Raw genomic sequence first — 144,179 nt, 5'->3', positions numbered from 1 at the left:
ACGTAATTCTCTTTCAAGTGCATCATTCCAATGTACCTTTTCTGTCACATAATGGGATGAGATACAACTCTAGAAAGATTGGCAATCGAAAACATTTCGTGCAAGAAATGAATTTCCTCAATGGTTGTTAAAAATTTTTTTGTTGCCTAGAGGGTTAATTTTACAGTTTTAGTGCAATCATTATTTATCATCTCTTGGTTTACGGGAAAGAATTAGTGTTATTAGCTATTAAATTATCCATGAAAATTTGACACTCCTCTAGACCAAACAAACCCTGAGGCTTGCTGATTTTCCCAGTGTGAAACATCTGTGGCTTCAACCAGAAAGAACTTAATATTGTCTAATTAGATTTCCAAGATTTATAAGGTTCAAATACTCTATTATTAGAAACCTGAGAATTAATGCAGAAGTTTAAATTTTGACTTATTAAAGTTTACTTAAAACATCCTTAATAGCTATATTTTAAAATAACTGCAACCAACCACAAAATATACATAATTCTACAGTTAATTTCAAATAAATGCACACAACTTTTCTTGAAAATATCAGAAATAATTGTGATGAAGACTAGAGAAATTAAAGGCTTATGTGTGTTGTAAAATTATTTATTGGTCTCTGATTCTTGATTATCTGTGGAATAGAAGGCAAATATCAGTTTAAAAAATACTGTTTTTAAAACCTCTTGGAATGATTTCTCCTTTGAATTTTCACCATGGAAAAATGCTGAAAAGCAATTCAGATGTAGAATTGGAAATTTAGTAATGATGTTGCAATCTACATTTTTATCATCTTTGGAACACTCTTCCAAGGACATCAACAGAATCATCTCAAATAGAGGAGATGCCGGGATTCAAATGCCTAGTGTTTGAAACTGAAGGGTAAGTACAGACAGGCACTTCTGGAATGTCTCCTTGTGTTCCAGGACTCTAAAGGAGGCAGGCAGCAGGGTATTTTCTGCCAACTCTGCTGTTATCCATCATCTTAACCCTGCACTTTCAGGAATTTATCTCATCCAAGCCGACTCCAGGGGTTATGTTGACAAGAGAACCCTGCTATCATACTCTGTATGATGGGACTCCAAATAACCAATTCCAGACTTCCAGCCAAATAGAACATACAGCTTTCACCTCAGGAGTGGAATATATATACACACATATACATATCCATATACATATATATGTATATGGATATATATATTTCCATTTCAAAAAAAAAGCATTATGTCTTACCCTAATGGATTTCAAAGACTTTTGTTAAGCCACTTTTATTATTCAACATGCAGACTCTCTTAGTCATTAGCAAGATGAAAAATATATTCAATTAAAATGATTTTTTTCAGATAGAAAATAGTGAGCAGAGACCCTGTGTGTAATGGATATAGAAAGAGAGAAAGTTTTAATTTGGAAAAATACAGACAAAGAAAAAGCAAACAATGTTTTTGTGGCATTGATTCCTTTATTTTTATTTTTTTATTTTATTGTAAAGGTGATGTACAGAAGGGTTTCAGTTACATGAGTAAGGTAATGAGTACATTTACTGTTGAACATTTTTCTCATTTTTCTCCCACTTTCCTTCTTCCCGATCCCCCCCCCCAACACACCCCAAAGTGTAAAGAGTCTTGTGAGTATCACTGTTGCTTTGGTTTATCCTTTGTCCTCTGTTTCAGCATTTGTTATTCTCTATCCCTTCCCCAAATCAGATAAAGGTATCTACAAAACACAGGGTGCAAAAAATAAAAACACAGTAATGAAAAGTGATGAACAAAAGAGGGAAAAAAGAAAGAAAAAAGTAATAACTACACAGTATGTTAACAACAACAAAAACCTTGTTGTTTCCATATCTTGAAGCTTATTTCTATTAGCATCATTTTATATGGTCACATGTACATAGCTATTGGGCTATTGTGATCCTTTGTTGGATAATACTAGATTATATATTAATTATTACAAATGAGGGAAACCATGGAGCCTATGTTTCTTTTGACCTGGCTTATTTCACTTAAAAAACATGTATTTTCCTATTCTTTGCAATTTTTGTGTAAGTCAAAAATGAGTATTAGTACAAATCAAATATTATAGAAACTGGAACTTAAGGCAATGAATATTTGTTAAATTATTTCAAAAATGTTTCACTACAACAATATAGTGTTTCAGAATTATTCAACACTATTCACAAATGCCAAGCTATGGAAATAGCTCAGCTTCCAAATAATGGATGTGATAGACATAGTTAGATACATATAGGTAGATATACACATATCACCATACACATAGATATTTACACACACATATGGACCACCTTTTGGTGGCTGTTTATATACACATATATGTATATGTGTATACACACATGTATATTATATATATATGTATATATGTGTGTATATATGTATATTGTATATGTGTATATATCTATATATATACATATATGTTATATATATGTGTATATACATACAGTGGGAAATTACTCAAACATAAAGAAGATAAAAATTATGCCATTTTAATAGAAAGGGACGGATGTGGAAACCATTGTATTAAACAAAATAATCCCAACTCAGAAGGAAAAAGATAATATTATTTCATATGTGGATGCCAGACTTAAAATACAGAAATACTCTTTTAGTTTAAAAAAAATAGCAGCAATATCATTATTCTTAAGGTGAGACACAGAGGGATTACTGGTTCAAGAATCAGGTCATGAGTACATTTCTTTTTGGACAATGTCACCCTTTCCTTCCCTCTCCCCCAGTTTTCTCCTGTAGTTCCTGCCCACAATTATATAGTTGATTTTCAACATGTTGTTTAGTAAGTACCACTGCTGCATTTGCTCACCCTTTGTTCCTTCATTTCTGTGACCCACTTACTATTCCCCCAAAATGATAAACAGGGAAACAGCCCCCAAATACCCAGAAACCAAAAAAAAGAAAACAAATAAACAAAACCAAAAGCAGTTACCAGCAACAACAGGAAAATAATATCTTCTTTCCATTTCCAGAATTCATTTTGATGAAAAAATATTGTAAATGTTCAGAGGCATTGGGCCTTTGGGTTCTTCCCATCTTACTGTGTGTGAATGCCTTGAGTCCTGTATAATTTATCACGTTCTAGAGAATTTTACATCTAGCTTCCACATATGAAAGAAAACATGCTCAGTCTGTTTCTCTGAGAATGGCATACCTCACTTAACATGAATTTTTCTAAGTTTACACATATCCCTGAAAATGACATTGTATTATTGCATCAAGTAGTTGTGTATAATTACATTGCATATTGGAACCACATTGTTTTTGGATCTACTTACCTATTTTAGGGCATTTAGGCTGTCTCCATAACTTGGCTGTTGTGACTAATACAGCAATGAACATGGAGATGCAAGTGTTATGGTGTCCTTGCTTGTGATGTTCTCTGAAGATGTCCAAGTGTGGGGTGGCTGGTTTCTAGTGATTAGTTTTGTGAGGAACCTTCTGACTACTGTCCAGAGAAGTTGTACTAGTTTACATTCCCACCAATAGCACAATATGATTTCTTTTTTCCCCCACAGCATTTATCGCTGTTCAAATTCAGGACGTTGGCCAATCTAACTGAAGTGAAATGAAATCTCAAAGTTGTTTTGACTTACATTTCCTTTATGGCAAAGGATGTGGAGCATGTCCTCCTATGTTTCTTTGCCATTCTTACCAGTTCTGAGGAAGTTTCTCCTTAGCTCCTTTGCCCATTTAATGATAGTAGTTTTGGGAGGGGTTCTTTTCTTGAGCTTCTCATATGTTTTGGATATTAGGCCTTATGTATTGGTGGTAAACATGTTTTCAAGTATGTTGGCTGTCTTTCTAGTTCAGCAACTATGTCCTTTGCTATTCAGAAACATTTTATTTTGATGTAAATCCAATTTGTTGTTTCTCTACTATTTGTTATGCCTCTGGGACTCTTTTCTGAAAGTTTCTGCTTATATCTTTAAGTTCTGGTGTTTTAATCCCTTTTGCTGTATTTTCAATGTCTCTGGTCTGACATTGAGGTTCCCTGATCCATTTGATTGCTGTTAGTACATGATGGCAAATCAGGATCCTGTTTTAGTTTCCTGTATATGGATGCCCAGTTTTCCTAACACTAATAATTAAAGAGGCTATCCATTTTCTACCATATGTCTTTGACTCAATCAAATACCAGATGACTGTAAGTTATTGTTTTTAATTCTGCGTCTTCTAAAGTAATTTTTGGGACTGTTGTTGCTATAGCTCTGTAGAAGAGCTTGGAGACTAGGACTGTGGTACCATTAGCATTACTTTTTTCTGTCTAGAATTGTTTTGCTATGCAAAGTCTTTTGTTGTTCCATAGTAATTTTTTTTATTGTTTTCTGTATCTTGGTAAGGAACATCATTGTGATTTTGATGGGAATTTTCTTAAATTTGTAGATCATTTTTGGCAGCATACAATTTTCACAATATTCTATCTAATCATGAACATGAAGGTCTTTCTATTTCCTGACTTTTTTTGATGACTTTCTTCAGCTTTTTATAGTTTTTAGTATAAAAGTATTTTTTTTCATTGGTTACCTTTATTCCCAAATAGTATACTTGTTTTCAAGGCTATTGCAAATAAAACTGTTTTCTTGATTTTCCACTCTGCATATATATATATATATATATATATATATATATATATACATATATATGTATATATCATATGAACATATGCTTGTTGCTATAACTGTATTCTTTTCTTTTTCTTTTTTTTTTCCTGTCGGTCATGAGACTTGAACTGGGCCTGGGCGCTGTCCCTGAGCTATTCAATTCAAGGCTATCACTCTGCCATTTGACCCATAGCATCAGTTCTGGTTTCCTGGTGGTTAATTGGAGATAAGAATCTCACAGACATTCTTGCCCAGGCTGGTTTTAAACCGAGATCATCAGATCTCAACCTCCTGAGTAGCTAAGATTACAAGTGAGAGCCACCAGCGCCCAGCTAAACATATTCTTAAACATAATCTCTCACACATATACATGCATGTATGAGTTATTTTAAAAACCTTTTGAACAATTAACATACACTTAATAGAAGTATATATTAGGAAATACGAAATGAGTAAGTGAACATGGAATAAGTAAACTTGTTGAAATTACTGTGAGAAGGGAGAAGGGAAAGGTAAGAGAATTACAGTGGGAGTTATCAGGATATATTATAAACATAGGTGGACGTGATATGATGAAATATCCTATATAATGGAATTCTATGCCTCCATCAGAAAGAATGACATCGCCTCATTTGTTAGGCAATGGAAAGACTTAGAAAAATCATATTAAGTGAAGCAAGCCAGGCCCAAAGAAACATAGGTCCCATGGTTTCTTTTATCTTCAATAACTAGTATATGCCTCCGACAAGCAGAAAAGGTCAAAAGCTGTATACATATGATCAAGATGATGCTAAGTGAAATGAACCCCAAGATAGGAACACAAATAGTTTTATCTTTGTTACTGTTGTTTTTAATGTACTTATGTGATTTTTTTATTTCTTTTGTATGTTCTTCCCCCATGGTATAACCCCTGTTTTCACTGTATTTGATTCCGATGCCCTGCATCTTGTATATACATTTTTCTAATTTGAGGAGGGGAAGGGAAATAACAAAAAGGTGAAATAAGGATACAGGTTCACCCATTGTAACCATGAGATGTACAAGACACTATGTTCGAAACAAACTTTACAACTTGGGGGGGAGGAGAGGAGATAGGGAGGAGGGGAGGGAAAGAATGGTAGGGGGAAAACAAAGGAGGAGGTAACAATGCTCCATAGGAAATGTACTCATTACCTTACTCATGTAACTGTAACCCCTCTGTACAGTATTTTCACATTAAAAAACATAAAAAAGAAATATCCTTGTTTGACTAGTTAATGCTAACAATAATATATATATGTATATATATAAAATGAGGAACCAGTGTCACATGCCTATAAACCTAGCTACTCAGGTGGCTGAAAGCTGATAACTTTTTGAGATTTGAAGCCAACCCATGCAGACAAATCCTAGAGTTTTTTTTTTGGGGGGGGTTGTTTGTTTTGTTTTGATTTTTATCTCCAATTAACCAACAAAAGGCCAGAAAGGGAAATGTGGCTGAAGTGGTACATTGCTATCCTTCAGCAAAACATCTGAACAAGGACATAATGCTCTCATTTCAAGACCTGCTACTATACTCTTTACATTGAGAGGGATACTTAGAAATTATAAATGAGTATGTGAAATTAAGTTCTATTTGAGACCCGTATGTTTTTAATATTTCTAATAATCTAGGAAAGACAAAAACTTTCTGATAAAAAATTTAAAGATAATGAATTTTGGACTTTTCATTGATATCTATAATAGGAAAACTTAAATATCTGAAAGCATAGTATAGTTCTCAGAACTAAAATCAGTTGTTGCATGCAGAACTGGAAAGGTTGTATCCATTTCAAATATTATGGGGAAAAAAGAAATCTGTCATACAATTGTCTTCTTATTCTAAAGACATGAACTTTTTAAAGATTCAAAATATGCTGAAATTAATGGAGACTATTCTTTGGGTTTTAAACTACCTCCTAATCATACAATAGAGGCACTTATTTCTTTGTCATTTAGAATTGATGAGGCTGTTGGATGCTAATTTCAGGGTGTCACTAGCAACCATTTTGAAAGTAAAGATTGATTTGAATAACAGTGGGTTTTCCTTGAGGTAAAGTAGAAATACAATTAGAGAGAGAAGCTCGTAATTTATCTCAGCTTTATGTAAAAATATTATCAAAAAGTATAAGAGCAACTAACAAATGCTAAAATGTGCCAAAAATTCTAAATTTTCTGACAGGCTTAGATAAGAATCTGAATAAAATTCTCATTATCTTTGTGTTTAAAATGTTAATATAATGTTGGCATATCTGATTTTAGATTTAGATATTGCATCTAAAGATTTTGCAGAACCATGAAGATTGACAGTCTCTATCTGAAAAGAAAAACAAACACACAGCTAATGATTGCTATTTCTTAAGTTGAAAACCTAACTTGATGAACCCAGAGAAATCCTGGGAAGATATTTCTTTGCCTTGTAATATTATTGGTAGAAAATGATATGAAATAAGGACTTTATTTTTAATAGATAACAATTCATAGTGGAATTCTTAGCAACGATATCACTGCTTTCTACTTTTTGTAATTCCATTTGTATTATCTAAAACAGTTTACAATGCAGCATGTTAATTTATGAGTAAAATGTGCCTTGCCCATTGTTGCCCCTTCCATCAAACTCTCCCTTCTCATCTAACCCAGCCCACACATCCCCTCAAATTTCTAATGCTTTCTCATGTACAATAGAATTTTTAGTCATTTAGTCTGACTTAGATATTAAAGGAATATAATAATATTTTCCTCTGCAGCATATTTTATATTTTAAGATATCATTTTAGACTTTTGAGTAGTTTTCCTATTAGCAAGTTCTGCCTGACATTTTATTTACCAATTTAATAACATAAGTTGTAGCATAATTTCCCTGCCCTGCAAACTTTAAAGTGTGTGTATATTTATATATATACATAATGTGTGTGAGAGAGTGTATGTATGTTTCTGTGTTGTGTGTATGCATGTTTGTGTGTATGTTTGTATGTACATGTGTGTATGTGCACATGTATGTTTGTATATGCATGTGTATCTGTATATATGTGTATGTGAGTGTATGTATGTTTGCTTAATATGCTATGTATATGTGTGTTTACATATACATGTATATGTGTGTTTTATACATGTGTATGAGTACGCATGTAAGCTGTGTGTGTTTACTTAATATTTGCAGTAAACTAGCTGCAAACTAGAAGATAAAAACCAAAATGCAATATATGTTAGTATGTAAAAATGGCAATAAACTGAATTAGTGTGAATATTTTAACAGCTTTTATTATATAGGAAAAATGAATAAGTATCATACAAATGCTAATTTTTAAAAGTATTTATAGAAATATAACTTACTATGAAGCAGGTCACTCTTCTGTAAGCAGCACATTCATCTTATTTCATTTATTTTCTTACCAAAAGCATGACAGCTGTTATATAAAAACCAAGTATCTTTAAAGGATGGAAATTATTTTATGTTTACCAATATGCTTGTTCATCTGTGAATCTAGAAAACATTTTCATTAATGTTTAGATATTCCATTGACATGCTTCCATGGCTTTAAGAAGGAATTAATTAATGTTGAAATTTTTTTTAGTTTTCCTAAATATTTCTCCATTAAGATTTGGCACTAAGTACTTTATTTTAGCTATTCAGTCATTAAAATCATTTTGTTGGATATTCAGACCTTTCAATTTTCTAATAATATGGGTCAAAGGAGGGGCCCCTTGTAGCCTCAGTAATTCTTTATACACAACTGTCTTTGAATCTTCTCTACCAAATAAAATATATACATTTTATATCTACATTTTTACTCTATTTTAAACTTTTAACTTATAAATAACAACTTCTATCAGTTTATTAGTGTAGTTGATTACAGTCTTATTTTGGTTTTTGTTTATTAATCTAGTATTACTTTTTTATATAAATTTATTTTTATTTCTTTTTTGTTCATTTTCTTCTTTTTTAACCTAATTTTTTTTTAGTTATCTTTAGTGTTGGCCTGCAAGAATTCGCCTCATAGGTATTTATTTGCCTACATCCATCCATTTTTATTTATCCTTCAAATGTTAAATGTGATTTACTTGTACAGTTTTACCATGCCACTTGACTTCAGAGTTTCATTGAAAATCAGTTGTCAGTCTTATTTTTACTTCTTTGATAAGAATGTGTCTTTTGGCTGGGGGAAGAGTGCTAGATTGAGTGAGAATGCACAAGAGATATTGTTTACATGTGTGGAAATCTCACAAATATTCTTGTACAATTAATGTTTAATAATTTGAACAAAACAAAAAATATATCTCTTAATTCTCTTTTTGTAACTTTTTGTTTTCTACATGTTCTTCCTGTTTGTCCATGTATGCTTTACCTATTTGTGTTCCTGTAAACCTTTAGACTCTCCATGTCCATATTTTCACTAGATTTTGAATAATATTTAATGTGTTTTTTAGATTTGCATCTTATTTCTCATTTCCTATAATTATATAAATTTAATGACACATGTCAGAAAAAAATTTTTATCCTTCATATCTCTTACAATATACTTTAAAAAATATTGAAAAGGTGATGAGCAGAGGAGCTACAGTTAAATAAGTAAGACAATGAGAACAATTGTTTTTAATCATTGTTACTCCATCCCTCATTATCTCCCATTTATCCCTCCTTATTCCCCACCCCTCAAGTTGTAATGTTCATATCCAACATAGTGTCAAGTATCAATGTTGGTTTGGTTCATCCATTGTCCTGCTGTTTAGATGATTCCCTTTCCTTTCCACGTATTGAATAATCTTATATGCAAAACATGTGGATTATTGAGATCCCCTGTTAAGAATATTGTATACATATTCTCATTCTTACAAATGAGGGAGATTATGCAATCTACTTTTCTTTGGCTCTGGCTGACTTCCCTTAATGTAATTTCTTCCAAGTCTTTCCATTTCTTTACAAATGGATCAATGTTATTCTTTTTGATGGAAGCATAGAATTCCACTGTGTATATGTACCACATTTTCTACATTCTTTCATCTACGGAGTGTAAGGTCAGCTCCTGGATGGCGAGCAGTCTTAACAACCTAACACTGAGGGGCATCTGTGTTGGTTCCATATCTTAGCTATGGTAAATAATGCTGAATGACAATGAACCTTGTCATGCTGGTAGCATTGGTAGCCTTGTTTGTGGTCATTTGGGTAAATTTCCGTAAGTGTGATTTCTGGGTCATATGGGAGCTCTATGTTTAGTCTTTTGAGGAACCTCCACTCTGCTTTCCAGAATAGTTGAACAAGTTTACACTCCCACCAACAGTGTAGTAGCCTTCCCCTTTGGCTACATCCTTGCCAGCATCTGTTTTTAGATTTCTTGATTATAGCCATTCTAACTTGTGTAAGGTAGAATCTCAATGTTGTTTTGATTTGCATTTCTTTTATAGTTGGAGCTATGGAGCAATTCTTCATGTTCTCTTGGCCATTTGTATTTCCTCTTCAGAGAGGTCTCTCTTAAAGTGTTTAGCCCACTTTTTAATGGGGTGGTTGTTTCTTCCGGGGTTTGTTTTGGGGGAATTTAATTTCTTGAGCTGCAGGTATATTTTAGATATGAGGCCCTTGTCTGTTGTATTGCTGCTGAAGATCTTCTACCAATCTGTGGAGTTTCACTACATCTTGCTAACTATGTCCTTTGCTGTGCAGAAGTTCTGCAATTTAATGCAGTCCCATTTATCCAGCCTTTCTTTGATTTGTTGTGTTTCTGGGCCTTTATTAAGAAAGTTTTGACCTGTGCCAAGAAGCCCGAGTGTTTCTCCTATTCCTTTATTTCTTCTTTACTCCCTGTACATTTCTTTGTACATTTTGGTAGGCTAATTGACTGTATCTCATAAGTTTATATTCTAAAAGCTTGCTGCTCAGTGCTATAGTGGTAGGTTTGCAGAACACGATGGTAATAAGTGGAAAGTAGTTTATGACTCTGCTCTCAGAAGATATTAATGTAGTTCTTCTGTGATCTGTTTAATTCTTGTGACATCAGTTTGTTATACATAAGGAAAGACTGCAAATTTCTTGACATGTTTTTCCATGTGATTTTTTTTGTGTGGTCCCACCATTATGATACCATTATCATTAAAGCTCTGACAAAATTCTAAAACACAAAGAATTGTAAGCTAAGTAAACTACTGTTTATATAGTGCCAAGCTTTAAGTATTTTGTTATAGAAAAAGAAAACCAACTTTTACTATATGATTATTTCGTTATTTTGCTCTGAGTTTGTGATTAAACCTGACTTAAAAAAAAAAAACAGCTAATCCTGTTTCTTAGCTCTAGAATGCCCAGTTGAATCCTTTCTTAAAGTAGAATTATTTTTAAAGTTATTTTTAAAGTTTTTTATCTATTTTTAAAATGTCTCATTTTTTAACTTATTGACAAATTTAACTTATTGATAAATTATGATTGGAAGTTTAGTAAGATCTTTCTTGTTCTAAAAATTATGACAGATCTAACTTCTCCTATTAAAGATTCAGGAATTTCTCCATAGAATATGATTTTATATGGCTCTAAATTCTCATACCTTTGAAGGTTAAGCCATCACTATGTTTGATGCTTGTCTCTTTCTGCCTTTCTTGGCTTGCTTCTGTTTTCCTGAACTCCCCGAATATTTTCTTTCTGCACTTTTGAAGATTTAGCTCCACAGCTGCCAAAGAGTACCCAATTTTAGTAAATTCTGTAAGAAGCAGGTCATATATTTCAGTCTCTTCAAGCTTCCTGCTAGTCCGATAAGTCTTGTGTGAGGCAAAGACATTTGTTTTCTCTTTATAAAGTCTCCTCTGAGCAGCAAAATTTAGTCTGTACCCCAAATTGGCCTATGCCTATGCCAATTTATTCCAAAAATCTCTATTGCATTTTATAGTATAGTATTCATTTATTCAGTATTTTTATGAAATATCTTTATTTACCAATGAGTTAATAGATATATACTTATGGGAAACTTAATGTAAGGTATTTACAATTATGCTAAAATATTCAAATGTATGGTTTAAAAGGTGTGATGAATAAAAACATGTCTTAATATATTGCTGTGTTACAACTAAGCATTGAATTTTTATTGTTTACACTTACTCAACACAGAAATGCTTTGCTTTCTTATTTCTATAACTTCTTAATACTTGAAAATGAAGTTTGGGTAACACATGTTCTGAGAAAAGTAATTAGTGGTAGGCTGTCTTTGAAATGGACCTTAGTGCTTTTCACCCATTGATATTTACATCCTTGATTGTCTTTGCTCTGGCATGTACATTCTTTCAGCAAACGTAATGTAGCAAGGCAAGATGGGATATTACTTTTGAGAAGAGCTTTTCACACATCTCAGTCATTCATCCTGTACATCCTCTGTTGTTCCCTTGCTTGCTGTCAAGCAAAATGTGACATTTTGAGAGCCTTTAGGGTAATCCCATGTTGCAAAGAGGTAGTATCTATGGCAAACAGCCAGTGAGGACCAAAGCCTTAGTGTTATGTGAGTGAATTCTATAATGATTTGAACCCCACTTTAGATGACTTTTGATGAATGTACCCCTGGCCAACAATTTGATTGGAATCCCTTGAGAGACCCTAAGTTGGAAGAACTTGGCTAATTCTTACTTACTTGACACACATGCTCTCTCTCTCTCTCTCTCTCTGCCTCTCTCTCTCCCTTCCTCTTTCCCTCTCCCTCTCTCCCCCTCTCCCTCTTTCTCTCTCTCTTTCTCTCTCTCACATAATCACATACATACACATGAGATAAAAATATCTGCTCTTTACAACTGCTTGGTTCTGCAATAATTTTTCTACTCAGCAATAGTTATCTAATAGTTTTATTAAATCAGGATCTTATTGATTATTAGATATGACTTAGTGGTTAAACTGTATCATCTCTACAGCCTCAATTTCCTCACTGGTTAAAACAAAAACAAAACAAAACAAAAATAATTATTTGTAAGACATTTGGCAATAGAGTTTAAGCTCTGGAATGCCATTTTTTGGTCAGTCGGTCGTGGGAGCTGAACTCTGGGCCTGGGCGCTGACTTCTTGAGCTCTTCAGCTCAAGGCTAGCGCTCTACCACTTGAGCCACAGCACCACCTCTAGCTTCTTCTGCTTATGTGGTGCTGAGGAATGGAACCCAGGGCCTCATGCATGTGCGGCAAGCACTCTACCACTGAGCCTCCTTCCCAGCCCTTTTTTTTTGGCGGGGTGGGGTCCGGTCGTGGGGCCTGAACTCAAGGCCTGGGCGCTGTCCTCAGCTCTTCAGCTCAAGGCTAGCGCTCTACCACTGAGCCACCTTCCCAGCCCCAGATATTTTTGTTTCTGTTTTTCAACATATAATTAAAATATATCCTCTACTGTCCCTAGTCGGTCATGCTTGTAATCCTACTCATCCATAAGACAAAGATATTCAGGATTGTCATTCCAAATGCAGACTAGACAGAAAAGTCCACGTGACTCTATTTCATATTTTTTATTTTTATTTTTTTATTGTGAAAATACTGTACAGAGTGGTTACAATTACATGAGAAAGATAATGAGTACATTTCTTATCAAGCATTGTAGCCTCCTCCTTTGTTTCCCCTTCCCATGCCTTTCCATCCTCCCCCCGCCCCCGCCCCCACCCAATCCTTCCCGCCCCTCCCCATGAAAGTTGTAAAGTTCATTTTCAACATAACGACTTGTACATCTCATTGTTGCAATGGGTCCACCTGTATCCCTATTTAAACGATTTGTTTTTCCCCTTCCCCTCCACAAATTATACCGACATCAAATACAGTGAAAGCAGGGGTTATAATGTGGGGGAGGGACATACAAAGCAACAAAAAAATAATCTTATAAATGTGCTAGAAACAATTGCATGAAAGAAAAAAAAACATTTGAATACATATCTTAGGGTTCATGTCCCTAACATCACCTTATCTGACCTTTTCTGCTTGACTCAGACATATACTAGTTATTGCAAATAAGGGAAACCATGGGACCTATGATTCTTAGGGCTTGGCTTACTTCACTTGATATTTTTTCCAAGCCTTTCCATTTCCTAACAAATGGGGCAATGTCATTCTTTCTGATGCATAGAATTCCATTGTGTATTTATACCACATTTTCTTGATCCATTCATCTACTGAGGGGCATCTGGGTTGGTTCCATATCTTAACTATGGTAAATAATGCTGCAATAAGCATAGTCATGCTGGTAGCTTTAGTGTGGTCTTGTTTGTAAACACTTGGGTAGATGCCCACAAGTGTGATTGCTGGGTCATAGGGGAGCTCTATGTGGAGTCTTTTGAGGAACCTCCATACTGCTTTCCAAAGTGGTTGAACAAGTTTACTTACACTCCCACCAACAATGCAGTAAGGTTCCCTTCTGTCCATGGGAGAAGATCTTCACTAGCCATACAACGGACAAGGATCTCATATCTAAAATTACCTTGAACTCAAAAAATTAAATCTCCCCACAACAAATCTTCAAAGAAACAACTACCCAATAACCAAGTGAGCTAAAGACTTAAACTTCTCTGAAGAGGAAAGAAGGATGGTCAATACACACATGAAGAAATGCTCAACCTCCCTAGCCAAAAAAGAAATGCAAATCAAAACAACATTGAGATACCACCTAACCTCAGTTAGAATGGCTAAAATCAAGAACTCTAATTGACTCTATTTTAAATAACCAGGAAAAAAATAACAAGAGGGCTAGAGAAATGCCTCAAATAGCACAATGTTAAGTAATAAAGCAAGCCAAGCAATACCAAAATCCTGATTTAAAGCACCAGACCTGCTTCAAAAACATAAATAAAACAAAACAAAAAAGTAAAAGTTACCAAAATCAGATTCCATCCTTTGGTAATGTAAAATGGAACAGATTTTACATAGGTAGCTATATATGCAAATATCATAATATCCTCAGATAGCATAACTGCAAATGTCAGAAATAAAGATTCTTTTTTAATAGAACAGAATCTGCTTATTCCTCAGTTTAGAATCATCTCTTATTTGGGGCACTTCAGGGATGACCTTGCTGTGATTGTTGATAGTATAATTGTTCATCTCAGGATTCAATATGAGTGATTATTCATGGGTGATTTATAGTGTATGATTTTCTCTGTGTCAGAAAATAATGTTTTTTACTCCATGAGTGATACTAACATGAAATAAAACATTAAACCTTTTCCCTTTTTACAACAGAATATTTTTCCCAATATAAATCAGTTTCACTTCTCAAATTTGTCCTCAATATTGAAGAAAAGTCTTATTCATAATGCAAGATGTCTGCACTCTTTATAAATATTTTTCTTCCTGAATCAATATATTTTCCAGCTTATAACTCCTTTTTCCATAAACCAATCTGTGATCCTTGTCTCTATTTTATTAATCTAGATTCTGATGTTACTGTTTAACAAAATTATATATACTATTTTCCTTAAGAACAAAACTCTTTGTTCTATCTAATTTTTCCTATTGGTTGCAACTCTACTTTTACATCTTCTGGTCTTTAACAATTTTAAGTACATTTCCATTTACCATCATTGCATTGATTGTGAAAAGACAAGTATTTATTATTCTATTGGACATGAGTAAACACTGATAAAAAATTGGGCTATTTTGTTGGTTTTTACCTGAAAGAAAAGTGAGACAGATTATTAGAAAATATCCTAGAGAGTTTGACAACATGATAGAGTACAAAAATAATTCCATTCCTGGGCATTTATCCAAAAGATCATCAACATTAAAGCTACCAGCACAAGCATGTTCTTTGCAGTCTCATTGACAATATCCAAGACATGGCATCAGCTCTTATGTTCCTCAGAGGAGGATTGAAAGAAGAAAATGTGATATATATATATATATATATATATATATATATATATGTACACATATACATATCATATATCATATATAAGATATATCACATAACATATATATAATGGAATTCTATGTTTTCATCAGAAAGAATGATATCGTACCATTCATAAGGAAATGAAAGGACTTCTACAAAATTATATGAAGCAAAGTAACAGATCCACTGAAACATAGGTTGCATGGTTTCCTTCATTTGTGGTATCTAGAAGATGCCTATAAATCTACAAGGAAACACACTGGGTGGTAAGCAAAGGGTTACAAATAAACTAACTGATGTGTAATAGATTCTATGAAGAGTGCGAACAGTATAATTCTTTAAAAAGATTAAGTCAAAGCCCAAGAAAATAATTACCAGGAAACGGGACTTGCAAGAAGGGAGGGTTGGTCCAGGGAGAGAGGGTTAGAAGAATTAAAAGGGAGCAGGGGAGAATGCAGGTAGCAATTGATAGTATATACCACAGAATTGAGAAATATAAGGGAAAAAGTAGGTTGAAGGGGGAGAGGATGTTGAACTGGCGGCACAGATCAAGAAAAAGAAATCCACAGAATGAAATTGAGCAAAGTTGAAAGGATTGGATTACTAATTCTTAGAAACCCCAAAGCAAATGAAAGTAAAAGGACCAAGGAAAACTCAGAGCTTGCTTCTTGAAGTGGAGGCTCCATCTGCAGAAAGGTGCTGCCATCTACAAACCTGGAGTTCAGATGGGCATCTCAGGAGAATTCTAAGTACAGGAAGGAAAGCATTGAGCATGTATTGGATGAAGTTCAGTAAAGTCTCAGAGAATTCAGCTTAGAGCTACATAGATAGGATGGAAACCCTGAGAGGAAGAATTCCTCTAAGGAATCCAGAGAATAATAACTAGATAAGTCCCTCATAGGAAGAGGCAAGAGTAACTAGTTGAAAAAGACCCCCAGGCTTGGTGCATGGGAATACATCTGAAAATGGAAGACTAGTAATGATTGGTCCCAGGACATGCAAGATAAATATTTGAAAAGGCTTCAAGATCTGCAAGCCATGTGGTATTTTATCCAAAGTTTGGTGATTAGAAGTCTTCATTGCTCTGCCATCGTCATTGGTTATTTTATGGTCATTACTTGATAGCTATGGTTCTACCTTCTGAAACAATATAAAATTGTTGTAATAGAATTACAGATAGGTGTGTCCATTCTTTACAGGTATTCAGAGAAAGATTCTGTGTTCATGAACTATTTATGTGACATTTTTTTTAACTTCATTTTAATTGCCTTCCTCCTGGAAGCCTTTACCTGTCAGTGTATTTTAAATATTTCAGGTAGATTTTTTTAATGGCATTTCACCTTGCATCTGAATGATATTAATCATATTATTCACGGACTAGAAATGCTAAGTAAGTGGAAAAGGGAACTGCCACAAGTCTGGACTAACCAGTGCAAAATATGAACATTTTATTTCCTATGACGAGGAGATCTCATTTTTGATTATTAAAAGCAAGGCTAACTTTAGCTTTTGTCTCTGCTTATGTATTTTTATATTGCTCTTTAATTGGCTTAAAAAATTGGCTCATATTGTGTGCCTTCAGACTTTTTACAAAAGAACCACTACAATCTCAAACCTCCTTCTTTAATACTTGCTTAATTTCTCAGCTAAAATTCAAACCTAGTAATTTACCCCATCTTGATGCCAAATGGTTAGTCGAATATGGCATATCAGGGAAGTAAATTAGATTCTTCACTTTTAGTGTGCTTTTATACTTGTATAATATATTTGCTGTAACATCTAGGTCATCTATTGAAAATGTTTCCTGCAGTAGTGGTGTGCTATTGGAAATACCCATACAAGATAGTACCAAGCAATTAATTATAAGTTGAAGTGATTTAGGGAGAAGTGGATTTTACATAATTGTAACACTGTTGAATACACAGCTTTGTATTTTACCTATAAGATAAAGAGATGATTTGTCAAATTTCAGCTAGTATGCCAATTTGGGGCATACCCTTCCCCTCTCATGTTTGTTGAAATACTAATCATGAAAGCTCAGGTATGGAATCCACACAAAAATCAACTAACAGATGAATGGATAAGGACATTGAGACACACATGCACACACACACATACTATTAGTGGAGATATGTTCAGCTGTAAGGATAATAAAATTATTTCTTTTGTAGAAAAATGGATTAAATTTGAGATCATTATTTTAAGTGAAATAAGACAGGCTCAAAAGAACAAATAGTTCAGATTTTCTCTCATATGTGAAATTTAAATTTTGAAAGAAAGAAGACATTACCTTATTTATGTAACTGTAACCCCCATTCATCACCTTTACTATATATAAATATATATTTATGTATATGAACAAAAACAAACAAATAAGTAGAAGGAAGATTATTTTGGAAAGGAAAATGGGGATGAGAAGATAATAAGGCACTGAGTATGAGCAAAGCAAATTGTGAATCATTATGAAACAAACTCTTATTAATAATATATGCTAGAATAAGTTTATCTGAAGTCAAGATTGCCTGGTATTACTCTGATATGTCAACCAATTTATCACAGTATCCATAACATAACTACTTCCAGATAATATTTTTACTTAATATTGTCAAAGTTTTCATTTTTAACTCTTTTCTAATTATTCTATCATCTTATGAATTTAAAAATGTATGTGTGTAAATAAGTTAATGGTACATAAATCTATAAGAAAACTTTATTTTCAAATTTCCAACATTTAATTCTTTTGATAGTTACTGTTTTGCAGGAAATTCTATTATGATTAAGATCATTTCTTTGTTTCTTATACATTATGGGGAAGAGCAGTTCTGTGAGACCAAAATCTTGAGTTAATTTAAAGACATTAGAGCTAATATCAACTTAGCCATTTACTATCTTATCCTATTGAAAGGGTTATTTTTTGTCCACTCCCCTCTCCCTTAACCACACCTCCAAAAAGAAAAATTGAGCACAAAATATAGATTTTTTCCTTTATACAAATTATCTTGGACAACTGTTTGCTGGCTATGGATGCAAGAGATTTTGCTAAGTAAGGAAATGGAAAAATGCATATTTCACCAAGCATTAAAAGGGAAAGCCATTGTTCTCTGTTGAGTAAAGAAAGAATCAGCATGAACACCTTTTGTTTTGAGAACCAGGCATTGTTCTCTCATTCTTTTCTATTTATAATGTGTTTCTATTACTTCAAAATTTATAAATTGCTAAACAAGTGTAATTTTATGCAAACACAATCTGTGAGCAATCACAACTTCAATGATTCTCCTAAAATGTGTGTATCAACAAATAGTGAATTTTGTGTTATCAGGTGCAGAGGACTTGTGTCCATTTGCTCTAACATCTTACATCAGAATTTTGTGCATGAATGATTTTTTATTATAGGCTATAAAAAAGCAGAGAACCCAGAAATCTTGCTAGATGCCCCAAATATAAATTGAAATATCTCTAAATGGGAAGCAAAAAGATGTATTCAAGGTTTTCTTTTTCCTAAGGTAATATACTAACACCTGCCTATTGGTGAACCAACGGAAAAGAAGAGTCACATGTAAGGTAGTTTTGAGCACAATTCTAAATACAACTGTACAGTTTCTATTTTATTATTTCCCCGCTGTGCTGAGATAATTAGTAAGGTAGTTGGTGTTGAGGTGAATTTTCATTAGGAAAGCAATAGAATTAAATTGAAATAGCAAAAGCACTACTTAGTTCTTCTCTGCTTTACCATGTTGATTTCTTCATGCCAGTCTCTGGGTTGAGCTCAGCATGTGAATTCACATAATTTAACCTTTATTTCTTATAATTAAATCTAAATGTACATCGAAATCAAAGCTACCCACCCATTTATGGGGTATTTCTAACAATAAAAATGAGCAGGATCCATTTTAATAAAACAAAATGTGTATCCATTGTCAGTAGTTAATTCAATGGGTACTGATAAATGAGAGGCACTAAGGTAACACTTGATTTCTGTGACACAGAACCTTGCTTATTGAAACTAATTATGATAATAAAATGATATTTATTAGTACTCATCACTGTTAATGCTATGAAAAATGAGAGATGGAAAAGAAGCTTTGTTGAAATAAAGGATTATGAATTTCCAATGCAAAATGAGGAAGGGAGTAATAACTTAAACAAGAAATGCACTGACTACCTTACTTACGTAACTGTAACCCTTTTGTACATCACCTTGACAATAAAATTTTAAAAAGAATTTCCAATGCAATGATGATAGAAGTCACTATGCTGGAAAAGTACCTTACAACTTCTCAAGGGGTAGGTGTGGAGCGGGGAGGAATAGTGGAAGAAAAATTAAGGAGTGGGTAATAATGTTTGACATGAAATGTACTCATTACCTTACTTATGTAACTGTAACCCTTCTGTACAGCACCTCTACAACAAAACAAAATTAAATTTAAAGATGAATTTCCTATTTCCTGTTTTTGTGGCTGTTTTTGATTTCTATACTGTGCCCATTGTCTTGTATATAATTTTATGTGATTTGTGGAGGTGGAGGAGAAGCATAGTGGGACCAAGGGTGAGCCAATTCAGCAGTGATACTCATTGGACACTATGTTGGAAATGAATTATGCAACTTGTGGGGACAGAAGTTGGGAGGGGAAAAACTGGGAAAGAATGAGGGAGAGGGTGATACTGTTCAAAAGGAAATGTACTGATTACCTGACTTATGTAACTGTAACCCCTCTGTACATCACCTTTACAATAAAATTTTAAAAAGGAAAATAAGAAGGAAAAAAGCAAAAGTCTGAAAGCATCATTCATTATATTTTTAAATTATTTTGTTACAATTGTGTCCAGTTTTATACACTAAAATTTGTTACCAATATTTCTAGTTAGGTTTTATATTTGAATATAATCTAAGTTGAAGGAAGGAGAATATATACTGTTGACATTCTGTAATCTATGTACTACCTCTACTTTGACACAATAATTAAGAAATAGAACACTCATTAGAACACATTTGAAATGAATGAGACAAATACACATTTTTATCTTTAGATTATATTAATATTGTAAGTTGTATCCATTTTATAATTTGCCCATCCATAGTCCCTGATAATTTGGATAATACACCTATCACAATTAGAAAGATGTTACATGATTTCACAATATTTAAATTAAAATTATTTAATATCTTATTGGAGTAGAACCTATACATTTTCTAATTTTATATTTAGCCCTGCCTTCCTTCCTTCCTTCCTTCCTTTCTTTCTTCTTTCCTTTCTTTCTTTTGCCATTCCTGGAGTTTGAACTCAGGGCCTAGGCAATGTCCCTGAGCTTCTTTAGCTCAGGGATAGCACTCTACCACTTGAGCCACAGAGCCTCTTCTGGCATTTTCTGTTTGTGTGGTACTGAGGAATTGAACCCAGGGCTTCATGCATGCTAGGCAAACAACTCTACCAATAAGCCACATTCTCAACCATATGTTTAGTTTTATAACTCTCTAGGCAATGTATTTCTTCAAACACAGACACTTTTTTTCAAAATTACTATAACACATTTTTAAAAGTAAGCACTCTGTTCATTTTCTTAGATTCTAGCTAGAGTATCAGTAAATTATCCACTGAAATATTGTACATCCTTAATATTTGAACAGGTACTCAAAGCTTGGTTTGAAGCTAGATAGATAGATAGACAGATACATACATACATACATACATACATACATATATATGTGTATAAACATGTGTATATATATCTATATATGCATATATATACTCATATATTTTTTTCTTTTTCCAAATATCTTTGTAACAGGCACCAACATACAATAATTACAAAGAAAGTTCTAGGTGCTGTGAATGCTTCCATCAGCACATATGCTTTGGCTGTCTGCCTACTTAGTTATGGACCACCTGATATTATTTCAAGCTCATACATTGTACACTCTGAGGTTTTTTTTGCGTGTGTGGTTGTCATGTTAAATCTACCAATTGATTGAATAAATATGTTCACAATTAAATATGATTACATTTGAATGATGAAAACATTTCAAATGAATTCATAATTTATAATCATTTTAATATGGTTTTGATAATACTACAAAATAATTTTATAAAAAGCAAATGAATATTAGCATGTATATACCACTTAGAACGACATCAGTCTCATTCTAATTTTCATTTTCAATTAGTATATATAGTAAATTAATGACTGGTGAAAATGAGAATCTGTTACTAAAGAAGTCTAGAAGAGCAACAGCAATAACTGAAAACCATTTGCTACAGTGATCTTATCCCTGGAGTTTGGTTGGATATTATAGACGGTACAGCATTTTACTTTAAAAGTAAATGATGGAGGCTCATCTCTTTCTCTCTGGTTGAGAGATTAGTAAAATGTTCCATATCTTAGTTGTAAAATAGTAGTATTAGTTCAATTTTCATTCCTTGCTTTAACAGTTGCTTCATGGATTAATCTAAGTGATGTCTCCATAGTACCTTGAATAATATTTCTGGGCACTCAAAATATGATCCATTTTCTGTCTTTGTTTTCAAAAAAGTAAATAATATGCAGATGCCAGTCATACATGCCCCAACCACACAACTATGCATCTCTACCTTTGTCAGATTTGAAAGTGTATTTTTATTTCTCTTTACTACAAGTAAAGTTTTTGACATGATGGGTGTATTTTAAGGAGTTTAACATGAACCAGAAATGAGAGAGGAGAAAGGGAGGGAGAAAAAAGAGAGTCTTTAATGACTCTACAGTTAGAATAAGAAGGAAAGAATAGAGGGAGAGAGGGAAGGAGGGAGGAAAGAAAGAAGGGAAGGATGGAGTAATGAAGGAAGGGTGGGAGGGAGGAAGGAGGGAAGAAAGGAAGGAAAGAATATAGGAAGGAAGGAAGGAAGGAAGATAGAAAGGAAAGAAGGAAGGAAAGAAGGAAGGAAGGAAGGAAGGAAGAAGGAAAAATATCCATTGGATATATAGTTATTCAAAACCATTTCCACCAACAAATGAGAATGGCTACTATTGAAAACATTTTGTATCACCCGGTGACCTGTGCGGTAACCAGAACCTTTTGAACCATACCACAGTAGGGATGTCCTGCTATGTTAGCAAACTTCCTTTTCTTACAGTCTAAGGCCCATTAAACTAATATTCTTAGGCAGAGTTGTAGTAGAGACAAAACAAAGAGACCTGCTGACATGAAGCATTAAAGATATCCATAGTTAGTTCTTAGTTCATTGTTCACAGAAGGTAAAATTTCTCCATTTATATCAACATTTCTCAACATTTATATCAAATGTTGGCTTTTTTTAATTTTTATTCATTTTTTATTGTGAAAATACTGTACAGAGGGGTTACAATTGCATGGGCAAGATACTGAGTACATTTCTTATCCAGCATTGCAGCCTCCTCCTTTGTTTCCCCTTCCCAGCCCTTCCCATCCTCTGCCCGTCCCCCCAATCCTCCCGGATTTTATTTTTTATATGAATTATTTATAATTCACCCATGACCCTGCCAGTTTTTAGTACAGAATGCCAGTTTAGAGGCTTGTGTCACAAAGAAGGGATGTGAGAGAGTGGAAGCTGATGGGGAATGAACAATCCATGAACAGTTCTGTGCCTGGGATAACTCTATTGAATTCTGAACATGTTCAGACACCGGTAGACTGGTAATGTTTTCTGGGGGGTAAGGATAAGAGGAAACTACAGACAAATTTTAAAATGTAAACAAACATAATTCAAAATAAGAAGAGATTAAATTGCAATTTTAATCTTTAGGTAAATACATGTTGTAAAAAAAATAGAGGCATTCAATGTATTAAGGGAATGTTATCCTTGTACCTTGGGAAATAAAACACGATAGGGTGAATATGATAGACTGGGGTAATGATTGTAAAAATCAAAAGAGGAACAGATTGAGGGAGTGGCTTTGGTCGTCCAACTGTCGAATAAGCTTATAAGTATTAAAGATAGAAGTTCAGACAAAATGAGTGTGCTATACTTTGAAGCATTTCATGGATAGATTCATTTTTATGTATAGACAGTGAAAGCAAGGTAAGCACCAGAAAGAGGTATAATGGGACATTCTAGTCAGTGATTGAAATAAACTTAGTGTGAATTTACTTGAGCAAAGTGGAGAGAAATTTAGAATTTCTGGCATGGTTTACTTCTGTAGCTAGGAACTTACAGAACAGTCTTACTAAATTGCTTCCTATTGCTTCATGACTACAAAGTTCAAAATGCATTTAGCACATAAGTTCAGTACTGTCACTATGTATTAGGAATTCTGCAAAATAAAGGGAGCCTTTCCAAGGAAGTCTAGTTCTTGACTCTCTTATTAAGATAACATCATTAAAGTGGCCAGCCCACAATTAAAACTATCTTTTTATTAGTCTGAGCTGTGGACTGTGAATTTTGGTATTCCATTATGTGTCACAGAAGGCATTGTGCCATAAAGGTCATGCCGGTAACAGTGAGAACAAAACAAATAAAAATGACTTTCTACCTAGGGTGTATCTGTTCAAAGCTGGAGTGCTCTATCTTTTACTAGATATTAAAGGGGTAAAATTGCATCACCCTGAAGTGTCAGCTCCTGAAGGTAATTTAGAGGCCTTCAAGACCAATCATCTTGTATAATAAACCAACTAAACTATAGCACAAGGAGGCTAGTGGGTTGTCTTAAGATCACAAATCTAGTTAGTTACAAAATTGATTTTATATATCTGTTCTTTCCAAAAGATCATTATGTATCCATATATATTCTGTCTTGATTACACTATGTTAGTGATTAATAGCCATGATATCTAATTATCCATTTGAGCTCTTACCACTACATCAATATACTTCTTATATAAAAAGTTGAAATTGAAGCATCTAAAGCACCAGTGTCGGTTCAAAGAACAAATTTAGATTATAGGTGGACTCATTTAATGTCCCTAGTGGCACTAATACACTTTTATTAGCATGTTAGATGCAGTGCTTGACATTCACAGACAATTTTTGTATGAAGATAGAGTTTCTGCCTCCATTTATTTGCTTTCTGATTGTAATTCCTCCACAGAGCATTTATACCTGCCATTTAAGAATTACCATACTGGAATTACCTATTAAGGTCTATAGCCATTAAAAGGAGAAAGAATGTGTGTCCGGTTGGAGGTATGAAGAAGGCTTAAAGAAAAAGTGTTATTTATCCTGATCATAAAAACAAATTGGAAAGATGTGGAAATTGAGGATGAGGATAATAAGAAATTTAGAGATAAGAGAATCATAGGAGTTGGAAGAAGAATTGTAGTGGTGAAGGATTGTTCATTATGGTTAGGAGGATTAAAATTGGGTCTTATTTTTCAGAGAATTACCGAGACTGATCTTTGTATATCCCAGTAGAGTCATAAAACAATTGCTGCTAGACCCAGAAACCACACTGTTTCAGAAAGGTTCCCTCCAAAAGATAGAAGGCCCAGGCTCAGCCTTTGAGTACTGCTGTTGCAAAGATTGTTATGAGCAATAATGTTAAGAGCAATAATGTTTATTAGTAATGAAAAGCAAATAACCATGAGACATATAGTACATGATGCGGACATGGAAATAGGTACATTTGATAGCAGGAGCACTGTGTGCTCCGAAATCCCATGTATTTATGGTAAAATGCAGGCTTGAGAGTTGGCTCAAATTCACCTTAGCACTACTGCTACCATTCAATTATTTAGTCATTCATATTTGTATACTTTTTGTTACCTGAGACTAAAGACATCAAAGTCTGTCTAATCATTAACTTTGCATCATTTTGACATAGATGTTTGAACATTATTTCAAACAAAACCACACTAACACAAAGGGTTCTGGATAAGCATCCTTCAAGACAGGTGTCCATCCTTGAGAATTTTTTTTTCTGATTAGACAGACAGAATGACCACAGTGTGTTTCTGTCCAGAGATATGTCAATTTTCTGTTGTAGTTTACCCCCAAACAGCTGAAGAGTTACTTGTTGGCTCTGAAAAACATAAGCAAGGTTACATAGGAACCTACACAAATTGGAATTTAGATACAACATAAAGTTACTTAGGCCTGTTTGTGGGCTTTGCAATCCATTCTGTATCAGCAAGCTGAATATTAACTTCATCCTTTCCCTTTGCCATCCTTCAATAACATCCTCTCCATCCTCTTAGCAGACAAATATCATGAAAAATCTAGGGCTTTTTGTCCTAGTACTACACCAGGCAACTTACTATAATGATTATATACTAACATATAACACATATACTAACATATAAAAATCATTAACATATAAAAAAATCACATAGAACTCTTAAACTTTATAGACCACGATAGACAATTTCCCCCATGAAGGTTAGAATGTGTTTGTGACTTTTAGTATCACTATCCCATAATACTGTGAAATTTGTGAAATTATATCATCACTTAATCACAATAAAAATTTGCAAAAAAAAACCACTTTCTCTACCTGTACCCCTTTCCACTAACATGATATAACTAAGAATTAGGGTCAATGCCATGTACATATGCATTTGTGAGCATTACATAATCTGTACCATGCTCCACCTTCTCTGCTTGTGTGGATTATTGTGGTTAAAAAGTACAAGTCCTTGTTGCATTCTAACTAGGGAAGATGAGAATTTGTGATTCTGTTAGCACTACTCTGATGAATGGTACATGATGAAGGAACTAGGTGGTTTAAAATCATAATAAATGCTGTGAGAATGCCAAGATAAAATTAAATTGGTAGGGAGGAGGATACTGAATTATTTATCCATATCTTCTTCATCCTCAATTCTATTAAGTACAATTTGAACAAAGTTTTGTGATTTCAGTTGTAACATTTTCTCTTGCTGGCAAACTTGACAGGCATATGTGTTGAATAGTATATTAGCTTTGGTATTATTTATCAGTTACATTTTGTATACATGGATATATGTATATTTGTGCTCATGGCAAATTTGTGGTGAATAAATAGGCAAATTGACAAATTACATCCAGGCTACATGGACATAAACAGATGTATGTATAATTTGTATTGGTGTGTTCCTCTATGGGTTTTTTTGTTCTATATCACTACTAAGTTCTGATATTAATTTGTCATTTTCCTCTCTCTTTGATGCATAGTAGAAATTAAAAGATCATTCAATAACTCACCAAATGAATGAGAAATTCCCCCTAACTTATTTTTCAGCTAATCTTTTTGTCAACATTCTGATACATAGAGAACCAATGAAAAATGTATTTTACCTACCCCTTCCCTCAGCAATTTCTCTAAAACTATTGAATAGAGATCGTGTAAATTGTGCACTGAACAGATTTGAGATTTCTCTTTTCTCTTTCTAAAATTGAACAAAAATGCTAATGAGTGGTTTAGTTGTGAGCAGTGCCCTGGGGTTATAGTCTTCTTTGGTAAGATAAATGAATAGACAATTTAAAGTCAGTTCTTAAAAACTTGAATTGTGATTCTCATAATTTTATTTTCTTACAAAGGATTGGGACATGTATTCAGCATGCTGAAAAAGCAAAGCCTTGAAAAGCATCCTGAATAAGGCACTGCAATTTGTGTGCCCATTATCTCTATTAAAAAACCTAGGGACGGGAGAACAAGTAAAAGTTCGTGACAAATAATGTAGACATAATGATTTAGGAAGTTGCAATTCTAAATGTTTGGTGCAATATTATTGATTCTGGGATATTACTGACAATGGACTGTGGATGCGAACTGTCTTTCTGACACAGATTTAGTTGTTATATATCAATTTTCTTTGGAGATTCAAGCTCTTGACTATTAATTGTATTTTAGTAAGCTGAGCCAACTAGGGAATTATTGGGAAATGTTTAAGAAAACTTCTTTTCACCTTTTAAAGAGAGTTAAAGATATATATATTTTTTTTAATTTTTGATGTCTATAAAGAAAACAACATGTAAAAATACTATACTAAACATGTGGACTTAAAATATATAGATGGGGTATTAAATCTGCTGGCAATTGAACTAATATGCTTGTAATTTAGGTATATTTTTTCTTAAAAAGTCAGTATCATGAAAAAGTAGCAAGATCACTAAACAATGATGTAACTATTTTCTCCGGGTGCTTTGCTAGGTACTTGTTTTCAAGCCAGTATTGTGTACAGTGATCCTTTGTGAGTAATTACAGAATTCCTATTCCGGGGTAATCTTGTGCCTTACAGTGCTGGTATTAATCACAGGATTTTTTTTTTTTGTATGCTAGGCAAGAGCACTTTGATAAAATTCAGCCCCATCTATGTGACTGTTAATTGCACTTCTTCCTCTTCTTTAACTGTTTTTAATGGACTTCCTTATGCTATATTTACAATAATATACTTCTCTAATAAGCACCCAAACATCCAAACATTATCTTCTCCTTGACTCACTAGTGTCCCTTCTCCAAGTAATGACAGTGGAGTTGAATCTTTAACTTCTTTATCGTTTATCTTTTTAAGATCCTATATTCTAACAGCTTGTGAATGCTCTGTGAGAATTATGACACATACAATGCAGTGATAACTCATGCTGTTTACTGTTGTAAACAGGGATATTCTCTCACTATGCATAAACATCGCACATAATTATTTTTTTCTGTAGGCAACCAAGCATACAAAACACCCAAAGTTGGCTTCTGATTAATATACCATGCCATTCACTTACACATTCATTCAAAATAATTCACTGGATTTATAGTATTGTCTACATTATTGGAGTTTACATTCTGGCTCCATAGTATTTAGCTATATTTATACCCAGTGAATTGCCAATTTTCTTTTCGATACAAAAAACCTTTAACAATTATATGATTTTTATAATTACAATGATTTCCAATGGCTGTTAAGTTCATAAAACCTTCTTATCCTTACAGCAGAGCATATTTTATTTTAATGTTTAAAAGATACCAAAGATATAAAAGGAAGCACTTTTAATAAGAGAGGAAATGTAGTCTTTATTTCTAAGTCTACACCTGTTAGATCTGAAAAGTTAGAAACGTCACTTTTCCCAGTAGGTCTATGAGACATCTTCCATGTTCCTGTAAGGATAGATTAGGACATTCCTCAGCGTTTAAGGAGAATGTGTTCTAGATTAATTTTTATTCATTGGCATGTTATGGACTTTACAGTAGAAAAACTTATACAAGATAAAATTTAAATGAAATAATATAAATTAATCAAAAGGTACAACTTTCTCTTCAATCCTCCATCAACAAAAATCAGATTGGTTTTCTGGGAAAAGTGAACATACGAAGCTCTTAAGAAATACTAATGCTTTTCTCCCCTCAATTTTACAATATCTTTTTTTAAAAAATAAGTAATTTTACAAAGGTGTTTCAATTTAAGAAATCAGTTTATAAGTATAGTATATCTTGATCAATGTCCATTGTTCTCTCCTGTCTTAACCCACCCATCCATACCCTCAAATTACATGGTGGCCATGTAATTAGAGAGAGGGGGGAGAGAGAGAGGGAGAGAGAGGGAGTAAGAGGTAGAGGGAGGGAGAGGGGAAGGGAGGGAGGGGGGAGAGACAGAGACAGAGAGAATATAATAACTTTATTCGCCCATGCTTCCACTTTCAATTTTTCTGGAAAAGTTTTAATGAGTGGATGGATAGAACAAGAAAGATATTGAATTAAAATCCTCTGTATTAAAGTTTCTCTCCCAATGTTATTTTCTTGGCAGAATAACGTGTCATACATATAAACAGTTGCAGCTAGCAGCACTAAGGCCACATACACCCTACTTTGGAGACCATGTAGAAACAATGGGGATCAAATTTTCACCCAATTCATCTTGATGTATGTTTACTTATAACCCTACCCCAGAAATCTGTGACATATTAGTTTAAAAAAAACCCTTATACTGTGAGTTTCATCAGGAAGAAATCACAAAAAGTAAGACACTATAAACAGCACATAAGGTCATCAGAAATGCTATGGAAATAATTGAAGCTGAGTAAGATGATATGAAGAAAGGAGGAAGGAGACATTCCATATTAAATAAATGTTTAAGGTAGGCCTCATGAAGAGGTGATATTGAGAGGATTCTTCCAGGTAAATGAGTTAGTAAGCACATCAGGAACACCATGTCTGCAATCTTAGGGATGGAGATGACACATAATTTTAAGAGTGTACAGATAATAATGGTTCTAAGTAACAGTTTTAAATATGCTTGATGAGGTGATAAGAATAATTGGGCCTTAATGCAGGGTAAGCAAAGGAAATAAGATCATGAATGCAGGCTGCTTTGGTAAGGTCTTGGAAACAGGAAGCTGTATGTCTAGTGATTGTGATTTGAGAACTGGGTTAGCTGAGATGAAAATGAAAAAAAGTGGTTTAACTGTAGTAAGGTTAGACTATGCTGCTAAAGACAAGAGTCATCCAAAGTATTGATTTGTCTGGGTTGTTTTTGTTTCTATAACAGAGAAAACATAAAAATATATTTTGAAGACAGCAGGTATTCTCTTTCCTGTTCCTATTGTCATGTTATATCTGTATAATTTAATGAATTTTATGCATTTATGTGGACACCATCACATAGAGAGCATACAAATGTTACTTTGAATTTTTCCTTCTTCCTAATAGTGATGAGTTTATAGATAAATCATACAACCTTATTGAGACATCACTACTTTAGATTTGAAATTTAGACAGTACTATTTACCTTTATGTACTGTTATGATAAATCAATATGAGGCATGAAAAGCAATTATTATATGTGCTCTAGATGTACTCTATCAAAATTTTGTTTTTGTTATCTTTGTAGCCTGGACTCAACCTGGAAAAGATTTCAGAAATAACAAAAATTAAGTAAAATTTAACAAGATTGTGGAAAAGAAAATATAGGCAGAAATCACTTGGTCTGTGAATAAGCTCACAGACCTCAAGAGGCACGTTTAGCAATGTACTAATTCAAGAAACATTGTTTGCACTTTAGGTACTCCTGGAATTTGAAAATAAGCAAAATGAGAACTGTGACATATTGATGCATTAGCCATGAACAATAGGGCATAAAAATTAGTTAAAATGCTTTCTGCTGTTGCAACATTGCATTTTCATAGTATTCAACTGTGTTTTTTTTTAAAAAATCATATGTCAGCATACCAATTTTTTCTCATCCAAATAAAGCACACTAATTGGGAATTTAATATCATTCGGACACTTAAGAGCAAACTGTTGAGACAATACATATTTGCTTGCACAGAATGTTCTAATGCAGTTGCGTGTGTATGTGTGTGTCTTGATGTGTTGGATCATAGTATCAATGAGGGTATAAGAGAAAGAACAGACCCAATGATATATTGAAAATCCAAATAAAATTGCAACTCCAATTTTAACACATGGTAAGGTTAGGTCATCTATCATCATAGTTCTATTTTTTTTCTTTGCCCATAGGTTCTGGGCGTAAACTAGGAACTTCACACTTTTTTGGCTTGCTTGATCATGGCTGGGCTCTTGCTATACTACTTGAACAACGCATCCAGTCTGGTATTTTTCTGAGATAGTTTCTACTTTTTTTTTTCTTTCACAAATTGGCTTCAATCTGTGTTCATCCAGATTTTAAAATCCTGAGTTGGGTTACAGCATCTAGCATATTATGAGGTTTTCTTTCATTTTTCTCTGTTCCTATGCAGTTTTGATTAGGATAAGCATTAAAAGTTCTGTCTTGCTATCTGGAACAAATACAGGAAGCTTGATTAGAAAGATCCCCTTCCTGACAGCTCCTACTATTCTAAACCCTGAAAAGCAACATCAAAACCCCAATGTAACCTCTCTTTTCTCACTTATCACAGAGAGCCTTTGTGTGCCAAAAAAAAATCTGTTTATAAGGAAACAGTAAACCCAATAACTCTGGGTGGTATTATATCCACAACTTTACTAGCAGCTATGAAGTCATACCTGAGATAATTAATTTTTGGACCATGACAGCGACATAATGGATTGCTCCTTTGAAAATGCAACATGAAATTTGGTTATTTGAATATATTTAAGGTCATTGGGAATATTTAGCATGTATTGTGACAGTCAGGTTTAACTCTTACAGGAAAGAGAAGACTACTGAAGAATGACCAAAACACCACCAGTAGTAAAAGACTTTTTCAGAAATCCAGATGTATATATGATATAAAACACTTATCTTAGGTTATGGAAAACCTGTTAGCTTTTAGAGATCTCTTTCAAATTTTATGAGTTACTTTTTGTTCTTTCCTTGATATTAAAGAAAGGAAGATCCCTTTGATACTGGAAAATATGTATATTTTTTCTGTGTTGCTTTTTAATACATGATGAGACTGTATATGTCACACAGGATTTGAAAATGCAATCACTAGCACCTCATGGCAGAAGAACAGTTTTTTAGATAGATTGTATACAATGCTGGACTTGGCCTTGGAGCACCAGTAAAAGCAGAGATGGCAGTGAAGTACACTTAATACCAGTTGCTTCAAGTCAGTTAAGCTACTCTGCTTCCTGTATTTTCTATAGTCTTTTGCACGGGCATATTTATTTTTTCCTGTGACCAGGCATAACACATGTACATTGCTTTTCTTTTGGAATCCTAATGAATGAATAAGTAACTCAAGGCACAAATTCTGAAATGTAATTGTCTGTTGTTGGAAAGTATGCATGTAAAAGTAGTGTCTATCATACAAAATATTTCTGACGGTCCTGCCTGAACACAACTTTTACTATACCTTTTATAACTTCCTCATGACATGTCTGTCTTGATATTGACAGGGCCTAATATTAGGGCCTGTTCTTACATTGTAGACCCATTCCTATTCAAAGATATTGAATTAAGAGTTTTTCATTAACAAATATGGAGATTTATAATATTAAAATTATAATTTTATAATTAAAATTATAACTGTTTTATAATAAAAGTGTTTTATAATTGCCTCTCTAGATATCTCTGAATATAGATATATCTAGCTATCTACTCATATATATCTAGATATGTAATCTAGATATAGAGATCTATATAGAAAGCTATCTATATCTAGATATATAGAGAGAAAAAGATATAGATATATATTTAGAGGTATATGTAGATATATCTATAGAGATAGCTATAGCTAGAGAGAAAGCTAGCTCTATATACCTATAGATATATAGAAAAGAAAAGAAGCAGTAGTGCCAGGAGAAGTAGATGGGGCCTAGAAGTCATGGAAGAGGGTGGTCAATTAAAGACAAAGGAGTGCAGGCTATGACTGTGTTTTTGGGGGTGTGTTTATTTTTGGCATTATGCAGCTGTTTTGTGGGTAATCATTGGACCTCCATCTTCTGTTTTGTTATGGATTCCCCTGGTACTGTTTCAAGCCCTTTGTTGGCTGTTTTCTTCTTTGTCATTGAGGATTTGTTGGTGAGGCTGAGAATGTAGGATCTGTTCATCCAGATACTTTTCTTCTCATCCTCTGATGTCTCTTTACTTTCTGAGTCGAGGGCTGCTGGGAGTTAGACATACTACTCTACCCTCTGTCGGGCTGTCTGTCTGCCTGCTCCACCCCACCCCTGCCTAGACATTCCTCCTTTTTCCTACTTTCTGCTTTTAAAGGGATTTAGAATAGCTTTCAACTAATTGACTATAGAAACACATAAACACCAGTAGGATGAATCCTTCTGTCTACTTTTACTTGGGGGTTTAATAAAACAGACCTTGGGAGATGTGCTCATAGATGGCTCGTGACAAGTGTGGGAGGCTAAACCTCACTGGGAACTAGTGTATCTACTAATAACTTATTCTGACAGTCCTCAGCGCAGCGTCCCACATACCCTTATAACTTTTTCATGACATTTCCACACTAAGTAGAATAATGTAGTGTGGTAATAAGAGTTGGTCATCATTACACTTTAGAATATCCCACTGCTGTCCCAAGTTGGATCCCTTTGCTATTAAATATCATCCAATTGTGCTTTTAAGCTATGCTAGGCTGCTCCCATAATGGTGTTTTCTCATTTCCTAGGAGATAAGAAATTGCTGCTAAAAGCACCCAGAATCTCCTGGCATTTGTTCTTTTGCTTTGTTTTTCATAATGAAAAGGGCTTCATGTATTTTTAAGTAAATGTTTTTAAAAAAGAGACATAAAACTATAAAAAGTTATATTATTCTAATTTAAGCATGTATATATACATATATGGTGGTTAAGCACGTATATATACATATAAGTATATGGTGGTCATGTTTTTCCTGCTTATATAATATGCAGCTCGATAGATATATGATAAAACATATAAAATGGTAAATACACACAAATCGTGTGGTATATTTATGTACATATAATCATTCTTCCTATAAGGTTTTACATATATATATATATATTATATATATATATATATTAACAATCACTGTGCTATACATAATCAAACCATAGGGCTTTTGCAAAAGATATAGGGACAAAGCCTTCAACATATTCATCAGTGGCATTTTTTAAAATAGAAGAATAGCTGAATAAAGTTGTAGAACATTACATATAAACTAGAGAAAAATAGGTAAATCCTGGAATAAATATAGTATATTACTTTTTCTTCTGAAACAATTGAAGTTTTTCAGGTCTTTTGGTGCTGCTAGTGGCAAGGGAGCTGTGCCTTCAAAGATACTCTGCTGTGGTGGGGAAGGGGTCATCCAAAATCAGATGATAGATGGTAATACCCACGTGCCTGGGTATAGATCAGAGGCACCAGTCCCAGCCATTACACCTTAGTAATCTTTTACAGTTATAGATTCTGTTTCAGGGTTTCAGTGTTTGATAGATAGGTCCTTTGAGACATGTGGCTATGATTGATAATTTCTTTTATCAAAATTGAATGTTTGATCGAATGCAAAGCCTAGTTCTTTAATTTTCTTCTGTTACAGTGGAAATGTTCTTGCCAGTTTTTTCCCTTCACCCGGAGCTTTGCTCAACAGCTGAAAGTTTTGCAAATTATAAAGATGTTTGAAAGGACTAAGCTCACCCCTGCAAGCCCTAACAAGCATCACTCTGTAGCAGTTGGCTGGCCCTACCCTTTACGGCCTCACAAGTAGGCTGGGCATGCTTTTGCTTTGTCATTTTGAACCAGGATGCACAAATGTTTTGGATGTTGAACGGGTACTCATTTATTTCAAAAGAAAGACATATAGAAAAGTTTTCCAGAAAGAAAAACAAAAGCAAATGGAATGTACTATTACAGGATACAGGCAGTGAGCTGACACAGGTGGGTGAATGTGTATTTTCCTGTCTCACACCGCCACCACTGTTCACCGGAGTAAACTTTTTCTATCTATACAAGGTGTTTCTAACAGGGAAAATTGTGCTTAAGCTCCCTCCAAATTTACATTTTCCTCCATATCTTTCCAAATACATCAGTTATATTAGAGCTGTTTTTTCAAAACAGCTGTAGCTGAAATGACATATTGTATACACACATGCTCTATGCATTTTATCTAGTCACTTGTGAACACTTTTACTGTTTGGCTTTGCTTTCCTTGTAGATGGACATTAAACAACTTGTTTGCTACTACATAAAAGGAAGAATAATTTCTAGATATAGAATTTTGCAGTTTTTCATTATTTTAAAGTGAGAGAGAGCCGGGCACCAGTGTTCACGCCTGCAATCCTAACTACTCAGGAGGCTGAAATCTGATTATCACGTTTCAAAGCCAGCCCGGGCAGAGAAGTCCATGAAACTCTGGTCTCCAATAAACCACTAGAAAACTGGAAATGGTGCTGTGGCTCAAGAGGTAAAGTGCTCGCCTTGAGCTGAAGAGCACAGGGACAGTGCCCAGACCCAGAGTTCAAACCCCATGACGATAATAAATAAATAAATAAAGTGTGAGAGAATGATGCATGGTGACTCTGATCGATAAACACTGAATATAGAGGAATATCAATGGACATGTTGAGCTACATCTGTAACCCTAGCTATGTAGGAGGCTGAGATCAGAGGATTATGGTTCAAAGCCACCACCAGTCAGGAAAGTCCCAAAAGACAGAAAGAGAGTTTGGATCATGTGTTAGAGCTGTATCCTTGAGCTAAAAAGCTCAGAGATAGCCCCAGGACCAGCACATGCATACATGCATGCACTCGTGCACACACACACACACACACACACACACACACACACACACACAGAGAAAACAAGAACAACTGTTTCCTCTTCACCCCTTTTAATAACCATTCAAAGTTTAGAATTTTAAATGATTTTTTTTGGTTCTAAGAAGATCTGTGCTATATTTTTAACTTAAACAGTTTTTATCATATTGATTTTCAACAAGGTCACAAAATACCATATTTAGACCCATTATATTTGAGACGATTATCCCTTGACTCAGTAAGAATAACTGTCATTCTAAATCCTTCCAAGATTCATTGCTACATTAATTTGTATCTACTTGAACAACAGAATGAATGAAAGTGTTTTCAGCCATTGAGTTGCAACTTCTGTTGCCTTCTTTGTGATTTCATATTGTACCTTTTGCTCATTTTACTATTGACATTACTAATGCTGTGGCATATCAGAAGACTAATTTTTTCTAGCCTGATATCTTGCAAGTGTGCCCAGTTTATGATTATGAGCTGCTTTTGATTTTATATCTTGTAAATTTGCTTATCATTACTTGGTCAGTGATATTTCTTTTCCTATTCTGTTTACTTATTTCTGATTTAATTTCTTTATCTTTTATGCAATTTTGTTCAATTATGAGGTTGGAATCCTTGCCTATTTGCAGGTGCCTATTACTCCCTTTCTCTCTCTCTCTCTATTTTTCTCCCTCTCTCTCTGACAGGTAGATGATATCCTCTCTGGTATGAAACTGTTTTTATAATATTTATCCTCTAAAGTTTCTACATATCATTTCATCTTTCTCTAGCTTTAAATGGAGTAAACTGAAAGTCCATTACTGTCTGAACCTTTGTTCTTTGGCAAGTTATTTCTGTTTTCTGACACGAAGGTTATAATTTATTGCACTTTGTCTGTGAATCAGCTGTAGATGAGCCCTTAGAACATGGGCCCTAGATGACATTTCTTATCTGTTGGAGGGAACTGTCTTCTGCAGTATTTATTTGGCTCAGAGGCATTAGTTATTCATTATAGCCTCAATTTTATCTATTCTTCGTCTTCAATTTCTCCTGCTGGCATTTGTATTATTAAAATGTTACAATTCCAAATCTTCCAATTATTTCCCAATCAGTTTGCACTCCTCCAGCTTCCATCCAGCACTCTAAAGACCCCTGGGGTCTTTTAATGGAGAAATGTCTTCAAAAACCTTGGAAACAAGTCTAGTCGTGATAGTATTTTTGTCATGCCATTGTTTCTAGGCCTTCTCAGAGACAGCTTGGAAATGTGTTGGTGGGGAATGGAGAATTGCTCTTGTGTGTGTGTGTGTGTGTGTGTGTGTGTGTGTACATGTGTGTATGCATATGTGTGTGGTAGACTTAGATTTCAGGAAAGAACTGTATGAATCTTGCATACAGATGGCAGGATGCTTAGCAACAAATGATTTCACAGTCTTCCCAGAACCCCAAGGCTTTCCTCAGCTGCCTACACCCATTTTGTCCCAGTCCATACCCTTCAGAAAGAAACATACATTCAGTAACAGACCAACTCAGGTTTATAAACGCCTGAGCAGATGAGTCCACAGGAGGACAAACCTGGGAAGACAGATACTTTTCAAAGCTTCTATTGAAGTTGGGCAAAGTTTTAGAACAGTTAGATCTTTTCCTTCCTATATCAACTTTGCACAAAAATGTCTTGTTCATTTAACTCTAACCTAGCATCCCTCTGCTTCTATATCTATGCACATTTACACATGCACACAATATAAGTTATACTATATAACATTTTAATATAATGTAAAAATATTTCTATTACCATATTTAACAACTGTATAATAATTATATTGCTGTTATTTAGGTATATAATGTAAATTAAAGCATTATATATAACTAGTATAACTTGTTATATATTGTATATATAAATGTAAAATAATATATCTATTTTTACATGTGACTATTTGAATCTGTAAAATCTAGGAATTGATCATGATGAACTTTTCGTATTTTAGCTTCCTTCACAGACTTAGGAGTCCTTCCGTTATTGTAGTATACTTACCTGTTTGATCAATATCCATATCTGTCTTCCTTCTGCCAACCTGACAGTCACTTTGGGCTCTCCATGCTACCTGCATTGCTGTATAGATGCTTGTACTCCGACACATTGTGAAAACCTCTCCAACCTGAGGATTATCAGCTTGTCTCTCGTGGGCTCTGCACTCTGACACTTTGTGCTGTTGTCACTCTCTTCATCCCTGAGCCCTGTGTGGATGCCAGGTTCAGTTGCCCTGGCTGCACATATACTTTGCTAGTGATGTACTAAAAAACATCCTATTTAGACTCTGTAGCTCACTCTGTCATAGGAGCTTCCTTATTCCTAAGCTTCTGCACACACAATCCTACTTCAAGGGTGTAGGGAAGGAAGAGGAAGACCAGCATAAGATGCTTTTTGATTAGTTTATTCTATTACATATACTGGTAGTTCATTCATTTTATTCTTTTGGTTTTTGGTTGTATTTTGTTTTGTTTTGTTTAGTTTGGTGGAGGGGGATTTGGGGTAGAGGGAATGTTGCTTTTCTGGTTGGTTTTGAGGCTTGAACTCATAACCTGGATGCTCTCCTTGAACTCATTTGCTCAAGGCTAGCTTGCTACAACTTTGATTCACATCTCCACTTCTGGTTTTCTGGTGGTTAATTGGAGATAAGAGTCAGACTTTCTTGCCCAGGGTGGCTTTCAACCATGATCCTCAGATCTCAGCCTCCTAAGTAGTTCCTTTTTATTATCTTTACTACAGCAGTACACTAATGTACAGTTACGTAACAATTGATCCAGTTTTCAAATTGTTGATAATTTAGGTTGATTTTTTTATTTTATCTATAATGAATAAAGCCCCACTGAGCATTCATGTCCAAGTTTATTTTAGTTTCAATTTTATAAATGCCTAGGAATAAAATGTTTGTAACAAGATGCTGTCAAACCAAATTTTAAAATAGTTTTTATGGTTTATTTTGTATCCAACAATCTTTGAAGGGTCTGTTGGCTTTACCACCTCACTACTACACCCTGTTGGATAAATTAATTTATTTCTTAAAATTTTATTTTACATCTCCCATATAACTAATGTATTAGAATATCTTTTCTGTACAATTTTTGTCATTCATCTCTCTTTTCTGTAAAATATCTCATCATTTCTGGTACATTGCTAAAATTCACAACCTTTGTTTCATATTATTATATTTTATCAGTTCTTTAGTCTGTATAAAATCATTTTACATATCTATCTATAGATATTTTTAGTGCCCATGGCAATATATATTCACTGTTTTTAAAATATCTTTTAATAAACAATTTTAATTGTATGAAATATAAGTTTATTGTTTTTTTCTTTTTGGTCGGTCCTGGGGCTTGAAGTCTTGGCTTGAATGCTGTCCCTGCACTCTTCAGTTCAAGGCAAGTGCTCTATCACTTGAGCCATGGCGCCACTTCCGGCTTTCTAGTGGTTTATTGGAGATAAGAGTCTCATGGACTTTCCTGCCTGGGCTGGCTTTGAAACGCTATCCTCAGATCTCAGCCTCCTGAGTAGCTAGGATTATAGACAGTGAGCCACCAGCACCCGGCAAGTTTATTGTTTTATTCAATGGTCAGTGTGTTTTTTATTTCCCTACTATATAAGCCACTTCTTTTGTTTATTTATTTTTAGCCACAGGAAACCCAAATTTACCTGGAACTCAATATTTAGCATAAGCTAGTCTTGACCTAACGATTTTTCTGCCTCAGCTTCTGGAGTGCTGGGATTATAGACATGTATCACCATGCTCAGTTTATGAGCAATTCTTGAATATGGTACCGTTTCAAAGATACTTTCTAGTCTATACTTTTTAGATACTTTTAGTCTATAATGTTGAATTCTAGTTTTATGTCTGATATTTTTTGCCTTTTCTATGTGGCATAAAGCAGAGCTTAATGCTTAGTTTCTTACAGATAAATTTGTAGTTGTTCTAGCATGACTTCTGTCATTCTTCAGCTGAAACCAATGGAAATATTTGTTGAAAGGCAGTTGGTAGAATAAGTTTATTTGACACATTTTCCCATATTTTACTTTCATAAATTTTTATATAGTCCTTTATGCTCTGAGGATAAGTTTGTGTGATGTTAATTCTTTGAAATCTTGTTTGTTTAATGACCCAACATATGGCATTGACTTGTGAAGTCCCAGTGAGCTATTAGAATAACATTCTTCTTCAATACTGAGTTCTATAAATGTGAATTAGCTATAATTGGTTTACAGTGCTCACTATCACTTTATATTTTTCTTATTAGTTCTACCAGCTTTTGAAATAATAATACTAAAATTTCTTTATCATGAATGAATCTATTTTTCCTTTTCCTAATATGTGCATATTTACTATTTGACATCTTTATTTTTTATTACTATTTTAACTACCACAAATAGTTTCTGGTATTGCTCTTTGTTTTGATTTCTGTCCTGTCTGATATTAAAATAACATATAGTTAGTATTGCTTGGTATTTGAAAAAAATTTATTTTACTGATGTCTTGAAATTTCTTTTTTATTGTCTCTTTTTATGCTGGGGTTATGCAACTTTATACAACATGAATTTATTTCTTGTCCTCTGTAACTTTGGGGCTGTCTTTAAATACCCTGGTCACCAACAAATCATCAGAATCTGGCAGTCTACTCATAGGAAATGGCTAAAAATATAAATTTGTTCTTTATAAGATCATTACATGTATAAAGAGTAGTAGATTTCATGACATTAAATTGGACAACCAGACTTGAAGCTTCAAAATTCCTTCTCAACAAAGCAGCACATATAACTGAAGTGACACTTAGATTGGTTGGGTGATTCATCTGCATCAGCATTTTCAACTTTAAAAGTCTTTTTATTAAATATATCTGGCTTTTATGTCCTTGTACTTCTTTTTCCTTAAGCACTGAGCAATGACTCAAAGACAGTCTATAGATTAAATTATTGGATCTATCAGAATATTCTGGGAATGATATTTTTTATTTATGTGTCTGTATTTGTATGTTTGTGTGACATAAATTTGTATATTGCCAAAGTCCTTTCCCACTGAGAACAATCTGAAGATTCACTACTATGAAATGCCACAATTTTTACATACATATTCATTCAAATGCAATAGAGAAAGTTATGAAAAGACTGAATGCATGAGAAATATATGTAGTTGACCCCTCTGACTATGTCTTCTTGAAACCTTTTTACTTTTGTTTAATAAAAATTTGCAGTCAGCATTCACATTTTTGTTATTTTAACACTAACTGTCTCCTGATGTGTCCATTGTAGCTGTAATTTTGTGGGTAACTAAAAATATTTTCCTCATTATATTGAATTTATTGATTAACAAAAATTGTCAGAATTACAGATGTTTATGTAAATCTTCATTTAAAAACAAACTTGTTTTTCAGATAGAAAAAAAAGAGTATGAGCATCATTTTTATATATTTAAGGAAATATTTATCCTGAATGGCTATTAGGACATTTTGGCTTAGTTTGTTGAAATCTACATCTAATAGCAAGTTAATAGTTTTTCATATAACTATAGCTTAATTCTAATTGGTTAATGAGCAGAACCAGTGAGTCTCCCATAAGAAAACAATATGTTGCTAGAAAGCTTTAAACTGCAGGTCTCTAATTTTGCCATTAAGAGTTCTCTGTTTTACTGCATATCCAAAGGTAAAAATGCATTGAAGATGCTGTATACTGTGATATAACTTTGTAAAAATAATTCACACAAGTAACTTCAACAAAGATGAGAAGACAATTACACAGAATTTTCAGTCATAAATAAGTAGTTTGAGCGTTAACAATTGTTTTATGTTTGTATGTTTTACAAAATATTTCTGGCACAGAATTATTTCTTTTTTTATTGTGAAAATACTGTACAGAGGGGTTACAATTACATGGGCAAGATAATGAGTACATTTCTTATCAAGCATTATAGCCTCCTCCTTTGTTTCCCCTTCCCATCCCCCCCCACCCCGACCGAAGTTGTAAAGTTGGTTTTCAATGTAATGACTTGTACATCTCATTGTTGCAATGGGCCCACCTGTATCCCTATTTAAACGAAATATTCTTATCCTTTAGCTTGTCTCTATCCTGTGTTCACCTATATCCATCGAACCTACCTTTGAAGAATAGAAAAGAATGAACTTTACAGGTGGTCCTTGCTTGGGTTGAACAGCTGGATGATCCTGTTATTGCACTACTTGAAACTCAAAATTTGATGAGATTTCTTAGAATGGCGGAGTATACAAAAGTTTTATGTGACAAACTGTACACATAAAGCATATTACTATCTTTGAGAGTCCTATGTTAATTTTTAAAAATGATAACTAATCAATGACAATATGTTTTCTTTTTTGAAAGATCTTCTAAAACCAGATTCTAATGCATTTTTGTTTGGCTTGAATTTACTATATTTAATTCAGCTTGTATTTCCTCAAGACTAAATTGTAGGAAGAAGTGTGATGTCTCAGAATTTATCCAATGCTTGCAAAAAGCACATGCTTAGGAAGATTTTAAAAGAACTCAAGATATTGTGAAATAATATTTCATCTATAATTTGTACATTGTTTTATATATTCTTATATATAAACATTTTTTTTCAGCTGACATTTCTTACTAACTGTATTTATTTTTTAAAACATTTTATGAGAGGGATAATAAGCTCCTACTAATAAGGATGTTGTGTACAGAAAGGAAGAGAGGGAGACATGTTGCTCAAAGTTCATCTGAGAAGCTGTTTCTTTTCTTTCAGTATTGTCTTTGAGAGGTCCAGGTTGCCAAGATGTTCTCATCAGCAGAGGCAAAGAACACACAATGGACATCATTTTTGACAGAAAGTCTTTTCTTAATAAGGCATTTTTTTCCTACTGAGACATTTCACTTTCACCTGTATCATATTTACATTATTTAATATAGAAAATCAGAAATCACTGTTTTTGTGGATATTCATGCCAAGTTTTGTATCCACAAAGGGCAGTCATAAAAACACAAAAATGAAGGCACTGTAGCTCACTGGAAATGTAGCTTTCATTCTTGAATATAGAATAGTGTGAACCTTGGTATTAACTTACCGTGTATTATTTTCAGGAAATAAATATTCTAAATATTTAAAAATGAATTAGAACAACAATAAAATTATATCAAAATAATTGAGTCTAGCATCTTCTCATATTGTGAAGCACAACAAAATATAGAACTGAATAATATTGGCATATGAACCAAAATTCAGAATTTAGAAAAAGTAAGATATTAATAAGTTCTAAATTACAATTCCCTATCATTAAAAAGGTAGGAAATTATCAAAAAGGAGACCCAAAGATATTTTCCTATTATTAACTGTGTTAGTAAACAGGTACTTTAAGAAATTGAATGCATCAATTTTCACTTAATTCTACTCTAAGAAAATAAGAGTTCTTTTTTTGACATGACGTTACAACTTTGGCGTGCAGGCGGGGGCGGGGGAGGGGTAGAGTGGGGGGACAGATGGGAAAGGATGGGAAGGGGAAACAAAGGAGGAGGCAACAATGCTTGATAAGAAATGTACTCATTACTTTGCTCATGTAATTGTAACTCCTCTGTACGGTATTTTCACAATAAAAAAAATGAAAAGAAAATAAGAGGAGGCAACAATGTTGGATAAGAAATGTACTCATTACCTTGCTCATGTAACTGTAACCCCTTTGTACAGTATTAGCACAATAGAAAACTTAAGTTAAAAAAAAAAAAAAAAAAGACTCTGCTTAATTTTATCTTCCCAACAATCTGGTGATAGAAAGAAGTCAATGTTATTATAAAAATAAACAAACTGTATTCAGAGAGTGAACAAAACTGCTTAAAACCAGATAAATGCCAAAGGCATAACAGAAAATAGACCATGAGTCCTCAGCGAATTCCCCTTTCTTCCACTCCTTGTGAAAAGCCCCCCATTTCCGAAACTGTTTCAAAGAGTTCAAAACCATGGAAGCAAAGTTCTCAAAGACCACATATTTTACAAATGTCTTCTAATAAGTTGCTTAGGGACTGGAAATAGGCTTTAGGATAAAAGTTGGGAATGTGATTTTTCAAATATTTATTTATATTAATTTTTTTCTGAAACAGGTTACCTAAGTCATCATGTGGGAATTTCGAGCCAAGTTTGGAGGACAATTAAAATGTGACCTTTGAGCAAATGACAGATTTTTATGCCAACCTTTCTCCCAGTTCACTGAGTAAATATTTGCAGCAAAAGATAGATGCAGAATGAAAAACTTGGTTAGATTTATTCTTATGAATCAGTGTAGCACTTTTTATGTTCTGAGTATTGATTATAATTTCTATCAATTTAATTAATTCCACTTGACTTTGAAATATCCTCTAGAGATCCCCAAAATTAGAACTCAGATCGTGAGTCTTTCTAACACATCTGAGGATACAATATTAATATTTTAAAATTTTTATAACTTTTCTGTTTGAAAGTTGAAAAATCTATTACTCAACTGCATGAGTAAAATCCATTATTTCAGTGATTCTCTAAGTATGGTTGGTCCCTATCCAGTAATGTCAGCAACATGGTGGGTCTTGTTAGCAATGCCATATTTTGTGCTCACATCAGATAAACAGAGTATCTCTGAGTGTGAGGTTCAGCTACCCATGTTGAACAAGCTGTCCAATGATGGCAACTGAAATCTGAGACCCATTCCAACAAGGCACAGATTCCTGGTAAAGCTTTCTTTAAGCATCAGAAGAAGTCTAAATGAGTTGAATATGTTCCAAACAATTGATTACCATCACTGGAAAGAGTAGAGATAAGGGTAATAAATGTTAGATTGTTTACTATGTCCATTTTTATAGCTATACAATAGCTAGTTGATAGACAAGATATTTTTTTGTTCCTAGCATTACTATTTTCTCTGCTTGGGAATAACTGGTTTAAAGGAGTACAATCAGACAAATGACACAAGTAGTGGTACACTCTGTCCTTTTTCTGTCATGGACCACACAGATGATTAAACACAGTTTTTGAAGAGCCACTTTTCTTAAATTTGAAGAGTATCGATTATGAAAAAGAAAGTGTTTTCCAGGGAGACTAAATTTATTCTTTTGTTGCATGATATCATATGCTTGTCCCAAACCAAATAATCAGGAAAGTGTTCTTCCTATGGTTCATATAAATAATATTTGATTGGTTAGTTATAAGCATCTGTACTTGAAAAATAACATTGAATAACAATTTTATTTGTGAAGCTTCTGAGATTAAGAAGATACTCAGAATTTCCAAAAATGGTCATCTGTGACATGTGGTATCATATTCATACCTAAGAATGCAAGTTATAATGCATTAAGTCAGGGTTTGTAATAAATGATTGAGGGGATTTAAATCACATTATAGCTTTAAAGGGTATATGTAACTATATAACCATATATATCAGAGAATAATTGTTCATTTGGATGTTTAAAATATGTATATAATAAAGAAGTAATTTAAAGTGCTATTTGAAATATTTAAAAGATAATTATTTTGTTATTCATTTCATAAAAATTAAATGTAGAGAAAACCCATGGACATCTATAAGGCTACCTACTAGACATTTTATCTGTAAAGATGAAAATGGTAAGGGCACTTAAAAGTTACGTTTGGTATTTTCAAAGATAGCAGAGAGTTTTCCTTTGCATACAGCATATCTGTGCTTTTCATATGCTTCAAAGTCTGAACCACCAAAGTTCTCCATTAAAGGCAGCTATTTTCCATGATTTTGATATTAGCTTCGGTATTTTTGAAAGAAGTTTTGATCAGAGTGACATGAAGTTATATACATAAATAAATGAGATTTCTGCTATGTCCCTACATAGTTTAAAGAAGGAATATATAAATATATGTATATATATTTGTTTATCTTGTATTATAGAACAATAGGCATTATAACTTCTTAAGAAATGCTTTCCTTTACCGTGCTGCCATTTATTTTTTTTTCTCCTACTCTGCTTCCTTTCCCCTTTGAATCCAAGATTATAATGGCTGAATGTAAAATAATTGAAACTTCTACAAAAAAAAAACTGACCAATGTTCTGATTTGAGATGAGTAAACATGACTGGAAATAAGTTTCTATTAACAGGTTGCAACTTTTTTGCCTTCAGAGAAGATGTAGCTATCTTCTCTGTGCCATGTTATATAGAGGAATTGATCACAACTGGTCATGCTTTACCAAAGTCCAAATCACAGACTCAACTAAATTTTGTAAAGTGAGGAATGGATACATTTATTTCAAATTTTCTTCCAACTAGGCTGAAAAGTCTTTCTGCCTGATTCTAACTTAAGATACTTAATCTTAAATCAAGACCCCAATGTTACTGATTATGTAAACTTCATGATTAACTAATTGTCGGATATCACTAATCCCCATCTTCCTGCCTGCTACATTTTCCTTTCAGAATAGCACTTTTTAAAAAAATTTTGGGCATGATTAAAATGCTGTATGAATTAGTACCAAAAGTTTGCAAGCTGGATTACTAGAATAGAAGGGAAAGGGGCATCTCCTACGTCCCTCTTACCAGATGAGTGACCTATTAAGTTTAGAACTAGAAATGCAAAGTTAGTGGCAATTAAATAAATGTAACTCCTTAAAGGTAATTTTTATAAAAACTAAAAAATAATAGTGTAACCTATTACTATTCCAAACACATGGCAATTTATAAACTTACGCATGTGTGCATACATGCAGGCCATCAAAATAACAAAGTTAATTGCAGAGCTTGGTAACAGGATATCAATTCTAAAGTCAACTGATGTAAAGGTTTTAATCTGTGGATCAGTTTCAGTACTCAAGGAGTTGAATATTTCTAAAGGAATACAAGTTTGAGAGGTACTAAAATTGAATCTGTGACAATTAGTCCCCTTCTTTCCAAAATGATAACACCCTCCAATTGAGGATTAATTCATAAAATGGGTGAAAAGACTCATGCAGTTGTCTAAACTGAGAAGTGGCACACACATTTGCAATCTGATCTCAGTGCAACTGTGGACTAAATTCACATTTCCACTTATTTTAGGACCTCTAATCAAATTATGAGAAAACATGTATGATAATGAAAACAATTAGCAGTGCCTTGGCACCAGCATAAGTCAAATATTTCAATCTGAATGTGTTGTAGTCAAAATCCAATGATAACAAGCAACAGACTGCTTAACCATAGAGAAAATTTGTGTGGGATAACCTGGAATAAATGTCTATAAAATGTTTTAAGATGTACAAATTGTTAAAATAGGGGTACAGGATGACCCATTGCAACAATGAGATATACAAGACGCTATGTCAAAAAATGAATTTTACAATTCAGGTTGGGGGGAATGTAGTTGTGGTGTTGAGATGGGAGGGAAGGGATGGTAGGGGAAAAACAAAGAAGGAGGCAACAATGCTTGATAAGAAATTTACTCATTACCTTGTTCATGTGATTGTAACCCCTCTATACAGTACTGTCACAATAAAAAACATTAAAAATGCTTTAAAATGTAAAATAAACCACTGCCACTATAACTAAAAGACAGCAACTGTAAAACAAGAGAGTTTGTATTAAAAAGTTACGGTCTACACAGAGGGCATTGATATCCAGATAAGCTACTTGGAGAGATGAAATCTCTAATGTATCACATAAGTCATAGCAAGAAGCAATCTGTAATGAGGAAGAGGATACTCACAAGGCACAAGGTGTGCTAACACCCAGAACTGTGAAAAAGTAATGTAATTTTTTAAATTTAAGCCACTAATTCTATGATACTTTGTTATAATAGCCTGATTGAAACATTATATATTTTATCATGCTAGGAGGTGACAGGAGGGGGTCTGAGATTCTATTTATCTTCCCTCTAAGGAAGCAAAACCCTAATGATACAAACTAAGTAGACCTTTGAATTGCAAAGAGCCTTTTCAAGAAAATTTCAAGGAAATTTAAAGGGCTGGAACAGAATCTTAAGAGTTAACACATTATCCTAATTCATTTTTGCTTAAAAATGTAAATTTTATACTGATAGTTTTTAAAAATGGATATTCATAGTAATCATTCTCATTTTGTAATGTAACCACTGAAATGGAACATCTGAGCTCATTTGCATATGTTTATTTGAAATTATGAAATTCTAATAAAATTCATTCTAAGGGTTTAAAAAAGGAAGCCTTGTGACAAAAAGTCTATATTTATATTCTTCTGAAATTTTTCAGGAAATTTAATTGAGACATGAATGTCTTCCAGTTAAATATATAATATCATTTAGCTGTTCTTATTTTAAACTTCAGAAATGGATAGCAATTTTTCCCCACACACAAATATTCTACTACTTAATACAATATAAAAGTTATTCTAAGTGTTTTATATTTATTGATGAAATATTGTAAGTATTATGCTATTGTGTTCCCCATTAAGTAGACAAACTGGAACCAACTTGTGGGGTCAATAGCTTAAGATCTTCACCAATAAGCTTCAATATGGAAATGACATGGTAGGCAGTAAAGAATATATAAGCCTCAGAATAACTATTTATAAAGCTACATATCTTCATTTATGACAGTAACGGATAATGGGTAAGAAGTTAAATATGCTAGGTTAAAGGTCATGTTCTGATACTAAATACAGATGTTAAAGATAACCTTGTCTAGCACCTTTCATGAATTCTCATACAGCATCAGCATTCCATCATTTAAATTAGTGTCAAATACGCTGGCTAGATTGTAATGACAAGGACAGCTGGTGGTTTTCTGAAACTTCAAGCTGACTATCTTAATTATGAAAGCCTCAAGAGCAAACCTCATTTTTTATTTATCTTTTAAATTGTACAATGCTTGTAGTAAGACTGAACTGGAACATAGGTCATAATTAGTTTATTCATTTATTATTCATTTGTCATTTTATGATTGGTATTTTTCTTATTCATCTTTAATAATTTATCTTTTATTCATATATATATATATATATGTATATATATATATATATATGTCAGCCATGGGGCTTGAACTCTGGGCACTGTTCCTCAGCTCTTCAGCTCAAGGCTAGCACTCTACCATTTGAGCCACAGCACCAATTCCAGTTTTCTGGTGACTTATTGGAGATAAGCATCTCATGGACTTTCCTGCCCAGGATAGCTTTGAACCCCAGTCCTCAGATCTCAGCCTTCTGAGTAGCTATGATTACAGGCATGAGCCACCAGTGCCCAGCTTCATAATATTATATTTGTATATATTTTAATGTATACAAAACTATTATTTCTCAAAATTGAGACAGTTACAATGAGTAAAACAACAAAATCTGCCCTCAGAAAGTTTACATTCTAGTGGGATTGGGCAGAAAATAAATAAAAATATACTTTCCTTTCATTACCTGTGATGATTTTGTTCAGCAAAATCACTGGTAACTGCTAAGCAATGCTCTTTGGGCAAATACAGGATTGGGTTCTTCTAATTGCAACATGAATCTTTCTCTCTCTCTCTCTTTCTCCATATATATATATCTATATATATCTATATATATCTATATATATATATGTAGATATATATATATATCCTAGTTATCTCCATATTTGTATTTAAAGAGCTCTCTCTCTCTTTCTCTCCACATACACACACACACACACACACACACACACACACACACACACACACACACACACACAAATATACACAGTGATTAATCCATTAATCCTAAACTTGTGGAAATGGCACTTAAATCTTATTGAATAAAGCTTCTCTAAATAATTTCCCTTGGAATTATGTCACAGTCTTTTGAACAAGGAAATACTGTAGCACCTTGCCATTATGTTAGATCCACTTGGAACATTAAAATCTCAATTCTCTCCCATCATGTGCAAAACGTGACAAATAGAGCCCATAAAAAAAAAAGACAAACACTGGAATGAGCACCCAAACTCAGGAATGTGTACACTGGGTGACTGTACATATCCATAGATGTCTTCCATAATGTTACAATTATTAACTTTGGGGTTAGAAATAAATTTTATCAGGTAAGCAAATTTGATATTATGGAAGCTGTGAATACTTGTTTGTTCATTAGAATAGAGAAAGAAAGCCTTATCTGGAAGGAGACTAGAGGATGTGTTTGAGTGGGCATCTATGTGAGAACCTGGAGAGAGATGGAAGGGTTGGTGGTACCACAGCAAATTGGCATTCAGGAAGAAGGGGTAAAAACCACAATGCTATGGCATATTTCAGCATTTCTGAAGTACTTACACAACTATAAACAATGTGGCTGGAGTAGCATGGGAGGCAGGAACAAGAAGAATAAATTGAAGAATTGCTCCATACTCAAACAACATCAAATTTAATTTACTTCAAATGGTAAGCCATAGGGAAACTTGGATATATATGTAAAAGGATGCCATAAGAGCTTTGTCCTAATATGTCAACTAAGTTGAAAATTAACTGTGGAAGTGCTTTTCCTATAGAAGCACTGCAACAACAGGATATAGAAATGCACTGGGATGAACCATGCCAGAGGTGATGGTAGTTTTGTTTAGCTTTGCAGTGTCAATGATGGTCAACAGGAAGCATGTAAAACACTAGGTCAGTAGAATAGCTAGAAGGTCTCTGGTTGGTTTCTTATGGGATTTGAGAGATAGAGAGGATTATGAGTTTAGTTGTTATACTTGGAGAGAGCTATAAAGGTGGATGTTGGATTAATTAACATGCAAATGCCTGGAGGTATAGCTGGAGTTTGGAGTTAGATGAGAGTTCAGTCAGGAATGTGTGTGTGTGTGCGTATCAGATTGCAATATTTTATTATATAAATCTGAGGGAGATGTGGGTTGGGCACAGAGATACACTAGGAATTCAGGAGGACAAAGTATAAGTATGCATTGAATTAGTAAATGCCTTCATTGATGAGGACTTTACTTGCATAGTGTTCGTTGTGTTTAGTCATTGCAAAGTCATGCCAAACATTTTAATTTGGATGTACTTTTATGTAGAAAGAGAGAGAAGAGTTTGTGTGAGTATAAAGACACTGCCTTCTTATCAGACAAATGGAGTTTGAATTCTGCTCTGCCACTAGGTGATTCAGGTTGACTAGGATGTTCAAGTTAACACACACACACACACACACACACACACACACACACACACACACACACACTAAATAAAACAAAAACAAATAACAGATAAACATTGCTTAGCAGGGACATAATGAATGGAAGGTTTATATTTCTATGTGAATTCTGATGACCAAGAAAAATCATAGTATTACATTTTACATATTCTGATGAATGATATCTCCAAGACACTAAATCAAATATGTTTTCATTTGCTCAGAATGCAGGGACATTCTGGCTTATAGGGATTCATCACTGGGCTTGTGAGCACTTCTTCATATTGTTAACAGTGTAGAGACAGAAGGACCATAATTTTTTAGCAGGCATTTAATATATAACTTGATTATTAATTCAACCAAATTGTGGGTGATGCATATTATCTTTCTAAATAGATTTAAAAGCATACATAATATACATTCATATATATATATATATATATGAAACAAGCATTGGAGTGGAAAATAGTACAATAACAAATCTTATTATAAGAAAGAATATTTGAAATAACTTGCCAGGAGGGTAATGACCTCAATTAAATTTTATAGGAAATAATAATTGGTGATTTTAATAAAGGAAACCTATTGCAAATTACATATTTGATAACGTAATATTTTGGTATTTCTTATTTCCCTCAGGCTTGCATTTATATTAAATAAAATCTGTGAGATAGTCAAGTAAGATCTATCATTTAAGATGATTTTCTTTATATTTAAATATATTTAAGTAGTTTTAAATTCAAGACATGAAAGGAAGAAAAATATTTAAAATCTCCATGTAGTTTTTTTTATCAGTGAGGGAGAAGTGGACTGCAAAAATGTATAATGAACAACAAAGTTACATGATTCTAAAGGAGATTTTTTTAAACACAGTAATTGGAAATATTTTACTGATGTAAACATTTTTTGAGTCACTAGGAAATTTCAAATTCAATGTGAATTTGATAACACTATATTGAATATTCTTTTGGGGAGGGAGGGGTCAGGCCTGAGCACTGTCCTTCAGCTCTTCAGCTCAAAGCAAGCACTCTACCACTTGAGCCTCAGAACCACTTCCGGTTTTCTGGTGGTTTATTGGAGATAAGAGTCTCACGGACTTTTCTGCCCAGACTGGCTTTGAATTGTAATCCTCAGATCTCAGCCTCCTATATAGTGTATTGAATATACTTTTGATTCCCATTATTTTTTCTGAAACACTTTTTTGGAAAACAATTATTTTATAGTAGTCACATTTATTTTTACTTTTGGCTTTTCCCTTTGGGGAATTACTGAGGTTTGAACTCAGGATGTTATGCTTTCTTGGTGGGAACTATACTACTTGAGCCACACATTCTGTCTTTTTGCTTTAGTTTAGATTACAGGCAAAGAACAAAGCCCTAGTCAGTTCTTTTAAACTTCATTACACTAGAAGTACTTACAGCTTTTGGTACTAGGGACTAAGCTTAGCATCTTGAGCTTGGCAGGGACTCTCGCAGTTAGGCCTGATTCCCAAGCCTCTTGCTCTTAATTTGTTTCTCAGGAAGGATTTCATACTATGTTGCCTGTGCTATCCTCAGACCCTAGATCCTCCTGACTCAGGCTCCTGAGGATTTGAGATTACAGGACAGAACCAACACATACAACTCATATCTTTGAGTTTATGTAACTCTTCAATTTAACCAGAAAAGCCTTATTTGTCATAATTACAAACTGAACACTTCTCTATGAAATGATGTTGAAATAGAGTTGTTGGATTAATTTAAATGTTAACTCTACATTAAATTCAGAAATAGCAAAACCCAGCATTTTGATGTCTATATTATTTAAGCTTTTGAAATCTTTTCTGCTCTTGTTCCTTTTTTCAGGAATCTGTTATCCAGGTGGGCTTGGAGTAGAATAGGCAACAATCAAATATGTTTGATGGGGTCAGGAGACATGTTAATGCCATAGTATGAAATCACCAAATGTGCTCATAGCACCCAGTTATCAAACATTTTCACAATTGCTGACATTCACTAATGTATTTCAAGTGGGAGTTATGCTGACACATTTTTTTTCTACAGTGAATTGTATGTTTGAGATTTTAACAAGTGTATTTCAAAGAACTGCATTACAAAATTCCTCACCATAATATCCCTATATTTTTGAATAGGGTTATTTTTTATACTTTTCATATGTCAGTATTAACAAAGTGAACATGAAACCTAGCAAACATACACTCTTAAGACACTCAGCTTCCTGGTGGTTCATCTCTGGACCCAAGACACACTCTAATTTGTCAATTCCTTCTTTAACATGACATGCAAACTATGTTTTGTTTTGTTTCATTGTGTATGTGTGTGTGTTTGTGTGTGTTTTCATTTCCTCTGGCAAACATAGAATTAGTAGAAAACCTGCTTTGTTTTGAATTCTAGACAGGATGAAGTTTTTCTGGCTGTTTCAGGCTTTGGCAACTTTAGTAGTCATATCTCACTATGGGTATATGGAAACTGTGGTCATGTGTAGGGGCTTTAGTGTAATCTCAGGAGAATTTAATGATCAAACTTCCTGCTAGCTGGATCTTTCAGAGTTGCATTGGTTGTGACCACAGGAACCAGTCAACAGAGCTAAAAGTGTTGGAAGGTCAGTTAAGAGCAACTTGAATTTCTCTCCTGAGAGTTTTCTAGTATATGCACCACCTGTTCAGAATGGCATTAATAGAAATATCTGAAAACCACACCATTATATCCCACTTTGATAAAAAAAAAATCTCTGGATATAGAGATCCTGCTTCTGTAAGTTAGGCACTGAATAGGTACTGGAGTAACTCAGCCTCCTGTGGAACTTTAAAGAGAAGTTCTAAAAGAATTGTTACTCACAATATTCGTTATTTTATTTCCAGGGAAACAATAATTTTTGGCTGCAAAAAAAAAAACAAATACAAAGTAGAAGACTTTTTTGCAATGAAATATATTCCAAGTATGAAATGGCTTCTTTGCGAGACCTAGCCTATACTCCCATTGCCAAACACACACACAGACACACACAGAAACAGCAACAATAACAACAACAACAAAACCCACATCATAGCCAAGGTTTAGAATAGACCATTGATTTTCAAATGATGAGTCTTTACCCCAGTTGATATTTGACAGTGTTTGGCAGCATTTTTGGTTTTCAAAAGCTAGAATGTTCTTGGTACCCAGGAGGTGGATACCTAAACTATTACTACCATCTTATAATGCACAGAAAATTATTTTACAACAAATACCTCCCCAAATGGCAACAGTTTTGAGATTAAGAAACCCATTCAGAGCTCGCGCCTGTAATCTTAGCTACTCAGGAGACTGAGATCTGAGGATCGCAGTTCAAAGCCAGCCTGGGCAGGAAAGTCTGTGAGATTCTTATCTCCAATAAACCACTAGAAAACCGGAAGTGGCGCTATGACTCAAGCGGTGGAGTGCTCGCCTTGTGCTGAAGAGCTGAGGGACAGCGCCCAAGCCCAGAGTTCAAGCCCCACGACCAACAAAAAGAAAAGAAACCCATTCAAAGACACTTGCATCTCTTGAAAGATGTGTTGACTTGCCTCGTACTAAACCAGCTTCAGGTGGAAATCAGCAGACAAGGGTAATCTTAGAAATACCCTCGAGAATGGCTTGGATCCTTTTCTGTTTAATCATTGTTCATTAACAAGGCATATTTTTGTCAGAATTACTGTCTAGTTCAATGACTTATTGCTACATAACTGATGGTAATGGCTTTGTATTTTCCCCGAGATTGTCATGGTGAGTCCTGTTATTTCTACCTCACTATTCTTGCTCCAAGTCCACACTGTGGCCTTGTGTCTTTCATCTGGCTCTTGTGGTAAGGCCTTATTCATCCCTCAGTTTCCTTTTACCTTCTTACATGTGTCAAAACAGTCTTGTAAACAAGCGTGATTGTGTCATAGTTGGTATGCTTTAAATGACTGTCTCTTGCTTTTATTGTTAATCATGATAAAAAACAAATAGTAAGTCATGGCCTTTAGCATGAGGAGGCAAACTCAGGAAACCTCATATCCCTTTTGACTGTTCCAGGCTTATCTTTGTTGTCTTTGGTCAAACAGGCCTCACTCCATCAGACACTGAGTTTCTTAGAGTTCTTTGCATAGGCCATGGTGACTCTCACTTAGGCTACTTATTTCAACTTGCTTGCATGTTTGAAGGTTTTTTTTTTTCCTTTCAGGCTTGTCAGATCTAATTCCCACCTCCTTTCCTGCCACTTCCCAGATGGCAGTAATCTTCCCAAGTGGAGTACTACAGGATCTCTTGTCTTTCTATCCCTGAACTTCCCAACTTGTTCGGTGAAAAGAATCTCTTTTGTGTGTCTCTGGGTTATCTGAAGTTGTGAACTAAATCCTGTTCTTTTCTGGACATTGTTCATAATTTGTCATCAATAAAAGAAGTATCTCAATGACATTCTGAGGGTGATTATGTTTTTGTCTGTGAAAATGTGTGCATATTACTCAAAAAATGTAGTTGATTTGGGTATTCAGTTATGCCTACCAAAGATATGGCAGGTGGAATGAGCTGGTAATAAAAGGCAGACTTTATTACCAGTTCCCAAAATAGGTAGCCAACAGGTATTTTAAGGGTAGAAGACGACTGACAGACACACTTGAAAAATAAAACTACAAAGATATTCAGTTTTCCCTGCTATCTGCTAGGCAAGTATTTAATTAGCAAATGGAGAAAAATTAGCTCTGGTTTAGAACACAACTACACTTCTTTTCCTAAATAAACTCAACCTTCTCTTTAGTGAATTCCACTATCTTTCCTAAAACAGAGGAGGAAGGAAAAAAAATGGTTACATTAGCTTTGTGGGCTGGACTACTATTTTATAAGACATTATTCTCAGAGGCTTCACATTTACCTCAAGGAATAAAATCAACCCAGTATTGAGGAGAGAGAAAAGTGAGAAAATGGCCAGTAGATGTATTTCAAGGTGCAGGAATTGGTAAACTGACTTAAGGGGAATTGTAAACTAAAGAGGAACCCGGTCCATTCAAGATTCGCTCTCCTAGAGCCTGAATGCAGATCCTTAGCAGGGCTCTACAGAAGTTCCTTTGGTATAGGAGTATTTCTGTCAGAGCTTACCTTGCCTGGGAAAGCAGTTTCTAATCTGCATTTAGCACTAAGGCTATTGCTTTACCTTTAAGTGCAATCGTTGACCCTAATGACTATCTAATTGACAGCAAAGTGGTTCAGTGAAGCCATCCTCTTCCTACCTGGAGAGAAACATGTGCAAATGATTGAGTGGGATCTTAGCAGCTGCATTAGCTTGTGGTTTCCTTAACTGCCCCAGGCTTAACTTACCAGGGTTCTCACCTTGCAGGCCTGAGACATTCAAAACTGACAGCACATCTCTGCTGCACTAGTTCAGTAGCAATGCTTGCTGGACATTTTCTTTTTCATTTCTGAATTTCAGGTTGACTTAGGAGATGTTTATATAGAGATACTGTCTCTGTAGAAAAAGCCCTGCTTGGTTTCATGGTTTGGAATTTGCAACAAAAATGTATTAACTAAGAAAAAAAAACAATGTTTCTCCATTCATTTCCTTTTCCAACAAAATAAAAATACATTGAAATATATTTTGTGCAGCAATAACTGAATTCTCCCAAGCATAGTCTTTAAAATAAGTAATATAGATGATTGCTTTGGAAATATATATTTGAGATGTTATTTTCCTTTCATAATCATGAATGTATTATAAATACAGGGTAGTCTAACATTGATTGTGATTTTAGCTTAACATTAGATAATTATTGTATTTCAACTGAAATAAACAGTTTGAAACCAGTGGGACTTGAGTTTCAGTCCTGCCTGGCCTATTGTCAGCTTTGGAATATTGCTAGACATGTTAGCAGTGTTTTTCAAGTCTAAAGTGGTCCTAATAGTATCTATCTAGTGAGATTAAAAATAAGCAATGTGATGAAAAATAGCATTTATTTCAATTCATAGTATGCAATATAGTCTAAAAGCTGATAATATATAAATATATCATTATAAACATTTAAATATAATGTCAATATTTAGATTTTTTTCCAATCATATAGGCATCAAATAATTCAATGCAATTAAGCTTCTCTGTAATTTTAGAAACAAGTTGATATATATATGTATATACATTTGATATATATAATATATACACATATGATATAATATGTAGTACCATTTATTATTACCTTCAAATTGCTTATAATTGCTTCTATCTCTATTCTTTCTTGGCTTTTACAACTAATAAACCCTACTATCTCTCTTTCCTGTGGTGCTCTCTAAAGAGAAGGACAAATCTGTTAGGCTTCTGATTTTGCACTGTGATTATAGGTTTCGCCAAATCTGAGAACCAAATGAGAAAAGATTGTTCTCTCTCTGAACTACCTTTCATAATTGGAACAAACTTGTCTGCACTTGGCCATCTTCGCATAATGGTTGCATGTTTGTTTTAATATTATCATTCTGGGGGGAAAAAATCAAGCTCATTCCAAGCACCCCTTCCAACTTCACCCTAGTATGTTATAAACACATTTACTGATATTCTAATTTAATCTTCTACAAACTAAAATGAATAAAGATAGAGGTTTCTATTCAGCATCATAAATTATATTTTAATATGGAAAAAATCTCAAACATTTTCCCAGATGAGAAACGAGGAACTCTTTGAAATGTCAGTAGTTCTTAGCCAAAGTTTGCCATACTAATTTCTCTATGTTCTTTCTTTTTTAATTGATTAATTTATTAATTAATATATTTTTCTGAAGTATCTTAACCTAAGTTGTGGACATCTTTTCAGTTTACTCTGACTGCTACTCTTACAGAGATTTATTATATAATTTATATTTTTGATACACACACACACACACACACACACACACACACACACACACACACACACACACACACACACACACACACACACACACACCAGAGTCCAGTTCATGCTAGGCAAGCATAATGATGGAGTTATACCAGCCTCTTACATATTTTCTAATAGACAGGTCATCTTCAATTTTCTTAATCATCCTAAAATTGTCTTTTAACAATTTATGTGTGTTCATCATGATCCCAGTGAGGCTCAGAAAATGCCTTTTCTTGTTAAATTTATTAAATTCCTTTTAATCTAGAGCAATCCTGCAGCTTTCTCATTTTTTTCCTATGCCATTACCTTGTTGAAGAAGCCATCTCAGTTAATTAACAAGCTTTCACACATCTCACACTTGTGCTTATTTCCTACTATGTTTTGGAACTCGTTCTCACTCTCTTTTACTTTTTTACATGGGGTTGAACATAAGGTTAGCATTTTCATCAAGAGTAGCTCTCAAGTTTGAAAAGATAAAAGTGTTTGAGGCAAGGACAGCATTGGTCATCAGTGAATAAAATTCATGTTTTTTGGGTTATAACCAATAATAATTAAATGTGTCACAATCAGCAATGGAAAACTTATGTGTAGATATACACATAAGTAAAATATTTCTTCTTTCTTTCTTTGGAGGAATAAATTGGCTTTTATTATCATCTATGCCTTATTTTGAAATGAAAAAGAGCAAATATTCCATATGATTCATTTACCTATTTATTCATGCATCGAATAGTATATATTTTAATTTTACTTGGTTCAGGAAGTGTTTTAACTGCTAAAAATTAAAAGACAAATATATTTGGTCCTCAGCAATAGAGAAATGACACCCATAAGACCTTGAAGTCTATTATTATTATTATTAGTAGTAGTAGTGTATAGTTGTAAAAAGGAGTGACTATTTAACAAAGCAATTTATGAATACAATGTACTTACTTTTTAAATTTTGTGGTATATATATCACATTCTTGACTGAATTCTCCCCCCAGCCCAGCCCAACTTCTCTTTATTCTTCTCCCCTCCCTTTCTCTTACTCTCTCTGTTTCTCTACCCCTTACCTCATCTCTTGTAAGTACTACTAGTTTCCAGGTGCTTATTTTATTGGAGCCCATTCTTATGGAACTTGTTTCTCAGAAACCAACTGAACTAGGGCTAAATGCTGCCTTGTTCTTATAACATTGTGAAAAAAATACATAGTTTATTTACATTTCTGACAGCACGATTTTAATGTAAACATGATGCTTAAATAATCATTATGACATAAAAAGTAAATTAAAAATAGTTTTCTAGGCTTAGTTGAATGAAAAGTATCTCTAGAATTTCTCATGATCTTTGACATAATGCATATTAGTTGGATATATCATTGAATAATTATACTTATTTTTCTTAATATAGAGCATTGCATAGAATTACTCTATGAAGTTATAAGAGATTTATAATCTAAAATTTTGAATAATTAAGTTCATTTTATATTTACATACTACAAAAAGTAGTTAATTCCACTACACATTAATTTACAGAGGAGTATAAGGAAGGAAGGAAGTCATTAGCCTTAATGGATTTCAACTTACTATCTCAAACATAAGCCAGTACATTGGAAATTCTATAACAAAGAAATTTTCAAATTGTTCAATCTAAAATATAATACAATGTATACAAAATAAAACTTCTGAATGAAGAGAATTGGAGAGTGCAGTCAAAAATTTAATGTATGTCCTATAAATTTAAGAACAAGGGAATGAGTGGGTTTGGAGGGGTGGGTGAGAGTATTGAAAGTAGTGACACTGATCAAGATGCATTGTATTCATTAACTTTTTGTTGAATGGAAACCCCAAATGTACACCTATATAAATGATGAAATAAAGCAAAAAATAAAAATAAAACCTCTGAAATATGATGTACCTGTTTTGTAGTACAGAAAGAAGAACTCAGCATTTCAAACAATAAGCAAAAACTTTCTAAAAGAGTTGGAATACACTCTTGTTGAAGAATAGATAGACATTCAAGGTCACAAATAATCCAGCATCTTCAAAATCTTATGAGTTTCTTAAGTAGTAGAGGATGTCATAATTTTACTGGACCATTGGGATCACATAGGTAAGTTCTGAATAATGAGACTGTATAACTTGGCATTTGGGGATCTTTCATTGAAAGCACTCAGCAGTTCATAACATTGAAGGAATGAGGCCATTAAAGCCTTTGAAAAAGGGGGTCAGATATCTAAACTAATAGGTTTGGAGAACACAGCCAATGGCAGTTTGAAAACAACAATGACAAAATCAGCATGGAAAAGATCTGTACCTTAGTGCAGAAATGATCTCAATGGGTGACTCCAGCCTTGCTCTTCTGGGTTATTCCCTGAATGATTGGCAAACCGATGGTAAACGGCTTCAGGTGGCAACACCTGCTAGGTAACACCTGATAATGTCTTAGCATCCACATCTTCAAGATGCTTGTTACTTTCATGCATCTATACAGCTTTGCCGTGATGGCGAAATAAACATCCAGGATTTCTGTACATAACATTAGATGACCTGCTGTATGATTTTCCCATTTGAGGAAGAAACTAGAAATTCATATGCAGCGGAGAGTCTACTTACCTGAACCTTAACACCTGACAGAGTGATTGCCATCTGAGCTGTGCCATTGCCAGCATTCCAAAGCTACTCCTTGGTGATGTATCTAGTCCTTTTCATTGCTATTGGGATTCTTTTCAGTGCCGCTTATTTGTTAAAAGGGTATCAATCCAACATCATGAAGGCTAAACATTGAACAAAAAACAGGATTGCTGCTCTTCTGCAATCCATGTACTGTCAGTTTTTACCTTTGATTAAAAGAACTTAAGCCTAGAAATGTAGGAATCCAGAAATCATTAAATTTTTAGGGACAATACTCAGATGAATATGGTTTAGTAAAGAGGACAAGAATAACAAGCAAACCATAGGAAATGTATTAAAGGCTTAGGAGAAAGAAAAAAAATCTAGAAAAATATAGTTAAGCATGGAGATTAAAGTTACAACTATATATAAGACATACAGGCAGCAAGAGAGAAACCATGTGCAAAGGAAAATATAAATTATAGAACATAAAGCCTTTGTTAAAAGTTTAATGAAGGCAGAAATACTAGGAATTGGTAAGCAAAAACACAAATAATCAAAATCATTGCTTTTTTGTGAAGTGATTTAAATGTTCCTCACTGTTTGCATGGAGCCTTATTTAAATTTTCTGCCATGAAATTTTATTAAATGAAACCTACAAGGCATTGGGGAAAGTAGAAAATCAGAATAACAAAGTACAGTTTTTGTGCATTTTCAAATCTACACACTGAAAATCCTGTTTGTCAGAGGAAAATCATATATATATAAATAAGACATATAACATATATAAGATATTATATATATTTTAAATCTAACCTTTAATTCGAATTGATCTTTATTATGGAAGTAGCTCTTTGTCAAAGCTGAGGGATTTTCATGGTACTTCTTCAACTAATAATTTAAAAGGTTTTCCTATTGAGATAAAATATATAAAACATAATTTACTATTTTAACAATTTTGAAGTGTACACATTAATGGTGTTAAACAATTTACATACTGTTATACATTTATCACCTACATCCATTTCCTCATTTTATTATCCAATATTATTATATGTTTTTAGTACTAACATAATTATTTTGACATGTGTAGAGTGGTTAATACCATTTTTGTTTCCCAAGGTTTCTTGGTTTTGTTGATCTATCAAAGAACCAAATTTTCATTTCTTCACCTAAATGTTTTCTACTGCCTTCAGTTCCCCATTTATCTCTTACTAGTCTTTGTTTCCTTTTGTTATTTTCAGATTTTATTTGTTAATCTTGTTTTATTTCCTTACATTATAAAGTTAGGATTGATATCATTTTAGAATTGAGATCTTTATTGTTTTATAAGTTTCTGAAGTTACAGCGCCACCCCTGAGTTCTCCAGGTCACACAAGTTTTGATATCTTATTTTTTCATTTTATTTTTATCTGAAGATTTTCTCCATTGATTTCTAATGTCTTTTGCCATATGTTGAATAAAAGCATTCTGTTTATTTTTCACAAATTCAGCAACTGTCCAGTTTTAGTCTGGCATTGAAATTTAACTTTTCTCATACCATCAGAGATGATACTCTGTATAATAAATATATTATATAACATATGGATAACTAATATGTACCTAACTTCTGGTCTATCTGGAAAAAAAATCCACTTACACTTTAGAAGAATATGTTGTTGGATATTGAGCACTGGTTTTATTGGCCATTATACTCTTTCTCTTGAGAAGTAACTGTGTAATTTCTTTTACTGTTTATTAATTGGATTATTGAATCTTTGAGGGTTTTATTTAAGCATCTTGTATATTTCATTATTAGAATCTTGTCAGATATACAATTCAGCATCTTCTGAATATGTCTATTGGATCTAGCTGGATTTATTGTTTATAACCTGTATTTCCTCATTTATCTTTGTGTGGTCATTTTTTTCACTATTGAGAATGGGAATGGAAATCAATGAATTCACAATTACTATCCAAATTGTATTTTCTTTCGATTCTGTCAGGGATTTTATATCTTTTACTTATTGATTAGGGCTGGAATATATTGAGATTTTTCCGGGGCAACTAATGTTAAAGAGTACTTCAATCAAAAGACTAAAGTGTAGAAAGATGCCTAAACAGGAACAAGAATATTATGCTCAGAAAATTTTAGGTAGTTCACTATAACTTTGCTGCATTTCACATATGGAGAAGAATTAAGAAATGTGTAGTTACACAGGATTTTTGTTTGGTTTTAGCTTTTATGGATACTTATTAGGAGAAGTAGCCCCTCCAGGAGGGATTTGCATAGAGTATCATGTGTCACAAGTCTGTTTTATAGATACAATTTAGTGGAGCGAAGGAAGGCTGGGATATAGAAACCCAGCTCAGAGACTATCCAATCGAAGAAACAGAATCAGCACTAGAACAGAAAGGAGGTATTAAGTGTGATATATGATCATTTTCTCATTGATCCATTTCATTGTAAGGGCCTGAAAGTCAAAAGCCAATCCTTTAATATCAATATCTTACACATAAACAAAATGAAACAAAGAAACAAAAAATGAACAAAAAGTGCTTAACATGAACTGAAGGAAATAGGTTTGAAATGTGTTAGTTTGAAATGTGAATACTTAAGAGTAAAGTTGAAGAAAGTCTTAAGAAATAAAAAAGGAATTTTCTATTAGAATAATGGATGTTAATTCATAAGGAAAATATACTAAAACTTTGGGAAAACCATGCTAGGAAAAATCCCACTCAAACTGGTATACAGTAATGAATATAATATAATTTTTATTATCTTGGAATAGAAGACTGCCGAGACTGAACATTTAATTGTTCAAGGTAGGAGGGAAAATAAAGTTCCCATTACTTAGATCAACTATGATAATAAAAATAATCAATTTGGAAGAAGACCTACTGGTCATAGCAATTCATCAGATAATTCTCCATAACTTGATGACTTTATCCAAGGTCTTTTCTATCCCTTCAGGCAGAGTAAAAAACCATTTGGAAACATTTCATGGAAGAGTAACACAAACAATTAAGGTGTAATATGGCTAAATGACAGTGTAAAACCACTTAGAAGTCTTAATTGAAATGAGAACACTTCTAGGACTGGCTTGAGGTTGTAGAAGAACTACTTAGATTAATGTGAGTAAAATAAGAGATAATGGCATGAAATTAAGTAAATTATGCTGACCCTAGAGTTTGTGGATCACCAAACATACAAATGGGCAGCTTTAAAAATCACTATTGTTTTAAGTATAAGCATAGACTACCAAATGATCCAAGGGAAAAATTCTTTAAAATGTAAAATAATGGGTCGTTTTGAATATTTAATGAGTCTTCCTTCAAGTGACATGAGACAGAAGCATTCATGATCTGAATATGAATATTTTCTTTATAGTTCAGGACTTACATGAAGTCAAATAATTGGGATGATAGTTTGAAATGCTTAGGAAATTAAGTTTTACTGGCAACTTTGAGTCACAAATGTGCCTCAAATCATCCATTACAGAAGAAAGAAATCAAAGCAAAACAAGGTACTAAACAGATGGAATAGTGTGCAATGAACATTTAAATTTAGGGTTTCTAATGTTTCTCATTAACTTGTCCACTTCCTCCTCTCATTTAGCAATCATTACATAATAGACTAACCTGAGAACTGTCATAAAGTAAAAAAGAAGCAAATCTAAAATATTCCTCTGTAGAAAGAAATTAGAAACACTATGTACAGGACTAATGGGTGAGTTATTTGTAATTTATATGAATAATTTTGAAAGCATTAGTGATGGTATTTTATATCTGTGTATGTGTATATGTTTCTAAGTAAAGATACACTATAAGTACTTAACAGGGGTTGATTATAGACTTAGATTGTGAAGAGTTAATTTAGACAAAACCTACCTAATTGTTCTTACCCTACTTTCTACAACCACAGCAGCCTACTTTCTACCATCTAAGTAGAGATATAAAGGAAAAACAAAATATCACTAAGCAAGTATTGGCAAGTAGATAGATCAGCAAGAATGTTAATGTCCTAGAGCTAGCTCCATATATAGCATCTGAACTTCTGACTTCCTCTCCTGTTAAACTGCAACAATACATCTAAGTTTACCTCCTGCCCCAAAGGCTTTCTGCTTATAAGAACCTGATATGCATACTGAGACCAATTTCTCCTTTATTTCCTTCAAAAAATACAAACAAATGCACAGATACCAAGCATCTGTGGGAAACCAGAAAATGACAGAAAAAATACAGTGTTTAACCACAAAAAAAAATGCCTTTGGAGTAAAGAGCAACAATAAAAGAATTAGAAGAAAATTTGAAAGATGATGTATTCTTGTCAAAAACTGAAGTTTTATCCCACTTGTATTGACTAGTCTGCCAGCTTCCTGGGAGCTGGCAAAGATAAGAGTTCTTTGGGTCAGAGACAGAAAACAATTTACTCTTTCCAGCAATTGTTCTAGACAGAGTATCAGCACTTTCCCACCAATGCCTTAAGCCCCAATCTCCAGAGATGATACTAAAAGGGCCAACTTATACCTGTTCATACAGTGTTTTGAATTAGAGGAAAGGAACTCTAATCTTAAGAAAATCATATATTAAACTCAGTCTGGGCAGGAAAGTCTGTGAGACATATCTATTTACAAGAAGCTGAAAATGGTGCTGTGGCCAAGTGGTAGAGCCTTAGCATTAAGCACAAAGAGTCTCAGAGACAATGCTCAGGATACTCAGGACAAAAGTTCAAGCCCCATGACAATTTAAAAAAAAATAAGAACATTGTATAATGGGCTTTAAGTCTACTTGACATTCACCAATGTTACATTTGTTAGACTCGACAGAAAACACAATTGTCCAGTTTCACAGAAAGACTCTTCTTCCAGAGCTTTTCTTCTATTAAAAAAAAATCTCAGATAAAATAATACAGACTAAAGGAAACTCATATCTTGTAAAATGTGTGTTATGAAAATTACCTTTATATACTGTGTAAGCTAAAGGAAATTTGAAAAGCTAGTAGATGAACAAACTAAAAAGAGATGTTATCTATGAAAAGCTGAAAATCAGAAAAAGAAAACATTTTTCAAACTTAAAATTATATTTAATAAACTGTAAAAATGAAATACAAAAGCAAAAGGAGGACTTACACAGAGTAAGAAGAAAGATGAGAACAAGAGGAAGTTGAAAGAAATGCTTGAAGATAAATCAATAGATACAGTTCCACTAATAAAAACTCCACACAGACATTCTAGAGACAACAGACAAAAAAGCTATCAAAAATAATATCGGAATACTTGGCACCAGTATAAGAAAAATATATGTTTTCAAATTTTCTTGGTAACTAAATAGAATAAATACTTCCCATGTAAAAGTCCCAACAGTGCAATTTCATAATATTAAGAAAAGTGTGGGAAATGGAAATTCTTAAAGTGTCTGGATATTTTTGGAAGAGAAGGTATTCAAATAGTCTTGCTTCAAACTTGCAATTAGAAAATTGTATCACTGGGTTTCAAGAATAATGGAAACACAAAAAATGAGAATCAAAAAGATAATCCAGTAGTCACAAAGTCTATCTGAAAGAAACAACACACCTGTATACTGTTGAAATTAATAGATGCATGATGACTACATAATATTATGTCAATACTACGTGGTGCAAATAAGGGAAAAGCAATTTTAAATACCTTAATGAGAGTCTATTTTCTTAGAATTGTGGGAAGGTCATATGTCTTTATGTAGAAAAGGCAATTTTATGATAGCCCTTCAGTTGGTTCTACTGCAAAAAGTATTCTTAAATATTTCTCTAAATACATGCTAGTATTTTTTAATATTTTCTTTGGTTTATAAAATATATGACTATAGGAATACAAAAACACAATTACCAAACTAGCATGTAGCTCAAGTTTGTAATCCTATGTCTTTGAGAGGAGGAGAACCATGCATAGAAGTTCAAGGGCAGCTGACCCAGAAAGAAATTTATGAGGCTTCCTCTCTACTAATGGCCAGGTGCCATAGCATTTGTCTCACCGCAGAGACATATGGAAGCTATGAGAGAGGACAGGCCATTAAAACATATAAGGACTCTACCTGACTAAAATGTTAGGAGACTTTGAATTCAGTATTCAATCAGGTTGGTCTGTCTGTCTACCTGTCTGTGTGGCTCTCTGTCTCTATCATCTATGTATATATGTATGTATGAATGTATGCATGCATGCATGTATATATGTATGTATGTATGTATGTATCTATCTACAAAGCAAAACAAAAATCATAATTTATCTCTATAAGCATAGTTTTAACTAGGGAAGTGGGAATTTTAAGGATATTATTAAAAGCCCAGCAGTAAACACTAAAAGAAATTAAAATAATATTAAAAAATAAGGAGGTAGAGAGAAGGAAAGGAAATTAGTTTCCTCTTATCCTCAAGTAGAAACATGATACATAGTGAACAATATTAATGAATGGAGAAATTACCTAGAGATGCGGATATAACTACCAGAGTAACTGAAAAGAAAAAAAAAATAGTTAAAAGTGGTTAGTTACCTCTGAGAAGCAGCACTGGAGATGGGTAAGGATGCAATGGGGACTTTATTTTTCATTATATTTCTGCACGACCATGATTAAAATGCCTATGTATAACAATACATTAGCAATGTAAAATTATTCATTTTTGTATGAAAAATTTAAAAGACAAGGAATCTTAATTATTGCATATCCCTTATGGTAATAGAATGAGGTCATGCCTTAAAGTTTAGCTTGATAAAAGCTTAGACAATTTTATCTCTGCATTTATTTTTTCACTTGAGTATCATTATTATTTATCTTATGCCAATGAACATACAGATGTTTGGAATATGTGATCTATATGTTCTGAATAGAGGATATATTTCTTAAGAGAGTACTTTGGAATTGGTTGTCTCTTCAGTATCAAAGATTGGTTCTTTAACCTCAAATTTGTGAGACATGTATTGTACCCCATGAACTATATGCCCAGTCTGTGTCAAAATGTTACTTTGGAGACTGTGTTTCACTACCTTGTCTCATGGAATGGTCTCAAAATTATGATCCTCCTTCGTCTACCTCACAGGTAGGTGAGATTACAAAGTATACCACTATGCCTGGGTTCATATTGATTTTCAATGCTTTAATTTAATTTATTATAGTTGAAACTTATTTTATAAGGATTTACTTAGAAGAGAAAAAGGCATAATCTGGATATCATTCTATTTGTATTCCTCATCCTTGTTATCTGTCTTTTTTTTTTATTTTGGTGGGGAGGCTGCTTGTTTCAAACTATTATTTCTGTCTACTAGTTCCACTAACTTTTCTAATAGCAATTTTCAGAATAGCCCAAAGGACAATTTACACTTAACCTTTTATTTAACAGTATTCCCTAAGCAGGATGTCTTAGCAGCTCATTTACAATTCTTACTACAGACAACAGACCAGCCTGTCTCCACATCAGCCTCTTGAATTGTAACCACAGGAGTCGACAGTAAAGGTTTTGCATTCATTGCATCTTGACAAAGGGATGGTACCTCAAGCATCCTTCCCTGGAGTGGAGTCAAATAGAATCAGGGGTGAGGAAATTACTGACCTCTCCTGCTGAGCTGCCATGATCAGCATGCAAAAAGAGGTCCTTCACTGAGGAAGAGCAAGAAATGACTTGAGCATATTTTGCAGATAGATGGAGAAGCTTCTTTCTGTGTCTTTGGTGAGGTTTCATGTCCTCCTTGTGTCTCTCAGGCTATTTCCCTTTGTCATATATATGTATATGTGAAGTACGACACTGACTGAATAAACTAGCAGACAACATAAAGTCAAGGGTATTGCTTGATATTTCCTGGCTTGACTGAGAGTACCATTGGGACTTTATTCTATGACTTCCCTAATAGACATTTTTATAGTAGTGCCCCAGTCCTAATGTAGGTGCAGTGTTGCCTATTTCTCCAAGGAATTGCAGAGTGAAATAGAGAAAGCAAATGAATCTGTGAGATCCTGAGCCAATTACAGGCACATAATAAACATTTACTAGGGAATGGGATAAATGCAGCTGGGTATAGTCCTTGGAATACACAACTACAGAGATGTTAAATAAAACATGATACTTGGAGGTATTAGCCCATTAATTCTTAGGGATGGTTAATGGAGAAATTTTTAGTGTCAACATTAATATTTGATGTTAATTTTTAGCAGGTTTACAAACACAAAGATGAAATCTCCATCTTTTTTTCTGGAATAAATATTTCATTTGAGCAGTGTTTTCAACTATATTATGCAACTTCTTGAACATCTTCTTTAAATTGTGATCATTTAAATATTCCCAAATTCTGTAATGAGAGTGTTCAATTTAGAGTATAATTTTTGAAACACTACATGGGTTTTTAGTCTATTGAAGAAATATCCTGGTGATCCTCTTTCATATGTACATATGTGTTAGATAAATGATGGATAGGTTATACTTATATAATATACCTAGAAAAAATGTGTAAATGCATATGAATGCTTAAGATTTTATACCTAGTTGGAACTTTAAAGATACTTAACCCAATTAGAAATAGGAAAACCATTTTCAAATAATGAAATAGTCACTTTTATTTGTGGGCATGTTTACCAAGGCTAAAAGGAAAACAATTCATATCTTACAAAAAAAAAGAAAATTGAGGGAAGGGATAGGATTGGAGGGATAAGACAGAATGATGACAGAGTAACCTTGATCAACATGCACTTATCAATTTGAATGACAACTCTTTTTTTTACAACTACTTAAATATAAGACCAATAATAATAATAAACACCGATTTCTATTATCTACTCTGAACATACAATTTTCAAATGTATCTTATATTTGAAAGACTTAATGCTCAGTAATAGCTAAGGAGGTGATTTGTGCAGATTGTTATGTATTTTTTGAAGGAAGTGGGATGAATTTTAATCATTTTAAGACATCAGCATTGCTTTAACAGAGATGTTTTCAAGAACAATAGAAATAAAAATATTCTCAGGAAAGCACATTAATTATATGTTCTAACATATGTAGTGAAATTACATAGCTTTTGTGCCATAAAAATGCTAATCTGTGAATGTACTTTTAATTTATTGTGCTTCTTGTTTGCTCAGTGTATTTTTGAATCACGCAGCTACTCTTCTTTCTCTTGCCATATATGCATATATAAATATATTTCATTTCAAAGATGACATATATTTTTATGAAATAAGATGCACATGCCTCATATAATTCTTGATTGAAGTTTCTTTCTTGGCAACCCAAATCCCATGTATAAGTTATTTACAATTTCTATGTAAGATACTCGGCTGCCTTTTCATATTTTACACGAACTATCCAAACTTCCATTCACATGTAGAAATAGTTTTTTTTGCCATGTCAAAAATGATATTTGGGGGAAATTATTTACATAGGAAACCTACTATCTTCTGTGTGTATATAAGGTGAGAGAGAGACAGAGACAGAGAGAGAGAGAACAAGACAGAGCTAGACAGAACCAGGTGTCAGGAAATATAATCATTTGATGTCTTGGTTCCCTCCAGGATATGGAGAGAGAGTATATACTTGATTTCCCACTTCTCAAGGAAGAGTGGTAAAAGTTGTCATTTGTCCATACTGTGAGAATATGTTAAACTTAATATGCAAACAGTAGTGACTGTGTCTGATTCTTTCAAGGGAAATTTAGTTCAAAGCCAGTCCAAGCAGAAAAGTTCCCATAAGAGTCTTTCCTCCAATAAACTACTCCAAGAAACTGGAAGTGGCAATGTAGCTCAAGTGGTAGAGAGGTAGATCTAGGTTCAAGCCCTAGGACTGGAAAAACACAAAGGAAACAAACAAACAAAACCCCCCACAAAATATGGGTTCCAATTTTCTACAATACATGCATACTTCAGTTTACCCAAATAGGTTCGTATTCCTCAGTAGATATCAATATATATAAGTTATGTTATCTCAACAAAGGAATATTTCATTGTGATTGAAGTAGAATGAAATGAGACACAGCAACTCATTTCATGTAACTGATGTGGTAAAGGACAACTTCTCCATGTGAGTGAGGAGGAAAAGCAGGTTAATTGCAACGGGCTCCTTAGAAGCTTTCTTGGTATGTTTTAACTGTGCCACATAACGCAACCTGACAATCACCACATCTGTAATACCTCTGCATGAGGCACATTCAACTGAGCATATGTGAGGTCACATTATTTCTGATCAGTTGAATTTGACCACTTGGTGTTATTATCTTGTCTTCCTGTGAAGATAAACCGTGTGAGTGACTCTTTTTCTTTTTCTTTTTTCTTTTTTTGTCAGTCGTGGGGCCTGAACTCTGGACCTCGGAGCTGTCCCTCAGCTCTTCAGCTCAAGGCTAGTGTTCTACCACTTGAGCCACAACACCACTTCTGATTTTCTGATTCTGAGTGATTTTTTTTAAATTTTTTTATTGTGAAAATACTGTACAGAGGGGTAACAATTACATGGGCAAGATAATGAGTACAATTCTTATCAAACATTGTAGCCTCCTCCTTTGCTTCCCCTTCCCATCCCTTCCCATCCCCTCCCCTCTCCCCCACCCCCTAAGAGTCTCCTGCCTGGGCTGGCTTTGAACCATGATCCTCAGATCTCAGCTTCCTGAGTAACTAGGATTACAGTTGTGAGTCACCGGCGCCCAGCAGTGACTTTCTTATGTAAGAGAGATAATGTTAGATGTAACAGATTTGCTAAGTGTATTCATAAATTCAGTCTCATATGAGAGAAATTATATTGTTTCCCTGAAATATTTAGAACCAACAATAATGGCATGATTTTGTGTCTCAATAGTCTCATTACTTGGCAGCTGACTAGATATGAGGGTTGCTAAATCAAAAAAAAAGTTTTCTTTTAAATTCTGTTTAACAGAAGAAACTGTGGAACTGTTAGAGGTGTACTAGCAAAAGTGTACCTTAACATACTCCTGCAGGATTGTGATCCCTCATGTGTGTACCAGGTTAGTTAACTTCTGGGCAGCAAAGGAGGGAGGCATTCATGAAATCTCATAGCAGATGTCCGGCTGGAGGGGAAGAGGCTACAATGTTGTCATTTGGGATCTGCCACTGGTGACTGCTGTTAGCTTATAAATTAATTCCAAGTACACTAAGAGAAACTGATGATTCCTTTGTTAGCTAACAATATTTCACCTGAAAAGGTAACAGTTGTATCTTCAATGGATGGGACAGACAGAGAGAAACAAGATGTATTTTTCCCCAGTTTCTTGTATATTAGTTACACAATTTGGTTAGTATTCTCCTTGGGAAATATATCTATTCAGTGTAAAATTAGCATATCTCAGTCATTTGCTTTCCATATCCCCTCATTGAGCTGTAGGGATTTCATTCTATGACTTCCTTCATGTTTTCTCTTATTAACCAGACTTCTTACCTGAGGAAAATACAGGCACCTTTATACAATAAAGAGGATGAAAGAGAGGCACTAGTGGCTCATGCCTATAATCCTAGCTACTCAGGTGGCTGAGATTTGAGGATCACAGTTTGAAGCTAGACTGGGCAGAAAAGTCCATGCAACTCCTAGCCCCAAGAAACAACTCAGAAAAGGCTGGAAATAGCACTGTGACTCAAGTAATAGAGCATTAGCCTTGACTACAAAGAGGTTCAGGGACAGTGCCCAAGCCCTGAATTCAAGTCCAAGGACTGGCCAAAATAAAAAAAAAGATTATGAGAGGAAGGACACATTATTTTCCTAAACTTACCCTGTTTTTACAATGCTAAAATACTTCAATGACTTTCCCTTTCAAAGTATTTCAAGATATTATACTTGGAATATTTTCAGGCTCTCGGTGTAGTGATGAATCTTCACAAATTTGTATGTAAGAGCTTCAGCTGTTTAAAAAAAATCTCAAAATTAGGAGCTTTCCCCTAACTTCGCTTGTGGAATGTTCTTTAAGAAGCTGTGCCATAAGAGCAGCCTGAAGACAGTCCATGAGACACATAGCCATTTCCTTGGGAGTAATGGCTTTTATAAGTAGTATTTGTCATAGAGTAACATAGAAATAGCCATTTCAACCAATCTCTAAGAACCTCCTGGGTTGTTCTGTCTCTGGACATACAGATAGATTGTATTAATACATTGTAGGTCTCTCTTAATCTGTCCTTGAAACTGTGTTGAAGATGAGCTTTTTTTCCCAGTCTCGTAAGAATATCCCCCTTTCCGGCAGGAATGCTCCACCATAGCACACATCTACCTTGTTTCTTGAAACTGGTACCCCCATCATAACTACTCCCTGTCATGTGGATGCTACAGCTTCATCTGTTTTAAAGGCCTTTTTGAGATTCTTTTTTTTTTTTAATTTAAATGATTGACTTCTGGCTCCTGAATCATCTGTGAAGGAAGTGATGAGTACCTTGGGATCTGTCCCTTTCACCCTTTTATTCTCAGTCATAATTACCTAAGTCCACAGTGGATTAATTCTCTTTGTCAGACATCTATTTTGTATCAGGCATGTAATACAAAATCTTGTATAGCTCTCTATTCCTCTCTCTCTCTCCCTCTCCCTCTCTTTCTCTCCCTCTCTCTCTCGAGCTCCCTCCTCCTCCCTCTCCCTTCTTTTCTCCTTCCCTCTCTCCCTCCCTCCCTCTCTAACTTTCTCTCTGTCTCTGTGTGTGCCTTTCCCTCCCTCCCTCTCCCTCTAGGTCTTTCTCTCCTCTTTCTCTCTCTCTCTGTCTCTCTCTCCCTGTCTCTCTGTCTCTGTCTCTCTCTCTGTAACTATAAACAAACTTGGTCAACTTCTTTCCTTCCTCAGAAGGTGAAAACTAGAGTGGCTGATTATTATCTAGCCGAGGTTTGGGTTTAGGAAGATTAGGCATTTCTCCTTTCTAGCAATAGGCATAGATTTTCAACCTGTCATTTTCTCCTGTCAGCCAAGCACTCACAGAATGTGCAGTCAGCAGTGAGAGATAACAGGGATTCTGGGAATAAGAGCAATCTGCCTCATCTGGCCTTGAGTAGTGCAAGCACTATGGTGTCTCATTAAAAGGTCTTCTCCTTTCCTTTGGGTTTCTTCCAATTGTGCAGAGGCAGATTGGCTATATTAGCATTGCTCGTAGGCTTGTGGGCTGGAGTAAACAGATCTTAACTTGATGTGCATGTGCACTATTTCTCTGATAGTTTTCATTTCCACAGTGGCTGCAGCTGTTCCCAATGCTGCTACAAAATACCTTTTAAGCTAGAACACTGCTGCTTCCCTGCTGTAAGCAACTGTGGATGGATATGTGATTCATCAGCTGTACTCTGGCATGTAGAAATATAGACTAAAAAGTAAATTCTTAGTCCTTTTGATTCCATTATGGAAGGCTGTACCAACTCACAGCTGGAAACGAAGTGTGTTTTGTTTTGTTTGTGTTTTTCTGATAATACGATGAAAGTGGTTTCCAAGTATAGATCCCATTCAAATTATTCAGGATGGTTTTTCCTTCTAGGACTATGGGCCTTTATTTGATAAATTAGATTGGTTTGCATTTAAATGTAAGCAACAAAAAACTTTTCCTATTACTTATTCCCAGCAAGATGATCTCTTTGGGCAGTTATAATCTCTGGGCAATTAGATCAAATACTGTTTCTCTAACCCATCTTCTTCCCTCACAAATTATGGGAGCATTGAAAAAAAATAATGCTTATCTATTCATTTTATTAAGCACTGTATTTTAAAAGGTTTAAATGTGGTCTGTCTTTATGCTCGGCATGAATTCCTTTTTTCGGAAAATGAGTTGTCTTTATCTCTTGTATGTCAAATTTCAATTTCTAACTCTGAAAATTATTTGTGATTCTTTTTACCACATATGCCTGAAATACAATCAGGTAAGACAAACACTTGCTACTCCCAAGAGAACTGAAGACCTTTCCATTGGATTTATATTTCTATGGTCTGCTTCTTCCTTTTTATTTCCTCTTTAAATTAGAGTGAAACCCTAAAACTGGCTCAAAGGTAAGATTCTTATTGCTTTTCCTTTATTGTAAGCCCATTAGTGACATCTGACAACTTATCATGCCATCAATGTATCTTGCATGTCCTTTACATCTATCACACATTTGCCCTTTTGCTCATGTTTTCAATTTTTGCTCTCCCTGGGAGCCTTACTTTCAGTAGTAGAGACTACTGAGAAAGTAGTTTCCCTCAGTTCTTTTGCTTATGTATGTTGAATATAATTTTATTGTGATAATTAAGGTGTTTTACAGTGGGATTACCATTTCATAGGTCAGGTAATAAGCACATTTCTTTTTGGAAAATGTCACCCCTTCCTTGGTTTCCCCCATTTTCCCCTTCTCTCCTTGTCCAAAGTTATATACTTCATGATCCACATAGTGTCTACTCAGTAACATGACTGTATTTGTTCACTCTTCCTCCCTCCATTTCTGCATACTCCTTTACCTCCCTCCCCACAAGACAAAAATGCCATAAATACAACCAATACCATCACCACAATGTTCAGAGGAGTTATATCCTTGAGTGATTTTTTGCTTATCAAAGCAACAATAAAAGCAGACCATCTGACAAGGCACCATTTACACAAGTTGAAGCATCAGTTCCTGTCGCTACCTCATAAACATACATATCCCGCATTAAGTTGGACATGAATGCTGATAATTAGCCTGATCAGATCCATGCTCCTCTGTTTCATACTATGATGTATATAGTTATTCACTGAAGGAGTTAAGAATGTACCACCACATAATATGTCACTCTGGCATATTCTACTGTATCTTAAGTACACTTGAAAAACAGCAGGTAGAAGTTCACTCTGATTTTCCCTTTGTTCCTCTAAGGTAAGAGATGAAATTTCACTCTGAAAGACATTGTTCCTATGTGAGAAGGAAAGTATTCTTTCCATCAAGGGGAGAAAGTGAGGCTAAGAAAAATCTGTATAAATATTTACTAGATTATCCCTTATCTTTCTAGCCACCTCTCCATCTGATTAACCATACACCCTAGTTCACCACCATTCACTTTAGCATATTTCTAATATTACTACTCTTTGTCTAAGTTAGTGTGTAAGTGTTCAACTGGAACTGCCTGGCTGGGTCTTCATTTCTGTACATTTGTCCCTCATCATAAAAAACTTGTAGTTAAAGCTGTTCACCTATTGCTCTGTCTTATACCATTTTAAGCCTTAAGCCCAAGCCATTAAAAATTATGTATAAGTGGGCAAAGATAAAATTTTGTATCCCCTACACAATGTATATAGCAGGTGTATAGTTATACTAAAAAGTTTTAATTAATAATTGACACATGCACTGAGCCTTTTCAGGAATGATGGTTTTCTTACTGTGTGTAGGTTTCTTTTACTTCTGTTTGCTATTTCTTACCTGAAAAAATTTGTTCCCACAATCTCATCTCTATCTTGTATGGATGCACTTTTGTGAAATAGTCATGTTATTTTAAAAGTTGAAATACATACCAGAAAAGATCACAGCCATCTGCATTTAAGTTTTATTTTCAGAGAAAGGGAATCAAGGGAGACTTTGACATTATTGCTAAGCTTTCTATTAAAAAGTATTCATTGATGTTAAATTAAGGGATCTAAGGTATATTAAATTTTTAATTTTTATGTTGGTTTTACTTTCTGAATTAGATATATTTTATTGAATTGGTAATGTCCATATTTTATATGTCAGATAGTAGTCTACGGGGGTGATTGGTGACCACAATGATAATTCAGATCTCATTGCTCTTTGCCTGCAGATGTAACCAGGACCAGCATAAAAATTCTAATATGGTGGTTGATCAGTGACCCAATGAAATGAGCTGTTGGAAACATCATTCTGATGTGTATAATTCATGATGTGAATGATTACAAGTAGTATTCTTGCTGGCAGTGTCAGACAGAAGGCCAGCAGTTAATGGTCCACAGAGATTTAACTATCCTCCTCCCCAAAATTGCTTCTTGTAGGGCAAGCATGATTCCAATTGATAGAACACATTAGGAACTTGCACCTCCATTGACTCTCGAGGGCAGATGTAAATAGAATTATTTTATGAATCCCAGTTTTGAATTTTATATGTACTTTTTCCTCACTTGATTTTGTAAAAGTATGTGTGTTTACTTACACATTTTAAAATATGGGGATAAAATGCTTATACTTCACCTATTATATATATAAACAGAGAGCTGGCCCTCCATTTATTGGCTAAGGTGAATATCTTTATTTGTGAATGCTATTCATTATGATTCAAGACTACTATGTCAAAGTATAAATAAATCACAGATTAAAATACACTTAAACTAATTAATATGATACAGTATACATTATATTCTTTTTTTAAATTCTATTTTTAAATTTTATTTATTGTAAAGATGTTGTACAGAGGGGTCACAGTTACATGAGTAAGGTAATGAGTATACTTCTTGTTGAGCATTGTTACCCCCCTCCTTTGTTTTTCTCCTACTATCCCTTCCTTCCTCTCTTCCCTCAGTCCCTCTCCACAAAGTTGTAATTTCTAACATAGTGTGAGTATCAGTGTTGCAATGGGTCAAACTGTGTCCTTGTTTCAATGCTTTGTTACTTCCCTTCCCTTCTCTAAATTAGATAAATGTATACACAAGATGCAGGACACCAAAATCAAGTACAGTGACAACAGGGGATATATCATAGGGGGAAGAACATACAAAAGAAACAAAAAAAAAATCACATAGTACATTAAAAACAACAATGACAAAGAAAAACCTCTTGTGTCCATATCTTGGGCATCATCTTACATGGTCATATGTAGATGTTATTTTCTGACCACAACTGTAATCAATTTTTAGGGCCAAGCACATGCATATAGTCATAGGTACTCCAGGAGGCTGATATCTCAGGACCACAGTTGCCACAGCCCAGGCAAAAAAGTCCATGAGACTCTTATCTCCAGTTAACCACCAAAAATTCAGAAGTAGAGCTGTAGCTCTCTTGATAGAAGTCTATCCTAGAGTAAAAAAAGGTAAGGCACAGTGTCCAGGGCCTAATTCAAATACTGCTACCAGAATGCATTCTTATTCATAGAAAAACATGAATATTTAAAAGGAAAATATTCATAATGAGTACTCCTAGATTGCTTAATATGTACTTGACATTGTTTACTTTATAAGAACCTTTGGAGCACACTTTTAAGTATGTGGTATACTTTCCTAGAAGTTCAAAAATAATTTTATATGGTCAGTGGATATTAAGGACAGTTGACACAGGAATGAACTGTGAGCATTTGAGCAAAGCAAAACCACATGAAGTCTGGACAAGTGAGTTAACACCAATGAGATGAATTTCAAATTATACCAAAGTGATGACCAGGCATGTAAAGGCTGTACCAGTACAAGAAAATCACGTGAACAAGCTGTCGGCTACCTTCCCTTATTCTCACCGATATCACCGATATTTACAGATGCATATTACTGACTAGGAGCTAGACCCATTTTGTATAGGTGCTAAGGCAGCAAACAAGTCAACTCTGTCTTCAAGGACCTAACATCCTAATGAAAGAAAAAATATTAAACTCACATGCCGAAATGAATAAAATATAGTTGGGCAGTGTGTTAGATTGGCTAGTGAATAGGTAACTGTCTACTTAACCTAGGATGTTTAGGAAAGGATTTTCCTGAGAAATGCCTCCTTCTGAGCAAAGACCTGAATGGGGCAGTGTGTGGGTGGGGGGGAATGGGAGAGCATTGTTTTAGTCATCTTCCTGTCATTGCAATAAATACATGAAATAATGAACTTCTTAAAAAAACCAGCTTTACTTGGCTTACAATTTTGAAGATTTCAGTCCATCAGTAATAATGACCCAATTGCTCACGGGTCTTAGGCAAGATTGCACGTAATGGTGGAAGTATGTTGAGGAGCAATCGGTTCTCTTCATTGTCAGAAGCCTAAAATAAAGATGCAGAAACTGGGGTCCCAGCGTTTCCTTCTAAGGTATGCTTTCACTTTTCTAACTCTTCTGAGACTGGGTACCATCTCCTTCATGATTCTACCACATCCATACACACCACTCGGAACAAAGCCTTGAACACATCCAAAAATACCATTTGTTGATATCCAAAATATCAGCATCCCAACTATACCAAACATGATAGATAGTATTCACAATGGAAAGAAATGTAAATGGAACAGCCCCTAGAATGGAATCAGTCTGGAATGACAGAGAAAAAAGGAGACTGGGAAAAAGAAGGATTGAGGACATGAGATGGAAAAATAGGCAAGATGTAGTCCATATAAACTCTACTTTGGGGGACTGATATCTCTTTGTGTGTATCATCATAAAAAATGATGAGTTCAAATCGATTCCATCCACTGGGAGTGAGGAGTTACTACTGGAATGTACAGCTACCGACCACTACAGGAAGGGTCATCCACCATTACAGCCTCACAATTTTACACAAAACATTGAAAGAACAGTTTCTAACATTCGTTAGTCTTTACATTTTTTAAACAGTTATTTTTTTAAAATATTTTATTTTATTTTATTTGAGAACATACTGTACAGAGGGGTTACAATTACATGGGCAGGATAATGCATACATTTCTTACCAAGCATTGCAGCCTCCTCCTTTGTTTACCCTTCACCTCCCTTCACAGCCTCCCCCCTCCCCCCCCACCCAATCATACCCCCCCTCCCCCCCAAACCGACATTGTAAAGCTGGTTTTGACATGACATTTTGTACTTCTCATTGTTGCAACAGGTCCACCTGAATCCTTAAACGACTTGTTTGTCCCCATCTCCTCCACATGTTATACTGACATCAAATATAGTGAAAGCGGGGGTTACACTGTGGGGGAGGGACATACAAAGCAACAAAGAAATAATCTTATAAATGAGTTAGAAACACATGCATGAAAGAAACAAAAACATTAAAATACATATTTAAGGGTTCGTTTTCCTAATATCACATTATCTGACCTTTTCCGCTTGACTCATACCTATACTAGATATTGCAAATAAGGGAAACCATGGGACCTATGTTTCTTTGGGCCTGGCTTACTTCACTTAATATAATTTTTTCCAAGCCTTTCCATTTCCTAACAAATGGGGAAATGTCATTCTTTCTGATGGAGGCATAGAATTCCATTGTGTATATATACCACATTTTCTTGATCCATTCATCTACTAAGGGGCATCTGGGTTGGTTCCATACCTTAGCTATGGTAAATAATGCTGCAATAAACATAGTTGTGCTGGTAGCTTTAGTGTGGTCTTTTTTAAACAGTTATTTTTTAAAGAAACTTTGAAATGTATAAATATATCAAGCTCAAAGATTTGTTGTCCCGTAGCCCTTTTCAAAAAAGCTTATCTTGGTTTTAAGGATCTCTCAGATAGAATGATCAAAGATAAGCCTTAGTTTCCAGGTTTCATTATTCATCAGAAAAACTGATAACCAAATAACTATCAAATAACCAATAACTTGTTGAAAGATTAATGAAGACTTCTATAATTGTAATCAACAATTAGTGTATTGAAATAATTGGCAAATTTTGTATGTAGAGAATGAATGGCTTTATTACACATAAAGACATTTGTTTCAAATATTGTTCAATGTAGTATCCTTTTATCACGAGTCTCAATTCCACCATGGTTCTTAGGATATTAACGTAACTGTGTCAAATGGGATTTAAGCGGAATAAAATTTACCTGAGGGCATTTTTGTTTTGTACTTAAATTTTATTTTGTCATTTATTCTTATTAGCAATCATTAAGCAATATAATAATTATAAGCTCCATTAACATTTTAATGAGTCCAGTGGCCATTGCTAAATGTAATTAAATTAGTTTTAATGTATGATGTTTTGAAGCTGTGATTAAATTAAATTTTACTGTGCATATAAGACTAAACCTATGGAGAGATTGCCATTCACCAAACATCTTATTAACTTATAAGGTACTGATAAAATAGACATTAATGGAGACAGGAGAAAAAAATATAATTCCCTACTGAGTCTTTTCACAAGATAAAACTTTAATCATGTGAGTTTGGAATCAATCTAGTAATGACAGCATAATTTTGTTTAAAAGTATTTTTCAGGTAGAGATGGAAAAAAAGGAGATAAGACTAGACTTTTCTTGGAATGTTCTTTTCCTCCATTAGTTCCTGGAGGTGTGTCCTCCAGATGAAGACTGACAAGCTAATGACTTTGTAGGAGATGTGTAAATTAACATTGAATTATTTGATAACATGTAGCTCATAGATATTCATTGATCCACAGGAACATTTATGGAAATGGAAAATGGTTTTCTTTAAGAATTATTTACATATAAACACATTTAAAAAGGATTAAAATGCATGCCAATGGTAATTTACATGTCAGTTTTGGTACTTACTATCAGAACTCACATTTTGAAAGCTCTCTGCTTCACTGCCACTTAAACCTTCTCCTGAAAGCTATATGATTAGACAGGACATGAATTGGAAGGAGATAATACATTACATATTCCTTGTGCTAGTCTTTGCTCTGGAATGAATTTGAGATTTGATTTTTTTATTGCTACTGTTGTTAGATAAATTGTGAAATACTCTCAAGAGTAAAATGAGATAGTCTTATTTTCTGATGAATTGTCATACATAAGAATGCAATTAAGCACTTTACAGATAGTAATTTGTGTAGCATGTAGAGCACATGTTTACTTATGGGAATTATGTGGGTTTTGCTGTAATTATTAGATTCTATTGATTGTATTCCATTATGTTCCTGTTCCCAAAATAAGCCTATCCAGCAATTTTATCCCATATGATATTTGAGAAGCCTTAATGACTGATATTTCTTTACATTTTTTCAAAGTCTGTAACAATATTTTATTACTAAATATATGCTTCCCGTTTTATTCATATTTTATAATCAAGAAAGTATGTTGGAATAAGATGTAGATTTCTAAGAATAAGTGATATTGGTCAAGATACAGTGTATTCATAAACTCCTATGTTAAATGGCAATTCCTTTGTACAGTTAAGGATAATAATAAAAATGAAATATATATACATATATATCATTTATACATGTCATGACAGTTCCCAAAATGAACAATTAACCTTTATATTGATTTTTATAAAGTACTTAATGCTTAGCTAACTTTGTAATTTTAAAATTATATTGGCATACTCTCTGCAACTTTTTATCCACAGTTATAACCTTTATGAGCAATCTATATAAACCAACATTTTCCTTCACATTTGTGGAATAAAACAAAAACAAAACTAAATTGTCATGTAAAGATCACAACAAGGAAAGGCTTGCTTTTCTGGTTATTTCTTTTAAGTCATAGAAAAATTAATGCATTCTATAATTCAGTTGAAGATTATTATACCTGTATACTTGGCAAGTTTGTTTGAGTATCTCTTAGACATTTCAGACTTAACTTGTTTCAATTCTTGTTCCTTCCCTTGTAAATCACATTACCATGGGGAAATTTCACAAACTAGAAATCTTTGTCTCATATTGATTCCTTTTCTTCTTTCAACCCCATAATAAACCCATCACTGTATTTCTTGATTCACTGTTCAATATTTCTTTCAAACCTATGGTCTTTTAATCTATACTGCTGCAAACCAAATCTGAGTCCCAGGTCTCTCTTCTATAGCAATGGCTTTCTAATTTAGCCCCCTTCTGGGAATCTTCATCTGTTAGACTTCATGACCTAGTCAGCAAGCAATGGTACCATCCAATGTTTGCAAACATTTGTCTTGGTGTGTTTCCTCTCTCATTAAATCTCCATCCATGTCTCCCTATTGCATACAGAATAAAATATATTTTTAATTTAATGTTTTCTTCCTCTGCATACTGTGAGCTTTACAAGAAAAGTAATTTTATCAAAAGGGTCACATTAGAAACTTCTCAACCTACCATAAAATATGGTACACAATAAATATGAATCAATGATACTTCTTGTTTGTTTGGTAAACTGGCTTATTTTCATTCCTAAGATCTCAGTCTTCAGATAATTATATTTTATTTGATAAAACCATAGGAAATCACACCTCATCTACAATAAAACTTTCTTTCAAAGTATATTATTACATTTTACCATGGGAATACACAATGTATAATTGCTATTTGTCCATTGTCTTCTAGGAGAAAAGGAGATTTATATATATATCCATCATATATATCTTATATATGTATATCATATATATCCATCTATCATATATATCATATATATATGTATATCATATATATATCAATCATATAAGATATATATGATATATAAGATATATTAAGACATATATATGATATACATATATCTATGATATATATGATGGATATAGTATGCACACAGTATGTATGTTAGAAACAGTTTTGAGTGATTTCAACCAGAGACAATTTTCCTTTGTATTTAATTAGGAGGCATTTCTACTGATGCAACATTGAGTTGATGTTCTTGTGTAGTATTTATTTTTCTCCCTTTCAAACATATTTTGATGACTTTTCATTATTATCAAAGTCTCTAGCTAAATATCATTTCTTAATATATGTTCCTAAAATCTACATTGATTGAGTCTTGACAGTGTGGATGTTTGGAGAGCAGTAATAAAAATTAATAGTTTACATTGATTGGGATTATTTCTTGCCTGGCATTGATAACAATGTTTTTAAACTTCAAGTTTTTAATGTTCTAAAGGCAGGCCTACTAGTAGAATAGAGCAGTATAGTCATGAGTTCTAAATCAGCCTGGACTAAATAGTGAGACTGCCTCAAATCAGCCTGGACTAAATAGTGAGACTCTGCTTCAATCAAACAAATAAATAAAGCTAGCCCTGTGGTGTGTATTATTGTAACCTTTATTTAATTAAAGAACAGGGCTGTACATCTTGTGAAATAACTTTTCATTCTTTTGTTGTTTTTGTTGTTGTGGGGCTTTAACTCCGGGCCTGGGTGCTGTCCCTCACCTCTTTAGCTCAAGGTGAGCACTCTACCACTTAAACCACAGTGCCACTTCCAGTTTTCTGGTGGTTTATTGAAGATAAGGCTATCATGGACTTTCCTGCCCAGGCTGGCTTTGTAAAATAACTTTTCTAAGTTTACTTTTTGCAGAAACTAGCAGACATATTCAAGCCCAGGTAATAGCTCCAGATCCTATAATCTTATTGATTATTGCTCATGTCTAAAAGAAAAACAATTCAACATGACAAGTTATATTTTAAAAATACATAGACTATTTGAAGATCTACTACTTAAGTCAAAACATACTCTGTACTAATTTGATTAAAGTGCATTCTTTCATTATTCACTAATTCTTTTCTTCAATAAAATGTACCATTGTAATATAATATATTAAAATTTGAACTTGTCAGAGAACACTTTAAATATTAAGATCAAGGATGTATTTAAGACATACAGTGTCATGTCTTTTTCCTTTCATTGAGACACTTTATTTTCTTATATAAATTAAGCAAGGTCAAGTAGATAAGTTAAAATTGCATATAGTTACTTACTGATTTCTCCTGAAGTTAATTTGTAATAATGACTTAGTGGTTGGAAGAGCTGCAAAAAATAGCTTTACCAAGTAGTTTCAGCTGCCTATGCCACCATTTCTCTGTGGGGCATTCTCTTCATTGATGATAGCTTTTTACCTTGGCATTTGTATTTGGTCAGATTGTAGAGCTTAAGGCTAATGCCCAGTGGACAGGTCCGAATGTACATTCAATAGCATCATTATAAGCACACCTACTTATAAGACACAGAATAGATGAAAGTTCCATCCTGCCTTTGCCCAAGAGCCCTCAGGAAGATGGAAAAGGATGAATCAGTCCCTTGTTTGCTAAAAGTGTGACATTAATCATCCGATATCGTGAACCACTAGACAGGTGTCATTTGTTTTTTAAAGTTATGCGATGTTGTTTGTGGAGCTGCATAAATCTTCAGGTTCTTTTAAAATAGTCTCCACAGGTACAGCAAATGGGAAGTGAATCTGTCATTCTTGAAAATGTCAAAGATCAGCAAGTGCAGAGTTACTGTAGAGCGTTGACCTTCCTCCTTCATTACTGACTGCCAGAACTATAAGTGGAGAAAATATCGAGGACATAAAGACAATAGAGTGAACTTCATATCCTGTTTGGAAAGGGTCACACTCATAAAACCATAGCATTTATTTAGGGAGTTTTCCAGTAGTGTGTTCAGGAGGACCAAATAATGACATTTTTTTCTGATCTTTTGTGTAAAAGTATAGATTGAGATTTCACTTTGAGAGTCATTTGTTATACAGCTGTGCTTTGGTGGTAGAAATAAAAAAAGCACCCTTGACAAGATAAAACACAACATGTTTCAACGAAGAGAGGCTGACTCAGTTGATCATTATTTGTTTTAATCATGCTGTGATTTCAGAAATGCTTTTAAATAGCTTTGGTTCGATTCTCAAGCACACTGTTGGGATGAGAGTGTTCTAAAGCTTGTCACAGTGACATGGTTTCAGCCATTTGCATATCACAATGGTGTTTAGTAAGTAGGAAGAGGAATAGAATGATGGATTCTCAGAAGAAATAAAGCATTAAAAATGTCTAAATTAGACTGGTTTTGTGAAAAGTATGGAATGGGACCTATTATGATGTATTATCAAAGGTTTCTGGATAGGCCTAATTCCTTTCCTATAATGCTAAAATACTAAGTGGAAAATTGAACTTGGTTATCTCATTACAGGATGAAAGCAATCAAAGCTGTATTTCTATAAAGTGAGGAAACTGGCCACCCATTCTTTACAACTAAGGTCAATGGCAACTAAGGTCATCATTATTGAAAAACATTTAATTTTTTTCTTTATTCTTTCAAGTTTTTGACAGGTACATTTTAAGCTCTGTTAGCCGCATTGCTATTTATCTTTTCGGATGATAGATATGAAATTCCATTATTGCTTATCTTGTATTTGCATTAGCAGTTCCTATGATTTAAAGGTCCCCTCTAAATGTAAAGTGGAAATTTAATTACTGGTGGAAAGATATAGGGAGGTGAGACCCCCTTAAGAAACAATGAGGTCACGGGAATACTGCCCTTGTGAATGGATCAGTGCCACAATGGCTTAATTATCTCTAATGCCACACTGGCTATGTGTGTGTGTGTATGTATGTATGTATGTATGTATATGTATATATATATATATATATATATATATCCATCCTGCATTCTCTCTGTTTTATTGAGTACTGCCTGTCATTCTACAATTCTCACATACAGTCTCCCAATTGTGAATGTCTCAATCTCTAGGACAGTCAGTTGAGCCAAAGAAACTCCCATTTTTTAAAAAAAATATTTTACACAACCTTGTTTTAGCAGCAGAAAGTAGACTGTCGAGACAGTCCAAGTCTTAGTTGTTTGGAACTATAGGTTTCTCTGTTAAAGTACTTTTGGTTTAAGTTACAGAAACTGTAAATTTAGGGCTCTTTCATTCATTCATAAACATAGTGAAGTGATACTGGTTATTTTATTTCCTTCCTTCACTCTCTACCCCTTTATGTTTTGTTTACCTTCTATCAAGTAGCAAGATGGTACCACTAGATAGAGATATCATTTCCAAACAATCAATAATTTTCAAAGAAGAAAACTACTTCTTCTTTACCCCTCCTTGAAAGAATAAAATATTACTTGGATTCTTCCTAAAAGAAACTGTTCATGCATGGCCAGCAGAAGTTCCATTGCATGTCCATTCTTGAGCAAATTGGCTGAGAAGAGGCACCATATTAGCTGAGGAAACCAAGAGCCACAGTGAAGTGGGAGATGCTTTTGGCTCTCTTGGGAGAGATGGTAGTATAAATAAAATCTGGGGTTCTGGTTTGTAAAGACAAATATAGATTGTAGAAAAGTAGACAATGGTACCCTTTATTCAATATTCGTTTTCTTCTCAGACATACTAGAAAATATTGTAGTCATCAATTCTTTGGCTTGAATTTAGGAATTGGGGGCAACAGACTTATGGTATCAATTTACTCTCTCAATATCATAGTAATTATCTTTATTAGAGCCCAATTAATTAAGCCTATTTAAAAACAGTAGGGAAGTGGGAAGAGTGGCCCACGTGGTAGAGCACCAGATGATGAACAATAGAAGCAATGTGACTCTTTTATTCTTGAACGCCCTGAATTTGCCCTTGAGAGTTTGCAAAGTGGTCACAAGAAGATACTCCTCCTTCCAATACAATTTCATCTACCTTACAAGTAAGGATGTATGAAACTTTATGCTGTCTCCTCATGATATGCAGAAAGTGCAGAAATATACTACCTTTTGGTCTGAAATTGACCCCAGGTCTAAAGGTCTGGGTCCAGAATCTGGTGAATTCTTTAATCTGGAACAGAAAAAGTGCTGATTGCAGCATTTGGACACAGTGGTAGCAATTTCAGGTAGGTGGGGGAATATCTGTTCTAGAGCATTTTCCCTCATGATTGTTAACTATGGTTTTATTGCTGCTAACTCAGCCTTATTTACAGATGATTTTAATCTGTGGAATTTCCTCATTTTGACTGTTTTGAAAATGTCTCCTCTCTTCCTCACATCATGTTACTGATAATGATACTTAGTTTTACTAAATTTTAAATGGTACTTGGTTTTACTTAATCTTGATACAAGAGAAAACAGCAAGCCATACAACCAGAGTAGGCTGTGCATATCTCACAGTGATCTAGATACAGAAAAAAGGAAAATCTGCCCCCTACTCACATTCATGACACTCTTTGTGGAGTTTTTAATACTAAGCAATTCCCCAATTCTCTGTTGACATCAGTTGAGTATCCATATGATAACATCTGACATTAAGTATCTAGAATTAATAGATTAAGACTGATTCTCCTTCCAGCTTAAGAAACTAGTCAAAAATATTGGACCCTGTGGTTTCAAGAGTTCTGGTCAACTTGCAATCAAGAATCCCCACAGTGTCCTCCAGATTTCTTTCTTTCTTTCTTTCCTTCTTTCTTTTTCTTTCTTTCTTTCTTTCTTTCCTTCCTTCCTTCCTTCCTTCTTTCCTTCCTTCCTTCCTTCCTTTTTCATAATTTGGGTATGGAATTTAAGAAAACAATTTACATCCATTCAGAAGTTTCTTGTATAGGATCAAAAGGATGAAATGAACATCTGTATAAGACATATATAATAGATACAGAAGTGGAGTGAGTGTTGTCCAGCTCCTATGTGTTTCTCCTGGGTATACGTTTCTCCTGGGTATACATTTCTCGAGTGACCGGCTGGGAATCTCTATGAATAATCCCTTTTATGATTTTATACAGCTTCTCTTACATGGGCACAATTGATTGAATCATGGGATGGTGGTACTAACTCAATCCTCCACACATCTTCCCTCTCTAGAGAATGGGAAGTATGACTGAAATCCCAAGCTTTTCATCCGGTCTTACCCTTTCTGCCTTTTAGCCTGCCCCCATGTTCAAGCCCACAGGAAGCCTCAGCTAGCAGTCATCTCATGACCATACAAAACACTGCTTCTATTACTCCTGAGATTACAAATATCTACTTTCTTCCCGGAAATAAGAACAAATATTGTTTTAAAAAAAGACATTTCTGTCACTCTTATCACTCAGGAAGATGCAAGAGTTTAGGGAGCTCTAAATCAGGAGCCAGGGAAGAGATCACACATGTATGTTTTTAATATCACATTCTGTAGCGTGGAAATGTTTTAATGCCCATTGTTTGTATCGTTAGCAAACTGATGCACTCAGAACACCTAAGGGAAAGGTATATAGAATGAAATGAGTGGAGATGAAGGGGTGTAGAGCATTAGCATGTACATCGCCTTGGGTTTAATGCCAAGAATAAATAACACTATTAAGGGCAAAAATGAACAGTGAATAAATTCGTGAGTATTAAAAAAACTCCTGACCACTCTACAAAGTGGCTGTTTAAGCTTTTAGTTGGTAACATGTATTTATCTTCCTTTTTCTGATAGTGTCACCCATCAATCTTAGGCTGATATTTTGCTGAATGCTATAAAATAGTTCTTTTGTCTATAAACTATTTGGTTTGTTGCTATAAAATTATAACAGCCCTGGAAATCAAATATATTTCATGTTTCATATTTAGACATGGTGAATTAATGCATTCAAACACTCAGGATAATTCTATATTTTATTTTAGTTGGTATGTTTGTCTGATTCTCTTTGGAGGGGAAAGATAATGAAAATGAAATGAATTCTTATTTTTTATAAATAGAAATTCACCTGACATTTAAATCATTAAGCAAAAGCTCTAAAACAATTTCTGGACTTATAAAGGAAATTTTTTTCTTCAAATTTCAGATGGCAATTCTACAAATCATGTCATATTAGAATTTTTAAAAAGCTTCACCTTCCACTTATTCAGAGGGGGAGGTAAAAACTTCCATCTGTTTATAATCATTTGTGACCAAAATAACTTATAAAAAGCTCTATCTAGGTTGAGTAAAGAAAATATTCTAGTTGCCACTGGTTTTGTTTTCGGATATATTGTAACTGATAAAGATGCAACTTTTAAAATGATTTTTAGCAGTTTTCCTTGCTTTTGATGACAAATAAAAAATACAACTGAGAAAAGTAACAAAATTGACTTACTACTGTCAACTCACTCTATTTGCTTATCAATAGATTGTCATTTTGTGGAAAAATTTGTGTGCATTTAAGGTAGAGTGACAGAATGTACAACAGGGATTTTTCCAAACAGTCAATCTCGATGTATTCTACTAGTGCTGTTGATAGAAACATGTTGACAATATTGGTCATCTGCAGTGTTTTTATTTTGCTGTCTGAAAATTTCTGTCTTATCAAGGTTCTTAATCTTTTCCTTTAGGAACTCCTTAAAATAATTTCTCTTGAAAAATGCTATGTCTTAGATACAAAAAGTCACAGATTCTGATGAATATATTAGACATAATTTAAATTTGGATTGTTTGTTAACAAAGATCATGTTCAAAAGGAGAATCATAATAATCTGTATAAGCATGTTTTTACCCGCAGAAAGTGTTAATCTACATGAATGGTTAATCAAAGAAGCATTTCTCTTTAGAATCTGGCATCTATTTCCGAATTTTACTATTCTGTTGGTTTTCAGGTTTTATTTTAATCCTGATTATCTAAAAATATATAAGCAGCAACTTCACCCTTTAGCACACATGATACCCCAAAGTTTTTTTTCTTTTATTTTTAAATTATCTTTAATTAGTTGTACGAAGTAGTTGAGATTTAACAAAACAGTTTATGAATAGAATGCATTTTGATCTATGTCACCACTTTCAGTAACTGTCCCATCGTCCCTGTCTTACCTGTCCCTGAACTCACTTTTCTTAATCTTGTAGGCTATATTATATATTATATATAAAGTATGATATATATATTTTACATATATTTTTTTTTTGTCCATCATGGGTCTTGAACTCTGGGCCTGGGTGCTGTCCCTGTGATCTTCAGCTTAAGGCTAGTGTTCTACCACTTGAGCCACAGCACCACTTCATATATAAAATTCTCGACTGCATTCCCCCATCATCTTCTCTCCATTTGTTTACTCCTTTACCTTTGTCCCTACCCTACCCCCTTTCAAGTACCTGCTTCCTGATATTTGGGGGGGGAGGAGTATTTTTATTTTTTGCATTTTGATTTTGCCTTTTTAAGGAATTCTTGAGTTCTCTCCTGAATCTACCATATTTTGCTTAATATATTTGTATACACTGGCATACAACCAATGCATTCACATAAATTTATAGGTTAAATCTAGTTTCCACCTATAGGAAAAAACATGCACCCTTTATCTCTCGAAGCACATAACTAATTTTCAGAAGTATTTTATTAGGACTCACTCATATTTCTTCTAGAAAACTCCTTGCCATTTTTCCAGTTCTTGCACTATTGAATGAATAATCAGTGACATAAGATTGTCTTATTTTGGCTTTAGTTATTTGATTTGTGTCAGATAAAGCCAAAATAAGATAACGTCAAAGATAACAAATGAACAGCCATGGAGGAAATATGTATTAAAATATTTTTATTAGTTCATAAAATTCCTTGTAAAAGCTCGTTACAACTTTATATAAAAACCTAGATTTGTGTCTCTTTTTGTAATATGGAAGTCACTGGCAATACTTGACAAAATGAAAATGGGGACTGGCAGTCACCTCTTAGTCTAGGAGCCATTGTGTCATAATTATTACAATTCAGCAGATCTTCCATGTCCTCTGCTTCCACATCCACTTATTCAACCACTACCCTGAAAAAATACTAAAATATGATAATAGCATATGTACTGAACATGTACAGCCATTTCTTATTAGTCATTGGGCAATACATTATAACTACTTACCTTGTATCTACATTGCATTAGGTATTTAAATAGTCTAAACATGAAAAAAAACGTAGAGAGGATTTATCTAAGGTGCATGTAAATGCTATACCTGTTTATACAAAGTACTGGAATATCTGCTATAAGGGATACGGCATTCAATCTTTCCCTACTTCTGGAAGTAGAGAACAACTAATTTGTGCTATCAACCCAGCCACTATATATTTAAATTTGCTATCTTTTTAAGTGTTCCTTGTGTTGCAGAGATCTATGGTTCAGTCAGACAGACTAATATTCTCTCCTGTCTAAGTAACACAAAATGTTTGATTTGAACAAAAAAAAATTCCCTGTAGGAAAGGAGAAGAAAGAGAAGGCTAACTAGTCATTGCTCCAAGCCAGTGATGAAATCCATGTGAGATGTCTCAGAATTTTTTCTTTGATATTTTGTTTGTAACTTTATTTGACTTGGGGGCCTCAAGATTGCTAGGTAGGTGCTCTTCTACTTGAGCCATGCCCCCTGCTCTTCACACTTTATTAAAGTACAGTTGCATGGTTTTGACTAAACAGGCCTAGGGCTGTAAACTTTTCACTTTTGAGTAGCTAGTATTACAAGGGCAAGATGCTACACCCTGCACAAAGGGTCTTCTGACCTGATCAAAGGGAAAGTATCTTGATTAGTCACTGACCCAACACTGTAGAAGGAATTATGTTGCCAATGTTCTTTATACCCTCCGAGAGTCTCTTCACATATTTTGAGCACTAAATCTTATACCTAGGCTTACAGTTTTTACATCCTCTTTCTTACTTACACAAGAAAGCCTGAAAATGGAATTCAATTCAGATTTAAGTCTAGTTTTGCTTTGGAGATGATGGTTTTAGTGGTAGTCTATATCATTAAACTGATTGATGCTTTTGCTAAGGTCATAATGTGCTTTGTTTTGCAAAGTCTATAGTATTTATATCTCATGCTCTGAGTCCTTCAACAGCTGATTCTTTCCCCAAATCTTAAGGTTCCCATGTTTATTTAATCTAAATCCTTCATTTTTCTTTTTCTGATCAGAATCCATTTATTAAGTCATCCTTCCCTTGAAAATAATATAGAAAAAATATATATTCACATATACACACAGAAGTGTCTTCATACTACCAATCTAACTTTTTCCAATCATTTTGCTTTCATCTCCCTTTTCTCAACATTCCAGGGTACCAAGAGCCACAGATTTATCACATTTGACAGTTTGAAACATGTCTCTCTATCATTCAAATGCCCTGTTTTCATTTCCTGCTAAGACAATGTCAAAAATTTGTACTTTACCAGAGCATTTTAAGGTTCTACTGTCTGTATTACTTATATTACCACTACTGCAAGAAAAGACCAATTTCAAAATATATGACTTAAAATAGAAGTATATACATGTGTCCATATATATATATATGTATATATATATATATATCATTATATGAAATACAAAAGCATTGGTCTTTGCCATAAAAGTATTTTCTTCCAGAGTAGAGTTTTAGGACTAAGGCTCCTTCTATCTTACAGCCCAGCATTTGATATTTGATTTTCAAAGTAAAATAGTCAGTAAGGAAAAGCACAGAAAAATTATCCTTTTTAATGGGTCAAGGTTCTAAGTGCTATACTTTATACTTGCTAAAATTATTATAGTATATTACAAAATACTAAGAAAAATTGAACTCACTCTGGACATCTATAAAAGAAGGTAACAGATTTGGTGATCAGTTAGCAGCCTTGGCCACACACTGTCTTAATTTGTTTGTGTTACTGTAAATAATATGAAATTATTTATCACATTTCTGGAAGCTGAGAAGTACAAGATCCAAGTACTTAAAGTCTGCTGAAAGGTTTCTGGACACTTCATTCTTCCAAAAGACCAAAGTTGTATACCTGGATACAAAAAGGAAAATTATCAGTAGATTGCTGCTTTTCAACCATTTTATATGTAGTTTCTAATTTAACCATCAGTTAACCATTTCCACAAAGACCCCACCTTTACATACCATCACAGTGAGCCTTGGCATTTACCATATATATTTTAGTGATTTGCATACATTTAAACAGTAGTACCCTACATCCTCAGTAAACAAAACATTTTCCTAGGTAAAAATAATGGCCATCAGAGCTGAGAAGGTGGCTCAGTGGTGGAGCGCTTGCCTTGCATGCTTGAGGCCCTGGATTCCATTCCTCAGCACCACATAAGCAAAAAGAAAAAAGCCAGAAGTGGCTCTGTGGCTCAAGTGGTAGAGCGCTAGCCTTGAGCTGAAGAGCTGAGGGACAGCGCCCAGGCCCAGAGTTCAGGCCCCACGACTGGACCCAAAAAATAAAAAAATATATATAAATAAATAAAATAGAAAATAATGGCCAGTTCATTTAAAAAAGATTATTGCCAAACAGTGTTACCCCTCCTACATTTTCTACCATTTTCCCTCACCCAACCCCCCCTTCTAAGTAACATTGTTCAACAAGAAAGATACTCATTACTTTTCTAATGTAACTGTAACCCCTCTGTACATCACCTTTACTATAAAATAAAATATTGTTTAAAAACAAGATTATTGCTTGAGCTCCTTTATGCTTATCTCAGTGATCAAGTAGGTATATGTGCTTTGGTTTTACATTCAAGTAGCAAGATTTTAGTAGCCTCATGGATTAGATTACAGGATCTATAACAAAGGGTGCACATTTAAATCAGTCCTGAATTTGTAGTCTGTGATTTCTATAAGTCCATTAAGATTAAGCTGCAGTATTGAACAGTGATTGGGCTTAATTAGGTGAAGGTCACCATCCTTAATAGATACGATATAATCCTAGACCTGGAGCTATGGACACATCTGACTGGTTTGAAAAACTGGATTCGACCTGTATACATGTTGCATGTTTTCCCTCATTAGTGGGAGGTAGACTGTGCCTATACATCTATAAGTAAGCACACTGAGTGGCACCCAGGTAGTTATAAATGAATTAACTGGAGTATAGCAGGATCTATGGGGAACAAAAATAGTAGGATTCTTTGGAAAGAGTAGGTCAACACCCAACAAAATAAGTACTAGGAAAAGATATCTGCTAGTGGGAAGATCAAGAGGCCAGGGAAAGAGGAATGAATGGGAAAAAGGAGTAGAACACACTGTATCTACTACAGAACTGATAAAAATATGGGAAGGGGTGAGTAGAAAAGGGGGAAATATGGTATGGATGGCACAGATCAAAATGCATTGTGTACATTAATTGTTTTGTTAAATGGTCTAAAAATTCAATACATAAACTAAAATTAAGAAAAGTGAGGGAAGGGTAGAGTGGGAAGGGCGGGTGAAAATAGTAAAAGTGGTGACATTCATCAAAAGGCATTTATTCAGAAACTACCCTGATGAACGGTCTTTTATACAACTACGTAAATAAAATTTTAAAAAAAGGTGGACCCGTTACAACAATGAGAAGTACAAGTTGTCATGTCGAAAACGAACTTTACAACTTTGGAGGGGGGAGGATTGGGTAGGGGGGCAGGGGGGAGGCTGGGAAGGGATGTGAAGGGTAAACAAAGGAGGAGGCTGCAATGCTTGATAAGAAATGTACTCATCATCTTGCCCATGTAATTGTAACCCCTCTGTACAGTATGTTCACAATAAAAAAAAATAAAAGAGAAAATGGATTCAAATTGAACCTCAAATTTACATAAAACTTTCAAATATGATGTTGAAATTACAAAAGTTTTAGTAACTCCAGTACATATTACTTCCTGTCATTTTACTCTTTTATTGTTGGATTGTTTTAAGATGTTTCTTGTGTTTAAATAATGTTCATACCGTTAATGCACTGAGAACAAGTATTTTACAATATTATCATTGCTAAAGCAATTTTGTGACTTTTACTTTTACTTTTCTTTTTTTGTTGTTGTTGTCATTGGTTGTGGGGCCTGAACTCTGGGCCTGGGTGCTCTTCAACTTGAGCTCTTCAGCCCAAGGCTAGCACTCTACCACTTGAGCCATAGTGCCACTTCTGGATTCTTCTGCTTATGTGGTGCTGAGGAATCAAACCCAGGGCCTCACGCGTGCAAGGCAAGCATTCTTCCACTGAGCCACCTTCTTGGCATGACTTTTACTTTTTCTAAGTAAGGAAGAGAAACTCTAAATGGCTTGGGAATATATCCTTTTTTGTGAGTAAATTTGTTCAAGAGAAAATAAGAAAGAAGGGAGAAACAGAAAAATAAAGAGAAGGAACAAAATTTATATTATTTAGACTAATTATAACCATGCTTTGGTTGAGGAACATCTTTTCATAATTTTTTTCCATATTTCCTACCACTTTCCTTTATCTACTAGTGGTAATTGGGACATTGACATGCAATAGACGAATGCTGGAGAAATAATAGCTAACTTAAATAATAATTTTCACACAGGCTTAAAATGGTACATATATAAAACCAAGCCTCTTCTTATTTTATACCAAACTGCATATTTCATTATAAAGTTTTAAAATAAAACAAATAAAAAACTAAGGAGTAAAAGCACCCATTAACAATTACTAATATATATTTGTGTAATTGGATATAAAATATCTATACTTGCATTTTTATATATTCTGATTTTTTTATTGTGAAAATACTGTACAGAGGGGTTACAATTACATGGGCAAGATAATGAGTACATTTCTTATCAAGCATTGTAGCCTCCTCCTTTGTTTCTCCTTCCTATCCCTTCCGTCCCCTGCCCTGCCCTCCCTCCCGAAAGTTGTAACCTTCATTTTCGACATAGGACTTGTACGTCTCATTGTTGCAATGGGTCCACCTGTATCCCTATTTTGTCTCATTGAAAATATTACATCTTGTAAGCCTTAAGTGAAACAATGATGTGCACATGATTATCTTTCTCCTTTCAACAAATATTACTTGAGAGTAAATCTGGGGCTTCAAAGGAGGGGACAGTGAAGTAACAACTCATGGTACAGAAGTCCTATGGGCCCAAAGTCTGGACAGTAAGGAATCCCAAGGATTCCTCCAAGCCACCCTCCTCTGAAAACCAAAGGAAGAAATGAAAGACAATGAAGGGAGGAAAGAGTTTTAGGAACAGCAGGACCACCTCAAAGGCCTAATGACCCAAAACATCCTTTAGAGTACTTCCATCAGGTCCATTGGTACATAGGGAAATGAAACAGGAGGGAAGATGGGGACCTCTCCTGGTAGCTGTCCTGTCCAAGCCATTTGGTTTGCCCATGGTCTGTTTATAATGCCTCTCTTTCTTCCGAGTTCCTATACCTTTCTCCAGCTGGTAGCAGAGAAATACCCAGGCTTATCTAGTCAACTGCTCAATTCCAGCCTCATCCTGATAGAGAACATGAGGTCTTCCTGAGTTACAGAACCAGCTCCTCGCAAGTGTATTTCCCAGCCATTCATCTAAGGGTTTCCATCTCCAAGTATTTCTGTCTGAGAAAAGAACATAGATCATTACTTACGTGTGTAGCTTAATAGAGAGCTAAAATTCATATTCAATGTGTGACAAATGGGTTTTTTTCATTTCTGGAATGCCCCATAGGCTATCTTCCTTTTAAAGAAAGCATCTGCCAACATGGTAAAGGTATTATAGATATCCAAAAATATATAACTAATGTATGGTGATAGAGCAGTTGTATTAAATAATTCAGCTACTAACAAAAATAAAGAATATTATTGTAAATTACTATGTGATATTTGAACAGAAGGCATATCTACCTAAAACTAAACCTTGAATTTATCAGTTTTATTCCTTGTATTTGTTAAAAGAAACAAAAGAACTAGGTTAATGCTAAAATAAAGTTTTACATTTGTGAATTATCAGAGCAGCATAATTTCTTTCAGAAATAAATAAGTAGCACATTGTATTTGCACAACTAGGTGGCACTGGTGTATTATCTTTTCAATCTAAGAAAAGTAAATTCAGAATTCATCTTCTATATTCCAGTTCAGTGATCGAATACGAATATGATCTTCAGTTGTATTTTTTCATGGTCATTTACAAAAGACTCATGACTGAATATTGGAAGTGCTGTCAGTCTACTAAGAGCACTAACTGCTTACTCTCCATTGTCCAGTTGGTGTGCTATGGGCCTTCAATTCAGTGTTTTATTTTTGAAATTTCTAGAAAAGCCATCACTTTTCTAATAGTAGGAAACTGAGTTTTGGGGAGATGGAGAGTAAAAAGAGAAAATTTAAAGCTATTTTGTCATTAATAGAGAGAATAAAAGGAATTTCAAACCATACACACAAAATGATGCATTCAACTACTTAGCTTCTACATAAAACAACATTTACCTATTGAATAGTCAGGCAACATTAAGTAATCAACAGTTAGTGGTATCAGGTTTTTGTTATTGCTGCTAGTGGTGGTTTGTTTCTTCATGCCAGTATTGGGCCTTTTTACTTTTACTTGGTTATTTTTCCAAAGGCTAGAGCTTACCATTTGAGTCATCCTTAAACTTCCAGGTTTTTTGCTGATTAATTGATGAAAAGAGTCTCCAGAGCTGAATTAAAACCTCTATCCTCAGATGTCAGCCTTCTGAGTAGCTAGAGCCCAGAGTGGTATATTTATTAGAGTGTCAGGTGTTCTTTCAAGTATGTAATGACTCATGTATTTTGTACACCCACCTTTGAAGTAAGAACAGTGGCTACCTCTTATTTCTCTCAGGTTACTTGGATACAGAAAGGAATAACACCTGCCCGGAAGTATGAAGCTATCAGCTGTGGAAGAGGGTTTCAAATTCAACCAAATTAATAATATAATAAATTGCCTCTAAAAAGCCTTCATACACATTACTTTAGCAGAACTGAATGTGACACTGACTCTTAAAAAATTAAATAATCAAACATGAAAGGTATCATTCAGAAATTGGGTATTTTATATCAACATTATAGATTTAAAGTCAATAACTTGTCATTACAGAAATAACATTGCACTTAAAATTAAATCATTTAGATCTATGTGTATTTACTCACATATAATTCAAATATATTAGGAAGACAGCATTCAATAAACTGGGAAGTTTGTCAAGATATTTATAAACTGGTTTATTTAGAATCTTAATACCTATAGGTATTAAGATCTGAGAAGAATTGTGCAGAAATACATACAGTCTGAATGTTTGCTCACCTTTATTTACATTCTGGAGATCCATTACCAATAATGCAATGCATTTTAAAAAAGAGAAGTGCAAAGTCTGACATCAATGGCTTCTTCCTGTAATCCTAGTTACTCAGTAGGCTGAGAGCTGAGGATGGAGGTTCAAAGCCAGTCAGGGCAGGAAAGTCCTTAGGACTCTTATCTCCAATTAACTACTAAGGGTAGATCAGTGCCACACAGATATTATAACATTAAGTGACCTTTCGAAGAAGCACTGTTGTTAAATATTTGGAATAAAGCAGAGATTATACCATGAATGTGCCAAAATGAATACAACCAGTTTCTATTGTGCCTCCTAACACATGGAGAAGATAACATAGCACTTACCTAATAATGTACAATTCTACAGTAGTCCAGAATCATGGTTAGGGACTCACAAGGCAAATTTCAAGAGGTGTTTTTTTGTTTGTTTGTTTGGTTTTGTTTGTTTGGTTTTGAGACAGGGTCTTACTATGTGGGGCAGGTTAGTCTTGTTTTTCTTATATCTCCTCAGTACTAGGATTAAAGGGATGCCCTGTGGCTTGTCCCACACTCATAAGCTATGAACTTGGCCTCGTGGTGAATAATCACTGAATGAGGTAGCTCTTTGCAACGTGCTGAGTGTTGGTCATAGGTTGTTTCTGGCTTTTAAGGCCATCCAAAATCCTTTTCTTGTGATTTCTTCCATCTTCAAAACTAGCAATAGTGTATTAAATCCTACTTATATTTTGAATCTGCCTCAGTTCCTCATGCCCTCTTCTCTTGTCTGTTTGAAGTTGTTTTTAAAGCAGACAGGCTATAGTTTTCTCCATGTCTCAAGTCCAACAGCCTCAGGACTGTAATTACCACCACAAAATCTTTGCATTCCATAGCTCAGAGTTGAATTAACCAGTAGAACAAACACACGGAGCTTCACTTAGACTATCAACTAAAACATTGGTCTTGTCCATCCAGGAACACATTTTGCTCATTTTATAATTTTTTGACAGGAAGCATACTTTGCCTAATGTCAAGGTAATTATAATAAAAGTATAATAAACATAGAAAATAAATGAACAAAAAATGATAATAACAATGTGAATTAAGAGCAGTGAACCTGTCTGGTGCTGTAAATACATTTTCTCCTCTTTGATCCTTACACACCACTTCAAGTACAAAGCTCAACTTCATAGACTTTCTGCAACTTGCTAACATCAGACAGCCAGGAAATGAGGGAGCCCTGCTTCAAGACAGGAAGTATAGGAATAGAGCATCTGTACCTTTTGCAGCACAGCGTGAAGGAGAGGGATCTAAGACTCTTGTCCTTGAGAAGAAAGTTGTGCTTCAAGCAGAAAGATTAAATAAAATTTGTTATGCAACATCAATATGATTAATGATTCATTACAGTGCATGTAAAAGATTTTTATAGGTATGTACCTGTGATATTGTATCCATTTAGCCATGATAATTAAGACAGGTTTAAGTATATCCAAATATATTTATATATAGTTTATATAATATATGTGTATTCTATATTATAAATAGGAAAGTATAGTTTATATAATATATGTGTAATCTATATTATAAATAGGAAATTATAATGAATTCAAGGGTGACTAACACTTTAACATTTACTGAAAAGGAGTTTATCAGGAGTGGGGAAAATTGAGGTAAGCTTAAAACAGTAACTTATGGGTTTAAAAGGAACTTTTATATTGAGATGTCACTGGTAGTGTGTGTGTGTGTGTGTGTGTGTGTGTGTGTGTTTGTGTGTGTGTGTGTGTGTGTGTGTGTCTGTCTGTCTGTCTGTCTGTCTGTCTGTCTGTCTGTCCTAAGGCCAGAGCTCAGGACCTGGGCACTGTGCCTGAGCTGTTTTGCTCAAGGCTAGCACTCTACCATTTGAGCTATAGCTCCACTTCTGAATTTTTTAGTGCATTATTGGAGAAAAAAGTCTCACAGACTCATCTGCCCAGGCTGGCTTTGACCCCTGATCTTCAGATCTCAGTTTCCTGAGTAGCTAGGATTAGAAGCATGAACCACCAGTGCCCAGCTTGACAGCATATTTTAAAAGGCCATTTAGAGTCAGTTCAGTTATATTGATGGACAGAATTGTGTCCTTACATATTACAGACCCACAAACCCTCTGAGCTCTTCAAAGTATGTTAATGAATTTGACTGTATTCTTCAGACTGTAGCTCTTAAAATTATGAGTGATGAGCAGATACTTTAAATGATAGAACCTATTTTAGTCCAGTTGGGAATCTATGTAGTGGGAAAATAGGAATGTTGGTTCTACCATTGCTGCTCTCATTTATTCAGCACTTGTCGAATCTATTAGAGGATATTCCAAATTGTAATGTGAAAAATGATACCCTATTTTGGGGATAATAAACTGTTGGGATCAAAGAACTGTCACTTCCTCATGCTACCATAGGAACTAAAGGACACAGCTGAGATTCAGGCCTTTTTCAGCATTATTTTCTTTTGTGCTTTTGGGCATTCCCACAATCCATCTATATCTACAATTCTCTGAGATCTTCTAACTGCCCTGTGCTTTGTGTATAGCCTAGTGAGACTTTTGTAATGCCCTTCCTTCCTTCCTTCCTTCCTTCCTTCCTTCCTTCCTTCCTTCCTTCCTTCCTTCTTTCTTTCTTTCTTTCATTAATTCTTTCTTTCTTTCTTTCTTCCTTTCTTTCATTCTTTCTTCTATATGTTTTCATTCTCTTTATGTTTTCTCTCTCTTTCCTCCCTTCCTTTTTATTTTGTTCCATCTCTATTTCTAAAGTAATTAGTAATTAAGTAAATCCAGCCAGATGCCCTGGAAACAGTGCCATGTATTAGAGACATCAAATAGCAAGATTACTACTTAATACTACGATTAATTTTTGATTTTGTAAAGATATATTTTGTCATCTTGTCTTTCTGAACACAAGGCTTCTTTCTCCCTATGTGACTGAAAATTATTTGTTGTATTTTTAAATAGTTGTGAAATAACTTAATGTTTCAAATCCACATTGGGTGTGTCTGAAACTTGGTTAGAAAACTTTATATAATGTAATGAGAAAGATTCTTGTCAAGGAAACAGTGGATATGAAACACTCAGAGTCCAGATCTCTCAGGTAAGCAAGCCAAAAGATCATACTGTAAGAACGACTGTTTATCTACTGGTTAGAAACAATCTAAAAGAATTAACTATACATTATTTCTAAGAACAAAATGTTCTAGTGTTTAATTTGTAGCATAATGGTTTTGGGAAAGACACATTTATATTTTACTCCCTAACTATTTTTCAATTAGCAATAAGATTTTAAAGAACTAATTGGTTAAAACTTTAAAGGTTGAGAAAGAATAAGCATCAGTATAGTGTTCACTAACACAGTGGTTTTATTTGGCATTGGTTTTGCCATCATCCCATGGACTTTGAAAAATATCTGATATTTTAGTAAGCTTTTAGTTGAATCACGGTAAGTCATGTAACTTCAAGAGGGGGTATGTTAAGGGGATCTGGAACTCAGGGGAAAGCCAGTAGATATTTCACATAATATTCTTTCTTCTCCAGCAAGGGAATAAAGGCATTAGTCTTTGGAGAAGAGAGGCTACCAAAAGGAGATAAATGCCTTCATTCTGACCAACACCTTTGTCCTCTATAGTTTTCACATTATAAAAGAAATAGTACCATATCATGGCCCTTTATATTATACTGTTTCAAATATTGTATTTTCTTAGATTAGTAGACTTTATTTCTTAGGAAAGTAAGTTAACAGAAAAAAGAACCAAGTATAGAGGATTCCCATAAATATCCCTTGTCCTTCTGTCCAATGCTTTTCTGTACTATTGCATCTTATACTGATATGGAGAATCCGATAATCATGATGAAAAGTTTATATTTTATTATGGCTAGAGAGGTTGAGCATTTCTTCATGTGTCTAGGGGGCCATCCTTCTTTCCTCTTCAGATATGTTTCTCTGTAAGTCTTTAGCCCACTTATTTACTAGGCAGTAGTTTCTTTGAGTATTTGTTGTTGGGGGATTTAATTTTTTGATTTCCAGGTATATTTTAGATATGAGACCCTTGTCTGTTGTATGGCTAGTAAAGATTTTCTCCCAATCCTTGGACTTTCTATTGATCTTGCTAGCTATGTCCTTTGCCATTCAGAAGCTCTGCAATCTCATGCAATCCCATTTGTCCAACCTTTCTTTGATTTGTTGTGTTTCTGGGTCTCTATTAAGAAAATTTCAGCCTGCGCCAAGGAGGCCTAGGGGTTTCTCCTATAAAAGAATGCAAATCAAAACAACATTGAGATACCACCTCACCCCAGTTAGAATGGCTATAATCAAGAACTCTAATAACAAGAGATGCTGGAGGGGATGTGGACAGAAGGGAACCCTACTGCATTATTGGTGGGAGTTTAAACTTGTTCAACTACTTTGGAAAATAGTATGGAGGTTCCTGAAAAGACTCCACATAGAGTTCCCCTTTGACCTAGCAATCCCACTTTTGGCATTTACCCAAATGTTTACAAACAAGACCACACTAAAGCTACCAGCATGACTATGCTTATTGCAGCATTATTTACTACAGCTAAGATATGGAACCAACCCAGATGCCCCTCAGTAGATGAATGGATCAAGAAAATGTATATACACAATAGAATTTATGTCTCCATCAGAAAGAATGACATTGCCCCATTTGTTAGGAAATGGAAAGACTTGGAAAAAATTACATTAAGTAAGTGAGCCAGGCCCAAAGAAACAAAGGTCTTATGGTTTCTCTTATTTTCAATAACTAGTATATGTCTGAGACAAGCAGAAACAGTCAGATAAGTTGATGTTAGGTGAAATGAACCCCAAGATAAGGACTCAAATGATTTTTCTTTCTTGCAATTGTTTCTAACATATTTATAAGATGATTTCTTTGTTGCTTTGTATGTCCCTCCCCCACGGTATAACTCCTGTTTTCACTGTATTTGATGTTGGTATATTTTGTGGAGGGGAAGGGAAAAAACAAATCGTTTAAATAGGGATACAGGTGGACCCATTGCAATAATGAGATGTACAAGACGTTATGTCAAAAAATGAACTTTACAACTTTGGCATGGGGGGGGGGAGGGACGGGGCAGGCAGGGGGGTGATGGGAAGGGGAAACAAAGGAATAAGTCATGCTAGTTTCTGCCAACATTTGGTAACTGTGATAAATGTTCCACTTCTTCATGTATGGTTTTTGTGTAGGCATAAATTTTTAATTCATTTCAGTAATACCTAGGAGGAGTAATGGTACTAGATCTCTTAGAAAGATTATGTTTATCTTTGAATAAAACTAAAGAAAAAGTGTCTTCTAAATGTGATTGCACTATTTTGCATCACTATCAGCCATGAATAAGAATTCAAGTTGCTCCTCATAGGTCATTTTTAATAATGACAAATGAGAGCTGATTATGCATATTGGAAAGACATAATCTGCTTATGTGCATAGGTGGTGAATATCTTTATAAAGATTTATTATTATACTCTATGGCACTGCATCCAATCTAAAAGTTATATATTTCCTTTGAATATAAACTTCTTTTGAGAAACAGTTGACCAATGAGTAATAATATGATTAATGTCTTTCAAAGTTAACAAAAAATCTAATTTCTAAAATAAATGATTTAATTACTATGTAAGTATTGTAGCGAATGTTAGATAAATAGCAAATACATAGGCTCAATTAATTTGTGTGGCATATTTAGTGACAAGGAACAACAATATCACACATTTATAAATAATACTTAAATTTTACTTGTCTAATCCATTAAGGGACTACAGTACACTGATTAAACATGAAGTCCCATCTTGTGAAAGGTGTGAATGAATTTGATAGAGAATAGATATGTGCTTTGTGGAGAGTTAGCAGTCTTTAAAGGACTAATAATAGGCCCTGAGTGGTAATCTAAAGAACTTGGGTTTCATTTATTAATGTACAAGCTTTTAAACAGCTGCTTATGAAATGTGGTCTAGACAGAGTTTCAGTTTGTGATTATTTGAAACTAGAAGTACACAAAATTTCGGGTGAACAGGCATGACTTGGGAGCCCTTTGAAACTGTACTATTGCTAGTCAATTACTTCTGTAAATTGGAATAAAAAATGTTCTTTCTTCCTCTTCTATCATCTGGAAAAACTCCGATGACTACAATATGCTGGAAATTCCCATAAAGAGATACTACACAACAGTGCAACTGAGCACTATAAGAAACTACTTTTAAAAATCTATTTTATTACCTCAGTAGTTTAACAAGGCAGGTTTAGTGAGGGATCTGTGTCTATCATTTCTATTTTTATCTGATTTTTCTTTCTGTTCTTTGTGCTTTTAGTATTTCCTGTTGCAAGTATCTTCAAAATCCTTACCTCTATTCTGACATTTCCCCCTATTTGAAGCTTTATTCTGCAGACTGGACATCCCTATCCCCAAACTCTAATACTTTCCAAACCTAACGTCAAAAATCTGTCACATTTTCTGACAAGCTCCACGCAGCTCCTCCTGACTATTCTGAACAACTCTGTCACTTAGCAGTCACAGATTCCTTTCAGTCACTCTGGCTTCAGGTCAGAGTTTTCTTGATTCTTCCCTTTTCTTCCCAGTTTCAGAATCGATGTGCCTTCGCATAGTTTGCGTACTGCCCAATTTTAAAGGCATCAACTAGATCATAGACACTTCAGATTGCTGTGATTGGTGTAGGTAATCTCCTATAGATAGCATGTGTTCTTAAGCTGATGTAAAAGACTCCATGACACCATGAGTTATGGTACAGAGTCAAAGACAGCGGATGTGTTGATTGTGCTGATAGGTCATGCCACACCAATGTGGACATACACAATTCAGATCCACATATTCTGCTGATGATTCTAAGATCAAAGTGCAGCAGGTTTTGTTTTATTTATTGTCTATCTGTTTTCATGACTGGAGTACACATCCGGGTGTTGGCACAAACATAGTTAAACTTTAGGAGGCAGGGGAAATAAATGATTAAATGGTGTGATTTTATTGCATGAGCCTTCATGATATTTTATATTTGTGTCAAAAAATGTCTATATATTGAGTCTCGTCCTGGTTTTCTGCTAAGCAATTCCTCTGGAAACATTCTGCAAAGTATTCTCAAGGACAAAAGTCTATTTACACTCCTGGCCATGGGTCACTGGAAGGCTCACAGACTCTCCTCTCAGTTTTGTTCTCCTAAATAAAATTTGAAGAAAGTTTGCCAGAGGCCAAATGTGGAAGATACTTTCCAACCACCAACTCACATCAAAATTGCAAATGATTGGAATTGATTGACAGCTATCATCATATCAGCACACAGGCTGATGACACTGAAAATAACATCCTTAGAGCTCAAGAGATACAAAATGTTTCCCTACACACACCATTAGTTTCTCTCCATGGTGTTCATGGGGGAATTTCTCTGCTAATTTAGTTGTTTGTGTGGTAGGTGCTGGCAGTGTTTGCTGCTTCACATTAAGCATAGATTTCCCACACATTGCCAAAAAGACATCACCACTGTCATGAGTCTGCAAAGGCAAACTCATCAGTGCCAGCAAGTAGAATTCTGAGACACAGGAGCGAGACTATCAGCTGGAGGTAACTTAAGTCCTCGGAGCTAAAAACATACTCAAAACTACAGATAATATTTGCATAAACCAACAATACATACTCTTCTATGTTCAGGTCTCTATGAGAATAATGCATATTTGATGATGACTTTATGCTAGTTAAAGCCATTAAAGGCAGTTCCCTTGAGCTGAGAACAGTTTTGTGTGGACAGGACAAATTGCATTGTCCTTATTTGACAGAACTGACTGACATTCAGGGAAATCAAATGAGGACAGCATTGTCAGTATGTTAAGAACAACACACAGATGCTGTCCGATAACAGGGTTCTGACAAGCAAGAAGCACTGCATCTGGAAGGCAATTCTATGTTACCTTGAAATTAATAGCTGCACCTCCCTCTCCATGGGACTGGGAGGCCAGAGAGTGGATTTTGATGTAATACACCTACTTTTAATCTCTCTCCTACTTTATTGCCATTGTATTTAGCACTTGAATTTCAGAAAACACACACATTTTTTACTTGAGAGTTGCAAATAGATATGGGGATTTTTAAAATTATTATTTAACACAACACTTGCAATGTTGCAGAAAAAACTGTCACCCTACTTAAGTGGCTCTTTATGAGAAACTGTAGTTAAAATCAGTATCTTTCAGGTTTCTTATTTCCTCTGGGAATGCAAGACCTAGAAGAAGTTTACTGTTCCTAGACAGAAGTACATTGAAACTCTGTTATAAAACCACCTTATAGATACAACCATGTAATTCCCTACAACAATAGTCTTTTCATTCTCTTGTAATTGGATATCTTTGAAGGGAGTCCAAGGTGCATTCTTTTTCTCTCCAACATTCCTCCAGAATTCTAGCTGCAATGTGAACAGTTTTACAGTGACTTTTTTAGTATTTGTCTCTTCCAATGTAATATATGCAAACTACAGAAGTCTTTCAATTAACTTCGAATCAGAATTAACTAGATTCCAGTAGATGTGCAATAAAGGAAAGTCACACAAATGTTTAATGCATTCATGTTCCTATTTCGATTTAAGTTGGATTTATAATTTGCAAATGGAATCAGACACAACCAATCTATTTTGTGATGCCATGAAACATGGCTTTTATGTTTCTGAAAATGCACTCTAGTTCTCCTTATTTATATGTGTACTTAGATAGTAGATAATCTACAGTGCATCACAATGATGAATCTTTTACTTTAAACACAGATTAGTGCACACACACATATATTGAATGTATGTAAACATGACGAGTTTTTGAAAAAGGAAAAGAAATATTGCCAGACACATTTAATATAAATTAGGTTAACCATTTTGTCCTCAATGTAGTTTATAGATCCTAAGGAAATAAAATCATACATTTACTTTCATATATATATATATATTTAAAATTTTTGCTTTGTTTTGTTTTTTGTCAGCCATGGGCTGACATAGGCCATGGCGCTGTCTCTCAGCTCTTCAGCTCAAGGCTAGTGCTCTTGCACTTGAGCCACAGTGCCACTTCTGTTTCTCTGGTGGCTTATTGGAGATAAGAGTCTCACAGTTTCCTGCCTGGGCTGGAACCACAATCTTCAAATCTCAGTCTCCTGAGTAGCTAAGATTACAGGCGTGAGCCACTGATGCCCAACACTACTTCCAACTTTTTTCTGTTTATGTGGTGCTGAGGAATTGAACCCAGGGCCTCATGTATGTGAGGCAAGTATTCTATCACTGAGCCACTTTCCCAGCCCCCTATATGTTTTATATGGTGTCTAAGGCACTGTAATTTTTGAAACTAAAGAGATAGTTACCCATGATACAGTATTAGTTAAACCAGAAGGGGTGTTAGAGACATAAAATTGATAGGTATGGATATAATAAATGTATTGATATAGAAAGGTATGGATGTAATAAATATGAAGGCATATTAAATATTCGGCACATTAATCTCTAATTCATTATCTGAAGAAATACATCCAGATTATTGATTTCCATATGATAAAGACTTGGTTTCTCTAATGATGTCCTTTCATTTGCCCTAGACAGATATATAATTTTTCAGCATTGTTGATGGCAATTGTAGGCATTTAATTTTGTTTCTACCACTGATATAGTTGTTGCTTGGCAGAAAATTTGCACAGTAGCAGATACAAAAACATAATCCTAAAATACTAGAAGTCCCCATTTATTACAGCACTTTGTTTACAAATCATAACAAATATTTCAAAGTATTAAACCTTTCCTTGTATTGTTGTTTGAATTGGAAATTTATTTTAGATAGGCTGTTAGATAATTTTGTTATCACACGGTCTAAAAACAGTTTGAAAATGGATGTTACGCAGAGAAGATGAAGTTCTATAGTTTCCTTTTAATGTTTAGTCTGCCTTATTCCTAGCTGGGATGGAATTACTGTTACTGTGAAAATTTTATAGAGGCATATAACAGACTTACTTTTACTATTTCATTCTGTATTATTCAGAGTGCTGTAATGTGATATGCATTAATTCTTTGAAAATATCTTCAATTTTTTTTGCCTTATACTTATTTTGAACTAAGTGGGTCCAGCTCACCCAATATCAAATGTGTGTTTACAAATCAGTGAAAGACTTGAATTTCTAAGATGGCAAGAGACTTCTGGATATAATTTTAATAGTGACGAGAATCTAAAAGGCCTCAGACTCATAGGAAAAGTTTGTGGAGCTAGAAAATAAAAAGTAAGTGTTGTGGAGCTAGAAAATAAAAAGTAAGTGTTGGTTTCAGCCTTATGTAAAAGAAGTCAACTGAAAATCCTTGGTTGGAACTTCGACCTGCATAATGATAACACAAGATACAAGTTGGAGGGAGAAAAGGGGTTTTCTTATTTGTATAAGGCAAGAAGCAGTCATCAACTTCCCAGTGAAACTCTAGGTACGAATGGCTGAGACAGGGATACAATAGGCACCCTGAAGTCATAAGGGACAAAATCCCTAAGGAGGAGAAAACACTAGTATATTGTTCTCTATAGGGTTGCTAATTTGCTTACTTTAGAAAGAACTGTCTTTTTTTCTTTTTAGGTACATTTATTGATTAAAAGTTTATAACCATTACCTTCTTCCTTTCTAAAATTGTAAAGCATACAGATAGTTAAATAATCTTGAATTTATGAGGCATGTATAGCATGTGTAGTATTAAAAATACTATTATCGCAAGAGAAGACATTAGATACTGACACACATGCATACAGAAAAAGATGGAAAAAGGAGGGAAGTTGAGAGAGAGGGCGAGGGAGAGGGTGAGTTCCTGAGTACCAGCGAATTCCAGTGGGGTAAATACACTACTGTTGTTGTTATAAACTAAGTGCATCTATAACTATAAACTCAGCTCATCATAAGACTCTCAATAAGAGTTTTATTTTACAGTTAGCATTTGACTAAATCTCTAGGCACCATCGCCCAGCCCCACTGACACATTAGATGGACATCTGCGATACCGGTACCCCTTCTTTGGCCCTTTCATCTCCCTCTTCCAGGACTGTTGCTCGATTCTGCTTTTCAGATGCTTTAAAAGCCTTTTTCCCCCCTGAAGCACTATTAACGTGATTAGTACGAATAACCACTGACATTCTAAACCATTATTACAAATACTATTGCTATTACTAGTAATAATAACTAATTGCTAAACACCTTATTTATCCTATTCAGGGAAACAATGGCCTTATTTGCATAATTTAATCTCTAAAATTCACACCAAGCAAGAAATGGTAATAAATGCTCACTTTACAGATAAAGCAATCCCGAGTCAGTAAGATTAAGTAGGCTGTCTAAGGATTCATAGTAATAAAATACCCCAGCTGAGACCGGATCCCATCACTCTTTATTTTCCCCTGCTCTACACTGCTTGCTTTAATTAAAGACATGTTTTGTACACTGCAGCCTTGTCGGCCTGGTATGATGACTATGCAGTGGCAAAGGGTCTTTAAATGAAAGTACAGCTATTAGAAAGATATATGAACAAGTTTGGTCACTAAAAACCTGTTTATGCCAGATTACTGTTAGACTCCATGTTATTTTTGCCATTAATTTTGGGTTTTGTTAAAAGTGATCCTAGTTAGAGAGGGGAAACTTGAAAGCAAGAAACACTGAAGAACTTACAAACTTACAGAGGCTTCTTTTTGTTTTTTTTTTGTTTTATTATTATTTTTTTTCACTTCTGTCATTCTGCTTGAATTGGTTGGGGAAGATGATATAAATTCTGACATGACTGGCTTGGTTATCCTTACCAACATCATTAAAACTTTTGATCACCGAATGCCATCATTAACTTATTTTATGTATGTCTAAACATTTCAAGATTAATCCGTTCTAATCATTAGCATGCATTCTTGGCATCATGTAAGGTAATTAATGCAGTAAGTCAATGAGAGAGGCAGGGAAAGATTAAGAAGTGACTCTGCACAAGACGCAGTAGACAGAGCCATAGATTGTTTGCTTACTGAACTATCAGTGTAGCTTCCTAACTGGTGGACATTTCTTCGTATATTGCTCTTTCACAGTGTCTCCCATATAAATCCATGTAAAACAACTGAAGGATATCAATGGTTTTATCTCTGGTAAACTTCTCAGACCTTACCCTTCCCAAAGCCTACAACCACTTTTCTTTATGGATTGATTTCATTCTCTTTGCCCCATGACTTGGATTAATTGAACGGTAGACAAATTTGGCTTGTACTTTCCATTCTTTGTTTAGTAGTCTCTGAACCACAGTGTGCAGTCTCAATATTATGGACATTTTGAACCAGGTAATTCTTTATTTGTATATGTGAGTGTTAGGGGGATTTTTGGTGTATTACAGGATGTGTGGCAGTATCTCTAGTTATTGGCCACTGGATGTCATGAACACCCTATTTATGACCATGAAAAATGTGACCAGACGTAAGTTCTCCCTGGAAGGATAAAATTAGTCCCAGTTAACAACCACTGCCCAAAATGCACATTACACTTATTCCCCTTTTTCTTTGTTCAGTACCAGCATACTGGACATTTCTCACTGATTTATTTTCCAAGGCAGGTGGTTGTTTTATCTTGATTCATTCCCATGCTATCATTCTCTCATTAGTACTCCAAAAACCAATGCAGGTTAGTTTTTTATTGAGAAAGGAACCTATCTTCCAGGACATTGGCCAAATTACCTTGGGCTCATTGTCATAAAAAGATTTCATAGGATAGTTAAATTCTCACATTATAAACAAGATTAATAAACAACCCAACAGTTAATGGTAAAATGTGGTTAAAATGTATTCACTCAGCATTAAAATATAGCCAAACATGACAGAATGTATGCTCAGTTTTTCAGTGAAATTATATGGAAAAATACTGAATAACAAGATTATATTGTTTTTCTTCCCAGAATCAACCACATAGTGTTTTCCATCAATTTTGGCCTCTGGAAAAAAAATGACTATACAAAAAAAATTTAAAAAAAATGGGAAGGCTTTTCATTTCTTTCTCCATACAGAGATATTGTAAAAAGCCAATATTGGGGATTATGTGCCTAATCCATTCTCAAGCCAAAATGATGCACTATGAGGTTATATGTGTATCCACATTCAAGCAGTCTATTTTCAGCCCCCAAGTTGGATAATAAAGAAGTTAATGTAGCTTCCGGTGGTGCCTAACTTACCCTTAGGGAGTTGCTCATGCTGGGAGAACTTGGCTCATTATGGATTATTTTGTAGCATCAGTCATGCTATGAGATGACAAGGCTTTGTAAGACAAATATTATGGATCAATCTTCAGAGGCCAGCACTCCATGCAGCCAAAAATCCTCATTGGCAGAACAAAACTGAAAGCCCTTAATGAATTCTGTTACCGTGGCAGCGTACTGTCAAATTATGCACTAATAGCAAAAGAGCTAGAAAACCATACCAAGAAACCAGCATGCCTTTTGGCAGGCTGAGAGTCAGGGTCTGGTGCTAAGATTCCAAACATTGTAAAGGAGAGAAATGACAGCCCCATAAGCCAAAAGCCTTGTGCAAACTCTCCAGGATTTTCTGTGTGAATCCTTGAGTAGCTACTTAAACACGAGAGGTACTTATTTTTTTCTTCTTCACTTTTTTTTATTTCACTTTTCTTTCCAAATGTAATTAGGTGTTACTTGGTTTAACAATAAAAGGCATGCCCTAGTAGTGTTTGTGCCCAGAACCACAGTCACATATTAGGGAGAATTCTACTTAATAAGTCAATGCCTGCACTGTATCAACCTCTGTAATTTAGGATGTAGCAGAACTTTAAGGCAATTAATATAATATGAGGGTGAGCCAGGGTCCCTATTTGCTTAGAAATGAGCCTCTATTTTTATACTTTCTCAGATTTACTCAGATGCATTCTATTGCAAATCACCCGAAATGATTAATTTTAAAAAGTCTTATTTTCTTAAGCACTGCTGTTTCAGAAATGTGGTTTACAACTGTTTCACAATATTTCCCCCTGTTTTCACTCAGAAAACTCTGAGGAGCATTGTTCTTTCCCCTATTTCCTTTGTTTTTACTCAAATCTTATATAGGCTTTATTTAATGTGTGTGTGTGTGTGTGTGTGTGTGAGAGAGAGAGAGAGAGAGAGAGATTTGGAGTAAATTTAGTGCTGTATATGGCTCTTCTCTCTGCATTTCTGATGATGGAATTGGAGAAGTGGATTTCAGATTTTGTTTCTGGAAACCAGGAAATTGCATAGAGCAGATGTAAGTAGAAGAAAAGATAACACTCTGGAACCTTTATTCCACCTACCATGGCAATAACTCTAAATAATATTTAATTTAAGGGAGATTTCCATATTTCAAAGGACACTAGTAATAGAACCCACAATGCTCTTGGGTAGAGTGCTTGGGCATTTGAATAAAAGAAATCAATCATATTGAACAGTAGAAATGAAGGGATGTTAAATTTCACTGTATTTTATCCCACAAGCAATCATCATTTAATTTTGAATACAACATATATCTAAAAAATCATGAAATACAACTATCTTCCCACTAAATGGTACATTTCTACTCTCCACACATTAAATAGCATGTAGCAGTATTGGAGTATTTCACTGAGCATGAAGATTTTTTAAATAATATAAGAATGTTAAATATTTAATTTTGTAACCAAGACAAAAAAAACCCTGACAGTTAGGTCAAGTGGTGTCCCTGGTCCTGTCCCAGAGAAAGATTATATATCTCAATAATTTCTATGGCTAGAAAATTATTTTCATAGATAGGTATAAAGTATATTTTAACTTCAAAGGTATTTTGATTGAATACTGTCAGTCTTATTTAAAATAAAGATTATATATAGAATATGTAAAAAATATATGTAATATAAAATATAACATATAAAATAGGGATTATATATATTTATTATTTGTAAAATTAAAGTAAATTTATAACAGCTCAATTTAAAAACATATGCTATATTACTAAAATTAACATTGAGATGGATAGGAAATTATATTAAAATGTGGCCATTATGGCACAAACAGAGATAAGGAGGATAGCTACTTCAAGATAGACTGGACAAAAGTTTTTGAGCTTTCACATCAACAAATAATCTTGTAATGGTGATGCAATGCTGTGATTTATATAAGAGAATTTATACATATAAATTATAATATATATAATATATATTATATATAATATATATATTATATATTATATATAATTATATATATTATATATATTATATTATATTATATATAATTATATATATTATATATAATATATATTATATATAAGAGAAGTTATATAAGAGAATCATAGTCCAAGTCTGGCACCATGAAAAAAAATCATAAGACCCTGTCTGAAAAAACTAAAGCAAATATAAACTTACTAAACAATATTCTTCCATATTTTCATCTGTAGTCTTAGATATTTAGGAAGTTGAGATCAAGAAAATTACAGTTCTTGGCTAGCCTAGGCAGAAATATCTGCTACGACTCTATCCTTAAAATAACCAGTGCAAAACAGCTCAAAACATGGTTGGAGACATGATTCAGTTTGAAGAGTGATGCCAAGTAAGTAAGAAATGTTGTGTTCAAACACCAGTACTTCCCCAAACACACAAACAAAACAATAACATAACTCCAGGTTTCTATTACATATGAATTCCCTACTGAACAGAGCAGAAAACAGCCTGTTAAGAGGAGCTTTTCAAACTTCAAAAGTTACCTGGTACTTTTATCATTAAGCAATAAATAGAAAAAATGTTAAATGGATAAACAATGAAATGGAAGTATGTAGTAATTAAATATTATTTAATTCTAAATCAAGTTTTACATAATTAGGCCATTCTTTTAATACATTTTGGTGGAAATAAAAATGTTAATATTTAACAACAAAAAATGGGTTTCATTATACTATATTCAGATGATCCAATTTGTGATTATAGATATCTATTTCTAGTCATGGTATTTCTTTCTCTGTACATCCCATCCAAGAAAAGTACAATTCACATGTAAGAAACAATTTAAGAAAAATACTCCTCTAATAATGTTTGCCCAATTGAGCTGTATAATTTTTGTAAGTTGTGGTTTAGGCTTGAGTGATGACTTCTCCAATTTGGGTCTAATACTACTCAACATCTAATTCTATGCAACATCTAATACATGATAAAAGATTTATCAGTTTCCTAAGTAAATCAATCAAATATTGAGTGAAATAGTGTATTTGATTGGTGGGTTGCAGCACATCGTCTCCGTAGTCTGCAATAGTTTGAAAAGAGTGTCCCTAATTACATTAGTTTTTTAAAAGATTTATTATTTACAAATTGTGTGATAGAAACTAGAAGCAAGTGACTCATACCTATAATACACACCTGATATTGAGATCTGAGGATCTCCATTCAAAACCAGTCCAGTCAGGCAAATCTTGAGACTCTTATTTTTTTTTCCAATTAAACAGCAAAATACTGGAAGTTTGGGCATAGCTCAAGTGGTATAGTGACAGCCTTGAGTGAAAGGTTGATTTCAAGCATACTTGAAGAAATATTAAGTATTGCAATTTAGAGTTTTTAATTAACATATTCATGTTTTGTGACTTTTTGCAGGCAATAGCTTCAAATACTTGCAGTGGATACAGATATTTTTTCCTGCAAAGAAAAAATAGTAAGTTTTATATTTACCCAGTCACTTATGATATCTCAATATTTAGGTCTACATTTTTGCTTAAATTCATGAAAAAAGTTATTTATCATTTTATGCTTTTGGTAAAAGTGTAATGACACTCAGTATAGAATTCTAACAGATGGAAGGTAAGTCACTTTAATATTAAAGAGAAAATGGATCATGACATAGTCTTTCCATGGTTAGTATTTTATTGTTGATGTCAATTTCTCTTCTTTACTTGTCTTTACCTTCACAAAATTGAATTTATCTTTGATTTGCTGACTTACACAAAGACTCAGTTTTCTCTAGATAATTATTTCACAACTGATCAAAGTTTCGGTGGTGAAGCATTTTTAAAATATTTTTTATTGTAAAAATAGTGTACAGAGGGGTTACAGTTACATGAGTAAGGTAATGAGTACATTTCCTATAGAGCAGTGTTACCTCCTCCTTTATTTTTCCCCTACCATCCCTTCCCTCCCTACCTCTGTAACCCCTCCCTCCCTCCCCTCTGCCAGTTGTAAAATTTGTTTTCAACATAGTATCTTGTATATCTCCATGTTACAATGGGTCAACCTGTATCCCTATTTAAGCATTTTGTTTATTCCCTTCCCCTCCCCAAATTAAAAAAGTGTATATACAAGATGTAGGGCACTGGAATCAAATACAGTGAAAACATGGGTTATACCACGGGGGAAAAACATAGTACATTATAAATACATTAAAAACAATAACAAGAAAGGAAAAAAAAACAGTTATTTCCCTGTCTTGGGGTTCATTTTGCTTAATATCATCTTATATGGTCATATGTACATAGCTTTTGACCTTTTCTGAAGCACTTATTTTGTATGATGATTTCTATTGGAGCTATTTTTTAAACATAAAATGGTAAATACTTTTCATACAAACATGAATCTTGCAAATGTGAAAGGGACATCTCTCTACCAAACAGAATTAAATGGCAAAGTTAGATTCAGCAGCTTCTCAGTATTTGGCAAAATAATTTTCATGATGACTTAAGTGTGTTTATTTCAGATGTGAATATAAGTAGATTTTTCTTGACCTGACCGGGGTTATCTTTGTCCCTTCCATTGCAATAATGTAATTACTTGAGAATTATCTTTATTCTAAATGGAAGAAAGGAAATATCAGCATTCTTTAGGTGTTTTGTAATCCAGGCATTAAGGTATTTTAGGACATGAGTTTTTAAATAAAATTACTATTTAAAAGGAATATGTGCAATCCTCTTACAAAGGTAACTTAATCACTGATACTTAAAAAGGACAATGCTCTCAAATTTTGAATTCATGATTTTCAAATAGTGAAATTCCTGGTAGCTTACCTAATTATGTAGACTTAGAGTGAGTTGTCTAGTTTGGACTGCATTCTGGCTTATGTGTCTTCGTAATACTTTTTCCTGAATGTTACCTTAACTCCATTTTTGAACTGCTTCACAGTGCTTCTGGCCACTGACCTTCAATTTGGCATATTTTACTTAGACAAGGATAGTGCCTTTCTTGAGTGCAATTAAAATATTGGTATTTTATGGAATATGCATCGATGATTACACTTATGAAATGACTGCATCGCCTACTCAGAGAAAGGCTATATTTTTAAAAGTGATTTTCTATTTTAGTAGTTCCAACTTTGCATTTCTTATCAGTACAATTGTGGATAAAGGCTTTGATTAATACTCCTTCTCTTAGGCAAATTTATTTATGAAGTAAACATATTCTCTGCTTATAGTAGGTAAGGGAATAAAGAAAGAGCAGAGAAAATGTCCATAGGAACAAGGTTTGTGGAGATATTTATTATAAAGTAAGCATAAGTAGATTATCAGAAAGAGTATACATTATAGGAAACATTATGTCATGTTGAGTTCAAATTCTGTTTCTTAGGAGATTTTCATAGTATGTTTTCTTTGTTTGTTTATTTATTTAAGCTGATTGTTGAAACAAAGTCTGACTGTGTAGTTTTGACTGGCCATGAATGTCATATTGCTCAGGCCAGCCTCAATCTTTTATCTCCCTGCATAAGCCTCTTATTCCCTCCTGGGATTTCTAGAATGGAGCATGACACCTAGAATTATCTAGAATACTTTTATTTCAAAATCATATTCTTTCTATAAACAAATATACAGACATGTTTATAATATATCATATGTGTATATGAATTACAGATATATGTGTTTTGGTATAGATATGGGTGTGTATAAATATATATATGTGTGTATTGTATATAGGTGCATGCATATTTATGTATATATGTAGGTTGTAGATATAGGTATATATATTATGTGTATATATATATGTCTATATGCTTATACAAAATTATATATTCTTCGGACCCCAAAACAGAAAGATTAGAAAATGCAGAGATAATTTATTTAATCATTGGATTATCTGATCTTCATTTTATTTCTAAATCCTTGGCCTCAATCTGCTTTTATTTTGTAGATTTAACAACTCTTTGGAATGATTCTTGGTCTCAGACATCAGAGATGTAGGGAGGCAACATTAGCTTCTTTTCTTCTAAAGACCAAAAGGCTGCAAGAGATAATGTGAACATTTAATGTCTATTTATATATATTGTGGTAGAAGGTGTGATAGAAGTCAGCATATGGTATTTCAGTTGAGGTGGAAAACCACTTCCCTGAGGGAAAGAAAGTGACAGGCATTGAGAAAGGAAATCCAATTAGGAAATTATAGCAATAATTCCAAGAAACAAGCAGTGGCAGACGGATCAAAAGCAGTGACTCTGGGGCAGAGTAGAAAGGCTGAAAAATAAGTCTTACTATGAACCATGAAGACCAGGATGTTAACTTGAGGTCCTCTCTCCTTTATAAAGACAACTTACATGATAGTTATTACTTAGATGCTACAGAAAATGAGAGAATATTGAAGGATACAAGGTAATTTTAAAAGACATGGTCTTTATAACAGAAGGCTTTAATTTAATTTAGTGGCTGTTACGCTTCCTCTCATTAACTAGATACATCAGGAATAATGATAGAGTTCGGTACAGCACTATTTGGCCATAATGACAATCACCATAACCTACTCTCTCACACAGTGATACTCGCCTTGTGTGACAGTAAAATTAACAAAATAAATTAGAAAGAAATGAATTCACACATTTGGTTTACCAGTTAGTTGTCCTCATCACACTTTATACGTTAATAACCAAATGGAATGAATAGCTAATTCATTAGAAAGCACCTATGTTGTCAAAAAGTCAATACTGGTCAACCAAATTCTAGATTTGCTAAAGCATCTGTAGAAAATTTTAGTTCTGAATTATAGAATTAAACATAGAACTATGTTTTGACCTTTCTGTCACATTTGTAGTAGAATAGACTTAATAATTATATTATTGGGATTGGGAAGGTGGCTCAGTGGTAGAGTGCTTGCCTTGCATGCCTGAGGCCCTGGGTTCGATTCCTCAGCACCACATAAGCAAAAAGAAAAAAGCCGGAAGTGGCACTGTGGCTCAAGTGGTAGAGCACTAGCCTTGAGCTGAAGAGCTGAGGGACAGCGCCCAGGCCCAGAGTTCAGGCCCCATGACTGGACCCCCCCAAAAAAAATTATATTATTATTCCACTCCAAGTCTGGTAAACACTATCTGAAATTTAATTAAATGAAACATTTTAAATCTCCAGATTCATAATTTGTTTTGATAGTCCATCAGTAAGGAGCAAAACAAGAAGCTGCCCCGGCTTTTATAGCATAACTGAAAGAAAGCCCTCCAGAACAACGCAAATGGTCCTTTGTAAGACAAGACAATTTTCTTAAAGCATCTCATTTTCTTTACACTCTTTAAGGATCATGATTTCCATTTTTAAATTCATTACTAAAACTCATTGATGCCAGTGCTCTCTTAAAGATGATATAATTTGGAATTACAGGATCTTATTAGAGTATAATTTTTATCATTCAAATGTAAAATATAGTTCACTATATCTGACCCCTTAAAATGTATGAGAGGGAAAATGTATAAAAAACAGCCTTTAATAACTGTTACTAAATTATGAGACCTTATTTCTAAAGAAACTATACTTTGATTGTTGTTCTCTATTTGAATTGCACACAACCTTAATTGTGATTTGTAGGTTAAAGGATATTTCACTGGTAGTGGTATATACATAAATAAATAATTTGATCTTCCTTGGCCATTATTTGCAAATGGAACAAACTGGAGGTTTAGTTGGAAATAATGCAGGGAAAGACCTGGTAGAAGTTAGTGTTAATTTACACCTTTATTTGTGTGGTTTTTTTCTTTTTAACAGAAACTCCCCATTGTATCATTTGCAGTCCATACATTATTTTCATTTGGGGGTACATCTAACAACCATAAACTTTTACATAAATCACAACATCTTTTAGACAAAACAAGTGTATATCATACTCCGTCTCCTAATTCAAGAGAAGTTTATTATATACATTAACACTTAGAAATTAATTTCATTGCCACTCAGTCTAAACAGTGCCAAATTGGTCTTGTTGTCTATCAACTTTTGTCCTTCCTAGAAAACTAATTCTACAGCATGAATCTTAAATAATACCACTTCTATTTTGGTTCAAAATTCATCAAGTTGTCCATTGTCTTTAGTTTAACATCCAAAGTCCTAACGAGTACCATTTCCAATAGTCTCCATTTTACTGGTCATCTTCTAGTTGTCCTCCACTAGGTAAAAGGAATAGGACTAGCCTAGTACTCACTCCTAGGTCCTTGCCTATGTAATTTCCTATTAAACATTTTGTAAAGATTGAGAGTTATATTATGTGCCTCAATCTGATTCCAGCTCCTAGATTTCAGAGATCCTTCTGCCTCAGTTTAACACAGAGCTAAGAGTTCATGTGCATACATGTTGCCCAGCTTAAAACTGGGCATAGGTATAAGACATAAAACAGGGGTAGACAGGATTAAAGGACCTTGACAATGTAAAGAAAGAGGAGTGACAACGGCAAGGTGACTGCTGGAAGAAATGGGCTTTCCAGTACTTCTTAGCTCTCCTGGCAAAGAACTCTCTCAGACTTCTGACTGTCTTCCGGTGGTCTTCTCATTTTTCATGAGTGAGATCAGCTAACATTCCAGTATATGACTCTGATTTCACTTCACAGCTTACATCGTCATTATTTCATATACTTTCTAGAAAAAAAATATCGTCATCATTACCATCTGTTTGAAGAGGAAAAAATAAAAGGTCGCTGTTAAGCAAAACCACTGTAATCATAAGGATTCATTCCTTTAGATTAGAACAAGTAAAACCAAACAAAAGCAGACCAGATTATTCTAACAAGTTGGAAACCTAGACATGGTGATTTTCATTCCTCTTCTGCTCTCCACATACCATGGTGAACCTTGGAAGAAATTACTCCTAAGTACCTTTTCCAGGATACTAAACACATGCTTCTACCATTGAGCTAGAGCTATCCCTACCCAAAATTAATATTTTCCAAAGACAATAAGAGATCTGGAAGCCAGAAAGAAGCTCAAATATATAATTCATTCCTGCTTAACTATTTTCTCATCAACAAAGATAACCAAACACCTTGAATTAGGATAAAAATTACATTAGTTCATTACTGACACAGTGCTTTGTATAATGACCTTATTTTCTATATTGCATAACTGGAGATAAACTGGTTTGGTTTTAAAATATTTTACTTCAGATATACAATAGTTTATTCAAATTTTAGGCAGTAATATTGGCACTTATTCTAATTACAAATATACTAACAATAATAAGGTAAAGTAACAGATCTGAATTATCATAGATATGTATGTTCTGTGAAGTAAAATATTGAGTCCAAATGAAAAATGGGAAAAAGTTTGGCAATAATTATGGGTGTCTGGGGTAAAATTAAGTGTTTGCTATTTAGAAACTATAGTTTTACTCTCATCACACCTATTTTTAAAAAATAGCTAATGAGATTCATAATCTATGACTTTTGTATCAACCAACAAAAATGGTATATTTGAAATAATTTTGCTTACATAGGTTTAAGAAACAAATGTATGTATCACTTCAGTGATAATGAAAATTAACTTTATGACTTTTCATGATTTTTCAACAATATTTCTATGAAAGGCTAGAATATTTCAACCATATATAGAATGGTTAAATTTTACCACATTTCTTTTATACATTTTTACAGAATGAATTCAGTTATGCTTTTTTGCATTCTTATTTAAATTTTTATATAACCAAGTCCTGGTATTGGGATGTTACATTTCCTATCTGAAATTTAGTAATCTCCTATCAGCTTGACCTTCTGCTATTTTGAATATTTATTGGCTGGACATTTCACCTGTTTCTCTTAGTTTGGAAAAGCTATAAATAGGAGGAAGAAGTAGAAAGGTTATCCAATCAAAATGCAGAATATGGATAAAGGTCAGGATGGTAGGTCATGCAATTCTAATTTCCAATATAGATCAGACAATAAAAATCTGACACCTCATTCTTGTGGCAAAGATTGTAATAACAGAATTGAGGATACTGTGCAAATTATTTTCATACAAAACTATAGAGTTGAAATAGAGTAATGGTATTTGTCTATTTCCATTAAACTTTTAGAATTACACTTTAATGCTTATGAAACAAAGTTATACATATAAAATAGAAAAAGTATATTTTGAAAATATGAACTTCTTATTCATCAAAGAGGCATAGGAACGATAAATCAAAATTAGAAAATATAGTTTGGAAAATCACTGATAGTATAATAAGTTAAATGTCCTTTTTATTTAAATTTTAATATTTACAATGCATATTGGCATTTATATGTAAAAAACGGAGGGATATGGTAGATAAAACAATTGTTTCTTAAGACATACCTATATTCTAATATCTGGAACCTGTTTTTATTTTAGAGCACAAAAAGTTTTAGAGGTATGATTAAATTAAGGATCTTGAGTATCCCTGAATATCCAAGTAGACTCTACGGGTAAATCAGATTACCTTCCAAAATGAAGCAGAGGGAAACTTTCTAAATACACACATATAACAGATAAAGGCAATGTGACCAAGGGGCAGATAATCACATAATGAAGATACAACCCAACAAATGCCAGAAGCCAATAGAAACTAGAAGAGGCAACAAGTGGATTTATTTCATCATCACTGAAAGGATCAGGGCACTGACAATAACCTCCTGAAAATGACTTCAGATGTCTGGCCTCAAAACCTGTAAGAGTTCATTTCCAACAGAGTGTCTTGGGAGTATCTTTGTTGCAATGGGTCATCCCGTGTCCTTGTTTCAGCATTTTGTTTTTCCCCTTCCCCTCCCCAAATTAGACAAATGTATATAAAAGATATTGGGTACCAAAATCAAGTAAAATGACAACAGGGGACATACTATAGGGAAAAAAACGGATAATAGGAGAAAAACAAAGGAGGCGGTAATAATGCTTGACAAGAAATGTACTCATTACCTCACTCCTGGACTGTAATCCCTCTGTACAGCATCTTTACAATAAAATAAAATTTAAAAATGAAATAAAACACGCATTGTTCTGAAGTTAAAAAAAAAAACCTGTAAGATAGTAAAAATATGTTGTCACAAAAACCATAGAGAGAACTAATGAGTGGGATTTTTTTTCCTTTCATTGTCCTTTCTTTGATTTTAACATAAAGAAAAACAATTTGACATTTTTTGTGGCTGTAAACAATATACCTTTTTATTGTTATTGTAAAAGTGATGTACAGAGGAGTTACAGTTACATAAGCCAACAGTGTCAGCCTTCCCTTTCTTTCTCCCAGGTTTTCCTCTAAACCTTCTCTCCTAGGTTGTATAGTTCATTTTTAACAGTGTCTAGTGCGTACCACTGCATTTGTTCACCCTTTGTCCCACCTTTTCTATGTTCTCCCCGTACCCTCTCCCAAACAGGTAAACTTACAAAAAAGACAAAGGGTACAGAAAACAAAAATAGCAAAAAAGAAAACACACACAACAACAACAACAACAACAACAACATTAACAACATTAACACATTTCTTGGAGTTCATTTTGATAAATATCATTTTATACCTTTTAATTATTAAAAAATTACTGGTAAAATGGAAACTAGTCCAATCACTGTGAAACTTAGAGCCACAAAAATATGCTGCCTACCTAAATATACTTAATTTATCTTCAAACAATTCACCTCCCCATCTTTGAGTAAATGAAAATAACAAAATTTTATGCTGATTTCCCAAGATTGCCATATGCTCAGTTATTCAGAGATATAATACAAATACGTCAGTTTAAGTACTTTGGTTGGTCCTGATGTGTGTTCATCCCTTAGATAAGTTATCAATTATCCCTGAGGCCCACTCTTCACAGTTCAGTGGACTACAGACTGACTGAAGAATTCCAGAAATATGTCATGATTGGCTGATAGGTTTTAACTGCTTGCTACTTAATTTCCCCAAATATTTAAAAAAGGAAGGAGTATTCATTGCGTGCTTATAAGTTCTCTCTCCTCTCTTTCTTTCTCTCCCCTCCTTCCTTCCTCTTTCCCCCCCTTCCTCACTTTCTCCTGTCAGCTTATAGCTCATAGGTTCTCTCTCTTTCCCTCACTCCTTTCTTTCTCTCTCATACATACACTTGCTAACATTAGAGAAGACAAGGTATAGTTACCTCAAAATCATTTTGCAACATCCCAATTAAACCTAAATACTACTCTCATAGCAATTTCAGAACTTCTGAAGACCAACATTTCTACTTGTAGAATCGTTATGTTGATTTTATGGAACAATCAGAGTACCATGTGTTCCCTACGTAGAACTAAGTAGACAGGTTCATCACACAACTTGAAAGTATCTTATTTAGGAAACTAAGTTATTAGCAGTTCATTTGAGGTTAAGGTGTACTCAAAACTGAACATTAATGAAAGTTCAATATACTTTCAATATACTTTCTGTCTAGTCATAGGGATAAAGGAAGAAATGAAAAGCAAATTAACAAAACAAAACTATAAACTATAAATTCTCAACTTTGAGAACTGAATACACAAAGTAAGTGAAAAGAACAAAAGAACTAAAAGTCTTTCCACAAATACGTAGCAATTTTAAAGGAAATATTATTGACCACTAATGAGTAGTTATAAAGTCTCTTTGTGGAATGAACAACATACTATCTGCAAGGACAAAAAGCAGTTCTGATGCAGGCATTGTACATTTCGTTGTACTTTTCTGTTTCCCTACCCTAAGTAAGAATAGAAAGAAGATTAAGAAAAAGAAAAAAGGGCTGGGAAGGTGGCTTAGTGGTAGAGTGCTTGCCTTGTATGCATGAGGCCCTGGGTTCAATTCCTCAGCACCACATAAGCATAAAAACGGGAAGTGGCGCTGTGGCTCAAGTGGTAGAATGCTCGCCTTGAGCTGAAGAGCTGAGGGACAGCGCCCAGGCCCAGAGTTCAGGCCCCATGACTGACAAAAAAAAAAAAAAGGAAAAGGAAGAAGAGAAAAATCCTTGTCTGGTTTTTGTTGTTGATGTTGTTTTCACTTTTTTTTTATTGTGAAAATACTGTACAGAGGGGTTACAATTACATGAGCAAGGTAATCAGTATATTTCTTATCAAGCATTGTTGCCTCCTCCTTTGTTTCCCCTTCCCATTCCTTCCTATCACCCCTGGCTTCTCCCCCCACATTAAGGTTGTAAAGTTCGTTTTTCGAAATAACATCTTGTACATCTCATTGTTGCAATGGGTCCACCTGTATCCCTATTTAAACGATTTGTTTTTGCCCTTCCCCTCCACAAATTATACCAACATCAAATACAGTGAAAACAGGGTTATACCGTGGGGGAGAGACATACAAAGCAACAAAGAAATCATTTTATAAATATGTTAGAAACAATCGCAAGAAAAAAAACAATACGAGTCCTTATCTTGGGGTTCATTCTGCCTAACATTAATTTATCTGACCGTTTCTGCTTGTCTCAGACATGTACTAGTTATAAGGGAAACCATGTTTCTTTGGGCCTGGCTTACTGACTTAATGTAATTTTTTCCCAAGACTTTCCATTCCTAACAAATGAGGCAATGCCATTCTTTCCGATGGAGGCATAGAATTCCATTGTGTATATATACCACCTTTTCTTGATCCATTCATCTACTGAGGGGCATCTGGGTTGGTTCCATATCTTCGTTATGGTAAATAATGCTGCAATAAACATAGTTGTGCTGGTAGCTTTAGTATGGTCTTGTTTGTGATCATTTGGGTAAATGCTCAAAAGTGGGATTGCTGGGTCGGTCATAGGGGAGCTCTATGTGGAGTCTTTTGAGGAACCTCCATACTACTTTCCAAAGTGGTTGAACAAGTTTACACTCCCACCAACAATGCAGTAGGGTTCCCTTCTGTCCACATCCCCTCCAGCATCTGTTGTTATTAGAGTTCTTGATTATAGCTCAAATTTATCCAAGAAACACTACTTTCCCTCAAATCTCACATAGATCCAAAGACATTAATTGTTGGGGACTTTAACACACCACTATCCCCTCTAGATATATCAACTTGGTAAAAACTCAACAGAGAAACCACAGATCTAAACAACAGCATAGATCAACTAGATTTAACAGACATCTACCAACAGCATCAGAATACATGGTTTTCTCAGCAGTACACGGAACATTTTCCAAAATAGACCACATTTTAGGTCATAAAACAAACTTGTCCAAATGTTTCTGAATTTGGACAAGTTTGTTTTATGACCTAAAATGTATTCTCTCAGACCACAAGGGAATAAAATTAGAACCCAACACCAAAAGCTACCAAAAAAAGTCTCCTAACACATAGAGGCTGAACAACACACTGTTGAATCACCAGTGGGTCATGGAAGAGGTTAGAAACAAAATTCAAATGTTCATGATATTCAACAAAAATGGACACACAAATTACCAGCTCCTCTGGGACACAGCAAAGGCAGTTTTCAGAGGCAAGTTTATAGCTCTGTGTTCCTACATCAACAAATTGGAGAGATCTGAAACCTTGCCTGTTTTAAGTAATAACCACTAAGTTAATAAATTAAAAGGCTTTCCAAAATTATAGATGGAAACAGTCAAGTCTCAAAGGAATAGGGAAGCTAATATGTTTATTAAGCAAATATTTTCTCAAAATATGTATAGGACTATGTATACATTTTAACATCTTACAGTTCAGTATAAAAGCCAACATTATATTTAAACACTGTCAAAGTATTTTCATATAATTACCTCAATTTTTTGGTAGGTTGTATATAATTAAACAAGAATATATTTAATTAATATAATTAAACAAGAATATTTAATTAATATGTTCATAGTATTATAACCTGCAAATTTATGTAATATTAATGCCAGTAATATGCTTTTTACATTCCTATCTGTTCTAAAAATATATATTTGTTTCTATTATAACAGAATGCTAGACTTTTCTCTTGTGTCTATATTTTATTTTCTATGCCACTGTCAATAAGTGAAAAAAAAGGTCATTTTGTTTATGAAATACTTTGGAGGTTTCAAATTTTACCGTTTTAAATTAATAATATTATATTTGTAATTTTGTAGAAATTGTGATTAAATAAAACAAATTCAAGCTTTGTCAGTGGAGAAATGACTGATGAGAGCATAAAACAGAAAAGAAGCCTTTATTGGTTATATGTAGTATGTTAAAGTTAACATGCAAACTGCAATTAAAAAGGCTAAGAAAATATGAGTATTCTGTTCACTTGAGAGAGAGAAGAGCTTCAGTTGTTAAATATTACCATGTACCCAAAAGGTCAAATATGGGTCAAATACAAAGTCATTGCTAAGCTTGTATAAGTTCTATTGGAGGCATGTTTTTCCTTGTGCCCATGTGAGAACTTACAATCTAAAGACAAAGGAGAATTCAGCAGCTAAAGCTGCAGATAAAAAGGACATCCAGTTTGATCATTTTACATGATCCTTGAAGGAAATGTAAAGAAAAGCAATGTCCAAGGATCTCTATCTACCTGTAGCCACCTCTTAATTCCTTTTAGGGGAAAAACTGTGTTTCTATGGAGACACTACTTCCTTTGAACTTTTAAGATTTGCAACAATGCATATCCTCTATAGATTTCTCATTATCAGAGACTCCATGACAAAGCAAAAACAGAGACAGAGATTACATATTCTTACTTTAATGGCTTTATCTTCTAAGGATTATCAAACAGACAAATAACCCAACTGAAGAGAAATAAAATCAATTTTCCAGGTACTCTGCAAATCCTAGTATCCAGACCCATTTCTGTCTCTCTCTATGGGATATTTGCTATTTGAAAGAATTAAATCATGAAATGAAGTGTTCAAATGTATCTGAAAAGGTTAGGCCTTGCTGGGAAATGGTATAATCATAAAACAGATCCACCAACTCTAAGATATTTAAGTTTAATTATCAAATCACCTACATATATACTCTTATTTGAGTTGAAAAGCTTTACAGAACATCTTTTTAAAAAATTTTTTATTGTGAAAATACTGTACAGAGAGGTTACAATTACATGGGCAAGATAATGAGTACATTTCTTATCAAGCATTGTAGCCTCCTCCTTTGTTTCCCCTTCCCATCCCTTCCCATCCTCCCCCCCTCACCCAATCCTCCCCACCCCCCCCCCCAACCAATGTTGTAAAGTTCGTTTTCGACATAACGACTTGTACTTCTCATTGTTGCAATGGGTCCACCTGTATCCCTATTTAAACGACTTGTTTTTCCCCTTCCCCTCCACAAATTATACCGACATCAAATACAGTGAAAGCATGGGTTATACTGTGGGGGAGGGGCTTACAAAGCAACAAAGAAATAATCTTATAAATGCGTTAGAAACAATCCCATGAAAGAAAAAAAAATCATTTGAATACATATCTTAGGGTTCATTTCCCTAACATCACCTTATCTGACCTTTCCTGCTTGACTCAGACATATACTAGATATTGCAAATAAGGGAAACCATGGGACCTATGTTTCTTTGGGCCTGGCTCCTAAATTGCTGGGATTATAGGCATGAGCAACCAGTGCCCGACTCAATGGCTTTCGTTTAAGTAATAATATTTAGAGCAATTTTAAATATAATTTTATTAGAAAAATAACAGCATAACATGGAATAGTAATTTATTTAAAAATAATTAAAAAATCTAAACAGGTTGTAAAAATCTAAATGGAAATAGAAATATGTTAAGCAGGGAAGAAAAAAGAAAATTGCATACCAAATGTTTTAGTTCATGTTGTTCTATAAATATTACAATAATTGGACTCTAGTGGATCACTCCCATAATCCTAGCTATTCAGGAGTCTGAGATTTGAGGATTGCTAGATGCTGACCTCCAATTAACCACCAAAAACAAGAAATGCAGCTGAAGATCAAGTTTTAAAATAATAACCTTCACCAAAAAAGCTCCAAGGGGAATGTATGCCACAGCAGTACTCACAAGACAATATGTTGGAAATGATCTGTGCAATTAGGACAGAGATTCAGAAAGGGAGAAAAGGAGGGAAGAGGTAACAAGTTAAACAAGAAATGAAGTTACTTATGTAACTGTAACTTCTCTGTACATCAACGCTGACGATAAAATTTTAAAAAAGAAAGAATGTGTTGCCAAACACTGGCCTCTAAAATAAAATGTTTACTAGGCAAATAAAAAAGCTTCAAGTGAACATCTAGGCCCCTAGTTTGAGCGTTAGTACCAGCAAAAAACAATATATAAATAAATTAATTAAATAAACTGTCCTAGACTTTGTGACGGAAGCAAACAACACAGATCTGGAACCTCAGAAATCCAAGATAAAGTTTCATGGTAGATACTACTATTAGGAAGTACCCTTTTCCTGGCTTTTGATAGGTCCTTTCTTCGTTACTGTGTTCTCATATGACAGAGAGGGAAACTCTGATGTCTTTTCTTTTACTCGTAAGTACATAGAAACTTAACTATTACCCAAAGGTTTTCCTTTGAAAACTATCCCATTGAAAGGTAAGGAGTTCTGAAGTTGAAGGGATAGAATCCATTTCAAAACACAAACCAGTGACTTTGATTTTGGCACTGGAGTGGATTGACTTCAGTGCTTTGCACTTGTTAGGCTGGTGCTCTACCTCTTCCGCTGTGTTGCCATCCATTGTGCTATGGTTATTTTTAAAACAGAGATTTAGTGTTTCGTAGGCTGGCCTTGACCACAGTTTTCGTATTTGTGCCTCCTGCTAGCGTTTGACTGCAAGGTGTTCACCACTTTTTGTGTTCCAACACACTTTTTGTGGTTTGAGCGATGGAATCTTACAACTTTTTGCCTGGGCTTGACAAGAACTAGTTTCTACCTCCCAAATAGCTAGGACTCTGGGGTCTGCATACCCATACTATTTTGACAAAGCATATTAGTAATGAGTTAATGAGTTACTTTGGACCCAACTGGATCGTACAGAGTTGAGAAGAACTGTGCATTATCTAGCTATGAGCAACTTTACCTCAAGTTGTCTGCTTTTCATTTCTCATGCTACTCCTTCCATTGCTTTTATTTTTGAAATTAAATGTGAAGAGGAAAAATGATACCACAAAGGCAATTGAAAACGGCAGTCGTGTGTTATACGTGGATCCAATTCATTCTGAAATTCCTTTCTATCATCACATCAATAATTCCTTGAAGATAGCATATGGTAGGGATGAAAGTAAATTACAATTGATATACAATCCAGCTGTGTGAATGTCATCTGTCTTCAAATGAGGCTAAAAATAAAATGAATTTCTGTTCAGATTTCAATTCTGTAGTGAAGTATGTGTACCTGTATCCCAGATATACACAATTTCTACTTTTTATCAGAAAACATATGTAATGTTTTTTCTAGATAAGAACAGGATTTGAAGGCCAACAATAGCTAGCTGGGGAAAATAAGTTTAATTAATACTGGAAATAAAAATATAAGATTTGATAAGATTATTTGGTTCTGGATATTGAAGGTCATTGAACAAAATATACTTTAAAAGTAAAGAAATTCACATGAGAGCAAAAATATTAATTAACCTCTTATAGTTGATTGAACTAATAATAATTTGCTTTTATATTTATATTTCAATTTAATTTATAGAATATGTGTATTAATTGAAATGGAATGATTACATCTAAATAATATTTTTCCTGATATGTAAAATAATTACAAAGATTACCATGGACATATTTTCCTAGAATAAGTTAATAAATATTTTATTTAAATTACACAAATGTTATTGATGTTTTAGTGTATAATGAAATAAAAAATATTTTATTACTTTGGGACAAAACAGTTTTTTTCTTTGTATGATTCATTGCATTTACTGGAAGTGTCCTTTAAAGTAAAATATTGAAAAACAGAAATAATTTGCATTAGGAGTAAATATTCAGCTGGAATGTAATTAGATTGAATTTTCCCCATCATTAAGCATATGGACAAATCAGATGCACATTTTCATTTCAAAAGTATATCATAGGGAAACACATAAATGTAATTATAAGCATTCTCATTAATTTATCTTTGATTTCTTGCCATTCTGCATATATGTCCAATTTCACATCTTTGCAAGCCATTATCTTGAATTGACTTTCTGCTTTAGGGGATATGGATTTTCATTATACTTGGAAAGCTTTCTGTCACACACAGGCAAATTTCCATAAAAGTAACCTTGATGTTTAGTCACCCAAATATTTGGGAAAAAATGCTGGTAATGAGGTGGACAATAATGTAGACCCTTTTGGAAGTTACTGATTATGATTCATAGTTGATCATTATGAGTCACTTTTTAAATGCCTGTTGTGGGATTATGTGTAGATCTAGGATATAACCAATTTAAATAGTGATAAGGCGAATGTTGGATTCAAGTAAAACATAACAGGTACTGTAATATATGTTTACTTGTGAACACTGATTATATATTTGATCTTAATCTAAGTGTAATTTAACTATATGGCAAGGAATAAGGACAATCAATTAGTAAGTATTTATTGAAAGAAAATACCATGACAAATAAAATTTTTATTACCAAACAGCTACAATGTTTTATCTGAGCATGAGTTCAAGTGACCCATATCTTATTAATTTGAGGACTTCCTTCCTCCCTTCCTCCCTTCCTCCCTTCCTCCCTCTCCTGAGCTTGAACTCAGGACCTTGCACCACCCTTGGCTTTTTTCCCTAATGCTGGTGCTCTAACACTTGAGCTATACTCCCACTTTGGCATTTTTCTGGTTAATTGAACATAGGTATCTCATAGACTTTTCTGTCCAGGCTATCTTTCAACCATGATACTTAGATCTAAACCTCATCAGTAGCTAGAATTATAGAAATGAATCTCCAGTGCCTGGCTCTCAAAATATTTTCAGTTAATAAAGTGAATATATTTACTGCCTTCAAAACACAGTCTGGTGACATTAGTCATCATTACTCAAGCACATAATTACAAAGTAATTAAAGCACTTTGAAGGCAAATGATAAGTTCTTTAAAAATATAATATATATTAGCATATATATATATATATTTATTAACCTTGTTAATATTTGAAAATAGTTCCTCTAGGTGTAAATCCCCAGAAGTGGGTTGCTGGGTTATATGGGAGCTCTACGTGTAGTCTTTTGAGGAACTTCCATACTGCTTTCCAGAGTTGTTGAACAAGTTTATACTCCCCCCAACAGTGCAGTAGGGTTTCCTTTGGCCACATCCCCACCACATCCCCCAGCATCTGATGTTATTAGATTTCTTGATTATAGCCATTCTAACTTGGGTGAGGTGGAATCTCAATGTTATTTTGATTTGCATTTCTTTTATGGCCAGAGAAGTTGAGTATTACTTCTTGTGTCTATTGGGCTTTCTTATTTTCTCTTCAACGAAGTCTCTCTTTATGTCTTTAGTCCACTTATTAATGGGGAGGTTGTTTCGTTGAGGATTTGTTTTTAGGGGATTTATTTTTTTGGGTTCTAAGTCTATTTTAGATAGGAGGCCCTTGTCTGTTGTATGGCTAGTGAAGATTTCTCCCAATTGATCTTGTTAGTTATGTCTTTGGCTGTGTACAAGCTTTGATGTATAAGCCAATCCCATCTGTTGTGTTTCTGGGTCTTTACTAAGAAAATTTCCGTGTGCCTAGAGTTTCTCCGATTCCTTTCTGTAATGTTTTCAGGGTGTCTATTTTTACTTAGAGGTATTTGATCCATTTGGAGTTGATTACAGTGCAGTGTGAAAAATAAGTATCTAACTTTAATTTTCTACAGGTGTTTAACCAATTTTGTCAGCACCACTTACTGAAAAGGCTGTCTTTCTCCCATTCTATTATTTTTTTGCTCCCTTATCAAAGATTAGGTGACTATTGATCTGCAGGTTTATAAAATAGTAACATTCATAGACTCTAGATGTGTCAGAAGCAAAGCCTAATGTCTGGCAATGATCCAGCCCAACAGTAGGACTATTTCTGGGAAAGAAGAATAGAATGAATACAATTTTTACCTCACCTGTCTGTGATAGTTTGTTTTCTGTTGCCAATTCATGAGAGGCAAAGCAAGAGGCAAGGCTCAAGTAGTAATGTACTTGCTTTGTAAACCTGACTTTAAATCCAGTACACAAAATAATAATAATAATAGCAATAATAATATAAAATAGCAGTACCACAGACTAGACAAGTTATAAAGAGTTTTATTTTAATGAGAAGTTCTTGCAAAAAATCAAGTTTCCATATCTGTTGGAAGACCTCCTTGTTAGAAGATTCCCAAGTTGGCATAGCATATCAGTCACAAGATGACTGGCATACTTGTGTTGGCATACTTGTGTGTGTGCTTGTGTATATGTGCAGGTGAGAATCCCTTGGTTTTTTCTCTTCTTATAAAGGGACCTGCAATTATTTCCCATGATCTATGTACTCCTAATTATCTCCAGAAAGCCTCACTTCTAAACAACATATTTGAATTGTTTCACCCTCTTAATAAATTGCAATGGGAATTAAATTTCAACTCAGAAGCCTTTGGGAAATTCTTTCAAACTATATCCTAGTCACAGTGATCCTCAGATCTCTAGCTAGGATAATGGGTATGGGCCACCAGAGCCCAGTGCAAATTATTATTTAAATAAGGAATGTTATCTGGCCTGAAATCTGAAGTAGGAGAAAAGAGAACCTAGGTGAAGATGAATTAATGGGAGGAGTCTAGAAGTGAACCAAACAGCACTGTGTCTGGGAAAAATTAGCCTGTCAAATGTGTGTGTTTAGGGAGTACATTTTGTACAGCTATGAGTACACAAATATGTTTAGGTATCACTTAATATATATTTAACATATATTGTACATATGTGTACATAATATATAGGTATATATACTACTATTATAAAAGCTTTTAGTAAAAATAGTCAGCTTAAATTATCAACAAAATATTTCCTACAATGTTTATAGGCCTAGTAAACCTACATTATTAATTATAAGAAACTTAAAAGATAAACTACTCATACTAAGAGTTTGAGTTTTGTAAAAACAAGCATATCAAAGAGAGAAATACCAATTCTGTGCTTTTTTAAACAATGAAGTATGAAAATAAAAGTATTATCCTCACTATTGTTATTCATTGGAATTTGTATTTTTAAATTGAGGTTTTGTCTTATAATTTTCTACTTAATTTTTTTATCTGTGGGGTAAGTTATTGACTGTGATAACTACAGAAGTAAAGGATCACAGAAAGCAGTCTCTGAGGAAGTGGCGTTGTGGCTCAAAGTGGTAGAGCACTAGCCTTGAGCAAAAGAGCTCAGGGATAGCACCCAGGCCCTGAGTTCAAGCCCCACGACTGAAAAAAAAAAGTAGTTTCTGAATCAATTCATTTAATTCAATGATTTTTCTTTTACTTGGAATTTCCTTCATGAAAAATACAGAATTTGCCAAGTTCTTAAGAGACAAATGTTCATAATCAAACTTGGTTTTCATTAAATTTTGATAATTCATCTGTACTTGAGACTTTACTTAGTGCCTGAGAAATGGACTTTAAACTATATTTATGACTATACATTGTGGAGCATTACATGAATGTAAAGATTATTTACTAAATTCCAAGGAATTTCAACTTGAATTTGTATGTTAGTAAAAATGTGAAAAAAGAAACCTTTATAGGTCATCCAAAATGAAAATTATTCTATCCTCAATATAAATGTATTGAAATTTAAAAACATTTAGTTGATGTTAACAACACACTGTTAATGATTATTTTTTTTATTGTGAAAATACTGTACAGAGGGGTTACAATTACATGAGCAAGATAATGAGTACATTTCTTATCAAGCATTACAGCCTCCTCCTTTGTTTCCCCTTCCCATCCCTTCCCATCCTCCCCACCTGTTAATGATTATTAAGGAAAAAGAATAGCACTTTCTTGCCCTATTAACTCCCAATTAGTTAATAAGCTAAACATAATTACAGATCTGAGCCTAATTATATGTTGGTCACCTGAAATCCTAAATAAAACTCTTAAAAATGATACACTTTAAAAAATATGACTTAAGCCAGGTGACAATGGCTCAAGCCTGTAATCCTAGCTACTCAGGTGGCTAGGATCTGAGGATCATGGTTCAAAGCCAGTCCAGAAAACTGGACATGGCACTATGGCTCAAATTGGTAGAGTACTTGTCCCTGAACTGAAGAGCTCAGGAACAGCATGTAGGCCCAGAGCTCAAACCCCAAGACCGACCAAAAAAAAAAAAAAGTAACAAAATTAGTAATAAGTTAAAAACTAACATGCATCAGTAAGAAAAACAAACATATCTTAAAGCAACTTGAAGTATCTTGCCTTAAGGACATTATTGTCTCAGTGGTAGAAATACTATTAAAGAGAGAAATAGGACTCAATGGTCAGGTGTCCCCTGCCTTATCTTAACAGTTTTTCCACATCTTGCTAGCCAATATCTCACTAGTGGCAACTCAGGTTTATTCCATAAACTGAGCCAAATAATAACCACTCCAAACTCCATTTCCACTTCTGTGCTATAAGGACCCTCCCTATTATGTTTGAGAGGGTGAATAAGAAGAAAGTTATAAACTAACTAGTTCACTCTACTTGCTGAAAGACAAGTAGATTTTCAGTTTTATATTTCAGTCTCCCTTTTCTTTTGTTCTATTCTATTTTGGACAAAATGTTAACCATAGACTTTTCCTCATTATGCTGCTACTGTAGTTGGACTGTTAAATAGTTGATATAAATATGTAGCGTCTTAATCTGTTTGTATTTTAATGACAAAATACCCAAGACTGAATAATTTATAAATAGAGGTGTATTGTCCCAGAGTTTCTTAGATTAGGAAGTTCAAAATCAGATGCTAAAAGGTAGACTGTTGTGTAAGGCTGACCTCTCAATATCCAAGATGGTTCTTGGTGGGTTTCCTCACATTGTGGAACACAGAAGGTTAAGCAAAGCAGATGATGTGGAATCCTCCTTTATAAATGTCTTCATCCAGTTCACAAGGCAGGGTACCAGATGGTCTAATCACCTCTTAAAAATCCCATCTCCCAATTCCACCACATTGTCCTTTAAATTCCAACATATGAATTTTGCACAGAACACACTGAAAATATGGCATTTAGAAAGACTGCTTCATATCATCTGTGGACCCTACAAAAATATAACATACCATTGACATTTTAAGACCTATTACAAAAAGTGTGCATGTTTTTATACATGATGCATAAAATAACTAAAGGAAGTAAGTTTTCCACATTGGTGCTCAGATGAGCAGCCAATGAATGTCATATGTAATATGAGATTAGTTCTTCATTATTTTAATAAGATGAAGAAATTACATCTGAAAGGAGAAGAAAATATTATTTCAAAATAATGTCATATTTTTTATCCTGGTGAATTTGGTGGTAGAACTAGAAAAACTAAAACATCACTTGACATATAGCATGCACTATAGTCTTTCTACTGTAAGGAGTTAAAGAATATGCTAATTATTTTTGGTACTGTGAAGAAAGCACAAACTTCCTGGATAAAGGTCACAGACTAGATAATTTAGAAGGTGAATAATGGGAGAAAATAAGCAACAGTGTTAAAATTTAAATATTTGTTATTCAATTTTATGAATTCAATTTAAGGATGAACTGAAACAGACATTTGGATATCAATGTTCATAGGATCTTTATTTAAATTACTTAAGTGTAGGCCCAGTTCAAATGTCTATCAGCATATAATCACATAATTAAAATATGATGCAGACATACAATGAAAGGTGTCTATTCAGATATCATGTGAATAAACCTGAAACATACTAACTTAAACAAGAAAGACATAAAAGACTAAATATTGTAGCATTCACTTATCTGAGTCACCTAGAGTAAATATATCTAGATGAGTAATAAAGGTTACATTAGCTAAAGATGGGAGAGAAGGGAGTTATTATTTAATAAGGAGAAAATTTTTGTTTGAGGTAATATTGAGGGAAAGGATAATGGTAATTATTCCAGGACATGGAATAAATAACTTAAGATAATGAATCAGGCACTTAAAATAGATAATAGTCATCCTACGTAGCTGAAGTTTTGTATCTTCTGACCAATGTTTTCCCCACCTCATTACTGTTGCCCCTCTGAACAATTATCCTACTCTGTCATTTTATGTTATACACTGTAAAATTGAACCTATTAAGTGATATCTTGTGATCATTGTCTATTTCTTCTTATTTCACTTACTATTATGTCCTCCAAATACTTAAAAATCATTACATGATAAAGATTCAGGACTTTACAAATTTCTAGATGTTAAAAGACTTATAATCAAGCCTGGTGCAGGTGGCTCATGCCTGTAATCCTAGCTACACAGGAGGCTAAGAACTGTGGTTCTCAGTTCGAATTCAGCCCAGGCAGAAAAGTCCCTAAGAGACCCTTATCTTCAGCTAACCACTCAAATGGTAGAATTCTAACCTTGAGCAAAAGAGCTTAGGAACCATGCCCCATAACTGACAAAATAAAAATAAAGGGTTTATAAGCAAGGCTGTATAGGCACGTTTAATGTCATGGATTAATCATTGGGTTAAATCTAACTATGAGTAACTATTAGTGAATTTACTAATTTATAAGAAATCTTTTAACAACAAAATAATTTAATAAACTATCATTTTACTCCTTAAACACCGTCCTTCTCTTTAAGACAGGGCACATTATTATGTTCTATGTAGATATTCAGTATCAAGCTCTCATTGTAACCATCAAATATTTGACTAGCTTATATAAATTAAAATCTTCCAGCTGGGTCAAAACATAGTAAGGGGTACAAGGATGTACCTACTGCAGGTGTTCAAAACTACAGTTCACTGAGCTGAAAGAAATCCATGCTTGCTCCTACTTTCTCTCTTGAGTATGATAAAACTGCACAATATTCTATCTATTAATAGTTTATACTCTATCATTGAGGTTACAAGTTACAAATGCTTTGATAACTCCTGACCCAATAATCAATTAATTACACATCTTAATTTGTATTGAAGTTCTTCATGACAAAAAAGAGAAAGGCAATTAGATTTTTGCCAGATTTGGTTTGGAGAATTTTTTCTTCTATTTTCTGGATATGTGACTTTACACTTTTTTATATAAGAATGGAAATAAAGCTATGTATTTAGAAATAAAGCTAGATGTTAGTGGCTCATCCCTGTAGATATAAGAACCTCTGTATCGATACCAAAATGTCATCAGTTATAAAATGCTTAATTAAAAGAAATATTGAAATACATGAAATATACACTTATGAAACATAGACCTACATATGAAACATATGAACTTTATGAAGTGTAGACTTATGTTCTTTATCTTTAAATAAGTATTTACATATTTCTTCTTCTTTCACCCTTATCTTCTTTGAGCTACTCCAGCCATAAGAAGGATTTTTCTCTCACACTTATAATGACACACATTTTGGGAAACTTTTACCTAAAGACATTTCATAGAGCCACTAGGCTCTGAAGGAAAAGGAAATATGATTTTTGGTGGCCCGGAGTTATAAATGGACAAGTAATAAATGCCCACCCTCACAAGTATTTGAAATAGCATTTTATGATGCAGATGTCTTTCAGATCTCATCGAAAAACACTATCTTTAAAAGTCACAGTGAAAAATATACTCAAATGACTTTCCAGAAGCCTTAACCTAGAAAATCATGTCCAGGTTTCATGGTACCATGTAAGGATTCAAATTAAGGATTCACATTCCTTCTCTCAATGAAGTTCATATATTAGAGCAGAAAAAACATATTAGAGGAGAAAATGATAATAATAATAAATATTAATGCTTTAGGTGCTTTAGTATAGATGAAAGGCCTCTCTGTGTGTTTGTAGGTGAACAGGATGAAAATAGGGGTTTGGCTTAGAGGTAAGGAAAGATGCATTTAAGTAATTAAACCTGCTTCTATTCTCTCACTTTCAGTTTTTCTCACTGAGGCATTGGTAACATTATTCTGCTATAGATAAGTATTTGCTTTAACATTTAGCAGGAAGAGTGAAACTATGATGATTTTTTAATATTCAAACCCACAGCTGGCCCTTCATTTACTTTTCCAGTAAGCTAGATGTGCACAAATACTTAAATCTATTTCTCTAAAACATGTTTATGGTATACATCTTCCCTCTGACTGCCCAGATATCAAATAATTTTCTCCTTCCTGTTACAAAATCTGCCAAATTAAAATATATTAAGAATATCAACATGGTAATATAATCATTTAGCTGAGGGACCTGAATTAAGCTTAGTATTCACAAAAACCAAGGGCTCTAGGCGAAGGAAACATTATTCATGTCAATCCTTTAATTTATGTAGTAATTTGTACATATTCAATGATGCCTAATAAAATTGTTACACTAATATTTGTGTGGGAATGCTCCAACACAGCATGGCACAATCAAACCTGTTGTTACTTTAAATATATGGCTCTATTGTACCTTAGTTAGGAACTGGATGCAAATTCTTTGCTGAGAAGAAGTCAAATAGCATAGAATCAGCTTTGACTTCATTTAGTCTATTATTTTTACAGTTTAAACACAGCTTAAACTGTGTTCTGCTGCAGTTTCACTTCTTTCTACAAATGACACATGTCTTAGCAATCTATTCCTCTGTACCTGGTGTATTTAAACACTTTTACTTTAAACAAGCTAAAACAGTTGTATAATGAATAAAAATATATTGTTTTTATTTTATTTGTAATTACATGACTTTGAAAACTCTGATAAAACAAATCTATAGTTGTACACTTCTCAGAAAAAAATATGTACACATTGATGACTTCTCAGAATATTTTATGTAGGTTCACGTTACTCATAGATCTTAGCTTAAAGACAGTTATAGTTGATTTAATATCTGCAAAATTCTGTTCTTTAGTGTAGGCTTCTGGCCACATTTAGCTATGAAGAAAAATGAAAAAGTAATCATAGCTCCTGTGGAACTCGAAAAAAAAACCCTCTAAAACTCTGTAAAATATTTTGCCATCATAGCCTAGTTATTTTTGTATCTATTTTACTCACCTTCTGATTTCTGTCTGTTCCACTCAAAGCTACTTCAGTAAGTGGTATATGTTAATCACAAAACAATTCACTCTTACAGAATTTGGATATATGTTGGTGCTGAAATATTAAAAATCAAACACTTTTCACTTGGTCCATCATATTACTTATAGTAATGTAATCATTATAATTGCCTGGGAAATGTGTCTCTCCAACAGGTCATTTTATATTCATGGTTGTATATTGCAGGACTAAAAGAAAGGACTGCATAGCTAATTGTTTATATATGACATTAACTATAGAGAAGCACACCATAGTTTTCCTCATTATGACCTGAGTTTCTAAACAATTTAAACAACTCTGAAGCATGAGCAGATGGTACCTTCATGTTTTTTAAGTAATAAACATAAAGAAGAGTATTCCTGAGGAATAATAGTCCCCAGAAAGCAATCCTATGCATTGTCAGCATTGTGAAGAAACTCAATTCTCCATGCATTTTCTAAGTATATGATTGCTATGAATTGAAGCATACTGACACCTTTAATCTATTTGCAATAAATAACTATAATGTTTTTGTCACGAACAACCCAAGGGAAGGTGCAGATAGAAGGAATTATACCATCTCCATCCATTTCTTAGCTAACTACATTTTCTTAAGAATAATCTTCCTAAATGGTTTTCAATATAAAAACAGAGATACTACAAAAGTGTCAGATGTTTTAATGCCCTTTAGAAGATATTGAGACTACGTGCATTAATCAAGCAGTCTTTTTAGCTCTCCGGGCTCTTTGGTCCCTTGATTAACCCTGTTTTCATGGAAGTGAATGATAGCCCATGTGTCTTATTATTCTTCAGGTCTCATTGTGAAATCTAATCCAAAAATAAACTCAGAGAGGCTGTTTGGTTTCTTGCTATCAGCATGGTATATTGAAATAAACGTATAAGATTGTTTCAGCAAAAGGAAATTAAATGGATATATTTCCATCAGCGTAAGACAGTTTGTTTGAAAATAACGAATCATTTCACATCACTGGGATTTAATAGAATAAAATCATAAAGAATCTTTTCCTTTGGACCACTTAAGATTTCTATTAGAGTCTGGTATTTCTTTTCTTTTCTTTATTGTCTAGGTGATGTATAGAGGGGTCACAGTTACATAAGTAAGGTAATAAATACAGTTCTTGTCAAACTTGTGACCCCTTCCCTCATTTTTCTCCTACTCTCCCTCCCTACAATTCCCCTCCCAAGTTGTACAGATCATTTCCAACATTTTGTCTTGTATATGTTGCTGTTGTATTGGTTCCTTGTCCTTCATCACCATGTTGTTCCCCTTACAAATGACTTTGGCCTTAGGGATAGCAATTATTTCATATATGTTTTCATATATATATATATATATATATATATGTGTTTTCATATGTGTGTGTGTGTGTGTGTGTGTGTGTGTGTGTGTGTGTACAGTCGTTTGTGGGGCTTGAACTCTGGGCCTGGGTGCTGTCCCTGAACTCTTCAGCTCAAGGCTAGTGTTCTACTGCTTAAGTCACAGTACCACTTCTGGGTTTCTGGTGGTTTATTGGAGATAAGAGTCTCACAGACTTTCCTGCCTGGGCTGGCTTTGAACCACGATCCTCAGATCTCAGCCTCCTGAGTAGCTAGGATGACAGGCGTGAGCCACCAGCGCCTGACTCCCCTTTTCATATTTTTAAAATTATTTCATAATAACTATCTCCATTTAATCAAAACATTTGGTTTGTTTGAAAATATTGACCTAAGGCAGAGCATAGTAGGCCACATCTGTAACACCTGTATGCTGAAGGAAACACTTTCTAATTTGAGGGAAAGTAACTAAAGCAGAAAAGTAAAGTCTGGTGGTGTGACTCACAGTAGACATCCTGCCTAGTTCAAGCCCCAGTATCTCAAAAAATTACCTATCTTATCTATCTATATGTATATATATATGTATTTATTTACAAATAATAATATATGGTAACACTCAGTCTGTGCCTGTTTCTTATTTCTCCCTGTCCTATGTTCTTTGACTCTGTGAGCTAGTAAATGTTACAGGAAGATGCTCAGTTCACTACATCTGGACTGATACAGCTATCAGGGAAGGGACTCACAGTAACTTCAATTCTCTAGGGCTAGTCTGGGTGTAACTGATCCCTCTCACTAGCAAAATTTGGTTTTCTGGCCTTGGGCTATACGAATTTTGAACTATGAGCTTTCTGTCCTTTAGGATCTAAATGTAATGCCAGTACATTTTTAGGATAAGAGTGATTCAGAATAAGCATTACTTGCCCTCACTTGCTACATTAACTACATTTCCAACCTTTTTAAGCTTGAGATTTTTAACAGTACCTCATTTGCCTGTGTATTACTAGCCCTGGACAACTGAGTAATATGCCTGAACTACCTTTCCTTTGCCTCCTCCCTTTGTAATTACCCCTCAACTCCATAAAGGACTCCTAGGCATGACTTCAAATACCAATCATTTAGTCAAGGTCTATACCAGCAAACACCTTTCTTTCTTGATTTGCTTTGCTTTGCTTTTTCTTGTCTGTCTGTCTTTCTTTCTTTCTTTTTCTTTCTCTCTTTCCTTTTTTCTTTCTTTCTTTTCTTTTTTTCTCCTTCCTTCCTTCCGTCTTTTCTTTTCTTTCCTTTCTTTCTTTCTTTCTTTTCCTTCCTTCCTTTCTTTCTTTCCCCCTTCCTTTCTTCCTCAATTCCTTTCTTCTTTTCCTTCCCCTCCTTTCTTTTCATTCAGTTCCCTTCCTTTCCCTCCCTCCTACCCTTCCTTTCTTCTTTCTCTCTCTCTCTCTCCTCCCTTCCTTCTACCCTCTGCCTCCCTTCTTCTCTCCATTTCTTCTTCTCTTCTTCCCTCCCTCTCCCTTACTTCTTCCTTCCTTTTTTCTTCCTTCCCTCCCTTCCTCTTTTCCTTTCTCCTTCCTTCTTTCCTTCCTTCCTTCCTTCCTTCCTTCCTTCCTTCCTTCCTTCCTTCCTTCCTTCCTTCCTTCCTCCCTTCCTTCCTTCCTTCCTCCCTCCCTCTCTCCCTCTCGGCCTTCCTCTCTCTCCCTTCCTTCCTTCTTTATTTTTCTCTCTTTCTCTCTTTCTTTCTTTCTCTTCCTTCCTTCCATCCTTCCTTCCTTCCGTCCTTCCATTCGTCCTTCCTTCCTTCCTTCCTTCCTTTCTTTCTTTCTTTCTCTCTCTCTCTTTCTTTCTTTCTTTCTCTCTCTCTTTCTTTCTTTCTCTCTTTCTTTCTCTCTCTCTCTCTTTCTTTCTCTCTCTCTCTTTCTCTCTTTCTTTCTTTCTCTTCCTTCCATCCTTCCTTCCTTCCTTCCTTCCTTCCTTCCTTCCTTTCTTTCTTTCTTTCTTTCTTTCTTTCTTTCTTTCTTTCTTTCTTTCTTTCTTTCTTTCTTTCTTTCTTTCTTTCTTTCTTTTTCTCTCTCTCTCTCTTTCTTTCTCTCTCTCTTTCTTTCTTTCTCTCTCTCTCTCTCTTTCTTTCTTTCTCTCTCTCTCTTTCTTTCTCTCTCTCTCTCTCTTTCTTTCTTTCTTTCTTCCTCTTTTTCTAATGGCTATGCAAGGATTTTACATGTATACAGTGCATCTTGATCAGCATCACCCTTTTAATCACTCGCTCCAACCACCTCTTACTCCTTACCAGTTAGATCAAGTATTCTACTTCCATTTCTCATACATACCTTAAGAAATAGGACCATTTTCCTCCACTGCCCTCTTCTATTCACATGGGACTAGTCTACAAGAGGAACCTAGTTAGAAAATGTGCTCCAATCTTAGACATTGGTAAAAGGAGTCCTGTATATGTTTATCGTAGAGATTGGCTCTCTTCCACAGATAATCCGGGGTTCCATGCAACTGTCCCAAGGACCTCAGGGCCAAGTATCAGACAATTAGGAAGAGCTCCCTCTCCTCAGAACACAAACTAGAAAATTCACTTTATCTTGCCTCGTATTTCCCATTGAAAACCCAGTGGAATCTCTTGCCCTCAGTTCTCACTCTCAGGGTTTTCCTTCTGGACAGACCATTGTGCCATGCAACACAACGTTCTATCCTCTTGTGAGCTATAAATAACAAACATACCTTTGCAATGACAGCTGTTTCCTTATCACTTGGCTTGAAGTATTGTGCTTGAAATATTCCATAAATACAGTATGCATTAATATGATTTCATGCTGGTGAAAGGAGATTTGGATATCTGAATAAGAATAGCTTGATACTTTGATGTCATTCTATGTCCTGGCTTATGAAATTGTAATTTTACAAAAATCATTGCACTCTAGAGCTAAGGAGAACCCCAAGATATGTCAAATTACCCAGAATCATGTCACTATGATACTAGAGTAAATTACCTTTATAAAGGCAAATAGTAGATAGAGCCAGGAGACATATGGAAGATTGTTAAGATGCTTTTAGGGTTTGTAACTCTGTAAAGGGCACTGAACTGAGCTCACTTCATAGTCTGTATATGCAATGTCTACACAGTTGTTTGTACAAACTACAATAGATCTATGCTTTAGCTAGAAACCAAGTTAAGAAGTTAATGTAATTACTGAAGATTCTCACTTAAATTTCAACACTTCCATATTGATAGTTTTCATATCACTCTTGTAGATTACCCTTGTAGTTCTGAAGAAAAAAAGCATTGAATATTAATACATAATATGTTTCCACCTTTTAAAGTTTAAACATCACTTTCTGTGAGAAGGAATATTAAAGAATCAGGCAATTGCATTGCTATGTATGACTCATGCAGAACTTAGTGGATTGGAAGAGCATAGGATGGGGTTAGGAGTAGAATTTCTAAACCCACACAAGCAACTGGTAATAGTTTTCATGGAAATCCAATTGACTAGCAATCTAGCAGTTGTAAGGAAGCAAAGATTTTTAAGTGTGTTTTTAAACTTTCCTCTTTATATTGTTGTAAATGCTCATCATTTTCTAACACATGCATACCTAGAGCTGTTGAAATTCAAATTTTTCTCAGTGCATATCTACAAATGTGTGCAGAGCTGATCTGAGCAGAGTGGAGGAAAAACAACAACAACAAAAAACCTTCATGGGATTTCTAAAGATTTTTATCAGCCAAGAGTCATGGCCACATTATAAAATGTAATGCATACATTTATGAAAGAAAAATGCTAACATTCAATCTTTTCAAGTAGCTAATGAACAAAATGTATTTCAGAAAGATAGCTTTTAATTCAAATCAGAAGCTTGTCATTGAATTTTTGTATATCCAGATGTGCAGAGAGAAGAGCCATTGGCTATATCTGACTATTAAGCCAATCAATCTATCTCAGCTCTGAATGGATAATGAATATATCAGGAAGTTAAAAGTTCTCATCCATGTTTAGTTTTCCTATGGTAAAATTGTCAGAAAAACCAATTTGAGAATACATTAATGCTAATTACCTTCTCACCAACAGTATGTGGTGATTGGTCATAATTCTGGGAAGAACTTGAGAGTTCCAATAATGTGTTCCTTGTCTTCAACTTCTCAGACAGACTGATTTCTAGATATAATAACTTCTCTGGAAGATTTCAGATTTTTATGTTAACTTTTCAAAGTAACATATCAAATTAGACAAGTAACAAATACTCTTTGTAAAAAGTAAGCTTAGAAGTAAAACTAAAATATAAGAAACTAAGTAGGAACCACTCAGTCTAAAAGCAGATAT

This window comes from Dipodomys spectabilis, unplaced genomic scaffold (assembly GCF_019054845.1).
Source record: "Dipodomys spectabilis isolate Male_0828 unplaced genomic scaffold, ASM1905484v1 ptg000009l, whole genome shotgun sequence".
NCBI classification, from domain to species: domain Eukaryota; kingdom Metazoa; phylum Chordata; class Mammalia; order Rodentia; family Heteromyidae; genus Dipodomys; species Dipodomys spectabilis.
Note: the sequence above shows the minus strand (reverse complement) of the source record.